Genomic DNA, 144,179 nt, shown 5'->3' with positions numbered 1-144,179 from the left:
ACAACGGCCTGTTGTTTACATCTCTAGTGCAGCACTCATTGCATGTTCTTTCAAGAAGAATACATATTTTATCTTTTTATTTTATACAGCAATTAGCACAGTGCCTAGCACAAGGAAAATGATCATTAAAAGCTGGGTGAAAAACCTAATAAAGCTACTGAGGATAGGAACTGCAGACCTCATGGAAAGAAAACTGTGAGCCAGATATTGACATCATCCTGAAAGGCAGAAGATTTAGTATAGGCAAGAAGTGTGCTTTTGGAATATAGAAAATGTAGATTATGGGAAAGAAAAGAATCGTATTTGTCTTATCTTACCTACTCACTTCTCAGTTCCACATGTTTCTGAGGCTCTTTGTCCTTATTTTCTTTTCTGTTTTATCCAACCTTTCCGTTCTTTGAATTGGATCATTGCTGTTGAGCTGACATCAAGTTAACTAACCTTTCATTTTTGTCCAAACTGCTGTTAAGTGCATCCAGTGAATTTTTAACTTTATATACTATCTCTTTTAGTTCTAGAATTTCCACATGAATTTTTTAATAGTTTCCATTTCTCTGCTGAGATCTCCTGTTGGTTCATTCATTATGACCATATTTTTCTCTACATTATTGAGCATAATTATAACAGCTCTTCTAAAATTCTTGTCTGCACATTCTAACACCTGAATTATTCTGGGGTCAGTCTCTGTTACATTGCCTTATTACAAAAACAGTATGAGTCACATTGCCTTGTTTCTTAATATGCAAAATGATTTTCGATTGCATACTAGACATTTTGAATTAAACATTATAGAGATTCTGGATTCTTGAGAGAGTATTGACTTTTTTTTTCCATCAGGCAGGTAACTTGACTGGACTCAAACTCCAAATTCTAGGTCCTCTGTAATGGGAAGCTGTAGTAATCTTTGTTTAGTTCTTTAAGACTTACTGGCCAGGCACAGGGGCTCATGCCTGCAATCCCAGCACTGTGGGAGGCCAAGGTGGGCGGATCACCTGAGGTCAGGAGTTCAAGACCAGCCTGGCCAACATGGTGTAACCCCGTCTCTACTAAAAATACAAAAGTTAGCTGGGTGTGGTGGTGGGCACCTGTAGTCCCAGCTACTCAGAAGGCTGAGGCAGGAGAATCACTGGAACCTGGGAGGCAGAGGTTGCAGTGAGCTGAGATTGTGCCACTGTACTCCAGCCTGGGTGACAAGATTGAGACTCCCTCTCAAAAAAAAAAAAAGATTTATTGGCACTGCTTGGCATCTGCTATGAACAGATTTGGGCACATTATACACAGAATTTGGGTGTCCCTTTCTCTGGATTTCTCCTTTTCTGGATTTCTTTTTTTATTTTCCAGCAACTATGGTTGCCCTAAACTCGGTCCTCTGTTCCTTTAGGGCAGTAAGATCTGCGAACTTTCAGGTTTTACCTGCCTCTCAGACAAAATAAAAAATAATTATTTCATCTTACGCTACTCCTTTCTTCCACGTGTAGACACCTCTCTAATTTCCAGTTGCTTTTTATTGCTCTCCAGAGTCTAAAGATTATCATTGGTTTCTGTGGGAGAGTTGGTCTGATAAAGACTACTCCTCCAAAACTGGAAGCTGGAAGTCTGTAATTATAAATAGACTTTGAGTAGTATTCTTCTTTGGAAAGGGGTTTTAACTACTCCCTATGTATTTCTTTATTTCCTGTTTTTCTCATCCATAATCTTTTTATTTTCATATTTCCTAAGTCAGACAATTTTCCTACTTGAAGATTCAATGACTGTTATAAAATGTCCCCATATTATTAAATACAATATCCCCAACTGCATTTATAAAAAGAAAATTTATTGTTTATTAGTAAACAATATTGTAGAATAGTAAAATAGTGCTGGGCTTTGGAGCCAGAAAATCAAGATTAGAATCCCAGATTCTAAATTACTAGCTGGTGTATTAGTCCTTTCTCATGCTGCTAATAAAGACATACTCAAGATTGGGAGACTGGATAACTTACAAAGAAAAGAGGTTTAATTGACTCACAGTTCAGCATGCTGGGGAGGCCTTAGGAAACTTACAATCATGGTGGCAGCAAGGCGAAGTTCCAAGCAAAGAGGGAAAAGCCCCTTATAAAACCATCTGATCTTATGAGAACTCATTCACTATCACGAGAACAGCATGAGGGTAACTGCCCTCATGTTTAAGTTACCTTCTACCACGTCCCCCACATGACACATGGGGATTATGAAAACTATAATTCAAGATGAGATTTGGATGGAGACACAGCCAACCATATAATTCTACCCCTGGCCCCTCTCAAATCTCATGTCCTTACATTTCAAAACACAATCACGTCCTTCCAACTGTCCTCCAAGGTCTTAACTCATTCCAGCATTAAGTTAAAAATCCAAGTTCAAAGTCTCACCTGAGACAAGGCAAGTCCCTTCCGCCTATGAGCCTGTAAAATCAAAAGCAAGTTAGTTACTTCCTAGATACCATGGGCATACAGGTACTGGTTAAATACACCGATTCCAAATGGGAGAAACTGCCAAAACAAAGGAGCTACAGACACCATGCAAGTCCAAAACCCAATAGGGCAATCATTAATGTTAAAGTTCCAAAATGATCTCCTTTGACTGCATGTCTCCCTTCTGGGTCACACTGCTGCAAGAGGTGGGCTCCCACGGCTTTGGGCAGCTCTGCCCCTGTGGCTTTGCAGGGTATAGCTTGCCTCCTGGTTGCTTTTTCACAGGCTGGCATTGAGTGTCTGTGGCTTTTCCATGAGCATGGTGCAAGCTGTTGGTGGATTTACCATTCTGGGGTCTGGGCCGGGTGCGGTGGCTCATGCCTGTAATCCCAGCACTTTGGGAGGCCAAGGCGGGCAGATAAAAAGGTCAGGTGATTGAGACCATCCTGGCTAACACGGTGAAACCCCATATCTGCTTAAAAATACAAAAAGTTAGCCGGGCATGGTGGTGGGCGCGTGTAGTCCCAGATACTCGGGAGACTGAGGCAGGAGAATGGCGTGAACCCAGGAGGTGGAGGTTGCAGTGAGCTGAGATTGTGCCACTGCACTGCAGCCTGGGTGACAGAGCGAGACTCTGTCAAAAAAAAAAAAAAAAAAAAAAAAAAAAAAAACCCAAAAAACAAACAAACAAACAAAAAACCATTCTGGAGGTCTGGAGAACAGTAGCCCTCATTTTACAACACCACCATGCAGTACCCCAGTGGGGACTCTGTGTGGGGGCTGTGACCCCACATTTCCCTTCTGCACGGCCCTAGCAGAGATTCTCCATGAGAGTTCTGCCCCTGCAGCAAATTTCTGCCTGGGCATCCAGGCGTTTTCATACACCCTCTGAAATCTAAGCAGCAGAGGTTCCCAAACCCCAATTCTTGACTCCTGTACACCCACAGGCTCAATACCAAATGTAAGCCACCAAGGCTTGGTAGGGGCTTGAACCCTCTGAAGCAATGGCTTGAGCTGTACATTGACACCTTTTAGCCATGACTGGAGCTGCAGTATCTAGGACACAGGGCACCATGACCTGAGGCTACATAAAGCGGGAGGGCCTTGGGAGTAGCTGAGGAGACCATTTTTGCATCCTAGGCCTCCAGGCCTGTGATGGGAAGGGTGGCCATGAAGGTGTCTGACATGCCCTGGAAACATTTTCCCCATTATCTTAGTAATTAACATTCAACTCCTCCTGCAGTACCAACTTACTTATGAAAATTTCTGTCACTGGCTTGAATTTCTCCCCAGAAAACGGAATTTTTCTTTTCTATTGCATCATCATGCTGCAAATTTTCAAACTTTTATGCTATGCTTCCTATTGAAGACTTTGTGGCTTAGAAATTTCTTCCCCCAGATATCCAAAATCATCTCTCTCAAGTTCAAAGTTCCACAGATGATTAGGGGAGGGGCAAAATGTCGCCAGTCTCTTTGCATAGCAAGAGGGACCTTTACTCCAGTTTCCAACAAGTTCCTCATCTCCATATGAGACCATCTCAGCTTGGACTTAGTTGTCCATATTACTATCAACATTTTGGTCAAAGCCATTCAACAAGTCTCTACAAAGTTTCAAACTTCCCCACATTTTCCTGTCTTCTAATAGCCCTCCAAATGGTTCCAACCTCTGTCTGTTACCCAGCTCCAAAGTCACTTCCACATTTTTGGGTATCTTTACAGCAGTGGCACTCCCCATGGTACTAATTTACTATATTAGTCTGTTGTCACGCTGCTAATAAAGACATACTCGAGACTGGGTAATTTATAAAGAATGGAGGTTCAATTGACTCACAATTTAGCATGGCTGGGAGTCCTCAGGAAACTTACAAACATGGTGGCAACAAAGAGAAGTTCCAAGCAAAGAGGGAAAAGTCCCTTATAAAACCATCAGATCTTGTGATAAACGCACTAACTATCGTGAAAACACCATGAGGGTAACTGCCCCCTTGATTAAATTACCTCCCACAGGGTCTCTCCCATGACAGGTGGGATTATGGGAACTACAATTCAAGATGAGATTTGGGTGGGGGCACAGCCATACCATGCCAGCTAGGTAGCCTTAAGAAAGTCACATAATCTCCACAAATAAAAGGTTTCCCATTTGTACAACAAAAAATAATGATACCCCTTTTATGGGATTTCTGTGAGGACAAATGATAACTAACATAGCCTTGCTTAGTGTCTGGCACAAAATAGCTACTCAAAAAATAGTAGAAACAACATTTTAAAAATGTAGACTTTATTTTTTAGAGTTTTATGTACAAAGCAAAATTGAGCAGAATGTACAGAGAGTTTCCATATAGCACTCCCTACCCCCAAGCACAGATAGTCTCCCCCAGTATCAGCATCCTGCACCAGAGTGGTGCATTTATTATAACTGATGAATCTACATTGATGTGTCATTATCATCCAAAATCTATAGTTTATATTAGGGATGTATCTTGGTGTTGTACCTTCTATGGGTTTTGACAAACATATAATGACATGTATTCACCATTATAGTATCATAAAGAATAGTTTCACTGCCCTAAAAATCTTTGGTCTTCTTCCTATTGATCACTCCCTCCCCATTAATCCCGGACAACTGCTGCTAATTTTCCTGTCTCCATTGTTTTGCCTTTTCCTGAATGTCATATAGTTTCAATATACAGTATGTAGGATTTTCAAACTGGTTTCTTTCACTTAGTAATATGTATTTAATGTTCTTCCATGTCTTTTCAAGGCTTCATAGCTCGATATTTATAGCATTGAATAATATTCCATTGTCTGGATGTACTACAGTTTATTTATTCACCCACCTATCAAAGAACACCTTGGTTGCTTCCAAGTTTCAGCAATCATGAGTAAAGCTGCTACAAACATCTATATGCATGTTTTTGTGTGAATTGAACATTTTCAGCATTATTTGGCTCCTTTCCTAGAAGTGCAATTGCTGGAGTGTATGGTAAGGGTATGTTCAGTGTTGTAAGACACTGCCACGCTCTTCCTAAGTGGATGTACTGTTTTGTATTCTCACCAGCAATGAAAGAGTTCCTGTTGCTCCACATACTCACCAGCATTTGGTGTCGTCAATGTTTTGAGTAATAGCATTTTGATCTAACTTTTCCTAGGTATTCTTTTTGAAGGAAATAATATGACAGATAATAGAGAAAGGATACATATACAAGGACAGTTCTGTCCTTTATTTATAGTCCATCATTTAATGAAGGACTCTGTCCACACTTGATATTTTTAACTCTGATCCTCCTTTCCCATGAACTCTGACAATCTCCTAAATCCCTGTTGCTGGCACACATGGTTGTGTGCCTGTGGTCTGAAGCATGACATTTTTTTTGAGATGGAGTCTGTCACTCTGTCACCCAGGCTGGCGCAGTGATGCAATCTTGGCTCACTACAGTTTCCACCTTTCAGGTTCAAGTAATTCTCCCACCTCAGCCTCCCAAGTACCTGGGATTACAGGTGCCCACCACCACGCCCAGCTAATTTTTTGTATTTGTAATAGAGATGGGGTTTCACCATGTTGTCCAGTCTGGTCTCATTCCTGACTTCAAGTGATCCACCCGCTTCAGCCTCCCAAAGTGCTGGGATTACAGGCATGGGTCATCACATGTGGCCTGAAGCATGACTGTTGCTTTAATCATATGAAATATTGCTCTGTATTGTTATTTATTTGAAATGCCACACCTCCTGAGCTAAATTGCAAGTTTTTATGGAGCACAAACCATATTTATATATATTAGCATGATACCATGACACATATCAAAAGCTGTTATATATTGTTACATGAATGGATTCTTTCTCAGTTAAGAGAACCTCTAAAATAGCACTTTCATACCATTAATTTTTCATTTTGTGCCCAGCCCCTAATCTGTGAAAAATGAAATGAAACCTGTTATTATGTCCCTCCCAGGCCTTTTCTCCTTGTGGACAATGTGTGACTCAAGAGAAAATTCAATCAGTAAATTTGTTCAGTGCACAAACTCTTTATCACCTCTCACTGTTCTCAAGTGAGACACAACAGAATATCCATCCAGTGTCTTACAAATTGTCTGGTATATAGTAGGCACTCAATAAATGTTTGTTGAATAAATGCATACATGAATCCTATTCCTACATATAGTATGGTAGACAGATCATGGATACCCAAAGATGCCCAAATGCTGATCCCCAGAATTGTGAATATGTTACATTTCATGTCAAAAGGGACTTTGCTAATGTGATTAAGGATTCAGACCTTTAGATTGTAAGATTATCCTGGATTAACCACATGGGCCAATCTAATCACATGAGACCTTAAAAGCAGAAAACCTTTCCCAGCTGGGTTAGAGAGAGATGAGACAGAGAAAAAAGGAAAGAGATTCCAAGCATGAAAATGACTCTACCCACTGTTGCTGGCTTCTAAGGTAGAGGAACTAGGTCACCAAACAATAAGTATGGGTGGCCTTAAGAAATAGGAAAAAGTCCTCATCTGACAGCCAGCTAGAAAGCAGTCCTCCAACCACAAGAAATTGGATGCTGCCAACCACTCAAATGAGCAAGGAAATGGATTCTCCCCTAGAACCTCCAGAAAGGAACACAGCTCTGTAATGCCTTGATTTTAGCCAGGTGAGACCTGTTTGGGACTCTGACCTATGGAAATATAATAAATTTTTATTGTATGCTGCTAAATTTGTGATAATTTATTACAGAAGCAATGGAAAGACAATACAGACAGAATATACAGAGGGAAAGAGAATGAGTTATTTCCTGATAATTTTGTAAACATCTGGGTCTTCACTGGACAAGCTTCACAGAGGATTAGCTGGTTCTCTAGCAAACTGGCATGTCCAGTCCTGCAGCCTCCCTTTCTTAGGCCCAGCATATGTCAGCTGTGTGCATAGAAAAATCAAAGCAAGACCCTGAGTAGTTGTAAAGAAAAGATGGTTGGAAATGGGTTGCATTTCAAGTGAGGAAACAAGACTGGCATCTCTTTCTCGTATGTCCCAAGCTGACTCTTGTGAGTTTTTTTCCCTTGGAGGCTATTGATGACAGTCACAGTAACCTGATGGAACCTGGATCATAATGAAAGAAATAAGTGTCAATGGCTCTGACTTCCAAGGACTCTGATGTCCCACAGCACTAGCTAAACAAAGCCAGCTGGAAATGAGCTTAAATGGGGAATTTCCTGAATATATTCCCTATTGTTAGAAAGCCAGATTGGCTTCCTTGCCTACAATTATGCCAAGCAGTCACACTACAGAGTCCCCAGGGACATGATATTAGTGATTGTTTTAACACAAACAACTTAATAATCATTTATACTAATAGCAAAACGGCCAACGGCTGATATTCTACTTGAAGTAGAATTGGCTATCCAACTGGAAGAGAAGACGGGAAGAGGTGATCTCCAGGGAGCCACTAAAAGGATTGGCACCTGCCTCTGGATTGCCCATTTCCTTACATTACCTCTCAGCACTGGCAGGGCCTTTATTTCAGGATACAGTTTCACAAGTATTATGTCACATCTCTGAGAATTATTTTGGTAGATAATTTGTTCCGGCGGCCAGAAAGACCTAGTTTGGGGTCTGGAGTCATGAAGGTGACATACCTAGTTAAGTGTAGCTAGTAACAACAGTGAGTAATGGCCCTCAAATTCTACTGAATGGCCAAAGTGCTGACCAGGAACAAGCATGCTCTAGCTTATCTCACAAGGAACTTGAAAATTTTCTTCAAAAATCCTAGTAGCTAAGATTTCTTAGTAACAAAGCCACTAAGGCACAATTATTATTAACTTGACCCTTACATGACTTTTAAGGACTGTTCTATAAAATATTACAACTAATAGTGGATCCAAGCCAGCACACTCTGGTATATAAGATTAATTGACAGGGTCCACACTGGTAAAATAAGTTGTTTCATAAATACATTAGAATTCATTTGCACTTTCTACACAGACCCAAGGCCAGAACTTTCCCCAGAATAGGTCTGTGTTTTGCAATCTGCTACTCTGTACAGAGATTTGAGTTCACTTGGCAATTTAGGGCTGCTTATATGTGACCTACTAGTCTGTTTTACTTCTCTCTGCCTTAAACATTACTACACTTACTAACTCCAAAATGCCTGGTCTCAACTTGACAAAAATACCCCAAGTTGGGAAATCCTTATGTGAATATGTGGATAGTCACAATTGCTGGTTGATGATGATCTGTCTTTTCCTCTATTTGAGAAAAAGGAGATAAAATGGACCAATCCAAATGATGGATTAAACATGGGAATAGGTGAGAGAGACAGGGAATACATGGTGGATCACAGTGTCCGGCTCAGGTAGTAAACACTTCTGTTAATAAAGACAGAAATAAAAGAGAAATAATTGGTGTCTAGGGGAAAATAATGAGCTCAAGTTTTAACAACCTGAGTTCCTGGATGTGAGACATCCAGGCACATTTACCCAAGAGGCAGTGGGAAGCAAAGTTCCGGAGCTTATGACCAAAAGCTGGTGGGACTGTGAAAAGGTATGGCCATTCTGGAAAACTGTTGGGCAGTTTCTTAGAGAATTAAACATGTACTGACAACCCAGCAATTGTACTCTTGAGCATTTGCCCCAGATAAATGAAAAAAAGAAGTTTTTTTAAAGAAAACCTATACATGAACGTTCATAGAAGCGTTATTCATAAAAAACTGGAAACAACTGAGATGTCTTTATTGGGCGAATGCTTAGGCAAACTGTGGTGTATCCATGCAATGCAATGCTACTTAGCAATAAAGAGAAAAGAACTATTTGATACATGCAGAAACACAGATGGAACTCAAAGGAATTAATGCTGAGTGGGAAAAAAAAGTGCATCTCAAAATGGTATATACTGTGCTATTTTATTTACTTAACATTTTAAAAATAGCAAAATCATAGAGATGGAGAACAGATTAGTGGGTACTGTGTTTTGGGATGGGGAATAAGGTGTAAATTTAAAGGGGTAGCACAAAAGAGCTTTGTGGTTGAAGGATTCTCTATCTTGGTTGTGGTCATGATTACAGGAATCTACATGTGATAAAATTGTACGGGTCTACATACGCACACACACAAGAGTATATAAAAGTGGTGACATGTGAAGAAGCTCTGCACATTGTGCCAACATCAATTATCCTAGTTTCAAGATCAGACTACATTTACACAAAACATTGCCCTTGAGGGAAACTGGGTAAAGGGAACACAGGACATTTGGCATATATTTTTGCAATTTCCTGTGAATCCGTAATTATTTAAAACTAAAATGTTTGAAAAATAATGATATACTACATATCAAAAAGTTAATGTCATAAAGTTGATGATTTTACTTAGTGAATAGCTTTGTTAATATCTGCTATAAGACTACTGAAAACGATAGTTATACAAGTATAAGCTCAGAGAACTTCTCTCCCCCTTCCTAAATGAAATGAGCAAAAGAAATGAAACAGGAAGGGCAAGCAGCACTGAAAACAGGGAAGGGTTCTTCTGCATATAACTATATCAGCAACATCAACAGCTGTTCATCCAGAAACACAGCCTCTTGCACCAGCTAAGAGGAAACTTTGGATAACAATATGTTTTCACTCTCCAAGAGAGAAAATGGATAGATTAATTTTTGATAAAAAATAACCTCACCAATTTCATGCTGTGGCTTGCACCTTTAATCCCAGCTACCTACAAGGCTGAAGTGAGAGGCTTACTTGAGCCCAGGAGTTCAAGGCTGCAATGAACTATGATTGATTGTGCTATTGCACTCCAACCTAGAGTGCTAAGCTAAGAGCTAAGAACACAGCTGAGAGCAGAGAAGAAACAAACAAACCTGACCAATAACCCCCACTCCCCTCATTTTACTGGAGTGAGCTGAGACTGCTGGCACACATGGCCTTTGCCCTATCCTGAACTATAACAAAAGTCATCAGATATTTTTCCACCAATCAACAGACAGAAGTGCGGAGAAAACAATCCTAGTTCATAACTACAACAAGCAGATAAACAAAGGCCATAGTGAGGGATGGAAGACATTGTGATATACCGAAGCCAGGTTCATTTAAAACTCAACCCAAATTCCAAACAAAATACATTATTTAATATGTTGTTGCCAAAGGAGCTTGAGTGAGCTTTAGCACCAAGCCCTGGCCTCAGCACCCGCCCAAAAAATCACTCTCTGTTCTCTCCCCATTCTTTGATAGGCACACTTGCTGTTTTCTCAAAGTCAAGGTACAGAGGGGACTTAGAGGAACTGGAACTCTAATACGCTGCTAGCAGGAATGTAAAATGAAGCATCTACTTTAGAAAACCATTTTATCAGTTTCTAGAAAGTTAAACATAGACCCACCATGCAGCCCAGCCACTCTACTCCTAAGTATTTACACAAGAGAAATGAAAACATGTGAACACAGAGTTGTATTTAAAGGTGATGGTTAGCCTTGTATGTCAACTTGGCTAGGCTATAATACCCAGTTGTGGAATCAAACAGTAGTCTAGGTGCATCTGTGAAGGTATTTTGTAGATGTGGTTAACAGCTACAATCTGTTGACTTGAAATAAAGGAGATTGCTCTTAACAGTGTGGGTGGACTTCATCCAATCAGTTGAAGGCTTTAAGAGCAAAAAGTAAGGATTCCCAGAGAGAAAAAAATTCTGCCTCAAGACTGCAACCTCAACTCCTGCCTGAGTTTCCAGTCGGCCAGCCTGCCTAAAGATTTGCTAGGCCTTATAATCACCTGAGCTAATTTCTTAAAATAAACTTCTTTATATATATTGATACAATGAATGGTTATAGCAGCCTTATTTGTAAGAGCCACAAACTGGAAACAACCTAAATGTCCTTCAGTAAGTGGATACATAAACAAATTGTGGTGTATCCTCAAAATGAAATAGTACACAGCAGTAGAAAAAGGAGTAAATGGTTGAATAAGGAATAAACACATAACAAGGATGAACCTCAAAACAGTAAGGCTGAATGAAAAAAGTCAGACAAAAGTAATATGCACTGAATGATTCCATTTATATTGAAATTCTAGAAAATGAGGACTAACCTATAGTAACAAAAAGCAGAACAATTTTGCCTACTGGTGGTGGGGGGGCAGGTATAGTACAGTGTGTGAGAAAGGACAACTGGATTAAAAAGGGGGCACAAGAAAACTTTTGAGGGTGATTGATAGGTTCATTATCTTGTGGCATGGTTTCATAGGTGCACACATATGTCAAAACATCAAGTTATACACTTTTAAAATGTTCAGTTTATATCTATTACACTTCAGTAGAGAGGAAGAAAGGTAGTGGGAAGGGGAGAAGAAAGGAAACGAGAGAGGGAAGGCCCTAATAGGAGGGATTTTGGACTTTAGATTTTAAAATGATAAAGGATGTTTGACACTCTAGGCATATGACGAATATAAGATTAGGAGTCCACAAAAACCACCAGGAAGTCACGTATGTTTATACTTTTAAGTGAAGGATCAGTGGATTATCAACTCCCTAATGCTTTGCATCTCTATGACTGGCTGCTGTCTTTCTCATGCCAATACTCTTTCCAAAGCCCCTTGCTTAAATGTAAGCCTTCTTTCCTCCTTCCAACACATTCTGCATTCCATGACAAAATAAGTTTTCCTTAAATAGAATGTACAGCATATTATTTGTACAATTAAAAATTTTTGGTCAGGTGTGGTGGCTCATGCCTGTAATCCCAGCAATTTGGGAGGCTGAGGTGGGTGGATTACCCGAGGTCAGGAGTTTGAGACCAGCCTGGCCAACATGGTGAAACCCTGTCTCTACTAAAAATACAAAAATTAGCTGGATGTAGTGTGGCAGGTACCTGTAATCCCAGCTACTCAGGAGGCTGAAGCAGGAGAATCTCTTGAACCCGGGAGGTGGAAGGTGCCGTGAGCAGAGATCACACTACTGCACTCTAGGCTGGGAGACAGAGTGAGACTCGGTCTCAAAAAAAAAAAAAAAAAAAAAAATTATTTTTTAATGTTTCCTCCTTGCCGGCAGGAAAAAGGCTCTGACTCCTTAGCCTGGGCATCAGAGCTCTGCCTAAATGGACTTTAACCTGATTTTGTGGCACTAATTCCACTGCAGTACTTGTCCACTCACTGGTCTGTGCCTCTCTGCCACTATTTTTGGAATAATGTCCTCTCTCCATCTTGTTTGTCCAACTATATCCAACCTCTAAGGCTGTGCTCCTACAAAGCCTCCCCTGGCTACCTCAGCCCACAGAGATATTTAACTACTCTACAGTTCAGGACATTCTTCTGACTCTGTAAATCACATTTACTTACATATGATCTTGTGATATTTTTTGTTGACATGTTTACTTTAATTTTCTTCCATAACTTATTCAACAAACTCAACAAATATTTATTAAATGCCAAGTTAGAAAAGGATTATTGATTTTATATAGATTATAGATACGTTTGAAACTTTATTTGGTAATCTGCAAGTGGAAAGATAATTATCATGTGGTAAATTTGTGATGGAAGTGTTAGTGCAGAGACCATGGGGAACATAATCCAGCCTGGAAGTTCAGGAGAGATACATGGAAGAAAGGAAGTTGGAGCCTTTTTCCTACAGGCAAGGAGGAAACATTAAAAAAAAAATTTTTTTTTTTTTGAGACAGAGTCTCACTCTGTCTCCCAGCCTAGACTGCAGTGGTATGATCTCTGCTCACTGCAACCTCCACCTCCCGGGTTCAAGCGATTCTCTTGCCTCAGCTTCCCAAGTAGCTGGGATTACAGGTACCTGCCACACATGGATGATAAATATGATCGTATTTGCTTGTTCTTTTCATCCTCAGTTGTCTTCCCTGAAGAAAAGAATGCCTTTTATAGATGACAAACTCCCATTCTGAAGCGCAAGGATTTTTTACCAATTTAATTTAATCAGATGTCTGGCTTTGACCTAGAAACAGTCACGAAATGGTGATTAGAGACCAATTCCCAAACATGAGCATTTCTTAGGAAACACAGTAAAGATCTGAGAGGCCCAAGAGCAGAAGGGCGAGAAACCAAAAGCCATCAGTTTGCATAGGAAACACCTTGTTTAACCTAATCTTTTTATTTTTATTACTGTATTAGTCACTACAACTATTTTCTGATTGCTATGGTGATAGATGGCTTAAAACAAGCCTTCATTGAGAATTGTCACACCATTGTCTCCGTCAAAACCACCAACATTTTTATTGGTATTGATATTTATGGGAATACCCAATTCCAAGAAGACAAGGAGACCTCTGAACTTTCTAAATGAGGACTCCAATCTTCCTGGTCTGATGGGAAGCAGCTTGGCAAGATTACCAACCACCACCACCACCACCACAGAGAGTGGACACTAAGCTAAGACTTAAAAGGTAAGTGGAAATTAATTATCCAGGCAAAGATGGATACAGAGAAGGAAATGCATCCAGGGGAAAAGAACAATACGTGCGAAAGTCCAGAAATTGTAAAAAGTAATACTACATAGTCAAAGCCAAGCAGAGTTCAGAAGTGATCTGGTGGTAAAAACATAAGGCTAGAGAAAGCAGCAAGGATTGGCTTCTAAAACCTATGAAGTATTTTGAACCTTACCCTAAATGTAATGAGGAGCTGCTAAAGCATCTTTCATTTATTCATTCATTGAACAAATATTCTGAACCTTTCTGTGCAGAACATCATTCTACGTAGTAAAGAGACAGCTGTGAACAGGACACATAAAATCCCAGATCTCACAGAATTGACATTCCAGAGAGGGAGAGGTAGACAATAAATACATAAACAAATCATTTAACAAGATGATTTCAGACAATGGTACCTACTGTGAAGAAAATGAAACAAGGTAATGGACAGTGAAAAGGCACTGGAAGGAAGGCTGCTTACCTCTGCATGGTTAGAAAAGGTCTCTCTAAGAAGGAGACCACATGTGAGCTGTGACCTGAAGGTTACGGAGAAGCTAGGTATGTAAAGATGTGGGGACAGAACTTTTGGACTGAATAGCAAGTACAAATGCCCTTGGGTGCAAGCTTTGCCTGTTCAAGGACCAAAAAGAAGGCCGGTGTGCTGGTAGCATACTAAGCGAAGAGGAAAAAACTGTTATATGCTGAGATTGGAATTATAAGCAGAGCCAGAAAATATAGTCTCTTACAGGTCATAATAAGGCAACCAGATTTTATTCCAAGAGGATTTAAAAATCACTGGAGGTTTTGCACTAGGGTGAGAGGTGTGATTTGTATTTTTAAAAGATAATTCTGGAGAATTAATTATAATGAGGTAGGAGTAAACTAAGTTACGGGCTATTTCAGTGGCTCAGGCAAGAGATAATGGTAGCTTAGACTAGGATATAGGACAGCAGTTGTGGAAAAAAACAAAAGTGGCACTCTACTTTGGGGGTAGAGTCTATAATAGGATCATAATATAAGAGTAATAATGGATCATATATGAGAGTAATAATAATGGATCATATATAAGAGTAAAAAAAAAGAAAATAAATTAATAATGGTTCCTAGGTTTGTACCTGAGCAACTGAATAAATGGGTGGTGTGAATTGAGATAAAGGAGACTGAGAATCACATGCTTTGTTTTGCAAATTAATTTTGAAAGGCTTATTAGACATCCCAGTGGAGATTTCAGGTGAGTAGAGCTCATTGAAAGGTAAGGGACAGGGTTGGGTGTGGTAGGTCAGACCTGTGATCCCAGGACTTTGAAAGGCCAAGGCAGGCAGATCAGTTGAGTTCAGGAGTTCAAGATCAGCCTGGACAATATGGCAAAATCCTGTCTCTACACAATATGCAAAATATTACCTGGGCCTGGTGGCGCATGCCTGTGGTCCAAGATACTTGGAGGACTGAGATGGGAGGATCACTTGAGCATGGGAGGTAGAGGTTGCAGTGAGCTGAGATCTCACTACTGCAAACCAGCTTAGGTGACAGAGTGAGACCTTGTCTCAATGAATAAATCAGAAAGGCAAGGAAGAAGGAAATTAATCTGATCATTGGCATATGCATAGTATTTAAAGCCAGGGGAGTAGATGAGATACTCAAAGTAGGTGAAGAGAAGGAGGCAATGAAGACCTAGAACTCTGGTGTACATTTAGATGGTTATAAGAGGAATAGAAACCGGCAAAATAAGTAACACTGAGCACCCAATAAATTGGAGAGGAAAGCCAGGAGATGAAGCATCGTAGAAGACAAGAGAAGAAGGGTGTCAAAGAGGCAAGGCAGTCACCAACTTCTGGGCAGTCAAATAATATAAGGACAGAAAAGTGACCATCGGATTTGGAAATATGATGAGCACTTTGGTGGAGTGGTGAGACAGAAGACCAATTAGAGTAGATTGAGGAGATAATGAAAAATGAGAAAATGTAACCTGCAAGCACAGACAATTCTTGAGAGACTTTTCTGTGAAAGAAAACAGACACAGAGTCTTAGCATGTCTTGTCTTTCTATGGGAAATGTAAATAGTTCAAGATCAGGGATAGTATTCTATTCTGGTTTTTGTACCTCTACATTACCCAGCATAGAACTAGGTAATGTGCATTTAAGTATGCTCTTAAGTATGTTCTCAATTCTATCGCCTGAATGACTGGATGGGTGGGTGGGTGGATGGATGGATGGATGGATGGATGGATGGATGGATGGATGGATGGATGGAAGACTTCTGATTTGCCAAGAAGAGGACGCTGGTAGCAGTAATAAAACAATACTAGAGAAACAAGAGTTTAGATTTTTATTCTATAGTGTCAGTGAGACAGGAAAGTAAGACATTAGAAGAGTCCTTAGGTAATTGATGTAATTATTCACTTAGGATTTTTAAATGTGATCACTGATATTGGACATGTTCCTAGTGAAGCATTTTTGGTGTTTCACTAGTTGAAATTAATAACCTTGTAAAATTAATCTCCATTCAGGACAGAAAAACAGAAAACTTGAAGCTCCTGTTAGAAAGTTCAAGATTCTCTGGGGTTCTTAGGATTTACTGTTTCCAAAACTCTGTCGATAACAAGAAAATGACCAGTATACTTAACTGGTCTAGACAGCAGTGGAAAGACAATTCTCAGAGAAGATTTGTTTTAAGAAGACACTTACCATAGGACTCAAACAATAGCTTTCAGTGACTAACACGGTAAGACACAGGGTGTTAGCTCTTTCCTTCCAACCTCATGGCTGTTGTACCTTACCTCTCGACCCCTTGTTCCTGAAATTGTTAAATTCATAAACTTATCAAGGACTAACCAGCCTCTGGGGAATTGCTGTATACTTAGCAAACTTACAATGGACATATTTATAAGCCATAATGATAACCGACTAATAGGAAATACCCTGAACTGAAAATAAGAGCTCATCATTTGCAAATGAGTTCCCTTACCCAGGGCAACTACTGGGGAAAATGTCATATCAGCAAAATTAATCTTTGAAATCCTCCTTTTCCATATTTTGTGTCTTCCCTTCCTTTTTTTTTTTTTTTTTTTTTTTTTTTGAGACGGGGTCTCACTTTGTCGCCAGGCTGGAGTATAGTGGCACAATCTCAGCTCACTGCAACCTCCACCTCCCAGGTTCAAGTGATTCTCCTGCCTCAGCTTCCCATGTATCTGGGACTACCGGCGCACACCAGCACGCCCAGCTAATTTTTATGTTTTTAGTTGAGATGGGGTTTCACCATGTTGGCCAGGATGGTCTCGATCTCTTGACCTTGTGATACGCCCGCCTCAGCCTCCCAGAGAGCTAAGATTACAGGCATGAGCCACCACGCCTGGCCTGTCTCTTCTCTTTCCATAGGCACCAGAAATATCCCTGGATCTCATCTCTACAGAAAAAAAAAAAAAAAAAAAAGTGATTTCATAAACTGATTTATATCAGTGTCCAAAAACGATTGTATTTTCAAAGAGAACCCAAGGGGAGAATGCTGTCTGGCCCAACAGCAGGCTCTCGACTTCATTTCAGACACTGTGGCCAAGGGCTGGGAAACAGGTATGAACAGTCGGTTTCTGAGTCCCCTGGAATTATTCCATTTATGTAGCCACCTCCATCACAGGAAGTCTCCCTACTCTTATTTCCCAGTTTGTTCATGCATGGCACCAGGTTGAAGATTAAAAATTGCTCAGTGACCTTTTATCTAATAATGTGTTACCTTCTTCTCTTAAAAAGTACAAGGGGCAAATGCTCATGGTGTACTTTTAGGAGATTGTGGCTCTCTATTAACAGTATTTATCCAACAGACGTTTATTGAGCATTTATACGTGCATCATGCTAGGGACTGGAACCCAGTAAGAGTGTAGCACATATAATTTCATTTAATCCTCACAGCAAATCCATGAGGCTGGTTTTATGATCCCTATTTTTCAGAAGAAGAAACTGACATTCAGAACCAGTTAACTAACTGGTTCAAGGTCATGCAATTACTAAGTACAGAACCAAGAGTCAAAGACATGATTTTAAACCAAAGTTTTTTCTGTTACTCCGCACTACTTCCCTAGGTGACATCTGCGGCATTCCAGGAAAGAGAAGAGTCATAAAGCCAAGGGAAGACAAGCTTAGGAAAAAAAGGGAAATGTCCTAAATCAACAGCTTTCCTTTTACCAGAAACCACTAGTTTAAAAATATAATGGGAAATATCCTATTCACTTTAACAATGTAAAAAAATAAAATAAAATAGAAGAAACACAAGGATAAACTTAACACATTTGTAGGATATGTGAAGAAACTAAAAGATGTTAACAATGGCCTTAAGAAAAACAATTTACATGTATGGAGAGATAGACCATATTACTGGATTCTAATATTTAATATTCTAGGTGTTCCATTTTTCACCAAATCAATGTATACATTTAATACAATGTCAAATGAACTATCTTAGGAATTGTTTACAAATTATCAGACAATTATAAAGTTTACCTGGGAAAAATCAGCATGTATGAATAGTGAATGGCACCCCACCACTCCTCCCCCATAAAAAGGTCTAAAAAGGACACAGATCAAGGAGAGTCTTGCCTGCCAGATGCAAAATTCTGTTATAAAGGTGTATTGATGAAAACCATTTAATACTAGTGTAGCAATAGGCAGCAAAGCAATGAAACAGCATAAAAAGACCAGAACTATACTTAATTATGATGAAGATTTAAGGGATGATAAACATGACACAATTCAAATCAGCAGAAATTGGCATAGGTAGGGTTAAGACAAATAGCAAATCATTGGCGGGGAGGAAGGAAAGGAGGGAAGATAAAATTACATTCCTGCCTTCATCTTACTTTAAAATAAATTCCGGGTGTATTACATTTAAATTTTTTTTTTTTAAAAAGAAACCACAAAATACTTAAGAAAATATAAATTGTTATATAGTCTTTTGATGGGCCTTTTTTTTTTTTTTTTTTTTCAGATACAGGGTCTTGCTCTGTCACCTAGCCTAGAGTGCATGGCGCAATCATGGCTCACTGCAGCCTTGAACTCCTGGGCTCAACTAATCCTCCCAGCTCAGTCCCCCAGGTAGCAGGAACTACAGGCATGCGCCACCACATCCAACTTATTTTTTATTTTTTGTAGAGACCAGGTCTTGCTTTGTTGCCCAGGCTTATCTCAAACTCCTGCCTTCAAGCACCTCAGCCTGCCAAAGAGCTGGGCTGATGGGACATTTTTTAACATAGTGCTACGTTACCATAAATGAAAAGCTTGTAAAATCCTAATTTTTTAAATTAATATATCAGAAATTTTTATAAACAAAGTTAAAAAGCAAACACAAAAAATTTGTAGCACTTTTTACAAATATATGTAAATATATGAATACAAAAAAAGTCTTTACAAAACAGAAAGAAAACAATGAATATTCCCAATGGAAAACTAAATTGCTAAAAGCAATTCAAAACAAAAAAACATTAACTATTCATATATGTGTGAAAAAGTTTAACCTTATCAAAGAAGTAAACTCTCAAAGAAATAAACATCAAATAAGGAAATAGCTTTTTCCCACAAATAACCAAAATCTGTAAGAATACTGAGCTGTGAATGTTTCAGAAAAAAAAATTGCATACACCAATGTTAGGCATGTAATTAATATAGATAAGAACACTTTAAAAATATGTATAGGCCAGGCACGGTGGCTCATGCCTGTAATCCCAGCACTTTGGGAGGCTGAGGCAGGTGGATCACCTGAGGTCAGGAGTTCGAGACCAGCCTGACTAACATGGTGAAACCCATCTCTACTAAAAACACAAAAATTAGCCAGGTGTGGTGGTGCATGCCAGTAATCCCGGCTACTCAGGAGGCTGAGGCAGGAGAATTGCTTGAACCCGGGAGGTGGAGGTTGCAGTGAGCTGATGTTGTGCCACTGTACTCCAGCCTGGGCAACAAGAGCAAAACTCCATCTCAAAATAAATAAATAAAAATAAAATATTTATATACTGTGACCTATTAATTTGTCCAGCATAATTAGGCATGTGTACAAAGGTTTAAACACAAGAATGCCTATTGCAATATTGCTTTTAATGCTAACAAATTGTGGAAAATGCTTTAAAAATATGGATTGAGACTGTAAATTGTGGTACAGTCATATATGAATATTATATAGCTATTATTTATTTTCAGCCACTGTCCAAAATATAGCCTACCCTAACAACATTGTTAGGATACCCAAGCACCGTGAGGAGATCAGCTATAGTGTCAGTGTTTCACACCACTGCTCCTTTGCTAATAACCTTCAATGGCTTTTAATGATGTCAAAAATAAAGGCAAAATTCCTTAGTCAGCCCTTAAGACTCTCTGTTTCTTAGCTCAAACTTCCCTTTTCAACAACACTGCCCTAAGCAGGCTGAGTCTTTTCCTCCCCTCTAGTACATTCAGCCTTTCCTTATCAAACCTTCCTTTATATAAATATCTTGTCCAGGACCACTTCACTTTCTTCCCCAATTTAGCATTTTCTATACCTCAAGGCCTACCTCTATAAAGCCTGTCCTAACCACTCAAACCCTAGCTTTTTCTCTGAACTGCTAGAAAAATTTTTCTCTCATTTGCCATTTAGGTAAAAAGATTTTTACTGTTTATTACCTACTCAATACAAATTTTCTTTTTTTGAGATAAGGTCTTACTCTGTCGACTAGAATGGAGTGAAGTGGTATGATCACAACTCACTGCAACTTCGACCTCCCAACTAAACAGTCTTCCCACCTCAGCCTAGTGAGCAGCTGTGACTATAGGCATGTGCCACCATACCCCACTACTTTTTATTTTTTGTGAGATGGAATTTCACTATGTTACCCAGGCTGGTCTCCTGAGCTCAATTGATCCTCCCACCGTGGCCTCCCAAAACGCTGGGATTACAGGCATGACCACAATGTCTGGCCCCAGTGAGCTTTTAAAGCCATTAATGTGAGGAACAGTGTGCCTTACACTATTTTATCAGCTAGGGCTTTGCATAGAGTAGTTTAGTAAATGTGGTTGATGGGTTTATCAATATGTGAAAATATTCAGAGCCACCAAAAACAGATATTATGTCTATTCTCATCAATAATCAAAATTGAGTAAACAGCCATTTTCTAATCCAGGAAACCACAAAACACTGAATGGTGACATTAAAAAATTCCCCCAGCAGGAGCCAACACATTTTTTCATCCTGATCCAAGTTAGCAAACTGCGAAAGATAGGAAACACTAATGAGTGGAAATTTGAGTAGAAGCATTTCTTATGAAGGCTATCTTGACTGCATCACATTTTTAATGCTGTTGGAGGTGCCATATGTGTGTGTTTATGCTAATCCTCCATCTCGGACAACACACAGTCAAGGATCCTACCAAGTGTTACCATCAAGTGTCTGTTGGCAGCTGAAGGCCCCAGCATTGTTCCCTTGCACTAGGAAGAAGACATTCCAGGTACAATTACTCCCATTTTGATGCTACAGAGGAGTTGCTGAACTTTGTGTCATTAATCTCTCTTCGTTAGATCCCAACCCTGTTTAAATCCACTCTCTGCCTACTCTCGGTCTTCACCACTTTACTAGATCATAGTTGGAGAAAATCTACAAAATCTTGCTCCCTTTAAATTTAAACAGGTCTCCCTTTAAATTTAGAATTGCTAACTTCAAGCGGGCCCTTATGTGACAGTATGCCTGTCAATCATACTACATTTCCCCAATTCCATTCATGTGACTGCCCCATACCATTCCCTCTCTCTTCATACCCCTATTATCTCTTCCCCTACCCTCATTTTTAACTGATGACCTTGTTTCCTTTTTCTCTGAGAAAATAGAAGCCATCAGAAGAGAGCTTCCACAATCTCCTACTGCCTTATCTAGCCCTGTACCACACACTGCATTTCCTCTCATTACCATGGAGGTACTGCCTATCTGTGCTTCTATCTAAGGCTAATCCTTCTACTTCAGTTTTGAATATTATCAGCTCTTACCAACTGAAGGCCATTGCTCTAGCAATCCTCTCACTCTCTCATTTTCTTCCATCAAGTTTTCCTTGTCTTCAATTCACAGAGTAGCTCCTAAAGGGAAAGAAAAAACATCTTCTTTTTCTGCAGGATCAGTCCATCACCACACACACATCTGTTTTATGTTGTTGCCCAGCTGAAGAGATCGTTCTCCAGATCCCACTTCTCCTTCCACTTGTCACCTCAGTTCTCTACTTCTTTTTGCTGATAAACTACTCTAACTAGTTACATATTTTTTCTGTCCCCCAGTCCCCTCCCTCAGTTGTTTTGAACATAATCATTTATATCATTTATCATTTTCACTCCAATTGCTCAACCAAAATCTTTTTTTTTTTTTTTTTTTTTTTTTTTTTGAGACAGAGTCTCACTCTGTCACCTAGGCTGGAGTGCAGTGGCGTGATCTTGGCTCACTCCAACCTCTGCCTCACGGGTTCAAGTGATCCCCCTGTCTCAGCCTCCTGAATAGCTGGGATTATATGCATGTACCACCATACCTGGCTAATTGTTTTGTGTGTGTGTGTGTTTGTGTGTGTGTGTGTTTTTAAGACAGAGTCTCGCTGTGTCACCCAGGCTAGACTACAGTGGCACAATCTCAGCTCACTGCAACCTCCGCCTCCCGGGTTCAAGCGATTCTCCTGCTTCAGCCTCCCAAGTAGCTGGGACTACAGGCATGCACAACCATGCCAGGCTCATTTTTTTGTATTTTTGGTACAAACCAGTTTTCACCATGTTGGTCAGGCTGGGTCTCGAACTCCTGACCTCAAATGATCTGTCCACCTGGGCCTCCCAAAGTGCTGGGATTACAAGCTTGAGCCACTGTGCCGGGCTATTTTGTGTTTTTCTTAAAGACAGAGTTTTACCATGTTGTCCAGGCTAGTCTCAAACTCCTGACCCCAAGTGATCCGCCCACCTCAGTCCCTCAAAGTGCTGGGATTACAGGAGTGAGCCACCATGCCTGGCCATAGAACTGCCCTTTATTAATACGACCGTTGGCCTGCACATTGTCAAGTCCAGTGGCATTCATCTTACTCAGCCAACCTACAGCGTTTGACACTGTCCGTCTCTCCTTCTGTTCCTCTGTCTGTTTCCAGGACACTGGCCTGGCTTTCTTTTTACCTCTTTTATATGCTCTTCCAGTCTCAGGCTCCTTTGGGGATTTGGAGGTATATTGCATTTTGCTATTCAATGAATAATGACAGGTAATGACCATTTAAGACACCAAGTGGTCAGTTCCTTTACTAGGATAAAAATGATTTTCTTCCCAACATGGGGCATATTCCATTTCCAGTCTGACTGTTTTGTGTAATTCTTTGTATTCCTTGGCAACTCCCTTTATATCAGTTGATCTACTGTGCAGGAAATTGGACAAACATTTGCACTGGTATAACCAAATATAGTTGAACTTTTGACTCTTAGCTGAACCCACCAAAAGTAATTTCTGTAGGAGACTGAGAAGTCTAGAAGTAGGTTTTTCAGAATTAGTAAATATAAATCAAGGATACACAGGTAGATTTGAATTTCAGATAAACAACAAATCCTTTTTTAGTATGTCTACTGGAATATTTGTATCTTATCTGGCAATTCTACCTGGTACAGGACTAATCCATCCTCTTGAAAGATCTTGATTCTGTAATAAGTCCTTGGGTGATGGAAGGGAGGTATTTCTGTAATTAGAGTCAATGTCTTCCTCCCAGTTTTTTATCCTGGCCCAGATCTGCAATGAACACATGACAGAATCCAGGGGGGATGAAGGTGGGTGCTTTGTAGGAAAAAAAAAAAAAAAATTAAAAACATCTGAAAGAGCTTTTGTACTAATAGAATGTGATCTAAAAAAGGAAGCAGGAGAAGTTTCTGTCTGCACTTTACATCAGAACAACCTTGGCGTCTTGGAGCTGTGTCCTGTGGGAAATGGTGGTGCTTGGTAAGAGATGCCAGGACCAGTGGTACCCACTAGGAGCACTGCCAATACCCAGCAAGGAACGTGGGTGCACAGTAAGGTACTGCACTGTGATTCAGCATAAAATAACAATAAGGGAACATCACGGAGAAAAGGCCAGACTTCCTTTGCTTAGAATGTGGGAAATGTCTCCTGAAAACTGGTAGTAAAAACACGCTTGGATGGTCCACTCCAGGCAAAACTGACTAATTGGGGGTTGAGGATAGAACCCCTGCATCATATGTTTGTTTCTGTTGACTGACATGAGGTTCACTGTGACCACTGTGGTTTAACCCCATAGTCTCCTGGAAATACAGCCAGGTCAAGAGAGCTCCACATAAAACATAATCAAAAAAATAAACTCAAGTTTCTGCTGATCAGCTTTTTACAACTCTTATCCTTTCACTAACTTTGGAGCAAGATTTGAGAATCAGATGGCTATTTGAGGGCTATTTTTGTGCTTTAGTTCAATGTTTTGTTCTTTCTTTATTAGAGAACTATGGTTTTTTTCAACCTTGATTTCTTGCATGTGAATAAATGTTAATGATGATATAAATATTACCTAATCTGGTGGTTCTGAATATTTTCATACACCAATTAAACCATCCATTAATATTTACCAAGCTTCTATTATAGATAAAGCACCAGCTACTCAAAGACATTAAGATACATATTTCTGACTTTAGAATTTCCCTGGGAGGGTAATAAGGATTGTAATCAGGGAACACCTAACCTGTTCACCCAGAGCAGTCCAGTTTACACCTGTTGTCCAGGCAAAATTATTAAAACTGCTTCATTTTACTCTCAGAAATTTCCCAGGTTGGATGATAAATTGTAGTCATACTGACTGTAAAACTTATTAGCTAGTAAAATACAGATACATTCCAGAAACATTCAAAGGAAAGGGCATCCAGATTAGATGAAAAGGTTAGAATAGACTTCACAGACGTAGGGCTTAAGGTAGGCCTAAAATAAAGAGTAGAAATAGTAAAAACCAAGAGGAAATGGAAGGAAGCCCAGGCAGGCAAAATGGGGTTCCTTCGGGGGGACTTTTGATGATGAAGACAGGGATTGTTTTAGGAGGAATGGTTGTTGCAGTGTTCTGGAAATGGGATGGGAATGGTAATTTTGGCTAGTTTAAGGGACATCTTGAATGCTAAGTAATTTGAATTTTATCCTTGAGATAATGGAGAGCCAGTGAAAATTTTGTGGGTAAAGCAGAAATGTTTTAAAATACTGACATTTTTCTCAGGTACTTGGGCCTTTTTCCAGATGTTGGGGGCAGGCTGCCCTTGGAGTAATCAGTGTTATTGCAAGCCCGTCTCAATATTTCTCTTGGAAAGTCTTCCATGATGACCCTACTTTTCCCACTTTTAAATAAAGACGTCAGGAGCCCTCTTCCCTATGGACATGGTCCTTACGGTCCTGAGGCAATGTAAATCAAGAGAGAGGCAGTTATGTTGGCAGAGTATTAGGAGATTGTAGATTGTACAGCCCCATGGTGTCTTATATCATGGAAAATAAATCAATATTTTCTTGCTTTTTAATTTAAAAATGAATACAAATATATGATCTAATATTTTCTTTCTGCCTTACGATGAGATGTCTTGTATGCCTACTTTGAGGGCCACCGCCTTTGAAAGTGGGAAACTGTTAGAGATTTTAATCAGGAAGACATGGGCAGAAATTGATGTGCTGTGAGTAACTTTATCTGGTGGTAGAGGTTGAATGGATTAGCATTAGGCAGGATGAATTGGGGCAATCCTCGATTAGACACAGATAAAAAAAGGAAGCAGTTAACTAAATATTAGCAGTGTTAGCATTAGAATAGTTCATTTTAGTCAAACATGGAAACTAAAAGGAAATAGGAATCAAGAATGGTGGTTTGCGGTGAGTCAAGATAGCACCATTGCACTCCAGCCTGGGCAACAAGAGTGAAACTCTGTCTCAAAAAAAAAAAAAATGGTGGTTTTGGCCTGTGATCCCAGCACTTTGGGAGGCCGAGGCAGGTGGATCACCTGAGGTCAGGTGTTCGAGACCAGCCTGGTATGGTCAACATGGCAAAACTCCATCTCCACCAAAAATACAAAAATTAGCCAGGCATCTTGGCACGTGCCTGTAGTCCTAGCTACTCGTGAGGCTGAGGCAGGAGAATCACTTGAACCTAGGAGGTGGAGGCTGCATTGAGCCGAGATTGCACCACTGCACTCCAGCCTGGGTGACAGAGCAAGACTCTGTCTCAAAAAAAAAAAAAAAAACAATGGTGGTTTTAAATAAGACTAATGTCCTAGATTTATATGAAACTTTAATGTACAATATTACATTTGAAACTCATAACTGAATGCTGTAAACAGAATCAATATTATCCACTATTTTATTGAAGAGATATTTGTCACTTTGTTACAGGACAGAGAAATATGCTACAGGAAAGGGGTTCCAATCCAGACCCCAAGAGAAGGTTCTTGGATCTTGCACAAGAAAGAATTCAGGGTGAATCCCAGTGCAAAGTGAAAGCAAGTTTATTAAGAAAGTAAAGGAATAAAAGAATGGCTACTGCATAGACAGAGCAGCCTGAGGGCTACTGGTTGCCCATTTTTATGGTTATTTCTTGATGATATGCTAAACAAAGGGTGGATTATTCATGCCTCCTCTTTTTAGACCACATAGGGTAACCTCCTGACGTTGCCATGGCATTTGTAAAACCACATGGTGCTGATAGGAGTGTAGTAGTGTGGAAGATCAGAGGTCACTCTTGTGGCCATCTTGGTTTTGGTAGGATTTAGCCGGCTTCTTTACTACAAACTGTTTTATCAGCAATGTCTTTATGACCTGTATCTTGTGCCAGCCTCCTATCTCATCTTGTGACTTAGAATGCCTTAACTGTCCGGAAATGCAGCCCAGTAGGTTTCAGCCTCATTTTGCCCAGCTCCTATTCAAGATGGAGCTGTTCTGGTTCACGTGCCTCTGACAACTTGATGAAGGCATGTGCACAGTTATGAAGGGCAAGAGTCAGGTGTAGGACTTGGGTCCATTTGACTTCTTTTTTATTAGTATTATACTTTAAGTTATAAGGTACATGTGCACAATGTGCAGGTTTGCTATATAGGTATAAATGTGCCATGTTGGTTTGCTGCGCCCATCAACTCATGATTTACATTAGGTATTTCTCCTAATGCTATCCCTCCCCCAGTCCCCACCCCCCGACAGGCCCTGATGTGTGATATTCCCTGCCCTGTGTCCCTGTGTTCTCGTTGTTCAATTCCCCCTATAAGTGAGAACATGCAGTGTTTGGTTTTCTGTCCTTGTGATATTTTACTGAGAATGATGGTTTCCAGCTTCATCCATGTCCCTGCTAAGGACATTAACTCATCTTTTTTTATGGCTGCATAGTATTCCATGGTGCATATGTGCCACATTTTTTTAATCCAGTCTATTATTGATGGACATTTGGGTTGGTTCCAAGTCTTCGCTATTGTGAATAGTGCCGCAGTAAACATATGTGTGCATGTGTCTTTATACTAGCATGACTTAAAATCCTTTTGGTATCTACCGAGTAATGGGATTGCTGGGTCAAATGGCTTTTCTAGTTCTAGATCCTTGAGGAATTGCCACACTGTCTTCCACAATGGTTGAACTAATTTACACTCCCACCAACAGTGTAAAAGTGTTCCTATTTCTCCACATCCTCTCTAGCATCTGTTGTTTCTTGACATTTTAATGATCGCCAATCTAACTGGCGTGAGATTGTATCTCATTGTGGTTTTGATTTGCATTTCTCTAATGACCAGTGATGATGAGCATTTTTTCATCTGTCCATTGTCTGCATAAATGTCTTCTTTTGAGAAGTGTCTCTTCATATCCTTTGCCCACTTTCTGATGGGGTTGTTTTTTTCTTGTAAACTTGTTTAAGTTCTTTGTAGATTCTAGATATTAGCCCTTTGTCAGATAGATAGATTGCAAAAGTTTCTTCCCATTTTGTAGGTTTCCTGTTCACTCTGATGATAGTTTCTTTTGCTGTGTGGAAGCTCTTTAGTTTAATTAGATCCCATTTGTCAATTTTGGCTTTTGTTGCCATTGCTTTTGGTGTTTTAGTCATGAAGTCTTTGCCCTGCCTATGCCCATGCCTATGCCTAGGTTTTCTTCTAGGGTTTTTATGGCTTTAGGTCTTGCATTTAAGTCTTTAACCCATCTTGAGTTAATTCTTGTATAAGGTGTAAGGAAGGGATCCAGTTTCAGCCTTCTACATATAGCTAGTCAGTTTTCCCAACACCATTTATTAAATAGGGAATCCTTTCCCCATTGCTTTTGTCAGGTTTGTCAAAGATCGCAAGGTTGTAGATGTGTGGTGTTATTCTGAGGCCTCTGGTACCATCTGTTTTGGTACCAGTACCACGCTGTTTTGTAGCCTTGTTGTACAGTTTGAAGTCAGGTAGCATCATGCCTCCAGCTTTGTTCTTTTTGCTTAGGATTGTCTTCGATATGCAAGCTCTTTTCTGGTTCCATATGAAATTTAAAGTAGTTTTTTCTAATTCTGCAAAGAAAGTCAATGGTAGCTTGATGAGGATAGCATTGAATCTATAAGTTACCTTGGGCAGTATGGCCATTTTCACAATATTGATTCTTCCTATCCATGAGCATGGAATATTCTTCCATTTGTTTTTGTCCTCTTCTGTTTCATTGAGCAGTGGTTTATAGTTCTCCTTGAAGAATTCCTTCTCATATCTTGTAAGTTGGATTCCTAGGTATTTTATTCTCTTTGTAGCAATTGTGAATGGGAGTTCACTCATGATTTGGCTTTCTGTCTGTTATTGGTGTATAGGAATGCTTGTGATTTTTGCACATTGATTTTGTATCCTGAGATTTTGCTCAAGTTGCTTATCAGTTTAAGGAGATTTTGGGCTGAGACGATGGGATTTTCTAAATAGACAATCATGTCATCTGCGAACAGAGAGAATTTGACTTCCTCTTTTCCTAACTGAATACCCTTTATTTCTTTCTCTTGCCTGATTTCCCTGGCCAGAACTTCCAACACTATGTTGGATAGGAGTGGTGAGAGAGGGCATCCCTGTCTTGTGCCGATTTTCAGAGGAAATGCTTCCAGTTTTTGCCCATTCAGTATGCTATTGGCTGTGGATTTGTCATAAATAGCTCTTATTATTTTGAGATATGTTCCATCAATACCTAGTTAATTGAGAGTTTTTTAGCATGAAAGGCTGTTGAATTTTGTCAAAGGACTTTTCTGCCTCTATTGAGAAAATCATGTGGTTTTTGTCATTGGTTCTGTTTATGTGATAGATTATGTTTATTGATTTGTGTGTGTTAAACCCGCTTTGCATCACAGTCACTTGCTTACAAGAAACAAACACTTCACAGATTGATCATTATGTGTGATAAGTGAAATCCAAGGTGGGCTTAACAGGTAGGAAGAGCAGTATTTTCCTTCAACCATGAGTGTATGCAGGTTTTTCTTTTCTTTTCTGAGACGGAGTTTTACTCTATCACCCAGGCTGGTGTGCAGTAGTGCGATCTTGGCTCACTGTAACCTCTGCCACCTGGTTTCAAGCAATTCTCCTGCCTCAGCCTCCCAAGTAGTTGGGATTACAGGCGCCTACCACTGCCTCCGGCTCATTTTTGTATTTTTAGTAGAGATGGGGTTTCACCATCTTGACCAGCCTTGTCTTGAACTCCTGACCTCATGAATCATCCTCCTCAGCCTCCTAAAGTGCTGAGATTACAGGCGTGAGCCACTGCACCCAGCCCGCAGATTTTTCAGACTAAACTTTAAAAAAAAAAAATTTCTCAATGAAATATAAAACTAAAGTGCTAAACTGTGATAGACTGTTTTAAAAAAAATGTCAATTTTTACAAGTGTCTATAGAACATGTAATTTAGATTGGTAAGATGAAATTTTGATAATATTTGATGGCAAATTTCAACAGGTATAAAACAAAAATAAAATTCTAAGTCCTCCAACCAACTGAATGGACTCCTTCTCTCAGCCAAAGGAATACTAAAGTAAAGCTGAAAAACTAGTTTTGGCCAGGATTGGGGGTGGGGGGAAGCCCAACATGACTCCTTCTTCTCTCCTCCCTTTGGAATTCAGGCACAACTGAATGTCAGCACTGACATTAAAACACAGATCTTAAGACTGAAAAGCCAGACTCTTTGTAGCAGAGAGCCAGGCCCTGGAAGAAATCAAGGTATTTTATCCCAAAATATATTTCTTTGATATATTTTGAAATGGCCCTGCAAAGCTGTCTCTTGTGGGGAAAACTGACATTCTGTACAGAATCTCCTTCCCTTTCCAAGTCTTTTACTGATCCAGAACAGATTCAACTAAGAGGCTAGCATCTTTTTTTTTTTTTTTTTTTGAGGTGGAGTTTTGCTCTGTTGCCCAGGCTGGAGTGCACTGGCACGATCTCAGTTCACTGCAACCTTCGCCTCCCAGGTTCAAGCAATTCTCCTGCCTCAGCTTCCCGAGTAGCTGGGATTACAGTTCCAAGCCACTATGCCCCGCTAATTTTTGTATTTTTAGTAGAGACAGGGTTTCACCACGTTGGCCAGGCTGGTATTGAACTCCTGACCTCATGATCCACCCACCTCGGCCTCCCAAAGTGCTGGGGCATTACAGGTGTGAGCCACTGTGCCCACCACGAGACATTTATCATCTATTCTCTCTGAAGCTGCTATCTAGAGGCTTCATCAACGTAATAAGACCCTTGGTCTCCACAACCCTTATCTTAACCCAGACATTAGTTTCTACTAATTCCAGGTCTTTAGATAATAACTTAACTCTTTCAACCAATTGCCAATCAGAGAGTCTTTGAATCCACCTATGACTTAAAAGTTCCACTCCTTCGAGTTATCCCACCTTTCTGGACTAAACCACTGTATACCTTATATGGGTTGACTGATATCTGCCTGTAACTTCTGTTCCCCTAAAATGTATAATATCAAGCTGTAACCCAACCACCTTGGGCATGTGTTTTCAGGAACTCATGAGACTGTGCCTCAGACCTTGGTCACTCATATTTGGCTCATAGTAAACTTCTTTGAATATTTTATAGAGTTTGGCTTTTTTCATTGACACAGGAAAAATAAAGAATTGGAAGGTCTTTTATCAGTCACTGAGCCAGCTTCATCTCTGACTGGGGTCATACAGTTCAGTGATTTGTAGCTTTGCTACTTACATTGCTATTCATTATCTACAAGCATCAGGATCACATGGGACCTATTGGAAATGCAGACTCTCCTCCTGGAACCCAGCACTTTGGAATTTTCTTGGCACATAGTAGGTGCTCAATACATATTGAACTCCTGGGTACAATTCATTAATTCGTGAATTAATGAATTAACACGCTCTCAAAGTTCAGTGCTTTTTCACAGACTAGTCTTTCTGCCTCTTTAGCACTCAGCTTACCACCCTTCCAATCCCATTCCCCTATTAGTCTGATTAAAATCTGCTTACATGTTAGTCTGAGATCAAGTGTTCTCTCTTCTGAGAAGTCTTTCCCCACTGACTCCTCTATCTTAGCACTGTCCCAGTTGACTTGTCATTATTCTAGTCTTCTTCATATTAGTTGTTTTTCATATATATGTTATTAAGGAAACTAGTCATTTCCCCTAACAAAACAAAATTGCTGGCCTTTGGGGTTGGCAACGCAGGGGAGGCTCTTCTTGAAAAGGGGAAGAGTGTTCTACTAATATTTTTCTTATGAGATTTATGTTGCTCATCTTTAGCTTTTGATCCCCCATTGCCTGCCTACAGTTAGCAGAGACCATCTGTTCTCTCACTCTCAGGAACTGTCTCAATTTTTGAAGTTCAGAGTCAAAAAACAAGCAAGATTTCCTAGCTCTTTGATCAACTTTCTAAGTTTTACTTCCATTTGAAAATCTACTAAGTCACCAGGAGATGGTTTATACTGAGAAATATCCACTCATCCTCTTCCTCTTCAACTTTCTTTCATATACATCCTATTACAGGGATATAGTCTTACTCTATAGCTCAAAAGGATGACTCTATCAGAAACCTGCACAGTATGTAAAGCATTCTCACAAGAGGTTCACTTGTGTATTTCCACCCTAGATTGGAAGCTCCCCAAAAGCACAGAATGTATCATTTTAACTTTAGATTCTACTTGCAAACCCAATGCTTGACACATGATTTGAAGTTAATATTTATTTATCGAGTGATTGTTTTAAAATCGTGACTCACTCAACAAAATTATAAGATTAAGAATGGTGTTACAGAATTGGTATACACATGCTGACCATAATCAACACACTTATTATCATTTTTTGAGACAGGGTCTCGCTCTGTCACCCTGGCTGGAATGGAGTGGCATGACCACGGTTCACTGCAGGTTTGAACTCCCAGGCTCAAGCTATCCTCCCACATCAGCTTCCCACATAGCTGAGACCACAGGTGTGTGTCACCATGCCCGGCTAACTTTTTAATTCTTTGTAGAGACAGGGCCACCCTATGTTGCCCAGGCTGGTCTTGAACTCCTGGGCTAGAGAGATCCTCCCACCAATGTCCCCCAAAATGCTGGGATCTCAGGCATGAGCCACCATGCCTGGTCATACACTTTTAAGAATGCTAGAATGTTAAATCAGATGCATACTTCAGCACTGTCTCAAGCAAACTGGGGTGTGGATTATTCTACATATAAAGTTCAGCAGTGTTGTTCCACAATCCCAACTCCAACTGAGGTCAAATGGAGGGTGCAGCAAGGTCACTGGGGCTGTCATCAAGGGCCTCTCCTTGCACTCTTGCCAACCCTGTTTCTTGATTGTCTCCACCACCATGAGTCACCAGCAATCTCCCACAGTCACTTGTTTAAAAGTTCGCAAAATATTGTGTGAATTGCGGGCAACCCCTTGACTCCCTGATTGCCTGGTCTTCTTCCTTGGGCTCTACCATTTTTTTTCCCCAGCACTTTTTCTGCTACTCTAAATTTTAATTCATGCAATTCCATATGTGTGTCTCTATCATTCTTTATCTCTTTCCTCTTCCTTCCATCCAATTTTGTTGGTCTGTTTGCTTGCTTGCTTGCTTTAATACATTTCTCTTTTTCTGAGAAGGCTTGAATCCAAAGCTGTCAGTTACTTATTGTTCTGTTTCCCGTTAGTTAATCTCCGAACCTTCATAAATTAAATTTGACAAAGTCCCTTGACTAACAAAGGAAATGTACAAGTCACAGTAGAAGAGGCACACACAGAACACAAATAGACCCAGGGTCTTTTCTGTTAATCACACAGCTTTTTATAGGAGATCCAGGAGAAATGAAGTGGAAAGGGAAGTGCATTGAGTTACTATACAACATAAGAGTAAACTTTCTTATAAGTGGTAATTTTTTTTTTACAGGAATAATTGAAAATGGAAATTATCTTCTCTACTCATGGTAAGTACTCAGTGCATTCTTGATGGGATGAGAATGTGTTTGAGCTTTAGCGTAAGGCAGAATTCTGTTTAATCTGCCAGTATTGGAGAAAAATAAACACAAAGGGACTGACATGTAGGAAGTGGCACCTGGGAGGGGCTCAATTCTTCCTACTACAAAAATGCCCCAGAGAAATAAAAACTTTGTGTACATGTTGAGATGGCAGAGTTACCTGGGCCCCCTCGCAGGATGTGTGACAGGGGTGTGGCTCTCTGCTGGGCCACCATGAGCTCAAACCCCTTATAGGAGGGGGAGCACACAGGCGGGAAGGTGCAGGAGCTGGGAGAGCTCTTTGGGTTCTGGCCCCATGGTACTGTCTAGAGGTGGGTGTCTGCAACTCCTGAAGCCCAAGTAGGCATGTGTTACAGTGTGCTCTTTCAGCTTTGCTGTCTGCAGCTTAAGCATTAACCAGCTCAGTTTCTTCTTGGTACCCAGGTCCTTGTCTGGCATCCAGGAAGAATCAGGTCACACATGGCCTTGAAGGATGAATGTGAGAGTTTTATGGAGTGGTGGAGGTGGCTCTCAGTGGCATGGATGGGGAGCTGGAAGGGGGATGGAGTGAGAAGATGATATTCTCCTGGAGTTTGGCTGTCCAGCAGTCGATCTCCTCACCAATCGTCCCTAGCCTCTCGACGTTCAGATGTTCCTCTTCTCTCCTTTTCTGCCATGCTGTTCTGCCATTCATCTGCCTGTCTCCCTCTGGAGCCTGGGGTTTGGGGTTTATATGGTACACAATAAGGGGCATGGCAGGTCATAAGGGAACTTTTTAGATGCAAAAAATGGGAATGCCTCTTCTCTCTTAGGGCTATGGATTTTCAGACTTGAAGGTGGGGCCTTTACCAGGGAACCTGTATTTCCCTGTCTCCTGTGCATATCAATGTAATCAAATACTGGGCTGATCCAGGATTTTTTTAGACCAATTATGGGTAAAATAATTTACATTCAGGTTTTTATATTTGGTTTTGTCATTTCTTTTTAAGCAATTGCGTAAAATATCTATTTGACAGTAATAGATGATAGCGAACCTAATTAAAATTACCAAAAACTTAAGAATCTCTAATGATTTCAACTGTAATTAAAGTTATTTCTCTTTATGTTGAACTATGTTAGGAGGTAAGACACAAGAGTTTCTGAAGTATTTTGAGGGAGGGTATATAAATAATATTTTTTTCCTACTTTGGGAAAATGAAAGCTAGTCACAAAGTTAAACGAGTGGTTATTTTAATATTTAAAATACAGGCTTGAATGTGTTTTGTGTTAAAGGAAATAAAATGCAGAATATTCAAAACATCTGACCACCCTTCCAAGAAAATGCATCTCTGAGGTATTTTCCATAGAAGAAAGAATCTTTTTGGTTCTTATTGTAAAAATCCTGGAGAAGCTTGAACACAGCAAAGCAAACAGGATGCAGAGTTTTATTGGTGGAAAGCTTAGGGAAGAAAAGCAAATCATTAAAAATGTGCCTTCCTCTGAAGATTTTTAAAACACAAAGGTAGAATAGCAATGATAATAAAAAAGCTGGCATAGAGATTGGTTAATGACAATTTGCTGTGCCACTGAGCTGACTGGCTGTGTTCTGAATTTCTAGGCATTAGTCTACCTTTCCACACACATTCTCCCTTTAAAAAAATGCCCGCACACTGAATACTTTTTTCATGCAATTTAAAATAAGTACAGCATCTAATTTACAGAAATTCACAAGAAGTTATTTATCCTAAAATAGCAGAGATCTAGAAAAATTTTGAGCTCTAGGACATTTTAGACACACAGAAAGAAGAATCTGGACAAGTCTTGACCAGACATGATAGAATAGAAATTTTTTTTTTCCTATTTATCTCTTTGAATAAAATTTTGAGGATCTTGCAGTGGACAAGTTTGTTGTCTACACATTGTGAAGCATATTGATTTCTCCTCTGTAGCCTTAGGAGGATCTGAGAGGTGACTGAGCTGATTGAATGATCCGTGACCACTCTACTGAGACCAGTAGTAGAACTTTACTGGTGGAGACCTGCTGGAGGTTTGAGAGTAGACTTTGAAAATTACTACAGCTACACAGATACTGTGTGGCTAACTGGATTATGTTTGGAGGCTTTCAGAACTATGCTGCTACTGCTGCAGTGTAGCCAGGACAGGCAAAGAACATCTAAGACTCTTGAATGGGGCGATAGGGACAGATTTCAGCAGCCATCTGACTTCACGCTCATTTTGATGCTTTCACTGCAGGGTGCAGTACGCAATGTGCAGTGGTGGGAGGCTCACACAGGAGTACTTTCTTTTGTAGCCCTAATTTCCAGTTCAAAGTCTGCATTCACCTTGACAGATTCTTTTCTTGGCCAAAATTTAGTTAGGCTTCTGGGCTTTCTCTTATGCCTATCTGTGGACTTTTTTGTAAAATCCAGTTTTAGTAAAGAACTCTGCTAAGTCAGTTTAGCAAGAATCCCCACCTCAAAAGTCACTATCTGCCTCCTAGTAATGTCTGGCTTATCTTCAGCAAGAATTCTGTTAGGTTCTGTTAGGTTAGAATCCTCCTTACCCTTGATGCTTCCTCTTAGTATTTTTTCATTCACTGACCCCTTGACCCACCTTGCTCCTTGGCTATAAATTCCCACTTGCCCATACTCTGCAGTTAAGCCTATTTTCTCTCCCCTACTGCAAAATCCCATTGCCATGGTCCCTATACCTATCTCAGTGGTAATGAATAAAGTCTGCCTTTCCATTCTTTAACAAATATCATTGAACCATTTTTTCTTTAACAATCTACTGCACAATGGGATTACTAAAACTTTATTCCATTTTGTCATGCTGGATGTCCTCAATGGAATGGCTCTTGTGAGCACCAAATCATTGTGAGAAGAAAAACCTATGTCTTACAGCCCCCTTCCTACATGTGATGTATGTTACATCGTTTTTTTTTTTTCATGTTGATCACTTTTTGTCCATTTTCCTATATCTTATCAGTTGGAAGATTGTGGAAGTTTGTAGTACTAAGCCACAAGATGACTAAGAAGAGTTGAAAGGGCAAGTGGGGCTAAAAACAGATTTTGTTTGCCTTACCCCACCACTTCCCCTATCATGGGGCCAAATCTACTTGGAGGAAGGAGCATCTTTATCTTTGTACTGTGACCTACACAGTCTAGCAGCAGCACAGCCAAGGCATTTGGGGTTTCATGAGACTAAGTACATGCAATTCTATTGTAAAGGCTTAATATATATACAATTGACCCTTGAACAACACAGATTTGAATTGCATGGTCAGTTATATGCAGATTTTCTTCCACCTCTGCCACCCCTGAGACAGTAAGATCAACCAATCCTCTTCCTTCTCCTCCTCAGTCTACTCAAAGATACTTGAAGTCTACTTGAAGATGACAAGCACGAAGACATAGTAAATATATTTTTTCTTCCTCCTAATTTTTTAACACTTTCTTCTCTCTAGCTTAATTTATTGTAAGAATACAATCTATAATACCTATGACATACAAAAGAATTTATTGTAAGAATACAATCTATAATACATATGATATACAAAATATTCTTAGATGACTGTTTATGTTATCTGTAAGGCTTCAGGTCAACAGTATGCTATTAGTGGTTAAGTTTTCGAGGAGTCAAAAATTGTATGTCGATTTTCAACTGCATGGGGGTGGGCACCCCTGTCCCCATGTTGTTCAAGGGTCAACATTACTGCCAAAGGCAAGCCTTTACATCCACTTTTTCCATCCCATCAGTAAATGGAAAAGGATAGCTACAGTATCCCTGCATCATATCTTTTTTTATGCAGATCACAAATTGACCACTACCTTGCTCTGTGAGGGGTAAAATGCCCCACTTTCTTTGGTAATATTTAAGTTATAAAGTTTTTCTTTGTCATTGTAATTTTTACATAGTTTCTTTCAAATAGAAAAAGCACTTTTGTTAGATAACCTCCCGTATAGATGATGACACTCCTTTTAATTCCTTGAAAAGGCAGAAATTGGATTTCTAGTAGTTATAAATGTACTATGGCTTCCCCCAACCATCCGGGCTATATAGAAGCTGCATCCGTCGACTGCAATAAAGGATTCTTACAAAGCACAGAGCAACTTCTCTCCTGGGCTGCACTAGTTATGATGGCAATTTTAAATGTGTACTTTCATCCAAAGAAAACCTCATTATCAGCAATCACAATGCCATCATAAACATGGTATGAAAAATTCAAAATGTCCCAGCTAAAGTGGAGGCAAATAATCAAGTTTATGGAGTCTGAGTTTCCTTGCTATTCCTCTTTTTCAAATGATCATTTAGTAAGCCCCTGAAGAAAATACTATGGAGGGCATTGAAAAGTGAAGATAGGTTTAATCTTCTCGAAAATCTCATTCTCTAGAGGAAACGCTGATACTTATCCACCCGACAGACCCTACAGCAGATGTGTCACTGGCCATCACATTTGACACAGTGAAGTCACAACGCTTAGCACAGACATGGTTCCATGAGTTTCTGAAACATGGACAGAACGTCATCTGTGGGACATGAAAACTGGAACTTAGAGGACAGGCACATCTGAGAAATGGGCAGTTTAAAGGCAGAACACAGCACATACGTGACTAGGTTTTAGAAGCAAATTTACAAGATGCACTCTTCTTCATCCTAAATAATCTGCAACCAAAGCTTACAAAAAAAGACAATTTAGGAATGCGGAGGTGAGGAGTGGGGAGGGGAATGGGATGAGAGAGAGTGGAGATTAATGGTGGGCAGAGCAAGACTTAGAACTTAGTGGTTTCTTCAAGTTCTGAACAGAGATTTGTATACTGTAAAGGTACGAACACCATTTTTAACAAATGTGAGCAGGACTTCCTATCTGATTCAGAAAATAGGTGACTAAATAGTAAGAATTATCAAAAATAATAATTTCTACTTATACATAGGAAACTTGATAGGAACCAAGATAAATGCTTAACTCTTAATCTTCAAAGAACTCTGCTAGGGATATAGTATTATAAACTTTGTTTTACAGATGGAGAAATTGAATTTTAAACCAAGGTATCATAACCCTTAAATGATTAAATTACACTGTTACATGAGAAAGCTATGTATCTGTTTTCTGGATTTGTAGCCATAATTTGTGTCCCAAGTCCCTTTTGCTGCCAGCTATCTTGGGTAGGTGTGTTCCCTTTGGGCTGTTTGATACCCCCAAATTTATCTTTTTTTTTTTCCTTTTTCTTTTTTTTTTTTGAGACAGAGTCTTTCCCTGTTGTCTAGGCTGGAGTGCAGTGGTGCAACCTTGGCTCACTGCAACCTCTGCCTCCTGGGTTTAAGCGATTCTCACGATTCTCCTGCCCCAGCCTCCTGAATAGCTGGGGTTACAGGCATGTACCACCAAGCCCACCTAATTTCATATTTTTAGTAGACACAGGGTTTCTCCATGTTGGTCAAAGTGGTCTCGAACTCCTGACCTCAGGTGATCTGCCCACCTCGGCCTCCCAAAGTGCTGGGATTACAGGTGTGAGCCACCATGCCCAGCCCCAAATTTATCTTTAATGCCCCAAATTATCTAGTTCCCATGACTGGGCTTCTGCTTTGATCCTTTCTGCACTTGTTGAACCCTCTCCGCGGGAACTGAAATTGTCCTGAGCCCCTAGTTAGAGGCTGTGTCTCTGCTGTTCCTGAATGGGCCTCCTGGATGAGACCCCATTAAAAGTCTAATTCTCTCGGAGAATTGAGAGATACCTATTTGTCTCAAAATCATTGAAACTGATTATTGTATTATGAGCCTCTATCCAGTGATTTGTACCTCAATTCCCCAATCCAGCTGTCAAGGCCAATTTGTTCTAACTTACCTAGTAGGTAAGTCTGGAATTGTAGCTGTGGCATTTTCAGTAATGGTACTCTAGGTTAGTGGTCCCTAACCTTTTTGGCACCAGGGACCAGTTTTGTGGAAGATAATTTTTCCATGAAGGGCTGGGCAGGGGAGTGGTTTCAGGATGAAACTGTTCCAGCTCAGATCATCAGGCATTAGATTCTCACAAGGAGTGTGCAACCTAGATCCCTCACATGTGCAGTTCACAATAGGGTGTGCACTCCTACGAGAATCTAACGCTGCTGCTGATCTGACAGGAGACAGAGCTCAGGCAGTAATACTCACTTGCTTACCACTCACCGCCTGCTGTGCAGCCCAGTTCCTAACAGGCCACGGACCGCTACTGGTCCATGGCCTGGGCATCAGGGACCCCTGTTCCTAGGTATAAGCATCTGGCTGCTGCGTGTCTTCTGTGTAGCTATACCTGTGTGTGTATCTGATGAGATATAAATTATTTGATTATAAATTACTTTCTTCATATTAGAGTTGTGAATATCACATATAATTATATATAAACGAGGAATCTACTTTTTAATAATGTATGTAAGGTTCCTTAACTATGACTTTCATTCTAGAGTAGTAAGAGGGTGCTAAGAAATATTTGTGATGAAAATAGGCATTGGTAGAGTTGAGACCACTGGATGATGAAAGCGCGTAAAGACTTTTAAGACTTCAGATTCTGGCTCAAGGTGAGAAATGTGATTGGGAGCAAATCAATTAACTTCTTCGAGTCTTATAGGGCAGTTATGAATATTTAATGTTAAGATATATAAAGGTCTTCTGTCCTGTTTACACTAAATGCTAAATACTGTTAGCTATTATAATCACTACTAAAATGGAGATAACATATACCTGATAAGGTTTTAAGTATTATGCAAGATGCTATACAAAGTACTTAGTTAACCGTAAATGTCCAGCAAATATCACATTTAATTGAATCCATGACATCCGATTATTTTAGCTGCTTCCAAGAAAGAAAAAAATGCTGTCAATTTTACTGTTGTTATAGAGAGCAAGGCAGATCCCAATTCCCAATGAAGTAAAATGTGAAATTTTTTGCATTTGAATCAACAAAACACTTTCTCCTTTCTTTCCTACTATTTAGCAACTGGTGAGAAGTCTATACTCCCCCAAATCTGGAATTCTCCTTTCTTTTTCTTTTTCCTCCTACCAAGACTGCAGGATCTCTTACTTGGCTATAAGGAGTAAACCTATAGTACAAGTTCTCTGTATCACTTTTATACTCTATCACAGATTCCCTTTATTTCCTCATCTCCATGTGAATTTAGTTAAATTCTCACCAATCTGATCCTTACTATACAAGGTAAATGAATATAAAAACAAAATGAAACAAAAACCTCTTCCTATTTACCTAAGGCCTTCAAACCTAATATTTAGTGATGTATATTAATGGCATAGTGATCTGATCAGACACTTCACGTGAACCAGGAACTAACAAAGAGCAGGAAGAAATTCACAGGCTTGAGAGAAGAAATGGCAGGATTTCCTGGGTACAATTTCATGTAATGTCAAAGATGGTAAAAAGGTCAAATAGAATGAAGATGGAGAATACCAGAATTTGCTACAAAATGATTTCCCAGGAGATCTCATCAAATGCACAAGGATATTTTCTCAGTTTCACCTAGTGAGTACAAGATTGCTAACACAGCTCACTTATGATTTGGATAAACTAAACAAACATCAAAAATTCAGAAAAATTAATAGCAAGACAGAAATCAAACACTCAAATTTTTGGTCCTTCTGTTTATTTCATTTTGGTTACTCAGTGAATATTAACCGGGAGACTTAAAAGTTATTTCAATTATGAACCGCTTCAATCCTTCATCAATTATTTTGAGTATTCTGGTCTTAAAAACATCCCTTTCTTCTATAAACTTCTGAAAGAGGTGAACACCTCCACCTACACCAAAATAATGTGCTTTGCTAGCCAAAAGTACACGTCCATTTTTACTTAACAGTCTAAGGAAAGTCTGGTGCAAATTACTATAATAATCTGGGTTGTAAATGGTTTCTGAGGTGAGAATGAGATCATATTTTACAAAAAGTTTTTCACTGCTTAGTATAAGCTTACAAAACTCAGACCACTCACCAGAAAAAAATCGGCATTTATATAGTTCTTGTGTTACTTTTGGTTTCCTGCATCTTTTCAGATCTGGCTCATTTACATCATTTTCTTCATCTTCCAAAGTGGAGTTAGCTACTACATTAGCTAAGGTTACTTCATCAATCACCATACTGTTATAATCTTGAAAGTGAATTTCTTTGGCCCCTCCCTTGAATGCAGTTATACCCAGTAAACCTGATCCACAACCAAGATCCAAGACTTTTTTCCCGGCAAATTTCACTTTGGCCTTTGTGAAATAAGCCAGGAGGTCAAAGGTACATTCCCAGATTTTTAAGCCTCCTTCATAAACACCTGTAATCAGATCAGAGTGAGAAGAAAAGCTTTTTGAAACTATGTTTTCTCCAGGGAAGTTCTCTTTCAACGAGATGGTTTTCACTACTGAGAAGTTAACATGCTGGAAACCTGGTAATGTTTCTATGACTTTATTTTCTAACATCTTTAAATCTTTAGGCATAGCATGCTCTTTAGCAGCTCTCAAGGAGGGCTGTTTTCCATATGGCTCCAAGTTACTTGAATTGTTGGCTGCACTGAGTGGACTGTCTGTGTCTTGAGAGGGAGCTGCATTTTCCATTGACTTATGTTCCCACAAGTGACCCTGAGGCAAGTCAAATTGTTCTGCAGAACATTTTCTGTCCCTGTCTTCTCCTTTTTGACTTTCTGAGACTGACAGCTCTTTTGAGGAATCCAGGGTCAAAGCTCCATCTCCAGTGGGTGTTAATTCATTTTCCAGATGGTCTTCTATAGTGAAATTAAACTGAAAGGTCATCCTCTTATTAAATGCACACGATTGTTAAATTCAGATTCTTCGACTTCTGGATAGAATTTGATGACACACACAAACCTGCGTCAATTATTCAATTAATTTTGTTGGGCCCAATTTCTCTTTAGCAGCTTATACATGGTAACAAACATTTAGAGGTATTTCCAAATTACTTTTTAGACGTCTTCGGTCCTCTTTCCATGTAACTCTGGAAAGAAAAAAAACAGAAAGAAAATGATGATTAAAGCAAAATGGCACATTTCACTAAAGTGTAATATTAAACAGCCACCCCCAATCCCTCCCCGCCCCACCATACAGTTGCCTTTTCTAAAAAACTTGTGGGGAAGAGAGAGAGATAAAGAGATTTGGACGCTCATATACACCTTAAGGGTTCAAAAGTGGGAGAAGAAAATCAGCTATAAAAACAAACAGAAGAACAGCAGCAGCAACCACCACCACCACCTGGACAAACATAAAGTCCAAGATATTTAGACAGGACGGCCTAGTTACTTGCCATCTTTCAGCTGGCTTGACTGTGTCCAACCATATTCACCCCCTAAGCTTCCAGAATAACTTCACTTCTGTCTTTTACAAAAGACGTACAATATTTTATTTTGATAAGTGGGCGTCCCTTTAAAAACATGCATAGGTATGGTCTGGTGTGTGTAAATTCATCCAAGACTTCACTCCAAACATTTAGTCGAGAACAGCAGCCCTAAGTGTATGGAAGTGGGGGTACTTTGGAAATAATTAGTAAAGACTAATTTGATGGCAGAGCGAACGCAAACTAGGGCAATGCAGTAGTTTGGAGAGGCCTGTAGAAATCAGAAGCAACTTTATTGAGAATCTTCTATCCACTGAGCTAGACACTATACCATCTGCCTCTGTTTTTACAGTTCTGGCAAGTGAGATCTTTATTCCCTTTACACAAGATTTACAATTCGGGGGAGAGGAGGGTCACCCAGTCCAGCGGCTAGGAACGTGCCTCTTTTCTCTCCCATCACGCTGCAAGGCTCGGAGTCACTTCCGGCTGCAGGTCCCAGGACAAATCCGACCCTAGAAGTGCAATCTCAAAACCCCATGGGTAGCAAATCTGGGACTTCTGGCCCTCACCTCCCCATTTGAATGTAATGTTTACAGTGATCCAGACCTGAGAATGCTAGCTTCCCGACACGTCCTGGGATCGCGCGTCTGAAAAAGCTCACCTCACGACACCTCCTCCGGACTGAAATCGCGCACCAGCGAGTCGAGTCCTCCGGAGGCTAGAGAAGCCCGACTTTCCGGCCTTGAGGGACCCGGGCTCACCAAGAAACCAGCCGTCCTCCTCTCTATGGTTCTGGAGCCGGCGGAGAGAGCGCAAGGGTTGGTTAGACTGTGAGTTTCCGGTCTGGGCTGTGGCGGGACTGTGAGTTTCCGGTCTGGGCTGTGGCGGGATTGGTTTGAAGGTGTGCTGTTTGACGAAAATATGTCTCAGGAACGCGCCGTCCCGGCTAGCGCGGTTCCCCTGGAAGAATTAAGTAGCTGGCCAGAGGAACTATGCCGCCGGGAACTGCCATCCGTCCTGCCCCGACTCCTCATATCCTTCCTTGGTTGTCATTTCCACCTAGAGAGGGGTGTGGGCGGGTCGCGAACCTTTCTCTTCTGTGCCGTCAGACTCACCGTCAGGCTGGGTTATATTACCGCGGCGTGAACCCCCTCTTTTCTTTGTCAGTGAGTGGGATGAAAAGCAAGGGACTGGAGGGGGAAGCGACAACCATGGTAGATCTAAGGCTTTGGCCCTGGAAAGGCTCGCGGACGTATTCTGACCTAAGGGTTTAGCAGTGGATGTGGCGTTTTCTTCCATTCCTTCTTTGAGTTTTTCTGTACTTGTTGCTTGCAATTAAGTGTAAATACTTTTGGTAGTGGGTAATGGGGGAGGCAAGGACTCAGACCTGGAGTATGAGGATAGCTCTGGCTCTTAATAGGTTGAGATAAAGCGAGATACTGTGAGCTTTTGTCTCCCGTAAAAAGGGTGGTGAATATGAATAATGCCTTTCTTAGCGTTGTAAGAATTAAAGGACACAGTTCTGTGGTGTGAAATCTTTAAAAGATGTTCAGTAAATAAAAGTAATTTTCCTCCTTCCTCTCTCAGACCTCTTTTTCTTCTTCTTCTTTTTTTTTTTTTTTTTTTTTTTGAGGCAAGTTCTCCCTCCTCTTGCCTGGGCTGGAGTCTTTTTCTGAAAGAGTTGCTTCTACTTGTTGGCTTTTGACTGTTGCATTTGAGGCGCTTAGCGCCTTTGTTATCCAGGTGCAGCACATTCTTGATTGGTCTCATGCCTTTGTGGTTGTAAATGTGCCTGGAATCCTAGCCTTTTCATGGTAAACCATATGTATATGTATCTTTTTCACAACTTTTGAGCCCACCTTTATACAATTACACTCAAAAGAAAAAAAGTAACCTTCACTTGAGACAGTCTCAACACTGCACAAATATTGTGCAGCTAAAGCCCCATATAATCACATAGAAGTCATTCACCTAGACATTAGCAAAATCTCAAAGTGCCAAGGCCCCCTTTTTAAGTTTTTGTGTAGGTACAGAATTCCGTCTTCAAGAAGTTTCAACTTGAAAACAAATAGCCACCCTAAAAACATTCAAAAACACTTAAACTGCATGCATAATGTGTATGAGACATGATGTTAGCCTTTGGGAGAATAGAGATACGGAACATGTTTCCTCTCCTTCCCCACAAGCTTATAGAGAGACTTCATTAAGTTGAAAGTCAACATTCCCACCTAGCTTTGCACTTCAAACGACATATTCAAAAAAGCCGGAACTTCTTCCTCTGGTTTTCCTCATCTGAGTAAATGGTTTCACAAAGTGAAACCTTGAATCCTGTCTCTCTCACACACCCGATCAATAAGTTCTATTGTTTCTGATTCCAAACTGTCTTGAATCAATCCATTTATTTCCATCCTCATTGCTACCACTCTGATTCCAAACCCCTATCACCCTCTCACTTGGAGTATTAATAGTTTCCTTGTTTCTACTCATAATTATTACAAGAAAGCTCAGAGGGGAAAAACACAGATCACGTAATTTCCCTTTTTAAACCACTTTACCTTCAAGGCTCCGGGTGATCTAAGCCTTGCCCTTCTCTCATACCTAGTTAACTACACTCTATTCATGAATACATTAGGCTCACCTACCTCAGGATCTTTGTGCTCAGCCTGGTTCTCCCAGCCTTTTGCATATTTCATGTTTATATCTTGGCCCAAATGTCACCTCCTTAGAGGGGCTTTTTCAGAGCCTTCAATCTTAGGTAGTTCCCCCAAACCCAGTCTTACACTTGTATCAATTGACCTGTTCGGTTTTCTAAAAAGCACATTATCATTAAAAGAAATGCTCTTGTTTGCTTTGTATATTTTCCAGTTTTACATATTACGTTGCAAAGTTCATAAAAGCAGCAAGTTGATTTTCTTCACAGCGTTATCCTCAGCGCCTAGAACGGTGCCTGACACATAGTAAGCATTCTTTATTAAAGGGCTAAAAATATTTCATGTTTTAAAAATTCTTGAGAGTCTAATTAGACAATACTTTTTTTTCAGCTTATGGTAGTATTTTAGCTTCACTATTTTAATAAATAAAAAATTTGCAACAAATCTACAATGCCACTACCCCCCAAAATCATTTTCATGTTTTGCATTTTACATATTATTTTCTAGGCCTTAGCTGCATGTCTGCATAATCATAACTGACTAATTTTGGAACAGCTAGCAATTATTTGAACTTTACTGAAATTTTTTCATGAGGCCAATTCTATCCTACTGAACTCAAATTTGAGTTAATGATGACCTCATTTTGATTGCTGCTGTAAAAATATATGTGGAAAATAAGATTTCAGAAGAGGAATGAATTCTTGTATTAGTGTTGTGGGATTATAGGTTCCTTTTTTTTTTTTTTTTTGAGATGGAGTCTCACCCTGCCACCCAGGCTGGAGTGCAATGGCGCCGTCTCAGCTCACAGCAGCCAGGTTCAAGTGATTCTCCTGCCTCAGCCTCCTGAATAGCTGGGATTACAGGCACGCACCACCATGCCTGGCTCATTTTTTGAATCTTTAGTAGAGACAGAGTTTCACCATGTTGGCCAGGCTGGTCTCGAACTCCTGACCTTGTGATCTGCCTGCCTTGGCCTCCCAAAGTGCTAGGACTACAGGCGTGAGCCACCGCGCCCGGGCGGGTTATTCATTTTTCTTTTTTTTTTTTTTTTTGAGACGGAGTCTCGCTCTGTCGCCCAAGCTGGAGTGCATTGGCGCGATCCTGGCTCACTGAAAGCTCCGCCTCCCGGGTTCACGCCATTCTCCTGCCTCAGCCTCCCGAGTAGCTGGGACTACAGGCGCCCGCCACCGCGCCCGGCTCATTTTTTGTATTTTTTAGTAGAGACAGGGTTTCACCGTGGTCTTGATCTCCTGACCTTGTGATCCGCCCACCTCGGCCTCCCAAAGTGCTAGGATTACAGGCGTGAGCCACCGCGCCCGGCCTCATTTTTCTTATTGACATTCTTTGATGATTCTTATAGTGTTGTTACAGTAAAACATTTCTAACACTTATTTTTGATGGTATATACGGAGAATTTGTTGTCATGTATTTGTAAGCTGCTATGTGCAGAAGAATTTCAGTCTAATAAGGTTGGTAAGATAGATATGTAAGTAATATGAAAATAAGATAAAAGGTGATGAGTGACTCGACAGGTATAAATTAAGTACTATAGAAATGTTGAGGAAAGAGAAATTTCTTGTAATAGAAATTGGAAGTACAAACTGGGCATGGTGGTGTGCGTCTGTAATCCCAGCTCCTTGAGAGGCTGTTATGGGAGGATCACTTTAGCCCAGGAGCTTGAGGCTGCAGTGAGGTATGATCATGTCACCGCACTCCATCCTGGGTGACAGCAAGACCCTCTCTCTTTTTTTTTTTTTTTCTTGACATGGAGTCTTCCTCTGTCGTGTATGCTGCAGTATAATGGCGCGATCTTGGCTACCTGCAACCTCCGCCTCCCAGGTTCAAGTGATTCTCCTGTGTCAGTCTCCTGAGCAGCTGAGATTACAGGCGCGCGCCACCATGCCCACCTAATTTTTTTGTATTTTTAGTAGAGACAGAGTTTCACCATGTTGGTCAGGCTGGTCTCGTACTCCTGACCTCTTGTTCCACCTGCCTTGGTCTCCCAAATTGCTGGGATTACAGGTGTGAGCCACCCGCCTGGCCCCGAGTGAGACCCTCTCTCAAAAAATAAATAAATCATAAACCTGTGGATTATTGTAGTACTGGTTCTCATCTGTCAAAAATATTTCATGACTATGAATAGTTTGAAAAGGCAAGTTTGTCCTTGGGCAATTTTCAAAATATTTCTTTAATGTATTTTCACAATACTGTTTACCTAATCTTAAGTTTTTAAAAGCAAAATTAAGCCAGTAATTTGAGTCCAATTCCAGTCTCTTATGGGTCATTGCTTAAATTTCAAAAGGGTTTTTTTTTTAAAGTTTATTCTGATAACGAATACTCTATTATTATGATACTAGTATCTTCCTTAATTATCCTACTCATTGTCTCAACATTCTGACAGTTGGATTGAGCATGTTCGTAAGTTAAATTGTTTTAACTGTATTATTTGATGTTAAGATCCGAGTCCCCACATACCTCAATGGATGTGTCCTTACAGTTTTGTATTCCCTTGAAATGTAACTGTTTTCTATGTTACAGCCTTTATAACCTTCAGTTACTTGAAATGAACAAATTCCTTCAAATTCCAGCACTTAAAAGTTTTAAATTACGTTTTGGATAAATACCAAAAGTGTTTTGTTGATGATGTATGTATAAACAAATTATAAATATTAAACATTATAATTAGACCTATGTAAAACATGATTTACAGTCCACTGAATAACTATCCGTCTCTAACATGTTTAGTGTCATTTAGAAAATACTTTCTAAATTGTCAAAAGCTGATTGTCTAGGTGATAACAAATTTATCATTTGGAAGAAGTTGGCTTTCTCATTTTCATGTCTTCTTCAGTCTTACTTGACAAGATTTATTCTTTTAGTCAGAAGAGAGTTTAGACTGCTCAGTTTACTCATATTTTGAGTTAGCTTTTCTATTTAGAGTTCACTTGGTTGTGGAATATTCATTTATAATTTGAATCTACATTGTGTAATGGGACCCAATTTTTTTTTTCCTTTGTTTTTGATGAAGTCTCATTCTATCACCCAGGTTGGAGTGCAGTGGCATGATCTTTGCTCACTGCAACCTCCACCTTCCAGGTTCAGGTGATTCTCCTGCTTCAGTCTCCCAAGTAGTTGGGATTACAGGCATGCGTCACCACATCTGGCTAATTTTTGTATTTTTAGTAGAGATGGGGTTTCACCATGTTGGCCCGGCTGGTCTCAAAACTCCTGAGCTCAAGTGATCTTCCTGCCTTGTCCTCTGTAACTACTGGGATTACAGACATGAGCCACCAAGCCTAGCCCCGAAGTTTGTTTTGTTTTGTTTTCGAGACAAGATCTTGCTCTGTTACCCAGGCTGGAGAGCAGTGGTGTGATCATAGCTCACTGCAGCCTGAACTCCTGGGTTCAAGCTATTCTCCTGCCTCCATCTTCTAAAGTGCTGGGATTACAGATCTGAGCCATCATGCTTGGCCTACTTTTTTGTTTGTTTGTTTTAGGGAACAGGGTCTTGCTTTGTCACCAAAACTGGAGTGTAGTGGTGCGAACACAGCTCACTGCAGCCTCCATCTCCCAGGCTCAAGCAGTCCTCTCACCTCAGCCTTCCAAGTAGCTGAGACCGTAGGTACGTGCTACCATGCCTGGCTAATTTTCTATTTATATATTTATTTTTTGGTAGACATGAGGTCTTGTCATGTTTCCCAGGTTGGTCTTTAAGTCCTGGGCTCAGACAGTCCTCCTGCCTCAGCTAACCAAAGTGTTGGGATTACAGGCATGAGCCACCATGCGTGGCATAATTTTTTTTGAGTAAATTATTTTTTTATCTTGAGTATAGAAGTGATTCATGTTCATTGTGGAAAATATGAAACACAGAAAACCAGAAAAGATTACAAAACATCTAATCTGAAATGGTTCAGATTTTGATGAGAACAGTCTCATCTCATTTCCATATGTTCCTGCCAGACTATCCATCATTCTTTGTACATGTTTATATTAAAATTGGTGTTATATTTTGGAAACTTTTTGTTTAACTACATTTTGAACATTTTTCATGTTTTAAAATGTCATTTTAATGATGGCAGATCCTATTCAATAGATGTACAGACACCTATTCAGCTGGTCCACAGTTGTTGGATATGTAGGTTGTTTCCTTTCTCTGTCGCTGTCTCTCTTTTTTTTGGCTATTACTTAATAGTTTCCCTGCATAGAATGTGGTGTTTTGAAAGTATATCAAGCTTTAGATTGGTAGTATTCTTGCATTTAATAAAGGGTAGTGGCCTTTGTTGACTGACATGACAATATTTTTATAAAATATGTTATTTGCTTTACAGAAATTTTGAAAATTATTGTAGAAATGTTTTTACCTCATATGAACCACCTGACATTGGAACAGACTTTCTTTTCACAAGTGTTACCAAAGGTATAATACTATTATCTGAAAATACATGTTATAAGGAATCTAACCTCTCAGTCTTAGATAATTTATCATTAATTATGGGTCTGTTTTTCTAATATATCAAATATATTCAAAATAAAAATGAGTAAATAGATCTCATGTGAGACTATAATCGTGTTAGTGTGATCATTAGGCAATTAAAAACTGTTATAGGCTGGGCGTGGTGGCTCATGCCTGTAATCCACGCATTTTGGGAGACTGAGGTGGGTGGATCATCTGAGGTCAGGAGTTCGAGACCAGCCATGGTCAACATGATGAAACCCTGTCTCTACTAAAAATACAAAAAATTAGCTGGACATGGTGACTGGTGCCTATAATCCCAGCTGCTTAGGAGGCTAAGACAGGAGAATTGCTTGAGCCTGGGAGGCAGAGGTTGCATTGAGTCAAGATCGCGCCATTGCACTCCAGCCTGGGCAATAAGAGCGATGCTCCGTCTCAAAAAAAAAAAGAAAAAATTTTTATTTTCAGATTGTATGAGTCTTTTGCTAATTGATTTTAAATTATTTGTAGTCAATTTTAAATGTTCGTGTATTTTAAAGCCACTGTATTCCAGCCTGGGTGAAACCCTGAATTCCAAAAAAAAAAAAAAAAAACAAAAACCTGGAATATTGGCAAAATCAAGTAACTAAGATAAAACATTAAATTCACAGACTACGTTATTACTTTTTAGATATATATGGTATACGTTTTCTCTGAAAAGCACAAGCATACTTTTTTTGTTTTAAATGGAGGCAACCAAAGATACTTTGGTGCCAAAATGAAACATTATTTGTAATTAATCTCTTATTGAAATGGGTTTCTAACTTTAGCTTTTAAACATAATCTTTCAGGTTTCTTGTACTCATAGTCACTTGATGATTCTCTATCTGAAATATTTGTTAGAATTTGTTCTTGACCACCAAAAAAAGATTCAGCTATTACATAGATAAAAATAGATGTTGAATGTTAACAGGCCTACGGGAAACAGTATCTTCTTTAACTACATTGTATTGTTGACTATGTTGCTATTCTTGTAATGTTTAGGTCATTTAAATTGTTAGAAAGATCCAAGTATTAAGATCTTAGGGTGGCTAACTTTTCACAGACGAAAAGCTTAGTTGTAAGTCATATACTATACTCTTAATTCAGGAAGGTTATCTTGAATTGGGTCAAAAAGGAAACTGGTTAGAAAATAAGCAAGTAGTGATTAGGAGATTCAGTGCAAATTCCTTCCAGAAAATACCCTTGTAAATGGCCATACGAATGTGGATTCTTCAAGACAGTCAAATTTATTGTGCAAAAGTAATACTTTTATTTCTTGCATCTCTAAAACGTGAACTTTGAGTGATTTTTTTAAAAAAATTGATGCTATTAAATAGATCCAAACCATAGAAATGGAAAATAAATTTCTGTTTGAGGCTTTTGGGGGGAATTATATTGTAAAAGTACCTTTTCTCTATATTTTGTGCTTAATTAGGTACATTTGTTAAGCTAGATGATAGCCCGTGGATGTTACTAAGTGCAAAATCAAATTATCGTATTGTGTTTTCTCTGTAAAGTTTAGTCTTGTCTTTTCTAGTGATTTATCTTATTACTGTTTATTACTTGATTTGTTTTTACAGACTGTGAAATTGTTTGATGACATGGTATATGAATTAACCAGTCAAGCCAGAGGACTGTCAAGCCAAAATTTGGAAATCCAGACTACTCTAAGGAATATTTTACAGGTAAGTCAAATGTATTAGAAAGCAGGAGAGAGAGGGAGCTTAAAGAATATCAAAATTTTTATACTGATACTGATTAGCCATGTATGCTTATGTAATGGTGTAATGTTGGAATTAAATGTATAGAATTAAAGACGTGAATATAGAAACATGAATTCTGAATAATAAACTCTTATAAGAAGACAAGTCATCAAGCTAGCTTACCCTACCTGTATTTTTTTTTTTGAGACGGAGTCTCGCTCTGTCACCCAGGCTGGAGTGTAGTGGTGTGATCTCCGGTCACTGCAAACTCCTCCTCCCGGGTTCACACCATTCTCCTGCCTCAGCCTCCCAAGTAGCTGGGACTACAGGCACTCGCCACCACGCCCGGCTAATTTTTTGTATTTTTAGTAGAGACGGGGTTTCACTGTGTTAGGATGGTCTTGATCTCCTGACCTCGTGATCCGCCCGCCTTGGCCTCCCAAAGTGCTGGGATTACATGCGTGAACCACCGTGCTCAGCCTACCCAACCTGTATTTTCAAGGGATATGTGTAGAACACCTGCCATGTGTTTTGAAGTTTGGGTTAGGATTCTAAATGGCTAGACAGTTGTTCCAGTATTTGTAGTTCTGATAGACTAAAGTTCTGTGAAAAGAGGAACAGACTGTGTTTTGTTCACTGCTGTATTTGTAGCACCCAGCATACTGACTAATACCTTTTCAGTGCACAAAAAATATATTCTGAATGAAATTTCCTTCCTTACTCACAGACAATGGTGCAGCTCTTAGGAGCTCTTACAGGATGTGTTCAGCATGTCTGTGCCACACAGGAATCCATCATTTTGGAAAATATTCAGAGTCTCCCCTCCTCAGTCCTTCATGTAATTAAAAGCACATTTGTGCATTGTAAGGTGAGTAAAGGTCTAATTATACTTTGAATGGTATATAATCAATGTGCATAGGGGCTGAGTAAAATAATGTTTGTATAAGATTTTACATTTTAGTCTGTATTATTGAAATAAACTTTTCTATACAATAAAGAACATGTAAGTAAATAATTGTTTCAAAAAAAGTGGTTATAAAGAAGTCATTAAAAGTGGCTTTTGGGGGGTTTTTAGTTTTATTTTATTTCCCCTCTATAAAGAAAGAAATTTTAAGAATTTGTGTTGAGACAGACACAGGGATCCTGAAATAGTTTTGTCATGTTGCATTAATCAATATTCAGTTACCATTATGATTAGATGTCAGAACTTCCTTTTATAAAGGGAAATTAATCCTTATTTAGTCCATCTCTACATTCCAAAGGTAGCTTTGAGGCACAAAAGCTTGCCTAGAATTTATGGGGTTCAGACAGTTTTAATATTGCTATTTGCTGAGCAAATGAAAATAGCTAGTTAATTAATACCTCTCTTTGCTGATAGGATGCTAAAAATGTCATGCATCTGGCCTAATGTTACCTTTCTTTTAGTTCTGTATTTGTAAGATCATGGAAGTCAAATAATATTTTATACATGCTTGCATCTCTTGAAGTACACTATATTTAATGGATGTTCACTAAACAATCAATGTGTGATTCAGTAAATTTATGATTTCTAATAGTATGAATTAAAGTAAATATGGTTCTTGAGCTTTTTATGATTTGTTTTTTCTCTCATTTTTATTTATCCGTAATCAGAATAGTGAATCTCTGTATTCTGGGCGTTTACACCTAGTTTCAGACCTTCTTCAGGCTCTTTTCAAGGAGGCCTATTCTCTTCAAAAGCAGCTAATGGAACTGCTGGACATGGTTTGCATAGACCCTTCAGTAGATGAGAATGATGATATTTTGAATATGGTAATAGGTGAGTGAAGAAAACTTTCTGCTTAGTATATGGTGACTGTAAATCATATATCAGTTAAAATTGTCTCTAATGATTCCTGTTATTTTCTTACTAATTATGCGTTAACATTGATTTAAATCTTACCAAATACATTTTAATCTTTAAATTTGGAATTTGTAAAATTTATTCTGGGTGCCTTAACCTAGATTTGCGTATTCAGTTACTGTAATTTCTCCACAATGATTAACTTATATAACTTAATGTTCTCTGAGGTTGACCATATTCAGAGACAATAACTTTCACATTTTTTAAACTATAACTCATATTGAGATGCAGTTTATATTTCCTTCCAGAATACATATAAATATGTGCATGTGTATGTAAATATGTCTATTCTCATATTATAATGAAGTATACTCATTTTACATGTGATGCACTTTATACTAGTTTATTTTTATTTATTTATTTATTTTTGACACAGTCTCCCTCTGTCCCCCAGGCTAGAGTGCAGTGACGCAATCTTGGCTCACTGCAACCTCGCCTCCCGGACTCAGGCGATTCTCCTGCCTCAGCCTCCCGAGTAGCTGGGATTATAGGCGTCCGCCACCACACCTGGCTAATTTTTGTATTTCACCATGTTGGCCAGGCTGGTTTTGAACTCCTGACCTCAGGTAATCCACCTGCCTCAGCCTCCCAGAGTGCTGGGATTACAGGCCTGAGCCACCTTGCCTGGCCAATACTAGTTTATTTTTAAAGAATTGCTGGTTGTAGCACACTTCATTGATTTTATCACTCATTAATGGATTATGAACAAGAGTTTGAAAAACAATATAAGGGCAAAGTTTGCATTCAAAACTTTGGTATAAAGAGAGAAATTTGGTTTTGTGCAATGTATCAGGGCCCTGTCGCTCTGCAACACACCCTCTCAAAGTCTATTTATTCACTATTTTATTTATTCATGGTTCTGTGAGTCTGCAGTTTAGGGTGAGATCCCCTGAGATAACTTTCTCTGATCCACCTGGGGCACTAGCTCACCCATGTGACTTCAGCGACTTCATTCACATCTGGCTGTTGGCAGAGGCAGAAGTACTTGAGAAAGCCATGTGCATCATTCAGCAGGCTCACCACATCTCAGATACCTGATGCCAGTGGTTTCAGGGTTTCTAAGAGTAGCAAGAGTGAGCAGGTCCCTGTATGCTAGCATTTTCCAAGTTTCTGCTTGCCTTAATTTTATTATTGTCCCCCGGGCCAAAGCAGGTCATAGGGTTTAGCCCAGAGTCATTGTGGAAAAGTGTGGATTCACAAAGAGCAGTCATTGTGGCCATTTTTATAAGTAGTCTACCACAGGCTGAGTAAAAGCCTTGCATAAATATCATGGAAATTAATTTGAATTCTTCCTTTTTAGGTTTTCTTTCCTTAGCAATTTGTTTTGTCATTTTGGATTAGAATTATATCTGTAGAATATTTCAGTTATAATAGGGTACAACTTTTATTCCACTGAACATTTTTAGTTTTATTTAGGTCATCAGGTAGGTATAAACTTCAAAAGTTAATTTTCAATAGGTATAAAAACCGTAACAAGTGTGACACTTAAATAGTTTAAATAATTCTTTTGACACAACTATTTCCAAACTGTGTTACCTATTTTAATTCAATCAAATGTTGAAATTGTTCAGTAGATAGTGTTAATTATGGGAGAAACTCACCCCCATGATATTTGGATGTCTTAAAAGTTCTGTTATCTTTCTTTGCAGTTATTCATTCTTTGTTGGATATCTGCTCTGTTATTTCCAGTATGGACCATGCATTTCATGCCAATACTTGGAAGTTTATAATTAAGTAAGTTTTTTGTTATTTTTTACTTTTTAGAAAATGTTTTCCATATTCCCCAATCTTAATTATTCATGATTCTTTAGATTGCATTTGAAACATTTTGTGTGAATTTAATGTTCACTGACACTGCTGTCTGATAATCCAGATATTATACATGTAACTCTCAAGCCAAATTGGACTTCTTTACCCTGTGGCCTCTAAAAATAAAAAAAGTGTTTTTCCTAGTTAGCTAGTACTTCAGAAATAATGGGCCATGGGCCAGACTAGAACTTAACCACTTTCCTGCTGCTACTGTTGTTTAACCAGCTCTCAAGTATCCTATTTCTAGGATTAGATAAATTGGTAACTATAATTAGAACCGAATATAATCTTTTCATTAGGTACTTTTAAGTTGTTCACACTTAATTCCATTTATACAGTAATTTTAACTTTCTGAAACTGAAGCATTATAACGGGTCACCAGGGATAGTGCCCATAGCATTCATCAGATTCTTAGGGGTGAGAGGAGATGTGGTTGAGATGTAAAAATGGTTAAGAATATCTACTTTATACACATACATAAAACATTAAAGGTCAGTGTATTTTCAGGTGTTAGGTGCTTTTCTTCTATTACCAGGACATTAAGTTGCCACTCAGTGGTTAAGAGTGTTGCCTGGAAGCTGTGTCACATGTGCTTATATCCATTCTGAAATCATTTACTCCTTCTGAGCCCTTGGGCTATTTGCTTAATTTCTCTGAACATTAGTTTGCTCATCTGAAAATGGAAATAATAATAGCACCTTCTTGACAGGGTTATAGTGAGAATTGAGTTTATCACTGAAATGCTTAGAACTGTGCATGACACATAGTTAATGCTCAAGGAATTAGCCACATCGCTATCATCACCACTGAATATCTTCCACTCTTACCCTCTTCCAGTTCATTTTCTACCCAGCAGAATGATCTTTTAAAAAGCAAATCAGTTCATGTCACTCTGTTGCTTAACGTCTATCCCATTTTACTAAGAATAACAACCTAATCCTCTCTGGATGCTGCCTCCTTCACCAGCCTGTCTCATGCTGTTCTCTCCCTGCTCTTAGTTCCTCAAACATACCAAACTCTCCTGTCCCAGAGCCTTTTCATGGTTTTTCCATCTGCCTAGGATGCTTCTCTCTCCTATTGTATACCTTGCTAACTCCTGCTTATTGTCTTTTAGTTCTCAGCTTAAGAGTTATATCTTCATGATAACATTCTTTGATATCCTTACACTAAGAATAAATTAGATTAGGTCTCTCTATTGTAGCACCTTAGACTTTGTCATTTGACAAATCACAGCCCTAATTAATTATTCTTACAATTATTTAACGTTCTCTCTCATGCTGGACCACAAGTTTCATACAGGTAAGGCAGAGATTGTGTCCGTTTGTTTGACCCCTTTGTCCCCAGGGCCTGGTAGAGTGCCTGGTACATAGTAAGAATTCAATTAATATTTTACACAGAGAAAAAATTAGCAGCTTATTTAAACAAAAATACCTGCTTCAAAGGTAAATAGGGATATCTTATTTATATTATGTCATATATGATGCTTTGTGATTGTTTTTTAAATGTTCTATAAGGTAGATATTGTTGGTGGTCCTAAGTTACTTGATGTGTTACTTGTGGTGATTGTATTCTTTTCTTTTTATTCATTTAGGCAGAGCCTTAAGCACCAGTCCATAATAAAAAGCCAGTTGAAACACAAAGATATAATTACTAGCTTGTGTGAAGACATTCTTTTCTCCTTCCATTCTTGTTTACAGTTAGCTGAGCAGATGACACAGTCAGATGCACAGGTAAAATTTGGGCTAATAGCATTTTAAACAGCAACTCTTATTTTCTTTGGCAATTAGTAAATCTCATTTGAATGTCTGGGTCAGTCTGTTTAAGAGGATTTTAATTTATTTCATTTGGGTGTTTTTTTTGATCTGTGGGATTATTTATAGCCCATAATTACTTTTCACCTAGAGCATTGCATTAGATTCCTAACTGCTCTCATTGCCTCTAGGGTCTACCTGACTCCCTCTTTGCATTATAACTGGTTGATTACAGCATTCTTCTCTGAATCCTTTCATTCTTTTCTGCATGAAAACATAAATTATTTTGTTCATATTTATATGACATTTAATATAGCTGCAATCAATCTTGCATTTTTTCTTCACCAATGCATTGCAACCTTTAGGGATACAAGTATGTTTGTGCATGTATATATATGTATCAGTCTTTTAAAGTTGATGTATTCATACATTCATTTTTATTTCGAAAAGTTAGAGCGTTGAATTGGTATTCCATTTATGAAACAGATTAAATTTATAGTACGATTATTGGGAATTATAACTCATCAGTACCTTTTGCTTTCAGACTAGCCCTCTAATTTTATTTAACTATAATAGCCCTAAATTATAAGATTAATAGTACTCAGGACCTAACAGTTATATGTAATTTTTTTTTTTTTTTTTGAGACTGAGTCTCACTCTGTCACCAAAGCTGGAGTGCAGTGGTGCAGTGGTATGATCTTGGCTCACTGCAACCTCTGCTTCCCGGGTTCAAGGGGTCGTCCTGCCTCAGCCTCCTGAGTAGCTGGGATTATAGGTGCCTGCCACCACACCTGGCTAATTTTTGTATTTTTAGTAGAGACGGGGTTTTGCCATGTTGGCCAGGCTGATCTCAAACTCCTGACCTAAGGTAATCCACCTGCCTCGGCCTCCCAAAGTACTGGGATTACAGGTGTAAGCCACCGCGCCCAGCCTGTATGTAATAATTTTAATGGGACCATGAATTTAGTATTTCTTCTTTGAATAGCAGTGACATAGCCCGTTCTATTGTACATGTGCAAGCTGATATAGGGAGTTCTTTTGTACCTGTGCTCTTCCCTGCCAGTCAGCTATGGGGGTGAAAGTGTAGGGATTCATCCAAGTCCTACAACTGGTAATAACTCCTAGGGCAGGGATGATCTGGAAGGACAGACCCTAGGGGAGGATGGAACTTTAAAAAGAAATTCTGAAGGTAGTAAGAAGGAAATGAGGAGTAGTGTTAGGAAGGGGCTAACTTTTTTCTTCTTGTTTCTCTTCTTTATCTAACCTGCCCCTCCCCTTATAACTCTTCTTCCTTTTTCCCTTTTCTTTTTTGTTCTCACTTCATTCATGCATCCTTTCTGATTCCTCTTACCTTGCTAAAAGGAGAAGTTTGTTTGGGTATCCTGTATCAATGGCAGGAAGGTTGTTTTCTTCTTCACGTTTGTCCTGTAGATTCATATTCTCAACGCCAACCTCCTCTTTCAGTTTTCTTCTTGCTTCTCTTGACACCACCGACTTTCCAGCTAGTACTTGGAGAGGAAAATTAAACAGAGATACTTGGACAGGAGTAAGATGAAGAAAGCCTAAGCAACAGTATAGTCCATAGTGGCAAGAGAGAGTATGGGGGCTGCTTAGCCAGGGTGGCTGTTTATATATAAAGGATATTTTCAGTTTATATAAACTGCTTATAGATGGACATCAGAAAATTTAAATTCTCTTAACTGTCCAAGAAAATTCTCATATTTTTACTCATTTGTTCAAATTTGGGACTGATAAGTGTGACCAGTTCTGCTTACTATCCATTGCCTGAAATGGAGCTTTGAGGTGGACTGTATAATTTCTTCAATCTTAACTCCAAATTCTGATCAGCGATGCCCTCTGCTGCTCACTGTTAATATTTATTTACCAATCAAAGTGAAGTATTGAAGTTTTCCAAGCAGTTTTCACTTTGTGTCTTAGTCCGTTTAGGCTGCTATAACAAAATCCCTTAAACTGGATAAGGGATTATAAATATTAGAAATTTATCTCTCACAGTTCTGGAAACTGGGAAGCCCAATATCAAGGCACCAGCAGATTTGGTGTCTAGTGAGGGTGTACTCTCTGCTTCAAAGATGGCCCCTTGCTGCTGCATCCTCACTTAGTGCAAGGGGCAAGACACCTCCCCTCAACCTCTTTTATAAGGGCACTTATTCATAAGGGCAGAGCCTTCGTGACTTAATCACTTCCCCAGAGGCCCCACCTCTTAATAGTATCACTTTGGGTGTTAGGTGTCTGGGAGGACACCAATCTTCAAGCCATATCATCTCACTTTGAAAAAAGTCACAATAAAACCAGTAGATTTAATTAATATTACACTATTTATGGAAGCACGTGATGTGTCATTCCTTGTATTAATTTCCTGGGGTTGCCATAACAAATTACCACAAACTAGGTGGCTTGAAACAATAGAATTTTATTCTGTCACATTTCTAGAGGCAAAAGTTCACAGTGTGTCAATAGGGCCATGTTCTCTGGAAGGCTTTAGGGGAGAATATATGTCATATCTTTTTCTTAGCTTCTGGGTGTCACTGGCAATCTTCAGCTTACTTTGGCTTGCAGCTGTGTAACTCCACATGCTGTTCTCTTTCTGTGTCTTCACATCATCTTTTTATAAGAACACCAGTGATAGTGACTAAGGGCATACCTTACTTTAGTATGACGTCATCTTAACTAATTATGTCTTCAATAACCGTATTTCCAAATAAGGCCACATTCTGAAGTATTGAGAGTTAGAACTTAAAGCTTTCTGAGAGGGACACAGTTCAATCCATAACAGCCCCTAAAATCGATATTTATTCTCGAGTCTTGAAATTGGTTTTAAAAAGAGAATATTCTATTAGAGTTTTTAATGTATAGTTTTAACATATAGTTCTTTAGCCCCCAATTATTTAGTTTTTCTATAAACCTAGGGAAATTTATTTGTGTGGCCCTTAGAAATAATTTAATTTCCACTCTAATTCCTACTTATATTTATATAATGCTTTTAGAAATTTGTATTATTCAGAAAATAAACATATACTATTGTATCTGTTGCCTACACTTAGATTTTATTGCCTGCTACATTTAAATTTTATTAGTATTTTAGTTGTTTTAGTTGTTTTAGAAAGAATGTGCCTGTAATCTCAGCACTTTTAAGAGGCCAAGGCAGAAGGATTGCTTGAGCCTAGGAGTTCGAGACCAGCCTGGGCAATACAGGGAGACCCCCATCTCTACAAAAAATAAAAAAATTATCCAGGCCTCGTGGCACATACCTGTAGTTCTAGTTACTTGGGAGACTGGGGCAGGAGGATACATTGAGCCCAGGAGATTGAGGCTGCAGTGAGCCGTGATCGGGCCACTGTACTACAGCCTGGACAACAGAGCGAGACCCTGTTTAGATAGATAGATAGATAGATAGATAGATAGATAGATAGATAGATAGAACGAACAGAGCGAGACCCTGTTTAGATAGATAGATGGATAGATAGATAGATAGATAGACAGACAGATAGATAGATAGATAGATACCTGGACAACAGAGCGAGACCCTGTTTAGATAGATAGATAGATAGATAGATAGATAGATAGATAGATAGATAGATAGACAGACAGACAGATAGATAGATAGATAGATAGATAGATAGACAGACAGATAGATAGATAGATAGATACCTGGACAACAGAGCGAGACCCTGTTTAGATAGATAGATAGATAGATAGATAGATAGATAGATAGACAGACAGACAGACAGACAGACAGATAGACAGATGCCTGGACAATAGAGCGAGACCCTGTCTAGATAGATAGATAGACTCTGTCTAGATAGATAGATAGATAGATAGATAGATAGATAGATAAGGAAAGAAATAAAGGTGCTCATTTTAAAGCATTGAAAAATGGTCTTCCTTGCTTATATTACCCACACCTTTGTTGGCATTGAGATGCAAACTTTGTTTTAAACAGTTGAGTAAATCAAAGATGGGACTGTTAATTTATTTGTGTTATTTACTTGCTTTTTGAAAATGTAAAAATAAAACTCTAGATTTAATTAGTAGTATACTATTTAGTGATGAAGTAAAGCTACAGGCTTCGAACAAATCTTGCGTAATTTCCTCTTGAATGAGAGAGAAAATTTAAAGTAAGCAAACAAATAAGTTGTGTGTCACCACTCATTCAGTCATTTAACAAGAGTGCTTATTCTGTGCCAGGAAATGTTGTAGGTGCCCTCAACAACTTAAAGAGTCTAGCTTGAAACACAAATAAGTAGGTAATTATTATAGAATGGTATGATCTTTGGAGGACTAGGTATTGGCTGGCTCATGGGAGTACAAGATAGGTATCCAGTGATGAAGTCAGGAACGGTTTCTTATGGTGATATGATGTCTATGCTGAATAAAATGTATTATAAGGTCAGTGTAAATTAATCTTTAAACTTTGTGCTTTTAAATTTGCATAGCATTCTATTAGAGAGTTCATGTTCAAAACAATCGAAAAGGCTGGGTGTGGTGGCTCATGGCTGTAATCCCAGCACTTTGGGAGGCCGAGGTGAGCAGATCGCTTGAGCTAGGAGTTCGAGACCAGGCTGGCCAACATGGTGACACCCCGTCTCTACTAAAAATACAAAAATTAGCCCGGAGTGATGGTGCACACCTGTAATCCCAGCTACTCGGGAGACTGAGGCAGGAGGATCACTCGAACCCAGGAGATGGAGGTTGAAGTAAGTCGAGATCGTGCCACTGCACTCCAGCCTGGGCAACAGAGTGAGACTCCATCTCAAAAAAAAAAAATTCAAAGAAGGATGAATTTTCATCTACCCTATTTCTGCTGAGGAAAATTGACTATTTTCAAATATTTTTAATAAACATGAGGGATCTGTTCCATTAGCGAACCATCCAACTCTGTTTTGACTGGGTTTAATGAAGATTTTACTCTATTGGAAAAGAAATCAAACATAGCCAATTAACATATAAGTTAAGATATGTTATTTTCATATGAAATAATTCACAAATTAAGGACAGTAATTTGTTTGACTTAATTTTATGGCACTATTTAAAGCTGTTTGGATTATAGTGTGTATTATAAACTTGGGTGATGGAGCAACCAATATTTATTGAGCTAAGGTGCTTAAATGTCAGACACTGTTTAAATCTCACAATAATCCTGTATTAGCCTCATTGTAGATGAGAAAACTGGGCCACAAAAAGGTTTAGTAACTTTCCCCTGATCATGTAGTAGTTGTAGTAGGACCAGGACTTAAATCCAGGCAGATGAATCTATAGCCCTCCCTGCATACTGTTGGCACTACCCACTGTTTTATCAATTTACAAATGTAATACATAATCAGAGAACACACATATTACACAAGTATCTAACATGGAAAGTGAAATCCTATTTTCACCTACTAGAAAGAATCACAGGAAAGTTTTTTATTTATTTTGAGGGTGGGAGAAAACATTAACATTGAACACATTTAAAAATAATGATAGGATTATGTTATCATTAGAGTCAATAGACAAATCTCTGAAAACAAAATGTTTTATTTGGGAGGAAGTAATTGCAATTTGTAGCATTCATGCAGACCAATTGTTTGGTATGTCCACAGAAACAAGAGAAGGTTAGCGGTCTTATAAAAAAGGAGAAATATTACATACGGCTCTTGAAGAAAGTTCATTGGCACTAGATTTGGGGAGCTGTCAAGCTCTGATTGGTGAGTGAGGGCAATGGGTAACACTGGTCTTAGAGTTGCACCAGGTTCTGTTCCAGTTACAGCAGTTCTAGAGTTCCAGTTACAGCAGGCAGTTTCAGCAGCCAGGCTTACAGAGAATTACATTTTGGGAGAAATGTTTTGTGCCCTAAGTGCTTTTCCCCCAGGCCTGTTGACTCTGTTTTAGTTGGGTATGACAAGAATGACTCAACTTGTGTTACTAATTTTTACATTATACAAATTGTTTACAACTTGAGTTTTTGCTTAACAGTTTATCCCAAGGGCTTTCTGTGTCCATGAAGGTATATGTACCTGATTCTTTTTAATAGCTATATGGTATTGCAGTTTATGATTATACTATACATTTGTAGTTGACCCTTGAACAATTTGGGTCCGAACTGCACAGGTCAACTTATGCAGATTTTAAAAAATTGTCAGTTATTACAATAAAATAACACAAATCTATTATCAAAGGTTAAAATTTATCAAAACTTAGCACACAGAGACCATACATGGTACCATGCAGTTGAGAGAAATGTAAACAAATGTAAAGATGCAGTATTAAATCATAATTACATAACATTAACTGTGGTACATATTGTAGTACTATTAGGTTGTGCAAAAGTAATTGCAGTTTTTGCCATTATTTTCTATATATATATTCAATATAATACAATAATTTCATAGCCACTTCCTGTTGCTGTTACTGTGAACTCAAGTTTTGCAAGGCCATGTGATACTAACCATCCCCACATGAGCAGTTTGTCTCTCCAGTAAGTAAATTGCATTTCTTAGTAAAAAGTTAGCTCTTGAGGTGCCTCCATATTTTTTCATCGTCTTTAATGCAATATGGTAAACCCATAAGAAGAGCCACTAGTGATGCTGGAAGTGCTCCCAAGAATTCCTTAATACGTATTGTAAATTGAGGTCTGCAACTGCAATTACCTGCCATTTCAGACAGATGATTCATTTTGTAAATAGACAGTGTTAATACATATAACATACAAAATATGTTAATCAGCTGTTTTTATTGGTAAGGCTTATGGTCAGTGGTAGGCTATTAGTGTTTTTGGAGACTCAAAAAAGTTATACTCGGATTTTAGACCATATGGGGGTTGGCACCCCTAGACCCCATGTTGTTCAAAGGTCAGCTTTTTTAGGTGTTCCCCACATGTTGCATACTTGGTTCATTTCAGTTTTCACTATATAAAAAAAGTTGTTTTTTTTTTTTGTAAAATGAAAGCAAGTTTATTAAAAGTAAAGGAATAAGGCCAGGCACGGTGGCTCACGCCTGTATTCCCAGCACTTTGGGAGGCTGAGGTGGGTGGATCACGAGGTCAGGAGTTCAAGACCAGCCTGGCCAACATGGTGAAACCCCGTCTCTACTAAAAATACAAAAATTAGCTGGGCACGGTGGCGGGCGCCTGTAATCCCAGCTACTCAGGAGGCTGAGACAGGAGAATCACTTGAACCCAGGAGGTGGAGGTTGCAGTGAGCCGAGATCACGCCACTGCACTCCAGCCTGGGTGACAGAGTAAGACTCCAAAAAAAAAAGAAAAGAAAGTTAAAAGAATAAAGAATGGTTACTCCATAGTTGGAGCAACCCCAAAGTCTCCTGGTTGGCCACTTTTATGGCCATTTCCTGATTTATATGCTAAACAAGGAGTAGATTATTCCCTTTCTGGGAAAGGGGTGAGCACTTCCCAGAACTAAGGGTTTCTATCCTTTGTAGATCATATAGGGTTACTTTCGGTTGTTGCCAGGGTATTTGTAAACTGGTGGAACTGTTTGGAGTATCTTTTATCATGCTAATGCATTATAATTAGTGTATAATGAGTAGTGAGGACAACCAGAAGTCACTTTTGTCACCATGTTGGATTTGGTGGGTTTTGACCGGCTTCTCTACTGCATGCCGTTTTATCAGCAAGTTCTTTGTGACCTGTGTCTTGTGCTGACCTCCCATCTCATCCTGTGACTTAGGATGCCTAACCTCCTAGAAATGCAGTCCAGCAGGTCTTGGCCTCATTTTACCCAGCGCCTTTTTAAGATGGAGTCCTCTGGTTAAAACACCTCTGACATATTTGCCCCCTCCCTTTTATAAGGGAACCCTTAATCCTAAGGGTTGTAGAGGGACAGATAGATATCTTCTATAACTTCTTTGGGCTGAATAGGGATGATGATATTCCTGCCTAACTATTGGGGTCTCTACATTCCGGGTAGAGAGGAGATCAGTCAGAAAGTGTCAGTATCATGAGGGCCATTCATAACTCTCAGTTCCAAAAAAAGGTGATATCTGGAAGATTAGTAAGTGTTTGATTTAATAAAACATTCAGTAAGCTTACCTCATATTCCTACACAGTGTGCAACAGCAGTATATTCCACAACAGTAAAGCAAAATAAGTAAAATTATCCCAAGTACTAAATAAGAAGACTTCCCGTGAACTGGGCAACTGTTGGAAACCAAGCTGATTCCAGTCGGCCCAGAATTAGAATACTGATCCAGATTTTCACATTACCATCCCTCTTGTTTCTTCTGAGCAGCAGCCAGAAATCACTGGTTGGTTCACAGGAATAAGCAGGGTTAGTCTAAATTGCAGGAAAAAAACTCAAAAACAACTAATGAGAAAAACACTCAAAAACACCTAATAACAAATGTACCATAGTTTTTGAAACATATTTTTTTCTCTCTCTCCAGTCTCCCATTTTTACTAAAGACAAATCATGATAGGACTGATTTGCTTTTTTATACTTGGCCTGATTATCTGTACAAAATACAGCAAGAATAATTATTTTTCACATGGGCTTCTAAAAACTGGCTTTGATGGAACTCTGTTTTATAAGGAAACTCAGATAAGACTTTAAAATATGAATTGGATAAATTTGTCTCCTCTTGAGGTCCCAAGATAATTTGGGGCTCCTGGGCCTGTCAGAAAGTGACATTCTTTACTTACCACAGGTCAGGAACCCTGGCATAAACAAGGTATGAGGCAAGTTTTCCCAAGGGCCTTTATTGGCTTTATAAGTCAAGTTTGATTCCTTAAAGGAAAGCACACTATTCCAGCCAAAGCCTTGGTAAAATAATCAGTTTATCCAGTTGTGTCCTGTTGCAAAAGAAAACATTCGTATTGCACTTATGCAAATAACTATATTGCCATAAGTTGAGAACATTCACAAATAGGTTCCAAATTCTGGAGAAATCGGAAACAAATAGGCTCCAAATTTTATTCACAGTGATATACTTTACTCAATTGTTAAACAGCTCAAAGAAAAGCTCAAAGCAGCTCAAAAGAAAAGTTTTCTTGACTGAAAAATAAAACAAAGGATAAACAACATTTTAAACAAAAAATAAAAAAAATTACTTCAGTCTTCTGTTAGTTCAGTCCGTGTAGTTAACGCTTGCCCTATTTGATATCCACGAACACTCCAGCTCTTCATGAGAGTCCTGAAAATTTCTTTCCTCTATTTTAATGTCACAATTGCCAAAGTTAGCGGAAACCTACATTGAAAAGCACCTGTCAAAGTCCTATAGCTGATTAAAAATTACCTTTTGATTAAAACCAGACAGTTGTCTCTGGATGACAAAAATGCCTTATAGCAGCCTCTGTTAAAGCCATAATTGACTGGGGATTTTGATTACTTCTGTGGCACATAACAATTTTATATAACAATTATAATGTACACTAAGTTATATCAGAATTATAGTTGTTTCCCATAATTTTGGAACACATGCCAGTAACATTTATACAAATATAGCCCAAAGAAAGCCAAGCATCATTTTATATTTGACAGTGCTTCCTATATGATTTTTTTACCAAAAAAGCCAAGTTTCACCTTTGCAGTAGTGTCCTATTGTTAACCCCGATTCTTAATAAAACTGTATAGACAAATCTAATTTTAATCAGTATAAAATTTAATCAGTATAAAACTGTGTAAACAAATCTAATTTTAATCAGTATAAAATTTAATCAGTATAAAATCTAATTGTAATCAGTATAACTATAAGGTATGATTCTCATAAACTGTTTACAACTCTTTACAATTTTTGTTAAAGAGTAGATTATTGCTCTCAGGAAACCCTGTTGTGATTTTTTGCAGTGTTCAATTTATGGAAAAACTGAATAATATCCCTTTAACTTTAGCCAATATGTTCACACAGATTTTTTTTACAAGATTAATTTTTTACAAATGTACAACTTGCTCAGACCTTCAGCGTTATCGTACTTAACTTAAAACAATCCTATCCCCCTTTAATCTAGGTCAAAAATACACATTCTCATGCTTTCTTACAATCTTTTACCAAAAAAACATTTCACTTTCCTTACATACCTGTAACGTAAAACTCTTTCTTCAGTAGTCTTCAATTACATATTACAATGTTAACTCTTAGCAACTTTTACTTATGGTGGAAAACTTTGGTAAGTAAGGAATTCTAATTATGTACTAGGTATGGAGCCTAGGACACAGAACAGAAGTGCAGATAAGGTCTGACTCTTTCTAGCATAGCTAGGGGGCATGGCTAACACCACATGTCCCCAAGCCTTACCTAAAATCTGCTCCAAAGTAAGTAAGTTAAACAGTTTTCAAAAGTCAAAGAAGCAGTTTATGACCTTAAAGCATTTAGCAAACCTAATATCTAACCTGCCTAATTTAAACCACATGTCTTTATTTTGAAGATATTTTGATTTTACCAATAATCTTTAAAACGATTTCCCAGAAATTACTTAAGTCACATGAATTAAAAGGCATTCCACTTTTTACTTTTCTGACAAAATATTTAAGTGTTCATTATTTTTAAACCAGTTATCAAAGCTCTTTTATATTTCACACACAATACATATAAATACACAGAAGAAGAGATGCAGTAGTTATAAGATTTTTCATTTGCCAGTTTTATTTATTTATTTAGAGACAGTCTTGCTCTGTTGCCCATGCTGGAGTACAATGGCATGATCTTAGCTCACTGAAACCTCCACTTCCTGGGTTCAAGTGATTCTCTTGCCTCAGCCTCCCAAGTAGCTGGGATTACAAGCATAAGCCAACACACCTGGCTAATTTTTTGTGTTTTTAGTAGAGACAGGGTTTCGCCATGTTGGCCAGGCTTGTCTTAAACACCTGACCCCAAGTGATCTGCCTGCCTCAGCCTCCCAAAATGCTGGGATTATAGGTGTGAGCCACCACACCTGGCTCATGTGCCAGTTTCTTAATTGGATTACTGGGTTTAGGGTAGAGCCCTTGGAGGAACAGGGCCAGGAAAGCATGCAGTGTCTACAGCCTAATAAGCAGGCACAGTTGGAATGCAAAACAGATCCCCAAAAATTAAGTATCCCATTTGTATACTGGATCCTGGATTCCCAAAAGAGAAACGCTATAGAACAAGACAGTCCAATGATTTTACTATGCATTTCATTGCGCAGTAACCCAAAGCCAGTCAGTCCATTCTGTGATCAGCCCATCACTCATGGGAGTTGTATCTCAGTGGGGTTTGAGGGGACGGTGGGGATATCCCCATACCTTCTAGGTGGCCAAGAGCATGCTTCTGATCCAAATGTGCAAAGATCTGAGTATCCCCCTTGTGCCATTAGTTATACCCAAAAGTATATTTCCTACCTAGTTATATACGAAAGCTCTGTGAAGTAATTTCTGATACCCTCAAAGTGAAAATCATCAGATAGTGCAATGCAAAACAGAACACAGCCTTAGATTTTGAGAGGGATCTATCCATTTTAAATTTTGGGGTTCCATGAGGAAAATAGAGGTTTTCACTTAAAAGGGATCTCTGGTGCCCCCTCTGTTTTCCGATGGAGTCCCAGGCTGTTAAAGCTTGATTATCTGCTTTCAATTAAGCTGACTTAACCATGGCACTTTTTAAAACGTCCTTTTAAATCCCCTGTTACCCGTCTTTAGCCATGCCAAAGTGCCAGTATTTCTGGCTTTTGAAGTGGGTAACCTTCCAGGTGCTCAGAGAAAGAAAAATTTAAGACAGTTCATGGAGGGGAAGAGAATCAACAAATGGTAAAGGTCACACAGATATCAACCAGAAAGTACTCATTGCCTTTGCCAGATTGAACCTGGGCCACCAGCCATTGTAAAATGGCAAAGCCTTAGCTGCTGAGCTCCAGCACTAAGCAATTTCCATTGCTCTTTCCAGAAGGAGCCCAGAGCAGCCAATTTTGAGCTTGCAGAGGCTCAAGATAATTTTTAGAGCTAATTATAACAACCCCCAAATTCCTGTTCTCGGGATGGTAGAGACAGAGCAAGTACTGCCATGTGGTTACAAGGTCAAGCTCCTCAGGATATTTTTCAACATGTTGTCTCTGGGCAAGATGAAAGAATGGACAGTTGATCTGAGTAACAGAAAAGATAAGAAAGGGAAAGGAGAGAGTGGGAGAAAAGCATTGCCTGTGGCAGAGTTGGGACGGTGAGGAGCTCAGGGAGGCCTGAGAAAGACCCCTCCATTGCAGTGACACTGAGTCAAGTTCAGGCAGCACTTGTCTGTAGTGAAGGGACCTTTTTCAGCAGTCCCATCAGCTCAAGTTTCCCCTTTTGGGAAGGATAAAAGCTCCCCATGTCCCATGATTCTGTACATGCCTAATCCTGTCACCCATAGCCGTCAACAAGAGTGTAAGGCTGAGTAATCCAGAGAGAATAGCAGTTAACATCCCGTAGTGCCAAACCCGTTCTTAGCCCAGAGGGACTTTACTGAGGGGGATCTCTAACGCCCTAAATCTTAGGAAGAAGTCTAATTTTCCTAAGTTGGGCCGCAAACCAAAGTTCAGTCAAGCATCCTTTCCTTTTATTAAGAGGGGTGTTTAAACCCACCCTGTCTTAGGAGAGACTCTCAACTCCTGTAAGTTAGGGCTCTAACCCAATCCCCTTCGTCACCTGGGTACCCCACCACTTAACGAAAGTTGGCCAATTGGTGCTGTAGTCTACTTTTTGGCACTGGAGGTCTCAGTATTGTCCCTATGGGGTTTGCCAGGAAGTTATTACTGGAAAGGGGTCCTGATCCAGACGCCAAAAGAGGTCTGGATCTTGTGCAAGAAAGAATTCAAGGTGAATCCATAGAGTAAGATGAAAGCAAGTTTATGAAGAAAGTAAAGGAATAAAGAATGGCTACTCCATAGGCCAAGCAACCAAAAATGTCATGTCATATTGCATACCTATGCTAGTATTTCTATAGACTGTGTTTCCAGAAATTGAATTGCTACTCAATTAAGATGTTTTAACACTTCAGCTTTTTATAATAATGTATTATTTTATGTTCCCATCAGTGGTAAAAGAAAGTGCTTGTTACCTTACTTCCTTACCAGTGCAGGGATATTATCAGTCTTTTTAATCTTTGCTAATCAAATAACCCTCAAACTTCCCCCTTCCCCAAATATATATAATTAGGTTGTAATTTGGATATTTTTCAGTATTTATTGGCAGTTTGTCTTTTTTGTGAAATATGTTTTTATGTCTTTACCTGTTTTCTTTTATGTATCATTCTTTCTTTGATTTGTAAGACCTTTTTCTTTTGACCATCGGTTAAACTTACCCCCATGTAACAAAGAATAGGGTATTTAAATTTCTTTCACTTTCAGATCAACCAAGAAGGATCACCTCTTTTGCTATCATAGGTTAAGATTTCTTTTCAGTAATGTAGAATTTAATACCTCTATTGTCATTTGTTATTTGCATTGCACCTAATAATTCAAAGAAGAGTTATATTTTCTTGGAAAATTTTTATACCATGTTTAAGAGGTTTTGTTTTTGTTTTTTAGAAAATATTGTCTCATTTGTAAGTTTAGCTAATTTTATATTCTTATTTATTATGCTTATTTCCCTTTTTGGTTCAGGATAATGCTGACTACAGATTATTTCAGAAAACACTCAAATTGTGTCGTTTTTTTGCCAACTCCCTTTTGCACTATACTAAGGTAAGTCTTTATTATACGTTACTTTATTTAATTGTAGTCCTCTCAAAAAACGAATTATTATCCCCATTCCACAGAATAGAAAGCTCAAGCTCAGATAGCATATAACTTGATCAAGTCACATATCTAGAAATCAGTAAGGCTGGGATTTAAGTACAGATGTGATTTCTTTTTTATAGTTAGACTATGCCTTAGAAAGTAAAAGAAATAGTTTTTATTGTATTATAAGATACAGGAAAAAGCTGATGATCATTTGAAAATTTTTAAAGATTCCCCTGATGGAATTGATTTTTTCAAAAAGACAAGCAGCATAGTTAGGGAAAACTTTGCCTCCCTACACACCAAGCAAATATCAGATAGGTTACTACCCATCAAATGCCATTGGTGCATTTCCCACAATGTGTCTTTGCCACTGGAATACAAACCCTGCAAGCTGCAGGGAACCCAGTATAAGAAGCAACCAACTACTCTTAAATGGCAGCTGCCCAGAAAGACCAATTTGGATGGCAGTGTATCAGTAGCCAGGTACCAGCCATGGAATTCTGACTATAATAAATCGTCATTGGAAACCCTTATCTTTCCTCAAAAACAGAAGAAAAGGTCAAAAACAAATTGAACATGGACAGTAGTTTTTTTAAAAACCACTAACATCTTTTACTAATAATGTTTTGTTCACTGACTGCTGTAAGCATTCTCGGCTCATCTTTGCAAATAATCTGCCTTGACAACTTTTTTGTTTGTTTATTTTTTTGAGACAGAGTCTCGCTCTGTTGCCCAGGCCTGGAGTGTGATGGCATGATCTCAGCTCACTGCAACCTCCGCCTCCCAGGTTCAAGCGATTCTCCTGCCTCAGCCTCCCGAGGAGCTGAGACTACAGGCGCCTGCCACCACACCTGGCTAGTTTTTGTATTTTTGGTAGAGATGGGATTTCACCATATTGGTCAGGCTGGTCTCGAACTCCTGACCTCAGGTGATCTGCCCACCTTGGCCTCCCAAAATGCCGGCATTACAGGTGTGAGCCACTGTGCCCGGTTGACAATTTTTCTGTTTTACAGTTACCACTACTATTCTGATGACTCTCAAATATGCAGGCCTCTTTAAAATTATGACACAGTTTTTAAAGTGTGGTGGCTCATGCCTGTAATCCCAGCACTTTGGGAGGCCAAGGCGGGTGGATGACCTGAGGTCAGGAGTTCAAGACCAACCTGGACAACATGGTGAAACCCTTCCTCTACTAAAAATACAAAATTAGCCAGGTGTCGTGATGCACGCCTGTAATCCCAGCTACCTGGGAGGCTGAGGCATGAGAATCGCTTGAATCCGGGAGACGGTTGCAGTGAGCTGAGATCACACCATTGTACTGCAGCCTGGGCAACAAGAGTGAAACTACGTCTCAAAAAAAAAAAAAAAGAAAAAGAAAAGAAAGAAAAATAATTTTTTTTAAAAGGGGGCATATTCAGGATTTTATTTTATTTTGCATTCCTTTGTGAGATTATATGTACTAAAAAGACACATTTTATGCGAAGAATGAATAGAGTTGTTTTATTTTAGGAATTTCTTCCTTTCCTCTCTGATTCTTGCTGTAATTTGCACCAGCTGTATCTTCAGATACACAGGTAAGAAGAATGCCATATGATTATTAAGATATAACAATGCCATCTGTGCCATGCAGTGCTTGAGTACCTACCATTTTACAATAAAACAAAAATTTTTCTTAATGTTTTAGTAATTTTTATCTGCTAGCTTGAAATAATTGGAGATAGAGGCTTTTGAAAGATACATTCCACATGAGTTATGCTTATCTTTGTATTTTACTAGTACCTTATACAGGAGTGATAATTAGTAGGGCAATAAAATCCAATGGCAAATATAAATATATATACACAAATATACGTATACCTTATATATGCCTTTATATTTTAATATTGGCATTTTTTAATCTTTATTTTTATTTCATTTCTATGAAGTTTAAGTCAGTTCCCATTTAAATTTAAATTTTGATACCTTTCTGTAATTCACTTTACAGGACGGTATTTTTTCTGAAACCATCTCAGAAAAGAAAGTGAATTACAGAAAGGTATCAAAATTTAGATGGAGGCTAAGCAACTTCTAAAATTGATGGTTACCTCCAAAGAGCCCTAAATTTGACACAAAGTGAGTTCATTTATCCATCAGTCCTGTTGCAGCTTCATAATTCATTTAGCATCCCAGAATCCTTTTTCACACCTTTCCTTCCTCGAACTTCCTGTGTCTCCAACATCTTCCCAATTCCTCATTGTCAATGACCTCACTTCCGGTATCACTGAGGAAAAATGGAAGCAATTAAAAGAGAGCTGCTGTATGTTTCCTGTAACACATCTACTATTCTATGTGTATCTAGACCCATATATTCATTCCCTCACTACCATGCGTGAACTGTGCCCCTAAGACTAGCCTCTCCATTGTGCATTGGATTTCATCCTCTCTCACAGGCTCAGTGACCTTGCACCAGCAATTATTCCCTTTCCCTCTTGCATCATCAGCCTTTCCTCCATACTGGGTCACTCTCATGAGTATACAAATATGCTGTTATTTTTCCCATCTTAACAATACAAAACAAAATCTCTTGACTCTACATCCTCCTACAAATACCCTCTCGTTTCTCTGCCTTTCTTTACAGCAAAATTTCTAGAAAGAGTTGTCTATACCCCTGTCTCAACTCTTTCTTGAATCTAGCCCAGTCAGGCTTTCTGCACCAACACTTCATCAAAATAGTTCTTGTTAAGGTCATGAGTGACCACCACATTACTGTATCCACTAGTCAATTATAGTCCTTCTGTAACCTGTCAGTAGCACTTGATCCTCTTTTATGAACACTTTGTTCTTTTGGTTTCTAGGATATGTCTCACTCTTAGTTCTCTTGGTTCCAGTCTTACTATCTGCTCCTTCTCAGCTTCCCTAGGAGGTTTCTCTTCTAAGTGAAGTGTGTCCCAGCACTTACTCCTCAGGCCTGTTATCTGTCTATTATCATTTAGTCTCAAGACTTTAAATTTATATCTCCTTTAATGTCTAACTACCAATCAGGACATCTATACTAAATTGTCCCAAACTGAACTCTTGATTTCCACCCATGTCATCCTCATACCCAATAAAATCTGCTCCTTTTGTAACTTCTTTATTTCAGTTTAAGTGGCAACTTTGTTCTTCAAATTGATCAGGCCAAAAAACCTTGCCCCTTTAGCATATTCTGTCAATGTTACCTTCAGTGTACACACGCATGCACGCACGTGCATGTACATGCACTTCTCATCACCTGAACTGCTACCATCTGATCTGACTCACTATTATTTTCTTGCCTGGATTTTGCAAAAAATTTATGTCTTTGCCTCACGCTACTTTGTTCTCCACACAGTAGCCAAAATGAGTGATAAAAAACACAAATCAAATGATGTGACTTCTTTACTCAACCCTCAGATGACTTTCATCAATAGAACTTCTTGTCTTTCTTTCCTTGTTTTTTTTTTCTCTGCAGCACTGAATTAACCTCTGCTATATTATGTTTTTACTTGTACACTTGTCTGTTAACTGTCCCCTTTCATTAGAATTGTAAACTCTATAAAGACAGTGACTTTGTATATTCTCTTTATTACTGTATCACCCACTTGTGGAACAGTGCATGGCATGTATACATAGGCACTTAGTAAACATTTATCAAATTAATTTAAAAATATTTGATTGAAAAAATAAATTCTTGCAATGATGCTCAGTAGATGTAATTCAAGTCTGGAATTTCATTACTATGTTTTATTTATATATGTCTTTTATTTGCTTATAATTAATCCTCACAATAACTCAGAATCAATGTCACAAATGACAAAACTGAGTCTCAGGAAGGGCAAATGAATGAACCAAAGTCATGTAACTAATGACTTTGTTACATTTTTGACAGATTGGTGCTTTTTCCATCACTCTACAAAAACCTCAAGTGTTTATCTTAAGTGCATACTTTAAAATGCTGTTATCCTCTGCTAGACAGATCTTTTCTCATGTATTGTCAAGTATACAATTAATGTGGCAAAAAATATAGAATACATATCTTAGTTCACATAAGTTTTGATTGAACTTTAGTTTAAAACCCAGTTACTGAGACATTTTCATGAAATAGTATTTCCATTCTTCTTCAGTGTTAGTATATGGTTTATTTCTTGTAAAGCTCTTGCTTCTGAGAAACTGAGTATTAATTCATAGTAAATTCAGCGTTCTGCCTATTTAAAAACAACTTTTTTTTTTTTTTTCTTTTTTGAGACGGAGTTTCGCTCTTGTTGCCTAGGCTGGAGTGCAGTGGTGCGGTCTTGGCCTCCCAAAGTGCTGGAATTACAGGTGTGAGTCACCATGCCCGGCATTTTGTTTGTTTGTTTGTTTAGTTGGTTGGTTGGTTTTTTTTTTTGAGACAGAGTTCACTCTCCCGCCCAGGCTGGAGTGCAGTGGCGCGGTCTTGGCTCACGGCAATCTCCGCCTTCCAGTTTCAAGCGATTCTCATGCCTCAGTCTCCCGAGTAGCTGGGATTACAGGCATGCACCACCACACCCAGCTAATTTTTTTATTTTTTAGTAGAGACGGAGTTTCACCATGTTGGCGAGACTGGTCTTGAACTCCTGACCTCAGGCAATCCACACGCCTCAGCCTCCCAAAGTGCTGGGATTTGACAGGCGTGAGCCACCACATGCTCCACCTAAAAACAACTTTTAATAGAAATAAGCTAGAATTTATCAGAAATAATCTTTTCAATATGTATTTTCACTTCTGATTTACGATAGATTTTTATAGTATTTTTAAGGATATCATTGTCAAAATGGTATCAGTGCCTCAAAGCAACAAAGATTTCTCTAAGATTATCAGCTTCTCATTTTATAGAATTATAGCTATGTTTAGTTTAGAGATCTTGATCCAATTCTGGTATCAGTTCAGTACTTGGAATTTTGTTTTATAAATGCACACTTATTTTTAAAAATTTAGTTTTTAATATATTTTTACTACTAGAACATCAGTTTATAGTACTTACTCTACCTAAAATTATAAGATAGCTATTAATGAGTTTTTTTCTCTCCCTTTCCAGCAAGTTTCCTCCAAGCCTTTATGCTACCAGGATTTCTAAAGCACACCAAGAGGAAATAGCAGGTGCTTTCCTAGTGACACTGGATCCACTTATCAGTCAGCTGCTCACATTTCAACCTTTTGTGCAGGTGGTTTTAGATAGTAGATTAGGTAAGCTTCAGAACAGATTTAATGGTAAATCATCTATTATGACATGTTAGAGACAGTGATTTCCCCTAACCATTCTTTTTTACAATTAATAAATTTTTATTAAGTTTCTTTTAGTTTCTTTTCTTGAAACATATTTCTTATTTAAAAATTATACCTGGCTGGGCACAGTGAATCATGCCTGTAATCCCAGCACTTTGGGTGACCGAGGCGGGGAGATCACCTGAGGTCAGGAGTTCAAGACCAGCCTGACCAATATGGTGAAACCCCATCTCTACTAAAAGTACAAAAATTAGCTGGGTGTGGTGGCATGTACCTATAGTCCCAGCTACTTGGGAGGCCGAGGCAGGAGAATCGCTTGAACCCAGAAGGTGGAGGTTGCAGTGAGCTGAGATCGCACCACTACACTCCAGGCTGGGTGACAGAATAAGACTCTGGGAAAAAAAAAAAAAAATTCCTTTATGTATTAATCAGGTTTCTGCTGAATTAATGTGTTTTTATTACATGTAAGACCTGCCATGTGAACTACAGTTTCCACAATGTCTTCTTCTGGTTGTTGTCATGGATAAGCTGCCATCTCAGCCTAAGGAAGTGCAAACCCTGTGGTGCACAGACAGCCAGGCCTCAGAAACTACAACCAGGTAGCAAACATGTTTTTATCCAGTCACATTACCAATGGTTGAGAATGCTCTGTTGTTTGGAATGGTCTTGAAATTAAGTTTTGGTTTTTTTTTTAATCAGATATTTATGTGAATAGTTATTGTGTAGACCTCATATGTGTGTGCTACACACACATATATATTGCTACTATATAACAGTAGATAAATATAAAATATATAAACCTATATTAGATGCTAAAAATATTTTAATGTTTTAATTTTGTTTAGTATTGCTTAATGGTCAGCATTATAAACATTGATTGTAATAGAGTAGCTGTAAGTAGAAGCATTTAAAAATGAGCTCTGATAAATAGAACACTAGACTATAGGTATATATATATAAAAAAGGTATATCCTGGCAAATTTTACCTTTAATCATCTTCCTTGCCAACACCATAGTCCATGCTCTCGTTTCTTTCTTCCCGGATTACTCTGTGCTCTAATTTTTCACCTCTTCCTTTATCCCATTCTGTGTACATAACATTTATGTACTGTCAAAGAAATTCACTGTCAAAGAAATTCCTTAAAGGAGAATTTTTGTGGACATTTTTTGCATCATTTACCAACTGTTTATCTTAGTACTGAGTTATACAAAGTCAGAGTTCCTCAAGGAACTTGAAACTTAAATAGCTAAATTAGATATTATATGGAAAACAGAAAATAAGTAGCAGAAAAGGAGGAGTCATTTTAAGATTAAAATGGTTGAAGAAACTTAGAGGATTTAAACAACAAATTAAAAATAGTCAAGTTATGGGCACGGTGTAGTGGCTCACGCCTGTAATTCCAGCATTTTGGGAGGCCAAGGCAGGAAGATCAGGAAGAGCCCAGGAGTTGGAAGACCAGCCTGGGCAACATAGTGAGACTTCATCCCTAGAAAAAATTTAAAAATTAGCCAGGACAGCTGGCACATACCATTGGTCCCAGTTACTTAAGAGGCTAAGGCAGGAGAATCACTTGAGCCCAGGAGGTTGAAGCTGCAGTGAGCCATGGTTGTGCCAGTGCACTCCAGCCTGGGTGACAGAGCAAGACCCTGCTCCAAACAAAACAACAAAACTGTCAAATTGTAAGTACGTAAAGAAGACAAAAGCACGAGTAAAAGGAAGACATAAATAAGGAGTGTGACAGAAACAAGGAATATTTGTTGAAAATGAATACAAGAATGAGGAGCAAAAATAGAAGATGGCAACAGTATGGGACAGGCTTTTATTCCAAAGCTGAGAAGTTCTAACATTATGCTTCAGTTTTTGAGCAGAATAGAAGCTCAGAGCCAGGTTTAGGGAGACTAACCTCATCATGGTACACAGAATGGGATAAAGGAAGAGGTGAAAAATTAGAGCACAGAGTAATCCGGGAAGAAAGAAACTAGAGCGTGAACTATGGTGTTGGCAAGGAAGATGATTAAAGGTAAAATTTGCCAGGATATACCTTATATATATACCTATAGTCTAGTGTTCTATTTATCAGAGCTCATTTTTACATGCTTTACTTACAGCTACTCTATTACAATCAATGTTTATAATGCTGACCATTAAGCAATACTGAACAAAATTAAAATATTAAAATATTTTTAGCATCTTAATATAGGCTTATATATTTTATATCTATCTACTGTTATAAAGTAGCAATATATATTGTCTACACAATAACTATTAGCATTAATATCTGATTAAAAAATGTTTTTTGACACACATGAGGTCTACACAATAACTATTAACATAAATATCTGATTAAAAATTTTCTTTGACACTGTATTTTCCTTTTATGTGTGCATATTCACACATGTTGGAAACTTGCTGAGTATACCTCTTGAAATTTTTCTTTGCTTAAACAATCTTCCATGTTACGTATTATTATTATACTTGCTAATTAGTAAATGTTATTAACGTTGGGTTCAATGTTCTCAATTTCTTTGCAGGATATCTCTACTCAAAGCCATTTTCTACAGTTTTGAGCAGTGTTCTGGTGAACTCTCTCTACCTGTTCATTTACAGGGATTAAAGAGTAAGGGGAAAGCTGAGGTGGCTGTCACATTGTATCAGCATGTTTGTGTTCATCTGTGTACATTTATTACTTCCTTTCATCCCTCACTGTTTGCTGAACTGGTAAGCATATTACTGTGCTAAGCTAAGGTTACATTTTTGCTTTCTCTTCACTGAAATTGTGATTCATATACAGAAGAAAGTGTGGGAATACTTAACGTGTATTCATTTTGAATGAAACTTAGTTGTATCCTAGAAAATGGTAATCCTAGATTCCTATATTGTATAGATTTAATATTTGGCTAAAATATTTGAGAAAATATTTTGGGTGGGGAGGTATGCAAAGACAGTGTGAGAAGAGGAAAAAATATGTGGTACTTAAGTAAGTTTCAAAAGAAAAATTAATAGCTTGTAGTACCAGGGCTCTTTTAGATCTCAGATATAATGTAGATTTTCAAAAAATAGAATTTGATTCGAAAAGAGGTTAAGAAATTCTAGGAATTTGATACTTGTAATATCTGAAATTTAAGGATCAGTAGCATTTCAGATATTACATAATATCTAGAACCTATTAAATATTGTATGTGAATAAAAGCAGAAAGAAGAGTATAAGCATATATGTTATATATGTTGTTTTGAATATTTCAGGCTACTTAGAGAATCTTTGTGGATCCTCATGATTGAGTTACCACATTTAAAACCATGTTGAACTCTCCATAGCACAGCACGGTACTTAATGTATAGTAGGTGCTCAATAAATATTGAGGGAATGGCAGTGTCCTTTTAGATACTAGAAAGTAGAACTTTCCCATTGAGGATCTGTTCTTTGGATTCTGATAGTGCTTTCTTGTTTTATTTTGAGAAATATAATACTATTATTGTGAATTTTAGTATTTAAATAAATTTTTCTGTTTTTGATTAGGATGCTGCTCTGCTGAATGCTGTACTTAGTGCTAATATGATCACCTCTTTGTTAGCTATGGATGCATGGTGCTTCCTTGCTCGGTACAACATATTTGCTTTTTCTTTGGATTGGTTATTAGTAGTGACTGACAGTAAATAATTTTATAATTGTAAGTTTATAGAAAAACTATGTTTCAATAATCCTTTAATAATAATTCCCAAAATGCTTTGATTTCATATTACAGCATTAAATTAGGAAACAAGTTCTCTTCTTTCTTTGGTTCAAGCCAATAGATGAGTACTATTTAGGGAATTTTGTATATTGTGATACTATTTGGTCATGGAAGTAATGGCAGTTTTTAATGTCCTCATCAGAATATTTAGTGCTTTATGCAAGTTCATCTCCTTGTGTTTCTGAGTAATTGTATAAACCCAGTTGCCTTCTCTTTATATTGCAGATATGGGACTGCTGAACTCTGTGCACACCATGTCACCATAGTGGCTCATCTGGTGCGTAGAATTACAAGGCCTAGAATACCCACTCTCTATGCAGTTCCTTTGGGGATATGATAATCTTTAAGAATGTGAATATCAGCGGGAGAAATATCATAGTAACAAGATTGTTTTGACAGTCTTTGTCCTGTATTAATGCTGATGCTTTTAAGAAGGATGTACTGAAAAACTGTTAGTGTGAAACTGGGGATGTTTTCTCATATTCTCAGGATTTTATGTAATTTCAGTAATTATTCTGGGAAGGAAAGACTAGGTTGAGATTACATTTAAAATTGAATACAAAGTAGAAAATAAGAGTGATTTATGATTGATGGCCAAGAGGTCTCTCTCCTCTGTCTCTCTAATATGCCTTAGACAAGCTGACCCTTGATTTTGTTGTATTTTATTTTTTTAAGTCAAGATGATTTGAGAGGAACTTGAATTTGACAGTGATAGATGCTTTTGGCAAAAGAAGTCATGTTTTATGAATGGGTACACAGAGAAAATGATTTAATAATGATTTCATCTTTTTAACATTAACATTTTTTGCTTTTAAATTCTGAAGTGTTTTATGTATTCCATATAAGATGATTATGACCTATTTGTTATGTATTTTTGTCCCTGGCCTTTAAGATCTTATGTAGGCCATACATCTTTTGCTTTCTAATAGTCTTATTGTATCTTACATTTCTTGGTTTACCTTTAAAGGATTTTGTAGATCAGACAGTGAGGTGTGTAATATCATGAACAGCTGACATCTATGTCTCCATGGCTCATGGTCTAGATTATCACTTACCCACTTTACTAAATCCTTAACATATCTTTCACAAAGCAGATAAAGGGTGATTTTTATGTTATGTGTTTTATGTCTCAGGTTTCCTTTAAATAAAAGCTTCTCAGTGCATTATGGTGTAGGAATGGATTTCTTCTAGTTCATTATGATAGAAATTGATTCCAGAATGGAATGATAGTATATTGTGATAGGAATTGATAAAATTGAGTTTATAACATTTTTTTGTTAGTGGTGGTTTTTTTCTTAGAGACAGGGTCTCATTCTGTCACCCAGGCTAGAATGCAGTGGTGTGCAATCATAGTTCACTACAGCCTCAAACTTCTGGGTGCAAATGGTCCTCCTCCCTCACCCTCCTGAGTAGCTGGGACTACAGGCATGCACCACTATACCCAGCTCAATTTTAAAACTTTCTGTGGATATGGGGTTCTTGCTGTGTTGTCCAGGCTAGTCTCAAACTCCTGGGCTCAAGCAGTCCTCCCACCTTGGCCTCCCAAAGTGCTGGGATTACAGTTGCGAACCACCACACTCAGCCCCTATAATGTCTTTTAATGAGCTTCTGTCTTGTAGAGTTTTATCTACCTCTCTATTATTGTAGTTAGATCTTAAAAAGTTCCATGAATTGTCTTTGGACTGACATACCAAGTTATCAAAATGATAATTAGAAATAGAAATTACAGTGTTATTTTTAAATATAATGTCAAAATTTCAATCTCATTCTAAATTTAGATTCACTGAAGATAAAAAAGAAAATCCCCAAATTAAAAGTCAATATTACTACAATCTTTTCCCCTAGAAAGAGCTGCTATTAATATTTTGGCATGTTCTCTTCTTATAAAAATTCTGATTCTAAATTAGTCAATCTCTCCTCTCTTTCTCATGTCTTTTTCCAGATAAAATCATGCCCTGGAGAATGTTATCAACTCATCAACCTATCAATACTGTTGAAGCGTCTCTTTTTCTTCATGGCCCCACCCCATCAGGCAAGGAAGGATATCATTTTTGTCACTGTCTATGAACCTGCTCAGAGTTGGATTCAGACTCCTTTGATAGTCTTTTTTTTTCCTTTTTAAAAATTTTATTTTATTATTTTTTTGAGACAGGGTCTCGCTCTGTCACCCAGGCTGGTTGTACGGTGGCTCAACCATAGCTCACTGCAGCTTCAATGTCCTGGGCTCAAGCAATCCTCCCACCTCAGCCTCCTGAGTAGCTGGGACTACAGGCACACACCACTACGCCTGGCTAATTTTTAAAAAAATTATTTGTAGAGACTGGGTCTCACTATGTTACCTAGGCTGGTCTCAAACTCCTGGGCTCAAGTGATCCATCTCTGCCTTCCAAAGTTCTGAGATTGTAGGTGTGAGCCACTCTGCCTAGCCTTGCCTCCATTTATTTTAAATTTAAATATTGGTGTGATCTAAGTGTAAATTTTTGACATGCTGATTGCTTTGTTTATTGCTTTCAGCTGGGTATAGATTTTGATGTCCTTGCTTCAAGTTATAATAATTATTCTAATTCCATCTTCCTGAAATAGATCTTTCCCCTTATTTTTCATATATATTTGAGATACATGAAATGAAATGGTTCTATATCCCCTGCCCTTTTTATTTTGAAAAGCTAGAATATTATTTTTGTTCTTAATGGTCTTTACTTACATAAACCTGTATGGCCTAGTGCAGTCCCTCAGACTGGTCACATCGGAACTCTTGTATGAGCTCTTTTAAAAATATAAGTTCCTGGACTCTAATCTGTGGATGGGTGGGTATGGAGGCATGGGTATGAAGTAAGGCTCAATAATCGGTTTTTGTTGGTACTATCATTAAGTTCTTATGTGAGTCAGACTTGGATCCAAGCTTGGGAACCACTAGATTAGTGAAGGGGATTAGAATTTAAGGTCCTGTGGTCCTTGCTGTGAATCCTGGCATACCGTGACCTTGGGCAAGTCATCCTTTCTGAACTTCATTTTCCTTGTCTGCAAAACAGAAGATATGTTTAACTGTTTTGAAAAAGTTTGTAAAGACTTGGAACTAATACATGGAAAACAGCATAGTGCTAGGTTTAAGAGGTTGCTCAGTAAATGCTAGGAGTTATTTCTGACTAGGGTTTTTGCCCCAAGTCCAAGTCTGTTCCTGCCCTAGAGTGGTTGGTCAGGAACCAGAGGTACTACAACTACCTCTTGGCCTTCTTTTTCTTAAAGGTAGCCCCACCTATTAGCCCTCTAAGAGCATGGGAAGCTTGCTTGCTTCCAAAAGAATTTTCTACTCCAGATCTCTTAGAAGAAGTGGGACTGGGAGGGAAAGGGTCACATGTCATAAGACTTTAAGAAAATCACTTTCCTTTTTTTTTAGACACAGGGTTATGTTGCCCAGGCTGGTCTCAAACTTGAACTCAAATGATCCTCCTGCCTTGGCGTCCCAAAGTGCTGGGATTAGAGGTGTGAGCCATTGAGCTCAGCCGTCACTTTCCTTTTAACCTCAATTTTCTTATTTATACAACAGGAATAAAATTATTTTCCCAAAGTGGTTGTGAAAATTTTAGCTTTTAAAATAATATAACTCAGAATGAATTAGCTATGAGGTCTAGAAGCAGTTTTCTAAATTAGATAAATTATAGTCTATGCCTGGAGATCTCTTACTCTCAATTTTCTAAATTTTTCCAAATGAGGCTATCAGATATATAAATTATAGGTAAATGAACGGTTACTTTTAATTTGTATCTTCAGTTATCAAATGCAGATTTTCTTTATGTACAAGTTATTGTGATAAAACTTAAGAAACCTGAATCTGAATACCTATTCTGAGAGTCTTTAGGAGAGTTAATTATAAAATTGAGATAGATACTAATACTCATATGGCAGTTAAGAAACTTGATAAGATAGAGAATATACATATGGCATGAAAAGACCATTTAACAAATGTTAGGTCTCCTCTCCTGTTTGGCTCTTTTTTTTTTTTTTTTTTTTTTAACCCCTTAAGACATTATCCTTTCTCTTAAAGGAAGGAGGACAGGAAATAATATTTTTGAGACTGTACCAGGCCAGGCACTTAATTCATTTAATCCTTACAGTAGCCTTGTGGGATAGATAATATTGTGTCCATTTGACAGATGAAGAAACAGTAGCTCAAGGAAATTAAATAACTTCCACAAATTCACAGCTAACAGCTGATCTGGGATGTTGAGGCAGGAGGATCGGAGGATCGTTTTATTTAGCCCAAAGTTCAAGTCCAGCCTGGACAACATAGCAGGACTCTCTTTACAGCTTGGAAACCACTGCACTATCTCATGATATCTCAAGGAACATAAAATCTAGTATAAACTATAAATTTATAAAGATACTCATATTAAAGAGTGGTTTGTGATGAATGCCAAAACTGAGGCACAAATCAAATGTTGTTGGGTGTTCGTAGCTGAGACAGTCATTTCTGAAGAGGTGCAGCATGGGAACAGGTAGACATAGGAGTTGGAGTTGATGGCATTTGAGGTACGTGTTACAGGATGAATGTGGAAGGTGGTGGGACTAGAGAAGCAAAGGCAATAAAGCATATTAGAGAAAAAAGGAGAAGCGAGCAATGAAACTTGAAATAATTATTCAGCTATTTGCATACAAGATGTTGTCTTTTTAAATAGTAAAATAAGAACCCAAATTTTTTTTACTAGTGATGTAGCCTTAACATAAATGAAAATAGTTAATCCCAGTATGGTGATAATATACTTTAAAAAACAAAAGTGTCTATGATGCTAATTTGGAAGAAAATGCCGATAGAAATAGATGTTAGAATGCATTTACTGTTTTAATATGAGGGGTAATTATTGAATATCACATTATTTCTTTTAGTATGTAACTATTAATAGTATTCCATTTTATCAAGAAAAGCAAAAATACAAGGAGGTTACCTGCTTGAGGGAAAAGTATTTAATATGCCTTATCTAAGCACACTGATAGTTTGTACTGTCTTTTTAATGTAAAGTAAAAATTACTGCATTTACATTTTAAACCCAAAAGTGTATTTTTTCTCTTTCCAATTTTAAGAAGGGAAATCATAATTCTCTGTGTATTATTCCCTTATACTTTAGTCTTCTATGAACTATTTTGTCATAGCAGTTTTAAGTCTTTAGAATTGTGTTGAAACCAGGGTTTTCAACCTCAGAATAGAATCTTGAACTCTTTCTGTAACAAATTTTGGCAGTACCTACCCTTTTATGTCATCCAGGACATTATATTTTTAGTTTCTATTTTGGAAAGGGAAGTAGTTCACTCACTTACTGGACTTTATTTTAAAGAAAGGTGATACTTGAACTGATGTTTACCAGTTGGCACAGTTCTCTTGGCTTTCCTGATGTAGTTTGCTTTTATGAATAAAGCTGCTTTTTATAATAGACACTCGCTCATCAAGGGATCTGTTTTTCTGGCTGTAGCCTCTGTCACAGCATATAGCCACATAATTTCTAGCTTGTATTGACAGGTAAATATTTTCCACAAAAGAAGTAAAATTGAAATACAAATATAGTATATGACTATATACTATATATGACAGAGAAAAGTTTCTCTGTCAGATTTAATTTTTTTTGGTGGGTTTTTAGTTATTGGTGTAGGAAAAGTTTTCATCAAGTAGATTTTGAATATTTTAAATTGAATTATTCTACTTCTTAGAAAATACACTAATATACTTCCTAGTTGGATTATACTTATTTTAATCATTAAATGCACCATTGGTTTTACCATTTTTCCACCAAAAACTGATTCAGCATTTAAACTGTTTCTTAGAACTCTTGTTTTCCATTTGTATCTAGTCTGTAACATCTGCATTTTAACAAAACAGTACTTTTCTGTTAACCTAGTAAGCACTTTGAATTGTTATTTCAGTGGTGGAATGGATTTGCCAACCACATTCTTTTTGATTTGTGGCTTACCTTTGTGAAACTGATTTAGTGTGTTGTCTAAAGTAGGGCAGAACCAGCTAACTCAGTTTAAAGCTGAATCTTTGCTTCTTTAAGTTCTCTGCTATGAATCAAGTGAGATAATAGTAAGCTATGAAGGTTGACTAAATCCAGTTTGTATATTTGGAATGTTACTTTTGACTTAACTACAAGGTGAGGAGTATACAGAAAAATAAGACTTATTGGTAAGTAGGAGCATGATAAGATACCTGACATAACTAATAATGAAATACATTATTTAATGGCTTAGTGCATTTATATCGTGCTCCACTTAAGCCGTGTTTTTGTTTTGGAAACCAGTGCAGTGTCGACAACAATAATAATAAGGTATGTTCATTTATGTTACCTTGGTCTGGAACATAGATATTACGGTACTATTAAAAAGCTTTCTTGAAATATTAAATGTGGAAAAAAATACTTAGCTTTTGTGTATCCATTCCTCTGACTTGTCTCATAATACTCTTCTTTCTTTAACAATTTATTTCAGCTGGAGTTTATCCATAAATTTTCCCCAAAAGAAGCAGAAAATCTGCCTCTCTGGCAGCATATTTCCTTCCAGGCGTTACCTGCTGAGCTTAGGAAACAAACTGTCCATGAGGTCTCCACGGTAGGCACAGCAGAATGCAGGAAATGGCTGAGCAGCAGTCGTACTTTGGGAGAACTAGAATCTCTGGTAAGATAATAATTTTGATTAATTTTATTCATTCAGCAGCTATTTATTGAGCATTGTTTTAGGTAACTGGGATAGGTTGTTAATAACAAGCACACAGGCTCTGTACTCTGTTTCTGTTAGAACCTAGTAAGATTTTCAGATTTCTACATCGTAAAAGAATCTGAGAAACATACTGTTATTTTAATTGATGTATTATATTGGGGGGTTGTTTCCTATGTTGCTTAAGACATGTTGAGACATGATCAAACACACTATGGAACACTTCACTTGTGTATTTTTGCTGATGCATCTCTGGATTAGGCAGATGTAATTCTTCCATTCGACAAAATACAACCCCCATTTTATGCGAACTTACTCTGAACCTTTATGTACCTTTTACATAGAATGTTCCCTCATAAAATAATGGAATAATAAAAAGAGACTCATCCACTAGAAGAAGTAGGAAATGCGAGCTTTTAAATAGTTGACTGGATATAGTACATGAAATTGAATTTTCTAGTTTAGTGTTCATACGCTCATTCATTCATTCAACAAATATATTTGGAGTACTTTTATGTGCCACTTTGTTCTAGGCATTGGGGGTACATCGGGAACCAAAAATTTCTACTCTCATAGACTCACATTTGAGCTTAGCAGTGGACAGTAAAATAAGAAATGCCAATTTACATTAAGTAGAGAAAAGCAAGGATAAGGATAGGGCATTCAAAGGGACAGAGGTCTATTTGCAATTCCAACTTAGGAGTTCAGGGTTTTCTGAGGGCATATGTCTCCATGCTGAGTACAAGTGTTCTGATACTGTTATATGTAATGACACTTGATCATAATTATTATAATTTTTTGTGGGGGGACGAGGTTTTGTTCTCATGGCCCACGCTGAAGTGCAATGGCGTAATCTTGGCTCACTGCAATCTCCGCCTCCCAGATTTAAGCAATTCTCCTGCCTCAGCCTCCTGAGTAGCAGGGATTGGCTCCCACCACCAGGCCCAGCTACATTTTTGTATTTTTAGTAGAGACAGAGTTTCGCCATGTTGGCCAGGTTGGTTACGAACTCCTGATGTCAGGTGATCCACCCGCCTTGGCCTCCTAAAGTGCCGGGATTACAGGTGTGAGCCACAGTGCCCAGGCTTATCCAAAGGAAATGTTTTTATGTGACTTTATTTTAGAAAAACTGTTAAATACCTTGTTAACAGGTTAAATGTGTCTGAGTTTTGCATTTAATGTGTACCAATTTCTATAATAAGGACAAAAGATGTTTTGTTTTATATTAGGTAAAGTAAAAGCACTATAAGTAAACTTTTGAAGTATGACCACAGCATTTTAGTCCAGCAGGTTGTTCAACATATGTCTTTTAAAAATTTTTTTCAACTTTTATTTTTTATTTTATTTTTTGAGATGGAGTCTTGCTCTGTTGCCCAGGCTGGAGTGCAGTGGCATGATCTCGGCTCACCACAACCTCTGCCTCCTGGGCTTAAGCGATTATCCTGCCTTAGCCTCCCAAGTAGCTGGGATTACAGGCACCCACCACCATGCCTGGCTAATTTTTGTATTTTTAGTGGAGACAGGGTTTAGCCATGTTGACGAGGCTGGTCTCGAACTCCTAACCTCAGGTGATCTGTCCACCTCAGTCTCCCAAAGTGCTGGGATTACAGGAGTGAGCCACCATACCCAGCCTCAACTTTTATTTTAGATTTAGGGGATACTTGTGCAGGTTTGTTACCTGGTTTTATTGTGTGATGCTGAGGTTTGGGGTATCAATGATTTCATCACCCAGGTATTCAGCATAGTACCCAACAGTTTATCAGTACTTATCCTCTCTCCTCCCTCCCCCTACTAGTAGTCCCAGTGTTTATTGTTGCCATCTTTATGTCCATGAGTGCCCAGTGTTTAGCTCTTACTTATAAGTGAGAACATGTGGTATTTGGTTTTCCATTCCTGTATTAATTTGCTTAGGATAATGGTGTCTAGCTGCTCTATGTTGCTGCAGAGGACATGATTTCATTCTTTTTTATGATTGTATACTATTCCATGGTATATATGTACTACATTTTCTTTAATCTGTTGATGGACATCTAGGTTGATTCAGTGTCTGCTGTTGTGAGTAGTGCTACAATGAACACGTGAGTACATGTGTCTTTTTGGTAGAACAATTTGTTTTCTTTTGGATATGTACCCAGTAATGAGATTGCGGGGTAGAATGGTACTTCTGAGTGCTTTGAGAAATTGCCAAACTGCTTTTCACAGTGGCTGAAATAATATACATTCCTACCAACAGTATATAAGCATTTACTTTCTCTGTAGCCTCACCAATGTCTGTTGTTTGACTTTTTAAATGGCCATTGTGACTGGTGTGAGATAGTATCTCATTGTGATTTTGATTTGCATTTCCCTGATAGTTTTTTTATATGTTCGTTGGCCTCTTGTATGTCTTGTTTTGAGAAACGTCTGTTCATGTCTTTTGCCCATTTTCTAATGGGGTCGTTTTTTACTTGTTCAGTTGTTTTAAGTTCCTTATAGATTCTGGATAGTAGACCTTTGTCACATGCATAGTTTGCAAGTATTTTCTCCCATTTTATTGGTTGTCTGTTTACTTTGTTGATAGTTTCTTTTGCTCTGCAGAAGCTCTTTAATTAGGTCCTGCTTGTCAATTTTTGCTTTTATTATAATTGCTACTGGTGTCTTTCTCAAGGCTGAGGTCTAGAATGGTGTTTCCTAGGTTTTTTTCTAGGATTCTTATAGTTTGAGGTCTTACATTTAAATCTTTAATCCATCTTCAGTTAATTTTTTTATATGCTGAAAGGTAGCTATCCAGTTTCATTCTTCTGCATATAGGCTAGCTAGCTGGCCCAGCACCATTTATTGAATAGGAGTCCTTTCCCCATTACTTGTTTTTGTTGACTTTTTCAGTGATCACGTGGTTGTAGGTATGTGGCTTTATTTGCAGGTTCTCTATTGTGTTCATTGGTCTATTTCTGTTTCTATACCAGTATCATGCTGTTTTGGTTACTGTAGTCTTATAGTTTCAGATGCCTCTGGCCTTCTTCATTTTGCTTATCATTACTTTGGCTATTCAGGCTCTTTTTTGATTCCATATGAATTTTAGAATAGTTTCTTCTAATACTGTGAAAAATGGTGTCAGTAGTTTGGTAGGAAAAGCATTGAATCTGTAGATTGCTTTGGGTAGTATGGCCATTTTAATGATATTGACTCTTCCAATCCATGAGCACGGACTGTTCTTCCATTTGTTTGTGTCATCTATGATTTCTTTTAGCAATTTTATAGTTTCCTTGAAGAGATCTTTCACCTCCTTGGTTAAATGTATTCCTAGGGGTGTGCATGTGTCTACTGTAAACAGGATTGTGTTTTTTTGTTGTTGTTGTTGTTATTCAGACGGAGTCTCTGTCACCCAGGCTGGAGTGCAGTGGCGCTATCTCAGCTCACTGCAAGCTCCGCCTCCCGGGTTCACGCCAGTCTCCTGCCTCAGCCTCCCAAGTAGCTGGGACTACAGGCACCCACCAACACACCCGGCTAATTTTTTGTATTTTTAGTAGAGACGGGGTCTCACCATGTTAGCCAGGATGGTCTTGATCTCCTGACCTCGTGATCCGCCCGCCTCGGCCTCCCAAAGTGCTGGGATTACAGGCGTGAGCCACCACACCCAGCTTTGTCTTCTTGATTTGCCACTCAGCTTGAATGTTATTGGTGTATAGAAATGGTATTGATTTTTGTACATTGATTTTGTATCCTGAAACAGTTTGACTTCTTTTCCTATTTGTATGCTGCTTTTATTTTTTTCTCTTGCCTTATTGCTCTGGCTTGAACTTTCAATACTATGTTGAATAGGAGTGGTTAAGAGTGGGCATCCTTATCTTGTTCCATTTCTGAAGAGGAATGCCTCCAGTTTTTGCCTGTTCAGTATAATGTTGGCTGTGAGTTTGTCATAGATGGCTCTTATTATTTTGATGTATGTTCTTTTGATGCCTAGTGTCTTGACGGCCTTTATTATGAAGGGATGTTGGATTTTACCAACAGCTTTTCCATGTCTGTTGAGATAATCAATATGGTTTTTGTCTTTAATTCTGCTTATGTGGTGAATCACACTTATTGATTTACATATGTTGAACCAATCTTGCATCCCAGGAATGGAGTGTACTTGATCATGGTGAATTAAGTTTTTGATGTGCTGTTGAATTTGGTTTGCTAGTATTGTTTTGAGGATTTCTGCATCTAGAACATGTTCATTTGTAAAAGGAAATAGGTAAATCTTAAGAAGTTGTATGGTAATTTCATAAAATTAAGTGTGGTTGTCTAAGTATAATAAAGGCATTCATTGTTACTGATTATTACATTCTCATAAGACCTTCCCTGTACCCCCACCACACCTCAAAAAACCTCATTCCTGGCTAGTCAGAGAGAGAATGGAGTATTTTCATACATAGGTAAGAGTTAATCCAGAAAAGATTGCCTTTAGTTTCAAATACTAGTACTTCTTAAGTACTGTCTTTGCTTATTAAATGCAGTGTTGCTGAGGCATTTAAAATTTTCAGACAACAGGAAAAATAAAAATCTAGTAAACCATAAAGATTGCTGGGTGCGTAATGTGGAAAAATAACTTTTTGTTGATGTGTATTATAAAGTAGCTTGATTATACTGACCACTTGTATCAAAGCTATTTATTAAAGTACATTTCTGCTTTCATTTGGTAACCTTGGGTTACCAACATTTCACCCTAAAAGGAAGTTTATGGCTGGGTGCGGTGGCTCACGCCTGTAATCCTAGCACTTTGGGAGGCCAAGGTAGGCGGATCACAAGGTCAGGAGATCGAGACCATCCTGGCCAACATGATGAAAAGCAAGTCTCTACTAAAAATACAAAAATTAGCTGGGTGTGGTGGTGTGTGCTTGTAGTCCCAGCTTCTCGGGAGATTGAGGCAGGAGAATTGCTTGAACGTGGGAGTTGGAGGTTGCAGTGAGCCGAGATTGCACCACCGCACTCCAGCCTGGTGACAGAGCAAGATGCCGTCTCAAAAAAAAAAGTTTATTTAGAAAAACAAAGCAAATGTAATATATACTTATGTTAAGTAAATAGGTGAAAAGATGGCTTTGGCTCTTAGAAATATTATTCTACATGGACTTTTATGAAGAGTTAAAAGTAACTTTTATAACCTCTAGGTAAGTGGGCTCTTGGTGGTGCTTTAGACTGGTATTTAAACTCAAGTCCTTTCTTGTTTCTGCCCTTTAGAACACAGTACTGTCTGCTCTGCTTACAATATGTAATTCTGCTGGTGAAGCTTTGGATACAGGAAAACAAACTGCAATTATGGAAGTTGTGAGTCAGCTTTGGGCTTTTTTAAACATTAAACAGGTAAGGAAAACAACTGATCCTTTCTTTATCAAAAAACAGAAAATATCAAAAAAAGAGGATAGTACTGAAATTTTCCAGTGTAGAGTAAAAACTAATTCTTTTGGGTGTTTGGTAGACCTTTATAAGAACTTAAAGTATCTGTACTGTCTCAGGCCGCTTTCATTTTCAGAGTGTGATAGCATTATATTAGTAAAATTAGAATATGTGATGTGATGGCAGTCCACCTACTTACTTTTCTAACTGGTTATACCCTCTTCCCCCCCCCGCCCCTTATCTCTTCCCCTATTGTTTCTGTTCTGTTTTGGGTTAATGTATCCCATTTCTGTGATTCTAGGACCTTTAATAAATCTTTTGGGCAATGGAGAGTGAGCTGACTTAAAGGTGGAAAGGGCTAGTGAATAGATGTGGCTAATTTCTATTTCTCTTTCCCAGCAAAGCCAAGAAGCCAAGTGATGATCTAAAACTAATGATATGCCTCCCACACCATGGTTGTACACCTGTTTCTTAGTTTAAAAATATAAATAGGCTGTTTGTTTTCTTTGACTAAGTATAACACTGGCCTCTGGCAGCTAGTGGAAGCTAAAGGCAACAGCCATACTTTTGGGAAATGATAGAAATGATTTTACAGATAATGTTTTTTTATTATTATTTTTTATGGTCAGATTACCCTACTGCATTGTTTTGACTTCAACAAGTACTTTCCCGGATGTTCACAAATCATTCAGTATTCATTCAGGATATCTGTGATGGGGATATAGCTTACAATATTATAATGTAAACCAAAATTATGAAGAAGAGAAATGAAATTTTAAGATGACTAAGGAACATATAAGCCTTTCAGTCACAGACAAGTAATTAGATCCCTTTTAGACTTAAATTTGGATTTCAATCACAGCTCTGCTTTTTATCATAGCCACGTGATCTTGAACAAATTGTTTAACCTCTTTGACCCTGTTTTCTTATCAGTAAAGGTAATAATATCTACCTCATAGAGCTGTTGTAAGGCATAAATGAGGTAATATAAAATGCTTAACATATTACCTGATATATAATAAGTGCTCAATAAAAGTTTGCTATTATTATAGTAATTCTTACGTGATTGAAACTTTTTCTTCAAAATTATTTTGTGTTTCTTAGGTAGCAGATCAACCTTACATTCAGCAGACATTCAGCCTTTTACTTCCACTGTTGGGATTTTTCATTCAAACTCTAGATCCTAAACTGATAGTTCAGGTAAGAATAATGACCAAATTGATACTTTGTTTGCTAAGGAGGTTGCTAAATTGCTATCATGTAAAATAGCTTTCTAGAAATATTTTAAACCTCCTGTTGTGTCATATATTGACTTGTCTTCATCAAGGATATCTCATTTCTCTTCTTTCTTCCTTACAGTATTATTAATATACGGCGCTGTTAATTCAGCCTTTATCTGTTCTTCTTTGTCACCCTATACTGAGCAGTCAGTACTTTTTGTTATTACCGTTAACTACCCCCCACAAACCCCTGAGGTTAGGAGTCGTAGTTCATGTGTTGAACCCTGCATTCATAGCAGTTTCAAAGGCATTTCAGCAGCTGTGGGAACGTTGAATCGGTTAACCAATATGGATTAAAAGATAGCACCCATTGTTTCTTTGAAGAAATACAATTATTTTGAAAGAAGAGCACTACTGAATTTCCTCTTTGGCCTCCTGAATTTCCTCTTTGGCCTCCAGCTTACATGGCTAGGACAGGCAGAGCCTGGGTCACTGTCTAGGCAACCCTTGTCGTGGTGCCTCAGCTGTGCCTTTCTTTTGGAGGTTCTAAGATGACAGAGAAAATGGGAAAGCCCTTCAGCTAAACTGAAGTGATTTAGAGGCTTTGGAGAGAGTCCATACTAGAGAGAATTGATGCCCCAAATTAAGAGTTAGCTTAAGCTCAGGGTCAGGTAAGAAAGAGAAACAATAACTGTTAAGAGGAGAAACTACCCTTCTTATTTATGAAGATGATGGAAGAGATGATTCCTGTCACAGTATGTGGTAGAACAGAAAGGAATGAAACTTACAGCTTTGCTTTTAGTAGCTGTTTTTAATGATGTGCATATGAAGAAGTTAGCAATAACATGTACTATACCATATGTATAACATGGATTTTACTAATTTATAAAGAATCAATACAATAATTAACTCAGTGAATGCAACAATTTGATTGATTCTGAAACCTCTAATATTCTTTTAGAAAAAATAATTTTGATATAATGTGCCTACCTTTAAAAAACCCAAACAAAATTCTAAAATTTTTAATTAAGTAGATTGCAAAAGGTATTGCTTCCTTTATAAAAGATTTCACCTTAAGATTCCCTTAAATTAGAGGTTTGCAAATTATGGCCTCCTGTCTAAATTTTGCCCTCCTGTTTTCAGCCCAAGAGGTAGGCATGATTTTTAAAGGTTTGCAAAATAAAAAATAATATGTAACAGAGAACATGTTGCCTACAAAGCCTAAAATATTTACTATTTGGCCTGTTAGAGAAAAAGCTTGCCAGTCCTTACTAAATAATGAACTTCTCTCAATAGAATTTTAAATACAGGCATACCACAGAGAGATTACAGGTTGTGTTCCAGACCACCACAATAGAGTGAGTCACATGAATTTTTTGGCTTCCCAGTGCATACAGAAGTTATGTTTACACTATACTGTAGGTTAAGTGTACAACAGCATTATGTGTAAAAAATGTATATAATTAAAAAACACTTTCTTGCTAAAAATGCTAATGATCATATGAGCCTTCAGCAAAGCATAATCTTTTTGGTGGTGGAGGGTCTTGCTTCAGTGTTGATGGCTGCTAACCCATCAGGATGGTGGTTGCTGAAGGTTGGGTGGCCATGGCAATTTCTTAAAATATGACAGTGAAGTCTGCCACATCAATTGACTCTTCCCTTCATGAAAGATTTCTCTGTAGCATGTGATGCTATTTGATGGTATTCTACCCACAGGAAAACTTCTTTCACAAATAGAGTCAGTCTTCTCAAATCCTGCTACTGCTTTAACAACTCAGTTTATGTAATACTCTAAATTCTTTGTTTTCATTTCAACAATGTTCACAGCATCTTCTATACCAGGAGTAGTTCTGTGTCAAGAAACCACTTTCTTTGCTCATTCATGAAAAGCAACTCCTCATCCACTCAAGTTTGATCATGAGATTGCAGCAATTCAGTCACATCTTCAGGATCCACTTCTAGTTTGCTAGCTATTTCTACCACATCTGCAGTTACTTCCTCCACTGTAGGCCTGAACCCCTCAAAGTCATCCTTGAGGGTTGGAATCAACTTCTAACTCCTGTTAATGTTGATATTTTGAGCTCCTACAAATGAATCATGAATATTATTCACGGCATCTGGAATGATGACTCCTTCCCAGAAGGTTTCAATTTACTTTGTCCTGGTTTATCGAGGAATCACTATCCATGGCAGCTACAGCCTTATAAAATGTATTTCTTAAATAGTAAGACTTGAAAGTCACAATTCCTTGATTCATGGGCTGCAGAATGACTGTTGTATTAACAAACATGAAAACAATCATCTCCTTGTATATCTCCTTCAGAGCTCCTGGGTGAGCAGGTGCATTGTCAATGAGCAGTAATATTTTGAAAGAAATCTTTTCTGAGCAGTAGGCCTCTCAATAGTGGGCCAAAAAATATTCCGTAAACAGTGATATAAACAGGTATGCTATCATCCTGGCTTTGTTGTTCCACTGATAGAGTACATGCAGAGTAGATTTAGCAGAATTCTTAAGGGCCTTAGGATTTTTTTTAATAGGAAGTGAACATTGGCTTCAACTTTGCCAGCTGCATTACCCCTCAAGAAGAATCTTGAAGCCAGGCATTGACTTCATCTCTCTAGCTATGAAAGTCCTAGACAACATCTTCTTCCAATAGAATGGTGTTTCCTCTACATTAAAAATATATTGTTTAAGGCAACCACTTCCATCAGTGATCTTAGCCAGATCTTCTGGAGAATTTACTGCAGCTTCTTCATCAGCACTTGTTGCTTCGCCTTGTACTTTTATGTTAGAGATTGCTTCTTAAACTTCGTGAGTCAACCTCTGTTAGCATCAAACATTTCTTCTGCAGCTTTTTCACCTCTCAGCTTTCACAGAATTGGAGAGAGTTAGGGCCTGGCTTTGGATCTGGCTTTGGCTTAAGGGAATATTGTGGCCGGTTTGATCTATCCAGACCACTAAAACTTTCCGTATCAACAATAAGACTTTCTGTGTTCACTGGAATAGCATTCTTCATTTCCTTCAAGAACTTTTCTTTTGTATTCACAACTTGGCTAACTTGCAAAAGAGGCCTAGCTTTTCACCTCTCTTGACTTTTGACAGCCTTCCTCACCAGGCTAAATTATCTTTAGCTTTCAAGTGAGAAATGAGATTATTCTTTTCACTTGAACACTTAAGAGGCCATTTTAGGTTTAATTTTCATATTGTGTCTCAGAGAATAGGGAAGCCCAAGGAGAATAGGAGAGACTGGTGACCTACCTGTTGGTAGAACAATCACAACACACAATTTATTATATTTGCCATCTTATATGGGCACAGTTTGTGGCACCCCAAAACAATTGCAATAGTAACATCAAAGATCACAGATCAACATAATAAAATCCTGACGAATAAGTTGAAATATTGCAAGGATTACCAATCTGACAGCCATGAAGTGAGCACATGCTGTTGCAAAAATGGTACAGGTAGACTTGTTCAGTACAGAGTTGCCATATACCTTGTATTTGTAAAAAAAAAAAAAAAAAAAAAAACCGGAATCTTCAAAGTGCAATAAATCAAAGCACGATAAAATAGTGTCTGTACAAAATATTGTTTAAAGGTTTGATATATAAAGTTTTTCAGAAACATGTATACTTTTATTTTTACAGTGGTTTGAGGCAGGAGGGTGTGGTAAGAATAATGCTGTAATAGTTAACTTGTTCATATGATTGTCTTATTTAAATTCTACCAGTGAAGTTCAGGGGCTGTGGTGTGTTTGTTTTTTCTGGGTTTGGTTTTGTTTCCCCTCCCCACATTTCCATCCAAATCTTAGGCAGTTACTGTGTCTGTACAAAATACTGGTATTCTTTATAACTGTTCTTTGGTCTTCACCTCTGTAGGTAGTAACTTTGCAGACCTCACTACTTAAATTAGAGCCTCCTGACTATGTTCGTCTGGCAATGCTGGATTTTGTATCTTCTCTAGGAAAACTTTTTATACCTGAAGCTATCCAGGTAATATTTCTTAACTCTGTTCTTGTATTATTAAAACAAAATCTCTATAAGAGTTAGTGATTAAGGGATTTTTAGGCTTTTTCTGAAATTTTGCAATTACTGACAAAGTTGGGAGAAAAAAAAAAACTATGTTTCAGACCTTATAAAATCTATTTATAACTTATAATACAACTCATTTTAAGTTCTTTTCTTTTAGAAAAATATATGTTGATACACAAATAATTTTTAGTTGGCTGTAGTCTACCATGTTAGAGTCTCATTCCAGTTGGGTTCTAATGTACAGTTCCTGAGTATAGAAAACGTATTTGTCTTATGGGGAGCAGCACGTAACTAGGAAATTTGGTAATTTATTAAAGTTATTTTCTTCGTTCTTTTATCCATGAAAGAGAACCTGCTTGTTTTTAAAGACAATATTTTTGAAAATGTTGCAAAGTATGTATAGCTGACAAATGGATTATTTATAAAATTGTACTGTACTGGCCTGGCAATACACATCTACAGAATTTTAAAACCTCAGTAAATGTATATTACCAGGCCAGTACAGTAATTTTAAAGAAATTACAGCAAAGAGATCTTCATAAATTGAGAGTTTACGCCTTCCTTATTACTATAGTCAATAGTAATTCTAGATAATTGACACTGCAACCTCCAAGGGAGAGACTATAAAGAGTCCACTAATGAGAATTTTCTTACGTAATCAAAGCAAACACATGATAGTATCTCAGAACATGTGGATTAAACTCTTTGAAACCAAAAATTTAATTTCTAAGGGGCTCTTTTATTTGTTCATAAGTTAACAGTATCCCATCTGTCTCCATCATGTTAATGTTACATTTCATGAGATAAGCATAGAACGTTGACAGCTTCTTTTCAACTCTCTTGACAAAAATATCCAGACACTTGCCATCTGAGCTGTCTTTTTACCGTGAAATCTATTCCAAAATGCCACTTCATTTGTGAACCACTGTGGACTATGCACAGGCCTAGAAATTATGAAACAAATGTTTTATAAGCAGAAATTGCAGTGCCTTCTATATTCCCAGGAGTGAGGTCAAGACCTGAAGAAATTTTTGAGATTCATAAGAACATAGGAGGCATTCAAAGCTATGAAATGAGATTGACTGATTTATCCATTTGGGAAAGATTATAAGTTTTTGCCATATCCAGTGGTTTTAATCACTGGCAATGCAGTAATGAACAAAACTAATAAATCCCCACTGTTAGCCTGTTTAGAGGCAATAAACAATAACAACATGGTGATATGTGCAGTATATTAAATGGTGGTGAGTGCCATGGAGAAAAATAAAGCAGGGAAGGAAGATAGGGAATAGGAATGTGGGAGTCCAATTTGAAATGGGATATATAGTCAGTCACCAAGATGACATGCAAGTAAAAACCTGAAGTGCAAAGCATTGCAGATGGGAGCATGCCTCTTATATTCAGGGAAGCAAGTATAGCTAACACAGAGGTAGCAGGACTTGGCAGGCCATTTGAGGACTTTAGCTTTCACTCGGAGGGAAATAGGGAGCTACTGAAAGGATTTGAGTAAAAGAGTGACATTACCTAATATGTTTTAATGTGTGTCCCCTGGGACAGGATTATGGAAACTTGACAACACTGGGTTTACTGAATGTATGGCTATTTTATGATTATCTATAATCATAAAAACCATTATTGTGGTTTCTGTTTCTCTATTATAATAAGGCTTGGTTCTTTTAGGACAGAATTCTACCCAACCTGTCCTGTATTTTTGCCTTACTGCTAGCTGACAGGAGTTGGCTGCTAGAACAACATACCTTGGAGGCGTTTACTCAGTTTGCTGAGGTAATTATAAAACTGATTTATCACAATGACTTTCAAACCATTTTAATATTTCAGATATTCCAGAACAATCCCAAAACATTTATTGAACTGCTTCTGTATTGCAATCGGAAAATTGTCTGAAGGGTACATTACTCGTTATTTCTTTTACAGCTTCTCAAAATGAGGCTTAGAGAAATGAAGTGAATTTCCTAAGGTCCTCTGAATAAACAAGGACTAGAACAGGCATACACAGCAGGCCTACTGACACAGACACAGTCTTCCAGCAGATAGTATTTTTGGTTCAAATGATAATACATTTCATTTTGTACTATCAGTCATAAAGGTTAGGCTGATGAACCTAAACCTGTAAGATGGGTTGCTCCTTTACTCTTACTGCATTTGCTGTATAGTCATGCCTATGATCATAAGGGAGTCCAGAAGCATTAGTATAACCCAGCAGAAGTAATGAAAGCCTACAACACTTGTACAGAAGTTAACTTTATATTCTCCTAAGGGACCCTGAAGGAATCATGAGTTTATCACCTTTGAGGATCCTCTGGGACTCTTTTACTTAAAATGAATTTTTGGTTAAGGTAGCTCATAAAACTCATCTATTTGTCTTTGTAAGTTGTTGAAATATGTTAAAATTGGTCTTGTTCATCAATTTCTTAATAGGGAACAAATCATGAAGAGATAGTTCCACAGTGTCTCAGTTCTGAAGAAACTAAGAACAAAGTTGTATCCTTTCTGGAGAAGGTACTTTCTTTACATGGCTCATGTTTTATTCTTTGTCCTATTTTTTTTTTTTGAAATTATGTAACTGTAACCAACCTGAGTATCTTCTTAAACTTTTCACAGTGCTCAGCACAGTGCTGACAGACTTTTACTAAGCAATTGAGGCCACAGAAATAAAACACTTGGGGCCGGGCATGGTGGCTCATGCCTGTAATCTCAGCACTTTGGGAGGCCAAGGTGGGTGGATCACAAGGTCAGGAGTTCAAGACCAGCCTGGTCAACATGGTGAAACCCCGTCTCTACTAAAAATACAAAAATTAGCCAGGCATGGTGGTGTGCGCCTGCAGTCCCAGCTACTCGGGAGGCTGAGGCGGGAGAATTGCTTGAACCAGGGAGGCAGAGGTTGCAGTGAGCCAAGATCGTGCAGCTGCACTCCAGCCTGAGTGACAGAGCGAGATTGTCTCAAAAAAGAACACTTGTAGTTCCTCTGCCTGTGGTTTGGGGTTTAATAGCACTGATTATCCAGGCAGTGAGATGACTAATGAGGATCCCTAAGCCATTAATAATCATAATTAAATACACTTGATCACATAATTAGGTAGGCCTGAGAGGATGTAAACATCCATATTTTGGGTATAACTTAGGCATGGCTTTTCTCTTTTTTTTTTGGCAGTCTCCCAAGCCAGGGTAAGCTCTGAGTCTTTTTTTTTTTTTTTTAAGGGATGGCTTTTTTATTCTCTTTGCAGCCAAGGCCTGTTTTTACAATTAAAACCAAAATTTTGAATAACGGGGTTCCTATATCTATGCATACTTTGGAACTTAGTGTGAGGAAATAATAGTTAATTTAAATACTAGTGGAACTGTTAAACCACAAATTTAGACTACCCGGAGAAAGTGAATTATTTTATATATTACATGTAATGATGCACATGTTATATATTTTACATATATTACGTACATTTTTTTTAGGTGGGATGGGCCCACTTGACTCACTGAACTTTATTTTTTAGACAGAGTCTCGCTCTATGTCGCCCAGGCTGGAGTGTGGTGGTGTAATCATAGCTTGCTGTAACCTCAAACTCCTGGGCTCAAGCATTCCTCCCACCAAAATCCTGGGATTACAGGTGTGAGCCACCACACTTGGCCTACTTATATTACATCTAAGCTGGATTTTAAGTACATGTGTGTACACTGCTGTTGCCAGTTTCTTAGCTAATACAGTAAAGGTTAGCAGACTATCATTTTTTCCTGCAAAGACGACTCTATAACTTTTCTGTAAGGAAGAACACAGTAGAGTGATTTAATCCAGATTATACTAAGAGGATTTATAAGATCAGTCCATGTGACTTCCAGAATTTGCCTAGTATGGCTGAACATTGAGCACTTACATAGATTATGTGGCCATTTCATATCTAGTAGAGTGCTAACATGTTGCTATTTGCTTGGTTTTTCATGGTCCCTGGCAGACTGGGTTTGTAGATGAAACTGAAGCTGCCAAAGTGGAACGTGTGAAACAGGAAAAAGGTATTTTCTGGGAACCCTTTGCTAATGTGACTGTAGAAGAAGCAAAGAGGTCACCTTTACAGGTATGGGCTGATTTCAATAGGGGCCAAACTTTAACAAGGCAAATTCTGCCCTTATTACTTACTGATGAAACAAACCAATGTGGTTTCCAGCCTCATGTTGAATTTCAAATCAAACAGATCTAGACATGTAAAATTCTGTTTTATGGTAGTTGCTTTTAAAAATCAGAAGTGGTACTATACCATACCAAATATATTCTTTCAGTATGTTTGAATTATTGCTAGTAACCTTTAAGGGAAGTTACATATTGTACCAATGATGCTATAAATGCAGTCTTTACTGAACCACAGAAGAAAATGAAAGAAACTTACTCTCCTAAATGTTTAGTTTGATTCCTTTCCTTATTAATCAAATCAGACTCCTAATAATTTTTGGCAGTATCTAAAGATCACATCTGCCTATTAAAAGGCAGAAATTTGACACCAATAAGGATATTCAAAATACTGTTTTGAGCATTTTAGTATAGTAGTAATTCATGAAGAACAACATTCTGATAAGTTTTAGTCAAACTTTCATAAAAAGAAAATACATTTATGAACTTGTTTATACGACATGTAAGCTTGGACTATGCAGCACTTCTCATTGGGAGCCTTTTGGGACAGAATACTTGTTGTATACCACATACAAACTAAGACACTAGTAGCAGCACTCTGAATTGCTATGATAAAACCAAAATGGCTTTATATATTTTTCTAGATGACTACGTAGGGGTTTCCGGGTGCACCCTTCTCCTACCTTTGTGATCCAATGACTAGAATAAAATTTGCACGTAACTTTTTTCCAGTCCAATGGGAAGGTTCTTTATATTTATGGTATTATGTTTTTTTTCACAGCCTTATGCAAAAAGAGCTCGTCAAGAGTTCCCCTGGGAAGAAGAGTACAGGTCAGCGCTGCACACAATAGCAGGGGCCTTGGAAGCAACTGAGTCACTACTCCAAAAGGGTCCTGCTCCGGCCTGGCTTTTAATGGAAATGGAGGCGCTCCATGAAAGGATGGATAAGCTAAAACGTTATATACATACTCTAGGGTGAAACTTATGTCTGTACATTTTCTAACAAACAGATATAAAACAAATTTTGTAAAGTTGAATCTAGTGAAAATAATCTTTATTTGACATTTAGAGAACAGGATTGTGGGGAATATTCTCATTAAGAACTTTGGTACAATGTACTACATGTGGAACAGTCAGGAACTGCCCAGGTCCACAAAGAACCATTTACTCAGATAGTATAACTGTAAACAAATAAATAAGCTGCCTAAGGAAACCTCAGCAATTTAAAATCATTTATATAATTTATAGCTAAAATTTTTTTAAGTTGTATTTCATAATAGAGCTTACTCTTATGTTAAAGAAATGGCACAAAATTAAGCTAACCAGCTTGAATTCTTACATTTTCTTTACTTCCAGAATTGTCCTGGAAAAAGCAGTAAATTTGACCTCTCTTCAGCTACTTGCTCTTCAAAGAAACTGGCCTCAGTCAAATGCACAAAGGCTCTTCCTCCTGGAAACCAGTACTGTGAGCCTCACCCCCAGGGCTTTTAGCCAGCACTCGCAGTCAGTCTCATATTTCTGTTGGTGCAGACTGGATAATGAGCTCCTGGGATGGGAAAAGCAGGCCACTTTGGGGTTTTCTTGTCCCAAAGCCTGCTTTTGAGGTATTCATTTTTTTTTTTTTTTTTTTTTTAAAAAGGGAATCCTTTTTCCTAAAGTTTAACTCACATCTGTTGTCACCAGTTATTATCTTCCCAGTTCAGCTCCCCTTCTTCTTCCCAGCCTTCAGCCTCTCCCTGCAACAAAATAAAGCACACCAAGAACCCACTGAAACAAATCCATATGCAAATTTGAAAAAGCAGGAATTTAAAATTTATCTTTTGATGCCAGAAACACTACTTCATACTAAGTAAAATAACTTAGAGCTCTAACAGAAAGTTGAAAAGTAGGATTACAAAACCACAGCACTGGAAAATAGCTTTGCAAAAACCATAAAATCAAGTAAAAATCAGTGTGGATGACACCATATCCTTATTTTAATCTTTTTTCAAATAAAAAGGTTAAAATAGCTCATTAAACAAACACTTAGCCTAAGCATTGCTACATTTTTCTGGGGAAGGAAAGATACCAATGACAGAAACTGATTTTGTTAATTTTGTGCTTGACTTGATGACTGGAAAAATAGCACGTTGCTTGTTATAAATGGGATAGTGCAACTAGGACCTATGAGGGAAATCCTAAAGCTAGTAGCACAGTTTACTCCATAAAAAGTACTCACCTCAGTAATTTCTGCTGCAGCAAATTTTGAGGAAAACTGCATCACTGGGGAGACTTCATCCTTTTTAGGGACCATTTCTGTCCTCAGTTCAGGTAATATAAGAAAAGCAGCAGAAGGCTTAATTTCTGGGATCATATCAGCAAACCAATCCATCTCAGGATCTTTTACTGGCTTCTTTTTTACTTGAATGGTAAATTCCTCTCCTAAACCAAGTTCTGATGGAACCTTAAGGGGCCTTTCTTGTGATGACACTTTTGGCGGCTTGATTTGGTCTGGGTCATCCCCGCTTTGTACAAGACTAGTCTTTTGGGGTAGGCTTGATTTCCAAGGCATAGACTCTTCAGTGAGTGGAAGCAAAGCAGGAATGGGCTTCTGCTCCCCTGAGGTAACAGATTTTGTAGCAGTGATTCCACCTCCTGGGTTTACTTTAGTATCTAAATTGCTGGGCTCGCAGTCATCCCAAGATGACTCCTCCATATCCAAGGTAGTGCACTGGGACTTGACAGCATCACATGGTTCTCTAGGCCAAATCTGTATGTTGACAGTTTGATTTTCAGGCTCCTCAGGCTCACTCCAGTCAGGCCACTCCTCAGACTTTTTAGAACTTGATGGGAAGTTTTTACTGTCCTCCAAAGTATTTTTTACATCCGAAAGTCCATTTATGGGAAATTTAATAGGCTGAGAAAATGGATCGCCTGTAGGGAAAAGAATTATTCTCATAAAATACTGGTTAAGGGTAAGAACTACATTTAGGGGAAGGATAGCATTAAGGAAGTGTAAGTATAGATCTAATTACTTGGAAATATCCATGCATACTAAACAAAAGAGATCCCAGCAGAACATTACTCAAGATCAGTGATGTAACATGTTATCCAAATAATTATATAATACTTATATTATTAACTCAGTGGAAGCATGTAAGTAATACCTAGCACATTCAATCCTTATTAAATATCTAAACATATAGTATACTGACATAATTATCTATACATAAATATAGAAATGCTCTAAGCCAGGCAGTGTTATCCTTGGGATGTTAATTACATATGCCTGAAAAAGTCTTGCATGCTCAAAAGTTTGCCTAACTCAACTTATTATCCTCACTTTAAGCAGATTTCCCTAAGTGTAGTAGTTAAGGCACTGAGAGATCCTGTGCAATGTGTTAATGACTTTGCTCTCATTTCCCCAAACTCATTTAACCACAGAACTCTTTTTCACAACACGCCCATTAACATCTTTCAAAACTATCATTCTTGGTACAATTTGGAAGATGCTGCACTAAGGCATCAGAAGTCTTAAAGTATCAGTGCAAAAAAGAATTCAAGTAATGTCAACCTGCTTTTCTCACCAATTACAAAGAAGAGGTAAGTATATATCCAATAGTCTGGAGAAACAAGATGAGACCAAAGCTGACTATATAATTACAAATAAATCAGTCTCAAAACTCCCAACACACCCTTAAGCTTATTAGTCTCAGGAAAACATTCATCCAAGCAATGGAAAAGCTATATAAATTTAATATTTCTACCTGTCTGTAAAAGAGTATTGTAGTAATCTCGCTGTATGTGCTTCTTGCTGTTGATGGGCATGCTGCCAGAAAAGAAACATTTAGGGAATATGCTAGAGAAGGGGTTCTCCAAGACTGGCGAGATCTGACTGTGCTTGCTGCAGACGACACGCATAGAAGAATCTGAAGGTAAATAAAAACTCCAAAACATGAAAGGGACAGTAAATTGCTTCTTGATCTATCACATGGTTGGTGGGCATAAGTTAAGTAAAATGGGTATATTTTAACATAGATAAAGGATAAAATGCAGGAGAGAACATCTTCAAACATTTGAAGACATACACCCATTATGGAATGGACTGCCTGTCCCTAGAGGTGTTTAAGAACAGGCTGTGTCCACTCCATGTGGTGGTGATGAACAGAAAGGATCCAAGCATTATATAGATATAACCTTTGGGACACCTAGTTAAAAAATTACAGCCCTTCAAAACATGTTGGTGGCGATTTAAAACCAACTAATTCTACTTACTTTCCTTTTAAGAATAAAAGTTGAAGAGTATAAGCACAAGAATACGAATGTACTGAATACCACAAAACTATGCACTTAGTAGTAGTTAATACATTTAAGCTATGGACATTTAACACCAACTGGGGAAAAAGTTTCAAGAAATGTCCTTAACAGTTTACCAGAAAGTTCATAATAAAAAAATGGGGATTGGTCAAAATGATTCAATAAAATTTTGGCTAAAAAAAAAAAAAAGGATGTGGGGAATGGCCTGGGGTAAATTCTTACAATTAGGTCCCCAGCTCTCTTCAGCAGCACATCTCCCCTCACCCCAGCCCTTCAAGACTAGGCCTCTACAAGCCCTTCACTCTTATTTGTGCCACTGTCCTCCTTGAAGTCCTATCTAATGTCTTATCCGATGTTGTCTTCTCTGAACCATGTTCTCCACTTCTCTTTTAGGCAGACTTAATTTCCTATTTCCCTCTCATAGCTGAAAATGAGACCACAGACTCTACATCACCCTTTACAAGCTCTTTGCAGCCACAACACTGGTTTCATTAGCACCAAGGAAGAGGTGAATGCTGTTCAAAACTTCAGGAAGCCAATGTTGCTTTAAAAATTCTTTTAGCATCAAAATTAGAGAAAAGCCTATCTGATAACTCTTTTCTATTGTCTCCATGTTACCAACTATCAATGAGAACTGGGTTAGAGATCCAGAATTACATAACAAGGTCATTGTCTTATTGAAGGCTATACAAACGAGCAATGACATTGTTGATAAAAAATTCTTGTAAGACCAGAAATTACTGCTACCTCCCAGGTAACATCCACTGGGAACATACCAGAAATAAGGACTTCCTGAAGTATCTAAAAGTCAACAGCTTTTTACCCCATAGGCCAAGAAAAGTCACAAGAAACTTAAACATCTAAGGATGTTAATAAGAATTGATGCAACCTTTTTGTAAGCTGACAGTATGTACTAAATTTAAAATATATCCTTTGGCCCAGCAAGTTTACTTCTGACATTCAGTGTCTGCAGATGCTCAAGTCTCTTAAAGAAAATGATGTAGTATTTAAATATAACCTATGCATATCATCCCATAATACTTTAAATCATTTCTGGGTTATTTATAATACCTTTTTTTGTTTGTTTCTTTTCTGAGTATTTTTGATCCACAGTTGGTTGAATCTGCAGATGCAAACCTGCAAATATGGGGGACCAACTGGAAAGATACATGTATAAAGATATTCATTGCAGCACTGTTTATAGTGATTACAAATCCAGAAATGGATGCAGTATCCATGAATAAAGAAATCACTGAATGAATTATGTTCAATGAAATATTAGGTAGCTTTCAAAGAGTAAGTTAGACTTCTATGTATTGGGAGACAGGTCCCTGATATGTTGTTACATGAAAACAAGTTAAACAAGTTATAGATTTGTGCATGGCATTTTCTTACCATTTAAACAAAAATCTACACAGTCTTGTGTCACTTAACAATGGGGACATATACTGAGAAATGCGTCTTAGGCGATTTTGTCCTTGTACAAACATCATAGATGGTATAGCCTACTAACACCTAGGCTATAAACTGATACAGCATGTTACTGTACTGAGTACTGTAGGTAATTGTAACACAGTGGTAATTATTTGTGTATCCAAACATAGAAAAGGTACAGTAAAAATATAATGATACATGGTATACCTGTATAGGGTATTTACTATGAATGGCATTTGTAGGACAAGAAGTTGCTGAGTTACCAGTGAATGAATACGAAGGCCTAGGACACTACTGTACACCATCATACGCTTTATAAACACTACACTTAGGCTGCACTAAGTTTATTTTTATTTATTTATTTTTTTGAGACAGAGTCTCACTCTGTTGCCCAGGCTGGAGTGCAGTGGTGCGATCTTGGCTCACTGCAAGCTCTGCCCCCCAGGTTCATGCCATTCTCCTGTCTCAGCCTCCCGGGACTACAGGCACCTGCCGCCATGCCTGGCTAATGTTTTTGTATTTTTAGTAGAGACGGGGTTTCACCATGTTAGCCAGGATGGTCTTGATCTCCTGACCTCGTGATCTGCCCGCCTCAGCCTCCCAAAGTGCTGGGATTACAGGTGTGAGCCACCACGCCCAGCCAGGCTACACTAAGTTTATTTAAAAAATTTCTTCAATAGTCTTAGCTTACTATAACTTTATACACTTTTTAATGTTTTTAACTGACTCTTTTGTAATAACACTATGCTTAAAACATATTGTACAACTGTACCAAAATATTTTCTTTATATCCTTATTCTGTAAGCTTTTTCTGTTTTTAAAATTATTTACTTATTTTTACTTTGAAACTTTTTTGTTAAAAGCTAAGACACAATCACACACATTAGCCTAGGCCTACACAGGGTCAAGATCATCAATTTCACTGTCTTTGACCTCCCCAGCTGTCATGTCCTCTGATAAAAATCCCTTCTTCTGGATTATCTCCTGAAGGACCCCCTGGAGGTTGTTTCACAGTTAAACTTTTTTTTTTAAAATCAGAAGGAATACACTAATGATTAAAAGTATAGTAAATATATAAATCAGTTACATAGTCATTTGTTATCATTACCAAGTATTATACACTGCACATAACTGTATGCAGTATACTTTTATGACTGGCAGCACACTAGTTTTGTTTACACCAGCATCACCACAAACACATGAGTAATGCATTCCACTACAGCTACAACATCAACTGCCAATGGCAATTTTTTACCTCCATTATAATGTCATGAGACCACCGTGGTATAGACAGTCGGTCATTTACGAGGTCCTTCATTGACCAAAACGTCCTTATGTGGTACACAACTCTATGCATGTGTAAACATATATTTGTGTCTTTTTGCGAGCTTAAAAAAAAAAGAAAGGATTTCCACTGAAAAGCCCCCCCAAAAGTTCAGAAAGGGAAATTAACTTTTTATTTATACTTCTTTATATCATTTGACTGAATATAACCCTCCTACATTACTTATATAATATTAAAAATCTAAAAAAATAACATACACAAAAAGCTAGACCTTTTAATAATTCTTACCTTCCAGAGAAAGGTCAATATTTTTAGTAAAACTTGGGGCAGTGCGTTTGAAGATCTTGGTTCGTTCTCCTCCCACAACCACCTCTGGTCCAAGTAGGGAGACCAGCACTGCTAGGCTATGCAGAGTAATTGCCACAATGGAATCGCTAGTATCACGCAGGCCCAGCAAAACCTAGGAGCAAATGAGGTAATAAGGGTTGACAACCACAATACCTATCTCTTTCTTCCTCTGTAAATGAGCATTTGGGCTGCAAACAGATTGTGCTTATTCAGATAAACTACATTATCTTAGATGTGTGTTCCAGGTCAGTGGCTCTCAAACTACCTGTGGTGAAAGACCAGTATCTTCTCCTCCCAATCCATCATAGACTTATCATTTTTAAAAAATACAATCAAAACAAAATTAAAAAGATATATGTTGGGGACATAAAAATACTGTCAAATTGCTACAAAAGGTTTTAAATGTTAAGTCTTCATATCTGTACTCACATCACAGAACTGTAATAAACAGTTCACATACTGGCAGTGTTTTGCAGAGCACACTCAGAACTCGTCTAGGGCGCTAACAGTTACGTTCCTGTCCATGCTCCTCTTTTCAGCTCTTTTCAAGGGTAGGACCTTAAAACTTCCTTTGTAAATGATGCATGTAACACCTGTCCCAAACTGAGCCCATCACGATCTCTTGTCCAGTAATATAAACTAGAATTTATATTTTCAGTTTATGTAGGTTTACTTAAAATGAGGACACTATGCCAGGCAGTGACACGTGCCTGTAGCCCCAGCTACTCAGAAGGCTGAGGCAGGTGGATCACTTGAGCCCAGGAGTTCTGGGCTGTAGTGTGCTATGCCGCTTGGGTGTCCTACACTAAATTCAGCATCAATATGGTGATCTCCCAGGAGCTGGGGACCACCAGGTTGCCTAAAGGGTGAACCAGCCCAGGTTGGAAATGGAGCAGGTCAAAGCTCCTGGGCTGATCGGTAGTGGGATCATGCCTGTGAATAGCCGCTACACTCTAGCTTGGGCAACACACACCCCATCTCTAGAAGAATTTTTTTTTTTTTTTTTTTTAATGAGGACAGAAAACTTGGAAGTTATGGGACAACCGTGTTTGGCCATGTGCACACCAAAACAAGGAAAGCTGGTTAGAGAGTCAAAAGTCAAATGTAGAGAGAAGAAAGGAATTAAAAACATATGGCTGTAAGCCCCAGATGCACTTGATTTCCATCTAAGGTAGTCTAACATTTATTATTTTTTGTTTTTTGCTTAGCTGGTTTAAAATGAGTTACTTGCAACCAAAAACACCTTAGAAGACAGTAACATACAGATACCAGGCAAGTACTGCTCTGCAGAGAAGGAAGGAAATGACCTTCAAAGCATCTGCACCAGCCAGACACAAGGCCAGGGTAACTGGCCTGCCTAGTGGAAGCAGCAGGGTGTGATAGGTATCAGGAATCTTTGGTTTTGGTCTTAGCTCTGCTAGTAATTCTCGATGTGACTTGACCAATTGGTCTTTTTATTTTTCTGGCCTAGTTTCCTCAGTTATATAGTAAGATCAAAGGTTTCAAACAGGACTCAAAAGATAATTATTAGGACCAATGCTAACAGATCAGGCACTTTCTGTACATGTAAACTAAAGCATGTTTCTTTTACATATTAGAGTTCTACCCACTGAATATGATAATCATAAAACAATCCCCCAAGCCAAAAATCAGTCATCCTCAACACTTCTTCCATCTAATGAGAAACTGCGTACTACCCCTTCTGTGTCCCTCTACTATATCCACTGTCACACTTTCCCTAGCCTTTGTCATCTTAGCTAAACTATTCTAACAGCTTCCTAGCTTATTTCCCTTTCTGTGTTCTCTCTTCCACACTGCTACCAAAGTGAACTTTCTAGCACATACAAATTGGCCCACTCTTCTTTAGGGGAAGCAGTTTCCTAAGTATTGAGAGCTTTCATTGCCTTCCACATGCTCAACATTTACTCTCTGACCTCAGTCCAATTCTGAGACCTATGATGACACCTCCATGTCAGAGTTAAGACTGCTTCATTCCTCTTCTAAATTTCCAGACACAACTACATACTGGGTAAGAATTACTGCTACAGATGTAAATACAAAGTGCTTGTAGTTACTACAACATAGTGACTTTAAAGTCAGCCCCCTGTGAATCACACCTCCAGTATCCATGCCCTTGAGTAAACCCATCCCACAATGAGCCTGGGCTGACTTTTGCAACTCTAACTGAGAGAATGAGGCAAAAATGGCTGTCAGTTCACCACCTACACTTTAAGAAGGCTTCTATTGCCCCCTTTTTTTCTTTAGCCCTGGCCATCCATTTAAGACCTCCACCTACCTTGCTAGAGAAATCATGTGTGTGGGGAAAAGAAAGAAAGATCAGACTTACTGTGTGTCTATGTTGAAAGAAGTAGACATAAGAGACTCCATTTTGTTCTGTATTTGAGATGCTGTTAATCTGTGACCCTACCCCCAACCTTGTCCTTGCAAGAGACATGTGCTGTGGTGACTCAAGGTTTAAAGGATTTTGGGCCGTGCAGGGTGTGCTTTGTTAAACAAGTGCCTGAAGGCAGTATGCTTGTGAAAAGTCATCACCATTCTCTTAATCTCAAGTACCCAGGGACACATACACTGCCAAAGGTCACAGGGACCTATTCCTAGGAAAGCTAGGTATTGTCCAAGGCTTCTCCCCATGTGATAGTCTGAAATATGGCCTCGTGGGAAGGGAAAGACCTGATCGTCCCCCAGCCTGACACCCGTGAAGGGTCTGTGCTGAGGAAGACTAGTGTAAGAGGGAAGGCGGCCTCTTGGCGGTTGAGATAGAGAAAAGCATCTGTCTCCTGCCCGTCCCTGGGCAATGGAACATAACCCGACTGTATGTTCCATTTACTGAGAAAGGAGAAAACCGCCTTAGGGCAAAAGGTGGGACTTGCTAGTGCAAAGCTGCTCTTAATGCACTAAAAGGGTTTATGGAGATGTTTATGTATGCATATCAAGGCACAGCACTTTTCCTTAAACATGTCACAGAGATCTTTATTCATATGTCTTACTGCTGACCTTCTCCCTACCATGATCCTATTATCCTGTCACTTCCCTTTTTCTAAGATGGTAAAGATAATGATCAATAAATACTGAGGGAACTCAAGAGACCGGTGCCGGCGTGGGTCCTCTGTATGCTGCGCGCTGGTCCCCTGGGCCCACTTTTTCTTTCTCTATACTTTGTCTCTGTGTCTCATTTCTTTGCTCAAGTCTCTCATTCCACCTAACAAGAAACGCCCGCAGGCCACCCCTTCACATGTGGAAATGTCACTTTGGGGGACAGAAGCCCCAGGGCTCCCCAAAAATTCATGGAGAGAAAGGCCCAGCCTCGCAGCCACCCCTTCCAAGATACCAAGGAGCCATTTTGGATGTATCAACCCTTGTCGGGCCCCAGATGACTGAAGCCTCAGCTGGTATGTGGAACAGAACCTTCAGCTGAGTCCAATCAATCCAAAGAATCATAAGAATAAAATGATTGTTGTTTTAAGGCACTAAGTTTTGGGGTAGTTACACAGCAACAGATGACTGAAACATATCCCACTTACGAGCTCCTTGAAAGCAGAGAGAATGTTAATCTATCTCACAGGAAAATTATTTGAAAGACACCATGTGATTGTAGTCTTTTAAAACAATTTTTTAAAAACTTCATACTAGATTGAATAGTGTCCCTCCAAAATTCATGTCCATGCAGAATGTGACCTTTATACTGGGTTAGGGTAGGCCATAAATTCAATGACTGGTGTCTTTCTAAGGCCATGTAAAGACAGACAAGGAGGTAAGAAGGCCACGTGACAACAGAGGCAGAGGTTGGAATGATATAGACAGAAGCCAAGAAATATCAAGGATTGCTGGGAGCTATGAGAAGCTTGTAAGGAGGAGTCCCTTTCACATCCTACAGCCTTCAGAGGAAGCAGGGTCCTGGTGACACCCTGGTTCTAGACTTCTGGCCTCCAGAACTAATAAATTTCTATCGCTTTAAGCCATGCAGTTTGTGGTAATTTGTTATGGCAGCCTAAGAAACTAATACAAACCTTTCATTAGTTTCACTAACGAAACACTTCAGTGGGCAAATCATAATAAAGTTCCCTAGTGGCTGATAACAACAGGCTGAAAGCCACTGATACAAATCATCTCATGTTCCTCTCTGTTCTAATTTAATTACTTTATAATAATTATGGATAATTACATTTTATGTTCACAAAGCGCTCCATATATTATTGTTATTCATTTACCCTTCTGAAATTAGCAAACAATTATAGTTTTTCCCAGGTTAAGACCAAATATGTTGGTTTAATCGATTTGCCTGTGTGAATGGAATGGAAATGCAATTTTAATTTCAGTACTTTGTATTCCACAGACTGCTGCCTCAAGGCTTTGTAAGCTATTATCTGAATACCTCCAAACCTCCTCCTTTCAGCACTCTCTCCTCAGGTTCTGTGACTACCCCACTGCAAACCTGGCCTCTGACCTGTGGCAAGATGACTTTCTTCAGCTGCTCCTGAGTGAAGTGCTCCACGTAGGCCTCGATGTGAGACAGCAGCACCATCCGCACATGCTCTTCGTGAACTTCGAACAACTGGAGAAGCACGGGGATCACCCGTGACCGGAACAGGGCTGGTGAGAGCAAGCAAGGAGTTTCTCCCTGCGCATGATCTACCCGAAAAATCAAAGGTTATAGATGAAAAAACAAATTTTCATTTCAGTGAAGAGTATTAAGCATAATTCATGCACTGGGCCCAAAAGTATACATATTCTAAGTACTCTTCTAAATTCTTTTTTTTTTTGAGATGGAGTGAGACAGAGTGAGACCACTCTGTCACCCAGGCTGGAATGCACGGCGCGATCTCGGCTCACTGCAACCTCCCCCTCCCAGGTTCAAGCAATTCTCCTGCCTCAGCCTCCCAAGTAGTTGGGATTACAGGCACCCGCCACCACAGGCTAATTTTTGTATTTTTAGTAGACGGGATTTCACCATATTGGCCAGGCTGGTCTCAAACTCCTGACCTAGTGATCCGCCTGCCTCGGCATCCCAAAGTGCTGGGATTACAGGTATGAGCCACCATGCCCGGTCAGCCAGTACTCTTCTAAATTCTAATGCTCTAAACCAAAGGAAAGTTCTTTTCTTGACCCAAAATTACTTAACGCTTAATTATGTTAAGTACACTTATCCGTAGAGTTTTTGAAATACTAGAGATCATACTTAGTGTAAAACAAAGCTGGTATTTTAATAGAATTCTAAGTAACTTTTTATAAATTTAAGTTTAATCAGTGAGGAATTTCATGCACTAGATTTGTGACATACTGATATTGTTGTAGTTGTATGTGCAAAACCAGGTGTTAAATGCTACAGTGGGACTTTGATGCTGGATAGTCCTCTTTTTCCAGTATTTATGGTAGTGGTTATCAGGCAGGTATGCATTGAGAATTATTTGGGAACTTTTAAAAAATATGTATACCTATGTCCTGGCTCTGTTCTAGAACCAATGGATCAAGCAAAGAGGCAAATTTTTAAAAAGCAACATAGGCGATTCAGAGGCACACCCCTATGTAAGACCTATTAAGGAATAGGATGTAAGAGCTATAAAGAAAAATTCGTGGCTAAAGAGAATGATATCAAAGTAGAGATATAAGGAAATTCTAAACTGTAACAAAGCTTTGTTGGACTGAGATCCGTTTAAGAAAATAAATTCTGAAAGGAAGATTCTACGTAACTTAAAATTCTAATGTTATATTAATACTATATTCTCTAATCTGTTGTGTTACCATCTATAGTGCTATAAAATTGTAAAATTCCAAAGCAGTAACCTCATTTCACATTCGGAAAAAAAACCCTGAAGTCCCAAGAAGTAAAATGATCTCAGTGCTTTTCACTGAAAATAGAAAATAAATGGGTTGGTCTTGGTAAGGTAGGAGGTACAGGCCTAAATGATTCATGATAAATGTAAAAGTTCTTTGAAGATGCATGCCTTACCTTAAAACTTCAGATGTATATTTCAGATTCTAGTCAGATGTAACACTTATTATAGTAAATTGGACTCTCTAGGAAGATGCTTCATTTATCCTGTGGACTTTGGTACCCAGGTTTGAAAATTAAAGTTATCACATCAGGGGCCAAAAACTGTTCTCTGTTTTTAGAACCAAACATTAACTACGCCACACAGTAATTTCATCCTGCTCAAATATGGACTAATAATCACCAAACTCCTTAACTAGCAATAACACTTTGAAAAAGCATTCACCTTTTTTGGGGCCAAGCAGATGAGGAAGAAAACTCTTAACAGCCACTGGCTCTGCAAACACCAACTGATTAAGCAGAAGAGGCACCAACCTTGAAGCTATCAATTCCTCTGACAAGCAGCTGACTCTGTCCAGCAGAAATCTGAGGACAAAAAGGGAAAGCCCAGGAAACTGGTCATGACACTGTATCAGCTTACTTGTACAGTTTAGCCTACACACAGCTTCTCTCTCACTTCTATCAAAGTGATGCATTTTGAAATGGAGATAGAGAAGGTGAACAGATTGGTCCCCAAGTACTTAAGAAAAATGCATGGCTGGGTGCAGTGGCTCACACCTGTAATCCCAGCACTTTAGGCGGCCAAGGCGGGCAGATCACTTGAGGTCAGGAGTTTGAGACCAGCTTGGCCAACATGGCGAAACCCCATCTCTACTAATAAAGTACAAAAATTAGCCAGGCGTGGTGGCGGATGCCTGTAATCCCAACTACTCAGGGCTGAGGCATGGGAGGCTAAGGTTCAATCACCTGAAGCTGGGAGGCAGAGGTTGCAGTGAGCTGAGATCACACCACTGCACTCCAGCCTGGGTGACAGTGAGAGTCTGTCTCAAAAAACAAACAAACAAAAAAAAACAGGAAGTGTGAGGCAAAGCCAGCTAGTCAGCATACCTCCAATTCACACCAGGAAATGTTTCCACCAAATTATCCCCTTACTAATAGCCAAAGTGCCCTCCTTTTTACCCTAATAAGACAGGCTTTCTAGATTATTATCTAAAAGTGTCTAAAAGACACTTTCTCAAATTTAAACAATGTAGAAAGTTTCCATAACTAACAAATTATAGGCTTTTGTCACTATCCTCATAAATTAAAACAACATATATAAAAGCACTTTGTTAAAAATACAGATATTAGGTATTAATGGTAATATTACTCCATTATACAATCACCCTTAGCAGATATCCTTGCCTCCTACTTTATTAGGAAACAGGTCACATGCATTATCATGTTCAAACCCCTACACCGCTATCAGCAAACAGGTTTGTATTGATACTCATTCCCACCTCCATTTCAGTTATCAAGGTTCCGAGGGCCTCCTCTTAAGGCCACCCCCATCCAGTCACTGCGCCAGCATTCCCCTCTCTTCCAGGACAATGCACTAACAGTTCCCCAACTTGACTGCAGCTTCAACTACTCCCTCCATTCTTCTGCTAGCCCCTTTCCCTCGTCTATTAATATGCTCAGGTCTCTTCTACCCTTACAAAATGCTTCCTTGACTCCATTTGCTTCTTCAGTGATAATATTTTCTCTCCAAGTTTTTCTCCAGTGTCTTTCTCACCTTCTGTTCACTTACCAGCCCAATGCATTCTCACTGCTGGAACAGCTCTTGCTAAGATAAAGTTACCAGTGTCTTCCTAACTGCTAAATGAACAGGTACCTGTTGATTCCTCCTACCTTTGTGAAATTCCCTACTCCTTTGGGAATATCATAGCCTTCCTAGCTCTCTGAGTCTCCTCTAACCCCTGCTTCTCATTCATCAGCCACCCCTTCCCACCAGCCACCACTTCCCACCAGCCCCCTTATAAGGTTGGGTGCCCTAGGATTACAATTTGGGCCCACTGTCCTTCATGCTACCCACTTTCTCTGTGAAAATATTACCAACTACAGGCTAACAAACTAATATTTCCCTCTAGCTCATCAGCTTAAGACTTCTCTCAAGCTTCAGACCTATCTGGTCAACTGTCCATTTACATCTCTGTCTAAAGTCCAACAGATACTTCAAACCAACATATCCAACACTGAAGTCATAATTTTCCCTGCATATTAGGTCCTCTCCTCCAATATTCTCTATTTCATTTGGTGATAATCACTAAGGCTTCTCAGCTTTATCATTTTAAACCTTTATTTTAGTGTCTTCTTCATTGTAGACATTAATGCCCTTATGTGTGGCTTCATATTTACTGCCTGGACTACCATAGTCTACTAACCAATCAAAATCTTAAATGAGTTAAGCCTTCCCACAGTAGAGAACAAAGTGATCCACCTAAAGGGACATTAATCTGTTTCGCAGCCTGCTTCCACCTCTTTGATGGCTTCACTGCCTGAAGTCCCCTATTTACAAATAATGTCAGCACTCCTCACTGCCACATGGGAGGGGTACCTCCTACCTGTCCTTGTCTTGGAATTTCTCCCCCAGCAGGACTCAACTGCTTGCGGTTCTTGCACAAGTCACACTAGGTCTTGTCTTTGTGCATTTGTTTATGTTGCCCTTCTGCCTAGAATACCTTTTCTCTAACGACCTCCTCCTGCCCTGTGTGTTCTCAGGACTCCTTCCAAAAGCTCTACTGTACCCACCTCTCTGTTTAAGGATTATCAGTCTGGGTACCTGTTTCCTTCACCAGAAATATCTATCCCAGGGCCTAGCAGAAAGCCTGACACATACGAAATGTTCAATAAATGTGAAATAAACCAAATATCTGAGTCATCTTCTCTAGAATACCTCAAGTTATTACATGGAGTTAATCCAAGTTATTCAATTTAAATTCTTAATTTTCTGAACTTACTTAAAGAATTCCGTTTTTTCCTCTTCACTCTTCAATGTTAAACTTTTCAAGAAATTCACAACTTCCAGAAAATCATTTCTAAATGCCAAAAAGAGAAGGAATTCAGCAGAACAGATTACAGAAGGCATGTTAAATATTGAGGCCATAACCACAGACTACATCAACATAATTTTAAACAAAGAAACATTCTCCTTTGCCATTTAAAGATTCTATTACAACTAAGTAGCTTGTGAGACAAATACTACGGAACAAGCCTCTATGAAATCTAACATTTTAATATAAAAGAGATCTGTGAAGAGGATACAAGTTTAAACACACATATGCTAACATGCTTTATGGTTTCGTCAGAAAAATCCTCCAAATTGTTGGTTGTAATAGGATGTTAAATGAAATATCCTGGGAGAAATGACATTACCATTACAAAATATTGCTGACTCTCCAGTCTCCTTTGATGAAATAAAAACTATTAAAGAGGTTGTGGAAAGTGGAATTTCCGTACAGCAATCTTCTCATTTCTCCTGCTGTAATTTGCTTGGTCATTCTTTCAGCCAAGCAGGGATTAGTGCGAGAGGAGCGGTCAGTTTCCTACAGGGCTGCCAGAGAATTCCAAAGGCTGTGCACTGCTCAGCTCACATCCTACTGTGTATGAGACTGTTGACCCCAGATGCTACGGCATACAAGCTGGACATTCTATTCAGAGGCCCAGTAAGCAAAGCTACCACCTGGGTCTCCACATCTTATGTTTACCTATCTTAGGCTTCCCCTGGTTCAGCGCAAAGATGTCTTAACTTAAATCTAATCAGTCAAATTGCTTCAGCTGCCTCTGTAAGGGATGCTGACCCTGGCTCCTACTGTTGTCTCTTGACTGGGGTTTGTCCCCACATTAACAGTGGGATTTTGGCAGGTGGGGTTTGTGTGTTTTCAGCTTTCTTCTCCCCTCTCAATTTACAACTCTTAATAACTCATTTTACACATAGTGATGAGAGATCTATTTACCGTAAGGGATTGTTCTTTGTAGAGACTTTCTATCAAGGGAAATAAAATATTTCTAAGAATCATCCAAAAGGGCATAGAAATACCTTGGAAAGATTCTCATAGTGATAAATATATAAAATTTATGTCAATTAAAAATACAAATGTTTAAAAACATCCTCAAAATGATCATAATGGGAAAAATTCTGAATAGTTTCTTTGAAATATAAATGACAATATAATCCCAGTGACCACAAATGCTACTTATTTAATAAGATTAGCCTCCCCACCTGCCCCAAGTTCTATCCTAAAGGTAATTTTCCCTACTTGGGAATAATATTGGCCTTCCCTTTGCTCTGGTTTTTCCCAAACTCTAAATGCAAACACATAGGGTTTTTAGTTTTAAAACTGACATAAGGTTGGCTTTGCTAATAAAAGTCATGAATATGGAACTAACCTGTGCAGAAGTTCTGCAGTCATGGAAATAAAAAAATGAAGGACACATAATTAAAACCAACCTTGAAGAGGGGGTCAAAAACATCTCTGAATCTAATAAAGTATTAAATTATATTGTGCCCTTCCCTCTAAACCGACTTCTTTGCTCTTCCATCACATACTACTAGACAAAGAAAATGAACTCATTCACCATCCCCATGAGAAAAAAATAATAATAAACTCATAATATAATGGCAGCAGAAAAGAAAGGCTAGGTTTAATAACTTTTTCAATTAACTTACAACTGTAAACCAGTGGACACACCTAGCTTCTTCACTATTAGAAGCCCTAATAAAGCTGGCTACAATTTCTAAATCCAAGCCTTCAAGACAATAAAGGATTTCTAAAACTTCCTATCTATAATAGGAAACTGACGGACAACCCAATTTCTTCCCTATTTTCTCCTGTGGACATGATTCAATCTCTCCTAATAATTAACAACAGAAACTGCATCATTTAGTCCTCCAAAATCCCCCCACTGGCACTTATCCAAGGTATGACAGCAGGCAGCAGTGTTCCGGAAGCAGCCAGCGTCACCACACCAGATGCCCTCACCTGAAGAACTCATGAGATAGTAAGGTGCAGAGCGCTGGCCGACAGTTTGGAATGGGATTCAGCAAAGTTGAGTGCAAGGTCTGTTGAAAGCTGGAGAGAACATCCGCTGAAACTGAAATCCAGAGCTACAATTAGTTTCCAATGCCTTCTCCCTCTTTTCAGGACCTCTATAGCTGGAGACTGCCGAAAGCAAAAACCAACCTGTAAAAGCCCAAACAAACAAAGCCCTGGCTGTTGCTAAACAGCTTCCTACTTGCCTTAGGCATAACTCCTTGGCAGGTGTAGAAAGTTGTCCTGCCACCACCATCAAACCCCACCCCAGGTGCCATTTCCTTCTATACCCTCTCATTTCCTGATTATCCATTTAACCCAGGCTCAGGCCCAAAGAAGAAGGGATAACAGTGTGATAGGTTTCAGGGCCTTTCTCAACAGGGGTTCCTCATCCATAGAACAGTTATATGAACGATTATATTTACAGTTCTTCCAAGGATAGTAAATAATTGCTACCATTCTAAATACACAGAATAGTTAGTTCATTATACACAATGGATGCCTTTGGGCTTTAGGGTTTAATTCTCAAGTATTTGGGATGGGACAATTTAGAGCTGAGAGCTGAATCAGAACACTGCATAAGCCTGGCGGAACAAACTGCATTAGAACTGGCACAAAGCTTGAGCTATGTGAGATGTAGGCTAGTAAGGGGCCTACTGTGACACTTCCCTCAGTAAACTCAATGAGTGGAAAATTAAAGTCCTAAAGTGGGCACAGGAGAGTGAAGCAGGCTGCCAAGCATGCAATTAGAGAACACAGAGGAGAGGAGAAAACAATGTCCTTAGTAGCCTGAGCTTTAAGAGGCAATGAAAGAAAAAAGTGAAGAGTAAATTAAAGTAATAGGAAAATAAATCAAATGAGCTTTGAAAGAATAGAGAAATGTTAAGCCCAATTTAACAAAAAATTATGAATTTTACCCTATTATTCAGATTATTACATATAAATCATTAATGATAGTTATGTACTTATTGGCTGGTTCAATAAGGAATACAGTCTACATTTAGACCACTTAAGTACTATTACCAATTAATAAGATAATCACACATGATACTGACAGCCATAGTTCAAAGTGCTTCCTACTTAAAATTCTTTTCACCATGCAAACGAATGAAACCCAAAGCTTCTTTCCCTACTGTTCTTAATATCTGCCCTAAAAAAGTTACCTGGTAAGCAAAAGATTCCTTACTATGCTCAAAGACTATAGTCCTTTGAATTCCACAGAGAACAGACCCTGGATGATTTTCCTACTTTTCTATAGATGCAGTAGTGTAACTCTAACTCACCCTGTTCATTTAAGATTGTGAGCAAACTTTCCACCAATGTTCCAAATGAAAAGGCATCGCGGGCATGTCCATGACACTCTGGGAGAGTTGTGAATTCTGGAGACTAAAAGCAGTAAAGACAATTAAAACTACAGGATCTGCCTTATAAGCCATTTCTAATTTTCTCTGAAGCACTTTCTCCCATGTTTGTATTTATTATACTAAAATCTGTCTTTAGAATACCACACATAAATGAATGTATAGGTTCTTAACACTATTAGTGAATAGAATTTGTGGAAGATTTTAAAACATTAAAATGGGCAAAAATTTTTAAAAAGGTCAGAGCATGGCACACGTTGGTGGCTTTTAAAAATATTTTCACTGCAACCCATGGTAAAGAATATGTCTTATATCATGACCTACTATACATACACGTGCATAAATACACACATAATGGAAACAAAAGTTTCATAAAACAATGCTTACACTTACTATCTAAGATGCCCAAAGACATCTTCTTTTATTCTATTTTTTTGTAAAATGCTAGTCAGGACCCCCTAAATTGACTTAAAACCCACAAATCACCAATTTTAAAAACACTAGTGTGTGTGTGTATATATATATAAAATACTGATTTGGATAAATCTGATTTATTTCAAGTCTTAGGTCTATACTTAAGTTTATAGTTGAGTTCATATTTCCTGTAAAGCACACTAAATATATCTTTGGGAACTGTTTATTTACAGTGGCTATAAAAACAAATTTATAGAGGGAGCATCTGCTTTTGAATTTATTGGTAAACAGAATATTCTTTGCTAGCACTCTAATGTTAATAATCATTGTTCTGTGCATCTTGAAATCCTAAGTAATGGGCAGCTAGAGACAGATGAATGGTTTGGGTGACATACAATAAAGGACCTAGGGCTTTTGCTTCCACCATTATTATGGATTCCAGGAAAGTACAACTACTGATAATGGTTTCACTGTTTCCCCACCCAAATCTCATCTTGAATTATAACTCCCACAATTCCCACGTGTTCTGGGAAGAACCAGTGGGAGGTGACTGAATTATGGGGGCAGGTCTTTCCTGCCCTGTTCTCATGATAGTGAATGAGCCTCACAAGATCTAATGGTTTTAAAAAGGGGAGTTTCCCTGCACAAGCTCTCTTGTCTGCCACCAGGTGAGAAGTGCCTTTCACCTTCTGCCATGATTGTGAGGCCTCCCCAGCCACGTGGAAGTGTAAGTCCAATGAACCTCTTTCTTTTGTAAATTGCCCAGTCTTGGGTATGTCTTCATCAGCAGCATGAAAACGGACTAATATAGTAAACTGTTACCAGTAGAGTGGGGTGTTGCTGAAAAGATACCTGAAAATGTGGAAGAGACTTTGGAACTGGGTAACTGGCACAGGCTGGAACAGTTTGGAGGGTTCAGAAGAAGACAGGAAAATGTGGAAAAGTTTGGAACTTCCTAGAGACTTGTTGAATGGCTTTGACAAAAATGCTGCTAGTGATATGAACAATAAGGTCCGGGCTGAGGTGGTCTCAGATGGAGATGAGGAACTTGTTGGGAACTGGAGCAAACGTGACTCTTGTTATGTTTTAGCAGAGACTGGTGGCACTTTGCCCCTGCCCTAAAGAACTGTGGAACTTGGAACTTAAAAGGGATGATTTAGGATATCAGGTGGAAGAAATTTCTAAGCAGCAAAACATTCAAGAGGTGACTTGGGTGCTGTTAAAGGCATTCAGTTTTAAAAGGAAAACAGCATAAAAGTTTGGGAAGTTTGCAGCCTGACAATGCAATAGAAAAGATGATCTCAGGTGAAATTCAAGCTGGCTGCAGAAGTTTGCATAAGTAATGAGGGGCCAAATGTTAATCCCCAAGACAATGGGGAAAATGTCTCCAGGGCATGTCAGAGATCTTCATGGCAGCCCCTCCCATCACAGGCCTGCAGGCCTAGGAGGAAAAAGTGGTTTCACGGGCCAGGCCCAGGGTGCCCGTGCTGTGTGAAGCCTAGGGACTTGGTGCCCTGCATCTCAGTCGCTCTAGCCATGCAGAAAGGGGCCAACGTAGAGCTCGGGATGTGGCTTCAGAGGGTGCAAGCTCCAAGCCTTGGCAGCTTCCATGTGGTGTTGAGCCTACAAGTGCACACAAGTCAAGAATTGGGGTTTGGGAACCTCCACCTAGATTTCAGAAGATGTATGGAAATGCCTGGATGCCCAGGCAGAAGTTTGCTGCAGGGGCAGGGCCTTTATGGAGAACCTCTACTAGGGCAGTGTGAAAAGGAAATGTGGGGATGGAGCCCCCACACAGAGTTCCTACTGGGGCACCACCTAATGGAGCTGTGAGAAAGGGGCCAGCATCCTCCAGATCCCAGAATGGCAGATCCACTGACAGCTTGCACCGTGTGCCTGAAAAAGCTGCAGACATTCAAGACCAGCCTGTGAAAGCAGCCAGGAGGGAAACTGTACCCTGCAGAGCCACAGGGGTAGAAGCTGCCCAAGACCATGGGAACCCACCTCTTGCATCAGCGTGACCCGGATGCCAGACATAGAGTCAAAGGAGATCATTTTGGAGCTTTAAGATTTGACTGCCCCTTTGGATTTCAGACTTGCATGGGGCCTGTAGCCCCTTTGGCCAATTTCTCCCATTAGGAATGGCTGTATTTACCCAATGCCTGTACCCCCATTGTATCTAGGAAGTAACTAACTTGCTTGTGATTTTACAGGCTCATAGGTGGAAGGGACTTGCCTTGTCTCAGATGAGATGTTGGACTACTGACTTTTGAGTTAATGCTGAAATGACTGAAGACTTTGGGAGACTGTTGGGAAGACATGATTGGTTTTGAAATGTGAGGACATGAGATTGGGGAGGGGCCAGGGGAAGAATGATGTGGTTTGCCTGTGACTCTCATCTTGAATTGTAACTCCCACAATTCCCATGTGTTGTGGAGAGGAACCCAGTGGAAGGTGATTGAATTACGGAGGTAGATCTTCCCTGCATTCTTCTGGTAATAGTCAGTAAGTCTCATAAGACCTGATGGTTTTAAAAAAGGGAATTTCCCTGCACAAGCTCTCTTCTCTTGTCTGCTGCCATGTGAGAAGTGCCTTTCACCTTCTGCCATGATTGTGAGGCCTCCCCAGCCACATGGAACTGTAAGTCCAATAAACCTCTTTCTTTTATAAATTGCCCAGTCTCAGGTATGTCTTTATCAGCAGCATGAAAACAGACTAATACAACTACTTATCGTGAAATGGGTATAACAGTCTGTTCACACTGAGGTATCTCTACCTCATATCATAGGTGTTTATGTGACAAAAAAATTTAAGCTGGTTCCCTGGCTGTGGCGATAAGATTAATCTTAGAAAGCTTTAAGGCCAGAGGAATTATGAGGCACCTATAACTCAGTAAAGAAAGGAATAAGCAGAGGAAAGTTTTTTAAAATTTCATACTTAGTTACACAAAGGTGCCTTCATTACATGTGAAGTATATCATCTTACCATCTCTTCAGGAGGGATAGACGCTGGGTCTCTTAATGACTGAATGCTCCTGAGAAACTAGACAGAGAAATACATTAAAGAAAATGATTCATACACATGTTTGGTGAACTAATCTCTTACATCAGGTAACATAAGCAATGAGCAATGCAAACAGCAGCAATTAAACCTTCAAATCAATGCCACACATTAGATGCACAAATTTAAAATGCTCCTAATTTAAAAAATGCAAATAAAGTACCTGGCACAGCACAAGGCATAGTAATAAATGGTAGTTCCTTTTCCTCTCCCCTTCATCTGGTTTAACAGACACGCTCTGCTATTCAGAGGCATCTGTGCATCTGATTTCCTTATATGGAAATTGGAACACTTCTTTCTCTTCCTGCTTAGATATTAACAATAAGGAGGCTTTTCTAGCACAGAACAAATCTGTCATTAATCTCACTAAATCAAATGAATCTTAAGTCTTGCTACCACACAAGATTAGAAAGTTAAGAACCTTAGCTATGGGGACAAAACCAACATCCACAGAATAAGCATGTTAATTTGCTAGTTTTGAAGATTATTTTCGAAGAGCTTATATGTCCCGAACATCATTGAGAGCACTAAGAATACAAGATGAATGCAATAAAGTTTCTGCCCCCAACCAGGTGCTCACAACCTAGAATGTAAATAAGAATCTCCATAAACGTGCTGAGTGCCCTGGAAGCACCAGGGTGACTAATTTTGTTGGGTAGGGGAGTGCCTAGGGGAAGGAGTCACAGAAAGGAGATGGAAGCCAGATCTTAGATGAGTTTACATTTTCCAGAAGCCAAGGGGAAGAAATGCATTCCAGCAACAGAATGGCCTACAAAGAAGAAGAGTATGAAGGAAGAAGGCATATGTGGGGACATAGCTGAACTACATGGAACAAGATGTAACCAGACTACAGCTCAAGAACTCTTGAGTGAGGCCAGGCTCTGTGGCTCACATCTGTAATCCCAGCACTTTGGGAGGCTAAGGCGGGCAGAAAACCTGAGGTCAGGAATTTGAGACCACCCTTGGCAACATGGCAAAACCTCATCTCTATCAAAAATATAAAAAATTAACCAGGTGTGGTGGTGTGCACCTGTGGTCCCAGCTATTTAGGAGGCTGAGGTGGGAGGATCACTTGAGCCAGGGAGGCAGAGGTTGCAGTGAGCCGAGATCACACCACTGCACTCCAGCCTGGGTGACAGAGGGAAATTCTGTTCCCCAGCACTCACCTAAAAAACCTAAATGGTAAATGAGGCTGAAGGTAGGCTGGAGAAAGACTGTGAAGGGCCTTATATCCCATGGCAAAGAATTTGGAATAAATAGCATAGAAAGGATTACATGCTATTATACGAAGTACACAAAAGGTAAATTCAGGGAAAAAAGGGATCAGTATGGGCAGAATAACCAGAGAGATGTCTTTGTGGTAGAGCTTTTGAACTGAGCAAGAACCCATGAAAGTGCACATTAGACATGGCCCCAAGTTAAGTGTGGAAGCAGCACAAAAGAGAACAGGGGAAATTAGACTGAAACAGTGAGTCAACAGTGAGCCACCATTTCCGTAGGGATATTAAGAGGGAAATGATTTTTATTTTTTCTGTAAGAAAGAGTGAATGCAATGGCAACATGCGAAATGTGAAGAGAACACAGAAAACAGAAAACAGAAAGGTTCATCAACCTGGGAGGGAAAACACGCAGACAAAAGTATAAGGAATACTACGTCAGCAACAACACAGTCCACTAGGAGTTAAGATGCAAAGGTCCTAAGTCCAGCTACTAAGATACCATGTATGAATTTGGGCAACTTGGACAATTGTTCAAAGAACATTTTCTGAATAACTATTATGTGCCAGGCACTATTCTAGGTAGAGGTATAACGATAAGAGACCCACACCCTTAAGAGCCCAACCACTGGAATACAAGACAGATACATAAAGGTAATCTCACTATCAAGTGGTATGATCAAAGTAAGTACAAGGTACTATGGGGCAGAGAGGAGGGGCATTTAACTAAAATATCTGAACAAAACATTTTACCTCTCTCAGTCTCAGGTTCCCCATTTTATAAAATAAGGAGAAAGGATACATGACTCCTACTGCCTCTGAGGAACAAAATGCTACAATTCTATAAATGAGGGCACTGACAAAAAATTCAAGTCTCTTAAGACCAAGCTAACACTGAAGGAAAGTGCCTAGGCAAGAACCACATACTAAGACGCTATTAAAAACCAAGTAAGGAAGGGGGGCTGTCCCCTGGCTTACCTCTGGTGTGGCCTGAGAAATTTTGCAAACAGTTTCCATTGCTCCTAGTTTCCAGTGCCCATCTTCACTCACAAACACAGATGATAAACAGACATTATTGTGCGTTAGTTGTCCCTGGAAAAAAAAAAAAAAGAACAGAAGGAAGAGTGCCACTCCAGGATCTGAAATAGAAATTTATTTAAAAAAATGTTTTTCTCCATCTCTCACAATCTTTATTTTAAAAAACTAAATACTAATCACCAAAAAAATTATGACAAGCCTTCCCACTTGTGGCACGATAAATGGAACTATGACTTTAAGAAACAACAAATTGTATGAAGTTAGATAAAAGGAAAAATGGAATGGAAGGGCTTCTGTTATCTCCCCCTGCCTCATGTGGCAGGTTAATAAACACATTAAAGCCAGTGCACACAGTCATCTCCCCATTTCTATGGGAGTCAGGAGACATACATGTTCTTAAACATAAATTTACAAGTCTGTATAGCCTATATTATTTACTTCCAATGCCTTTAAAGATGAAATATATCTTTGCTCACATAAGTTATTTTATTAATTTTCTTCTCTAGATTCTTTCTCACCTACATTCTATCACGAACCCAGATCCACTTCACCTGAAATCTTGTCAGTAGGCATTAAAAAAATTCTGCCTGAAGAAGAGGAAAATGGAATGATAAGGACCACCAGAAATATCCCACAGACCACAAAAGAGCCCATTTTAAAACTGTAAAAACAGTACAGTCAAATAAGAGAAGGAGAAAACAAGAACAGGATTCAGGTATTATTTTTCCCCAAAGCAAAAATCATTTCAGTACACAAAAAAGTGTGTTTAAAGTTATTATGTATGTATGTAATGTATGTATGTATTTATTATAGGGTCTCTGTTGCTCAGGTTGGAGTGCAGTGGCATGATCACAGCTCACTGCAGCCTTGACCTCCTGGGCTCAAGCAATCCTCCCATCTCAGCCTCCCGAGTAGGGGGAACTACAGGCATGTGCCACCATGCCTGGCTCATTTTTTAAAATGTTTTTGTAGAGATAGGGTCTTGCCATGTTACCCAGGCTGGTCTCAAACTCCTGGGCTCAAGCAATCTGCCTACCTCGGCCTCCCAAAGTGCTGGGATTACAGGTGTAAGCCATTGTACCTGGCCAAAAGAGCACTTTAAATATTCTACCCAATACATCAAATATGTAAATATTTTTATAGAGAATACTCCAAAGAATATTTTTTAAAGGAAGGTTTAGAATAGTGTGTACAGTATATTTCCATTTGAGAAAAAAATGAAAGTGAAGAAGTTTACACACTAGATATTTGTTTCATATGCACAAAGAACATCTCTGGAATAATACACGAGTCACCATCATTGCCTCTGAAGAGAGGAATTAGGGCACTGGATTCAAGGATGGGAGAGGGACACCTCACCCACAGAGTGTGCAAACTTTTTAACCATATGCATGCACTTTTGTCAACAAAGAAGATATTTTTCCCCGTTGAATCATTAATAATTCTCATTATCATGTGACCTTGTAAACATACTTTTAAGAGACTATAAATCCAATATTATATTTGGAGAATCTGTCTCAAATTAATAGAAAAAATTTAAAAACATACATAAAGATGAGTCAAGTCCAAGTGTTTCTAACCTGTGATTGGTATTTGTTAATCTTGGTGGACTGCCAAAGACCTTAATGCTTCAGAATGCAAATACCATTAAGAAAACAGTAATACTGTCAAGAAACAGACCAGAAGTAAACCTAGGAACCACCATCTTCTAGTAATAGCAAACATCGTCAGAGAGTCAAGCACACTGGTTACACCACAGAATGTTAAGAGGCTGTCTCTCAATTGGCCCCAACTACTCAAATGGGAAAGGATATGTATATATTCTGCCTTTTCCTAAGAAATGGTCATTTCTTTCTTCAAAATCTAAAATGGGACACAACTCCTGAAAACAAATAGGAAATTTAGTCTACGGCAGCACTGATACTACACCTTTTCTTTGTTTTAATAACTCATGCCAGCTGTAGCTATTTTTAGGCAAAGAATTATCCAAAACTAGAGGCAGACTATAGTAAAGTAAAATTCTAAAAATAACTGTCCAGGGACACAGAACTAGTTGTCCATTCAATAAAACCTCTATCTATAGCACCTCTTGTGCCTTCCAACGTGCTATTTTTTCTCTGGAAGTTTTCTAATAATAACACTAACTTACAATTTCTATACACACCATAATTTATAAGTATTACCACACACATCATCCCCCTACCCCGAGCTACATCGAAGTTTGTGAGGCAGACTATACAGGTTACTTACTCTGTCATGAAGAAAGATAAGAGCCAGCAATATGTCATAGATCCCAGCACAGACCTCTGCAGAAGACAATGTTTCCAAAGCCACTTCCAGGGGCTGTACTCGCTCAGTGACAAGATGAATGCCATCCGCTTCCACAGTACAAGATAAAAATCTTAGCAAGCAAGGGTGACGAAGTGTCTTCAAATGCTTTAAAAATACAAACAGAAGAGCTGAAGTTAATGACCCCAAACCAGATTATAGTTTCATATACATTATGGGAGAAACCAGAAAATGTATACTTGCAGTTAAGGCTCTTTTGAGCGCCCTACCTCCCTCCCTACCCGCTAAATTTCACATAAGGCAAAGATCTATGACTTGTTCTGACATCATTCAATTTACTAACATTTAAATGACTCTACAGAAATTTCCAGTTCCATTATGGTAGTGTAAGCCTCATAAGAGCCCAGATCTCTCAACGATTACTGCTGTCAACTAAACAAAGTGCCAGAAATAACTGAAATCCCGAAAAGCAAGCAAATGCAAGCAGATTATGGAGGGGAGTCAAACCTGAAGAAGCGACACCAATGGGGGTAAGTTTCTTGGTTTGGGGAAATTTTCCCCTTCTCACAGCTAGGCATGGAGACAGGCCCCAGTTGCAAAGCAGTGTAACAAAGGTGCTAAAAGTCCAATAAAAACTTTACCATCTTTCTGGCTGAAAGAATGATAGAAAAGAACGAGGAAGGTGAGTATGAGGAGGATATCCCAGAGAGGAGACAGCTGGAGAGATGTCCTGATTTTTCACATACCCACAAATTCTCAGAAGCAAGCATCCGCAGGATAGACCCAACCCAGCAAACTTTTGAGAAAGACAGATTGCAAATATTATTCACAGGAAGAGTAAGAGGAAGTAGTTCAAAAACTTGAGGCCTGAACCTAAATTAGCTGCCTGCTAAATAAAAAAAATCAACATTTTCCAAAGGATTATAACAGAACAAAGAGTTATGTGACGTCGCATTCAAAATGTCCAGGATGCAACGCCAAACTACTCAACATACAAAGAACCATAAAAATGTAACACATTCTCAATGGAAAAGACAACCAACAAACACCACCTCAAGAGGCCTCAGATATTAGAATGACCAGAAATAATTTAAAGCAGCTATTATAATCATCCTCCTAGAGATAAAGGAAAAGTTATAAAATAAATAGAAAGATACAAATTTCCAAAAGAAAAAAAGACTGAAAATAAAAAATTAATGTATAGACTCATTAACAGAATGAATAGGACAGAATAAAGAATCAGTAAACTTGAAAATATTAACCAATCTGAAGAATAAAAAATACTTTAAAAAAATGATCAGAGGGGCCAGGTGTGGTGGCTCAAACCTGTAATCCCAGCACTTTGGGAGGCCAGTGCAGGAGGATTACTTCAGCCCAGGAGTTTGAGACCAGCCTGGGCAACACAGTGAAACCCCCGTCTCATAAAGAAAAATTAAGAAAGAAAAAAAAAAAGACCAGAGTCTAAGAAACCTGTGACAATAACAAAAGGTCAAATAAATATAACTGAAGTCTCAAAAAGAGAAAAGAAAAAAATTGGGGCATAAAAAATACAATGGATGAAAATTTAAATTTGGCTAAATACTTAGGTTTACAGACTTAAGAATTTCAGTGAATATAAAACAAGACAAAATTTTTTAAAAGCACACTTAAACATATTACCATCAAACTGCTAAATATCAAAGATAAAAAAATATTGGAAGCAGCTAAAGGAAACACATTACATGGAGGAGAATGATGATTTAAACAACTGCAGATTTCTCATCAGGAAACATGGAGGGCAAGAAACAATGAAACGTTTAAAATGATGAAAGAAAAAACTATCAGCTTGGAATACTGTATCTAAGCAAAAGTAACCTTCAGAGACAAAGGCAAAATAAAAGCACTTTTGGTGACAAAAAGAAAATTTCTCGCCAGAAGACCTGCTATTTAAAAAATGCTCATGGAAGTTCTACAAATGGAAGAAAAAATGATACCAAAGGGAAATTTGAATTTTCAGGAATGAAGGAACAGCACAAGAAATGGTAAATATTACAATAAATATGAAGGCCACTTTTTTTTTTTCCTTTTTCTTTTTTGAGACAGGGTCTCACTCTGTCGCCTAGGTTGGAGTGCAGTGGCGCAATCTCAGCTCACTGCAACCTCCACCTCCCGGTTCAAGCGATTCTCCTGCCTCAGCCTCCCGAGTAGCTGGTACTACAGGTTTGCACCACCATGCCCAGGTAATTTTTGTATTTTTAGTAGAGACAGGGTTTCACCATGTTGGCCAGGCTGGTCTTGAACTCCTGACCTTCGGCAGTCCTCCTGCCTCAGCCTCCCAAAGTGTTGAGATTACAGGCGTGAGCCATCGTGCCCAGGTGAAGGCCACATTTTTACCTCTTCAGTTATTTAATCACTACTTAAAGCAGATATTTTAATAATTCCTGGTGAGGTTTTCAATGTGTGTGAATGAACGTACAGTTAATATGTGTGTAACAAAGAACAGTAGGGATGGGAGGTTGAAGATACCTACATTACAAGGCTTCCACATTTTATGAGACATGTGGACATGGTACAATATTAACCACAGTAGACTATTTTTGGCCCTATTTATTTTTAATTCTCTTAAATTAAAAAAATTGATAATAGATATGCATATTTAGGGGGAGTACCTGTGATTTTAATACCTTCATAATATTTGTAAAGATTTAATCAATATAATTGGGATATCCATCACCTTAAACATTTGTCTTGTCTTTATGCTAGAAACATGAGAATTACTCTCTTCTAGTTATGTAAAAATATACAATTGATTATTGTAAACTAGTCATTCTACTGACTTATCAAACACTAGATCTTATATCTTCTATCTTCTAACTGTGTATCTGTACCCATTAATCAACCTCTCTTCATCCCCTACAATCCCCTTCCTGGCCTCTGGTAACCACCAATCTACTCTCAACTTGTATGAGATCAACTGTTTTAGATTCCACATGAGTGACATCTTTCAGTGTGTGTCTTTCTGTGCCTGATTTACATCACTTAATGCAGCGGTCCCCAACCTTTCTGACACCAGGGACCAGTTTCACGGAACACAATTTTTTCACGGACCAGGGGTGGGGGGATTATTTCGGGATGAGACTGTTCTACCTCAAACCATCAGGCATTAGTTAGATTGTCATAAGGAGTGCACAACCTAGATCCCTTGCATACACAGTTCACAACAGGGTTCCTGCTCCTATGAGAATCTAATCCTGCTGCTGATCTGACAAGAGGCAGAACTCAGATGGTAATGCTCGTGTGCCCACTGCTCACCTCCTGCTGTGCAATCCAGTTCCTAGAACTGGTACCAATTTGCAGCCTAGGAGTTGGGGTAAGGAGTGACTTAACATAAGGTCCTCTAGGTCCTAACATGTTACTGCAAATGATGGGATTTCATTCTTTTTATGGCTAAACAGTATTCCATCATATATATACACCACATTTTCCTTACCCATTCATCCACCAATGGACACTTAGGTTGATTTTACATTTTGGCTATTGTGAATAATACTGCAATAAATATAAGAGTGCAAATATCTCTTTTTCATATTGATTCCCTTTATTTTGGATACACACCCAGTAGTGGAATTGCTGAATCATTGGGTAGTTCTGCTTTTAGTTTTTTGAGGAACCTCCAGACAGTTTTCTGTAGTGGCTATACTAATTTACATTCCCGCCAACAGTATATGAGGATTCCCCTTTCTCCATATCATCACCAGCATCCAGGAGGATGGCGTGAACCCGGGAGGATGGCGTGAACCTGGGAGAATGGTGTGAACCCGGGAGGCGGAGCTTGCAGTGAGCTGAGATAGCGCCACTGCACTCTAGCCTGGGTGACAGAGCGAGACTCTGTCTCCAAAAAAAAAAAAGTAGAAACCGTTCTTAGCTAATCTGGGCGTAAGTTTGCTCACCTGTGCCACAGATCATCAATGAATATAAAACATATTTACAAAGTATTTTAATTTTGTTTATTCTATTTTCTTACATTTTACCTTTTTACTTATTATTTACTCCCCTTGAAAATGTTTATGCTGGGTGCCGTGGCTTTCCCCTGAAATCCCAGCACTTTGGGAAGCTGAGGCGGGTGGATCACTTGAGCCCAGGGATTCAAGACCAGCTTGGGCAACATGGCGAAACCTCATCTCTACAAAAAAATACAAAAATTAGCTGGGCATGGTGGCGCCCACCTGTGGTCCCAGCTACTCAGGAGACTGAGGTTGGAGGATCGCTTGAGCTGGGGAGGTCCAGGCTGTAATGAGCCATGATCAAGTCACTGCACTCCAGCATTGGCAACAGAGCTAGACCCTATCTAAATAAGTAAAATAAAAATAAAACGTTTAAACATCTTTTAAACTTTTATCACAACTCGCTGGGTATGGATACCCCAACTTTTAGAAATCCCTACAATGGAATATTCCTGCTTCCTGACCTGGTTTCTTTGTCCTACTTTCTAAGCAGACACTAGACACAGATGAAATGACAAGCATGAAACAATTTTGTGTCCGAACAAGGGAGGTTAAATCTGTGGAATATCTTCTCTAGATGGTCCTGGAACAGCTCTATCAGATCCTGACTTTCCAATCCCCACCCATGCGGCATATTTTGAAAATTTTAATATGAGTAACAGGAGATCCACAGTCCAAAACTCCTCCAACATTGAATAATTTTATCATTTAATTACAGCAAAAGGAAACTGCTGGAAAGGTGGTTTTCCTTACAAACCACGAATTTCTGAAAGAAATTTCATGATATTAAAGCTCTAAGGTCTACCCTATACAATCACTGAGGAAGCCCTGTAAAGCAGTCATATTGGGAGGAGAGTGATAAAATACTTTATTTGGAAGATAACCCTCAAGATATTACCAGGTGGTGCCATTTTCACAAATAAACAGTGAGTACTGAACATTCCAAACACCTTCTTGGAAGACTATGGGCTAGTATAAGAATCCATACCCTGCATTGGTACAGTTTTTCTATCAGATGCCTCAAAGCTCTATTAAACTATTTCCAGGCAGGGTCATAGGAAAATCTTCTCAGTGGGTTGGTTTCTCCAATTACCTTTTTTTTTTTTTTTTTTTTTGAGACAGAGTCTCGCTATGTCACCCAGTCTGGAGTGCAGTGGCACAATCTTGGCTCACTGCAACCTCCACCTCCCGGGTTCAACTGATTCTCCTGCCTCAGCCTCCCAAGCAGCTCGGACTACAGGCACCCGCCACCACGCCCAGCTAATTGTTTTGTATTTTTAGTAGAGATGGGATTTCACTATGTTGGCCAAGCTGGTCTTGAACTCCTGAGCTTGTGATCTGCCCGCCTCGGCTTCCCACAATGCTGGGATTACAGGTGTGAGCCACCGTGCCCAGCCTCCAATGTCTTTTATTTTCTTATAATAATCTCAAATGTTGCCAACTCTGGGAATAGCTCCAAAAAGGTTTATTTATTTATTCTTAGCAAGAAAGTTGTTACCTTCCCTTGAGTTAATTTAATAAAAACTAATTAAGAAAATATTGAAGAAAAAATTTCTCTAAGTAGCAATTACAAACTAACAAATACAGCAAAGATCCTGATAAACCAAAAATTGTGTTAGCAGGTTGGTTAAATCAGTTAACTGGGAATAATTTTTTACAAGTATTTTTTTGTTTTGTTTTTGAGACGGAGTATAGCTCTTGTTACCCAGGCTGGAGTGCAATGGCGTGATCTCAGCTCACTGCACCCTTCGTGTCCCGGGTTCAAATGATTCTTCTGCCTCAGCCTCTCAAATAGCTGGGATTACAGGCACCCACCACCATGCCCGGCTAATTTTCGTGTTTTTAGTAGAGATGGGGTCTCACCATGTTGGCAAGGCTGGTCTCAAACTCCTGACCTCAGGTGATCCACCTACCTCGGCCTCCCAAAGTGCTGGGCTTACAGGCGTGAACCACCATGCCTGGCCTACAAGTGTGTTTTGAGCTACGGCTTCTGTATAAAATTACGTAGCCTCCCTCATATTTTCATTTTAAGAATCATTTCAAGTAATTTTCAAATAAATTTCAAAAATTTTCCAACCAAATCTTTCATGTTCTCTTCTGCTTATTGTTTTACTCTACAATGCCTAGAAAATTTCTTGATCCAAAGCGAGTTCTTGTTTGTTTAATAAAGAAGGAGAGAAAGAAATAACTCATTGCATGTTTCTGAACAAGGCACTTAGCAAGAACCTTATTTGTCAGTCTCCTTTGGTACATTCAATATTAAGCATAAATTATGCATACAGATTCACAGGAAAGGCTAGCAGTTCAGAATCAAATAGAACATTTTTTGATTCAAGCCTCTGCTGCTCTAAAGAATAGCAACAAGACATACTTGCTAAGGGTAACTAGGATATTTTTCAATCAACATCAGTTGAGCAAATAAATGGCTCTTGCCCTAGTAGAGAAAGATGACTATTTTTGAATGACAGTGTCTTGAAAGCACTTTCCCCAAAGTTATTGAATACCTGTTACATCCCATTCACTGTCCTAGGTCATGGTCTCTGAAAGAGGATTCTGAGTAAGGACCTTTACTGTTAAATATGAATAGTAGTATATAATTTATCAATGTTGATATTTATCTACACCCAAACAGGGATCTTAAGTATGAGATTCTATCCCTAAATATAAATGATTCCCATTTGTCAGGAATCAGCTATGATTCAGTTATCCAGAGAATTCATTCAAGCCTCAGAGGCTTAACTTGTTATTGCTGATCTGCCTCTGATTTGCTATTTCACTTTAGGAACTATGCAAAGTTAACTGACTCAGCATTACAGCCCAAATCCACCTGCAGGCTTTTAGATGGGACAAAGTCATAATTTATGCTGTTAAATATGTTAAGTAAACATAATAAAATGACCAAGATGCCTAAACTAGAGAACAAGGACCTTCAGGGAAAAATATTATTCCTTTTTCTCTGAAGATGTAAATCTAAGACAAAATGCAGATACTTTTTTTTTTTTTTTGGTAAATGTCCACTATCTGAAGGTTAGATCATAAACTAACAATAAAACGTAAAAAGGGAAAGGAATAAAGAATTCCATTGTGTAGAGCTTGCATTTGAGGTACTGATAAAACTTTTAGGTGGAAATGTTCAATAGTTAAGTGAAAATATAGATCTGGAGCTCAGACTAGAGATTTTGGCAGATAATTAGTTTAGAATAACAGATTGGATGGTTATCATTATTAAAGGAAAAAGGAGAGAGTGAAGTCTGAAAGGTGTGGTGGGGGCAAGCAGCTGGCCATTCCATCTGGTGGGTCCATCATATCTGAGGCATGGAGGATACTTCAGAAGTTCTTCTGAGTGGATAGTGCCCAGGAGCCACATAAGAGCACTGCATTCTGATTATGAAGGGCAAAAAATAATTTCTTAAAAAGTCAACCATGGGCCAGGTGCGGTGGCTCACGCCTGTAATCCCAGTACTTTGGGAGGCTGAGGCAAGCAGATCACGAGGTCAAGAGATGGAGACCATCCTGGCCAATATGGTGAAACCCCATCTCTACTAAAAATACAAAAATTAGCTGAGTGTGGTGGCACGTGCCTGTAATCTCAGCTACTTGGGATGCTGAGGCAGGAGAATCGCTTGAATCCAGGAGGCAGAGGTTGCAGTGAGCCAAGATTGAACCACTGCATTTTAGCCTGGGAGAAGAGTGAGACTCCATTTCAAAAAAAAAAAAAAAAAATCAGTATGAGAAAGAGGAGAACAGCTTTCCCCAACTAGAATGCAAGCTCTTTTGAGCACAGCCATCATCTCTCCCATTTCTTGTTATGCCCACACAATGTGCATTCTTAAATACGTTGAGCAACCCTTCCACAACAGCCCGAATCCATTATGGAGAAGAGCATAATGACTCCAACAATACTAAACAGAGCACTTATATAGCATCTATATACCACTCCTAGATAGTCCAATGTGATTCCTGGCATAAAGACGCTCAAGAATCATTTTTATAAGCTTTTATAAACTTACCACAAAGCCCTAATTAAACACTTGGATTACAGCAAACTACAGCCATCAAATTCGGGCTTAGAATTTATCATTGTTTATAGGCTTACATATATGAGTCATCATCATCAGTCAGCAAATTATACTGTTAATTATAGCTGATGAATTCAAGATAAAATGAGATGGTCAGACAGAACTAAGTATTTCTCATATTATTTTGTGGCCAGAGCTTATACCTGCATTTCATCTTGGTGTACTATGATTGTTGTTTTTCACTTGTAACAGTGGAGAAAGTATATATTGTTATCCAGTAACATCTGCCACAGAAAACACTATATATCTGCTTGAAATAATCGTTAAAACTACCAAAGGTGTGGCCAACAACCCAAACTCTAGAGACAGTGAGGCAAGCTAAATATATTGTTTTAGTATTTCAGATACCTAGGACATCAAATTCCTAAAATCTAACACATCGAATGCCATACATTTCTCAAGTACTATGACCTAGTTTTTTAAGATTATGAGAAACATTCTGAAAATCTAAAGTTATCACTTTGTTGCAATTTCAAATTTCCCAAATTCATATATGAGGTTTTCAAAGCCACAGAATGGCTTACCAAGAGACAAAGATGAACTATGTGCAAAGACTCAGACATGGCTTAAAAGGGTATCTATGGATATTAAGGGGGAATAAATCTTCCCTTTCAGGTTTCGCAATTCCTTCAGCACAGAAGTCCTCCAAAATGGAGAGTGGACTTTGTGTTTTTTTCCTTTAAAAACTCGATCTAGGTTATTCGGTTTTCTTGGCACATGCACCATAAAGGGTAACACCATTTTTTAAAAATCTTATAAAGAAAAAAAAACTAAGAAAGATAAATCTCTAGTACCTCGCTGATAACAGTCAGTTTAAGTTATTATAAAAAACAATATGCACAATCTTATTGGATAAAAATAACAAGAGGCATGTTAGACATGAACTGTAAGAACAAGAAAGCGAAGTAAGGCATTTTGTCTTTTGTAAAATCACAATAAAAAATTCTTCATACCTAGATGATGTAAAAAAGAGTCAAAAATGTGGTTCTACCAAAAAGCAAAATTACCTAGCAATAAAAGAGCCAGCTATACTTTTTACCACAATGCATTACTAGGAAATGCATCTCAAGAGAACTGTTACACATCTTTTTCTTTAGGAACCATTTTATAACAATTTCATGCTTGATCAAAAATACATCATCAAATAAATAACTGTTGTGACCAATGGAAGACCAAAATTCCATTACTAATATAATCCTTTATAATCATGTTAAAAAGTAGAAACAATTTAGAGTCCTACAAAATAGAAATCAATGTTCCATATCTGTTGATATTACTAAGGGACTCAAGGTAATAGAGATTTTAATTCTAACAAAATCAAGATATCAAGTTCAACCTGAAAATAGCATGCCTACCAGAATAAACACTGGAGAATTAATTTACTAATACAACTACATTTTCCTTTTTAGAAGATGATATATCTGAATGACTAAATTTCTGAGTGCTAGCTATCCAAAGAAGCATCAACTAATGCCTTCATTTTCCCTGATTCAAAAAGACAATTGGGGTTATTTTATTGACTTATATTCCACAGTAAAATCATTTTTCTCTAATAAGAGGCCAGGGTCACCTGAGTGTGACAAACAGCATGCTAATGCACTGGCACCCTCTGCCTGGAGCAGCAATTATAAGGCATGAACTACAAGGATCTTTTCCCTCAGGAGGAAGCTGAAGCCTACAGAATGTTGTCAATACTTAACAGAATTTTGCTAGACAAGATTAACTCCTTATATCGCTCCTTATATCTTATATTAGTTATATAAAAATGTCTCCCTAACTTTCTCACCAGAAAAATAAAATATGATAAAAGCCATCGTGGCGTGAACCCGGGAGGCGGAGCTTGCAGTGAGCCGAGACGGCGCCACTGCACTCCAGCCTGGGAGACAGCGCGAAATTCTGTCTCAAAAAAAGAAAAAAAAAAAGCCATCATACTGAGTTTTATGATGTTTTTTGGCTACAGTATGGTATCTGACCATGTCATGCAAATGCAAGATAGGCCCATGAAGTAAGAGCAATGTTTCGAAAGGACATAAATAATAAAATACTGTTCCTTATCATCTTACCTCTTTTGACCTTTACTAATTTCATATTTTTTTTTTAAAAGAAAACAAGATAGTAAAAAGTACTAACTATTAAGTCGTCACCTATTATGGTACCTTGGCAGCTTTATTAACCTTGTCTTCATTTTCTCTCTTATACACAAAAACTGAAGCAAATTTGCCATCTTGCAGTACAGCGGGATAAACAGCAAGTCCAGAGGGTAAGATAAATGGTGGTTCTTTCAGTGTATAGCTCTTTAAAGCACTGTTCTCTGATCCCATCCCTTATGCAGTGAGGCAGTACTGCCACTCTTCCTCAAAGCCAAGCAGATCTAAAAGAAAATAGAAAACAATTTCAAACATTAAATCCCTATCTGCAACATCAACAAGAGATATTCAGACATAGCCACCCCAAACTACTAGTTTCTTTGATCCTCGTAATTAGGACATTTGACAGTAAAAATGGTAAATGCTCAGCAAGTTACCAGCAATGGTTGTTAATTAACAACTAACAACTCTAGAGAAAATGCACATTACTAAGTAGTCACATGTAGTTACTGTCCCTCCCCAAACACCACCACATACAAACTTTCAGAGTGGAAAGGCAATCAAAAATAGAATAAAGTAATTCATACTTCCTAACTCACTTGTATATCCTAAGGAAAATGTTGTAAAACTTTATTATTCAAAAACAATAAAACTTCTATATGTCTAAAATAACTTAAAATTATAAAAAAAAATACAAAATTGGAGAATACTTATAACGATGATGAAAATCATTGTTTTAATGTTAATATGTTGAAAAACATTGTTAATATGAAAAACATATTAACAAATGAAGAGCTCATATAAACCAAGTAAAACACTAAAACACCAGTACAATAATGGGAAGGAAAACAGCTCATTGAAGAAACACAGATGACAATAAACATAAGAAAAAATACAATCACACTACTCTTCAAGGCTATCCCAAGTAAAAAGGGGAAACCACAAAACTGAATCATCTCAAATAATCTCAAACACTAAACAAACAAACAAACAAAAAAGGCCCACACATACACAGAATTCAAATGCAACTACAACAAAATATTTCAGTGCTTGCCTAGTGAAGGGGCACAGTTAGAGGGACCAAGGGGGAAGACAGGATTATCATGATGTATGAGGAAATTTTGGGAAGATGGATATATTCATTATTTTGATTATAATGATGGCAATGGGTGATTATAAACGTTAAAACATAAAACTGTACACTTTTTTCATTTATTCTATATCAATTACACCTCAAAGTTGTTTTAAAAAGAAATATATGCATACATACACACAGACTTGAAAAATATATGTTGAAGTATTAACAGAGGTTTGCGGTGGAAGGTCAGACTATAGGTAATTGTATACACACACACTTGCCTGCACCTTCCAAATCTTCTACAATATAAACATATCTTTCTTGACAACAGGGATACAAACTCACAGGGTGACAACAGGTAATGCGCAGCACCCCAGCAATACTGGCAGCTTGGCACAGGGACCTACTATGCGTGCCTGGGACCTAGTGTGAGAGGCTTTCATTCTGAAGAGAGTGGCTATCACAGAGTTCCAACCAGGACTGCAGTTTCAGAACTGTCAGATCATGCCACTTATCATGAGGAACCAACAGCCTGAATAGTTTTGTGGAAATCTTCATATTTTTCAATGTTGGATCAAATGTTTTCTAAACCTATATAGGCCAAACAACGTATGTCTGAAAAATCTGTGGCAGTCAGTTTTCAGTGGTGGCTTTACCATAATATAAAAATTAGAAAATAGAGTTCTTACTAACTCTGGCAATGTAGAAAGCAAACTGCTACAAATACGCCAATAATTCTATGTAGGCCTTTCAAAATTTGTTTAAAAATCTGTATTCTTTGGACAAATATAAACTCAATAATCATTACACATTGACCCTCTACTTGGAATTTTTCCCCACTTCGGTGAAGTTCCATACAACACCTTCTACACCGGGTATGTAATGCTGCTCAAAACACATGCCTAGAACAAAATTTAAAATGCCTACCGATCCACAGCCATCGTTATATAAGAAACACACGTATAAAGTCTAAAGCCATCTAAAATTGAAGCTTTTCAAAATCTAAAACTGTTTCTGAGAGTAAGAACTAAATCTGTTTTGTAACAAATTCACTGAATTCCTACCTACCTGGCAATATATCTTTCTTAAAAATGACAGAGAAGCAAAAAACAGGACTAAAAAAATGCCAAGTATGGCAACTATGGTAACATTCACCTTTCTACTGCGACTACAAATAAAAAGTTTATGTGGGACCATGAGTAAAAGCAATGATGTTAATCCCTCGATTCCGGAGATGGAGTGCTGGCCAGATGAGTAGAGAGGTTCATGCTTAGCACTTGATCTTGCCATCTTTTCTTGGGCACAGTTAATGTTGTCAGGTACCTAGCCTGGGCCAAAGGGCGGTCAACTCACAAATTAGTCATCAGTCTCACGGCCTGAGTGAAGAGATAAACTGGCCAGATCATTGTCTCCCCCAGGAATTTGAACTAAGAACAATTTTTGCCTATTAGAAGCATAGCTGAAGGCAGAAGGATCCTATGAGGTAGAGTTGGAGCTATGGCAAACCAAAGCCACATGAAGTCAGAAATTTGTCAAGCACGGAGGAAGTCCGTTGGTAGGAAAATTTAAAAAAGCAAACACTGGGACAGTAGCTTAGTCATACTTAGGGGGCACATTGCTACTATCCATCTCAAGATTACCAGAAGCCCAGCCTCAAACCCAGTTCCACCCAGATACCCTAACATCCCATTGACACGCTTATAACCAGCCCCCTTTCCCTCAGGTAGCTTGAATGAGTCTATGTTCTTTGAAACTAATTGCCATTTCATAGGCAGAAAACTCTACTTGGTCTCCAACTCCTGCCTGAAAAGCCAGCCAGACTGGAAGAGTGAGTTACAGAAGTGTTACTTTGAAAGTATCTGAAGCTAGTCTGACCTCCTTCTCTCTCTCAGCCACAAAACACAGCTTTCCAAAATCAACACACAATAAGAGAAAAGCAGAGAATAAGGGACTATATGTAAATGGATATCTTCTTGACAGGAGATCATGCTGTTTATTTAGTGTTAATATTAGTCCTCCCGGGAGATAAGACTACCACCAGGATTCAGGGAAAGCGCTCTGGCTAGATGAATGGCAGTCACCAGAGGCAGAAGAAAGGGACATTTAGTTTACTTAGCTATTTCTAAATAGCGAAATACTTCCTTGTGGGAATACTGACCTTGCAATAGCTATTAACCTTAGATTTTATATGAATTCCACTATAAAGTAATTAACAAAGTTATAAAAGCGTTAGGAAGTAGTTAAAATTCATTTTTCTTAGTGTATTTTAGGTCTAAGACTTTAAAAAATATCACTTAAAAATTTAAAAGAGACGACTGAATTTCTTGAGAGAACTGGAAAGGATGCCATTTTCTTGTTTTGAAAGCATGTTAACGTTGACAGAAATCCACTGATACCATCAGTGTAATACTGAGTGGTAGGATTATATTCTATGTCCCCAGTGCAAACTTTATTGGGGGAAAATTAAAAAGGTGTGCTGATTATTGCAATTTGAGAATGTTTTGAAGCAGTAATTTTTCACACTAATACATCTAAAGAGGCACAAATACTGTTATATGAACAGTTTTGTTTTTGTTTTTGTTTTTGTTTTTTTTTTTTTTAAGAGATAGGGTCTCGTTCTGTTGTTGCTGGCCTGGAGTGCATTGGCGCTATCCTACCTCACGGTAACCTGGAACTCCTGGTCTCAAGCGACCCGCCCTCCTCAGTCTCCCCAGTTGCTGAGATTACACCATGCCCGCCAGTGCTTTAAAAATGATATTTCAGCAAAAACTGATTTATTGAAAAGTAAGAAAAACACTTGGCCTTCCAAATGCTTTCCTGTTGTTTTGAGGAGGGGGAAAACACAAAATCTTGCTCATTAGCTTTGAAATTAAAAAGTCACAAGAAGGTAGAAAAGGCTATCCTAGTATCACAGAATAGATATTTTGTAGCAGTTAGCATCTCCACTCTTAAAAAAACACCGAGTTGACAGTCTTCCCTTTAATAATCTCCCTCCACTCTTTTGCCTACTTGGCCAGCACATGAAATTTCTGGACCGCTTGTAGATTAAGAAAACCCTTGTCTAGGTCAAAGGGCACTCATACACTCAACTAAGAAACCCTTGTGCTCTAGGGAAATGTTTCTACCAAATATTTTCTTTTCCCAGCAATTAATCGAGACTATCTTGGTCCTAGCTCCCTGAGCTTGAAAGTTCCGAAGATAATGGCTTGCACTGTATTAAGGACGCACTGTACTGGCTGATATTCTGGTACCCAGCGGTAACATTACTCCGGCCCTTCGCTTTCGTCTGTTTCAGGTATACATCCCCTCTGCGGAACTCAGTCCAGCATTGCTAGTTGACAAGCAATACACAATTATGTCTTCATGGACCAAAATAATCATGATTTCAGCTTAAGATATTACATTTTATAAGCACACGGGTCCTTAAAACAGCAGTAACAGTGACCCCCAAAATTCGAGATCCGACTCCGAGAATTTCACATGGATTCCTGAATATGCCCTTCCGAAAAATGTTTCATCTTTATTCTAAACAGAAAGCACTACGCCAAGACAGGAGCCTGCTGGGCCTTGGGGGACCGGGCACTGGTCTTGGATCAAGAATCAGGCCGCCTTCCCGAGGGCTGGCGCGCCCAAGAGTCCCCCGGGTTCGGGCACTGCCGCCCCGGGACAGTGACCCGCCCAGCCGAGCACCCTCGCCCTGCTCGCCGCGACCCTGTGGGGTCACTGAGGGGCCGGGGCTCCGCTCTCGTTTCGCTGGCCCCTCACCTTCCACACCTCCCCGCGAGGACCGACTCCGCGGCTGCCTAGGAGAACTCTGACCGCGGGCGCCTGACCCGGCGGGGGTCGCCCGCAAAGCGCAGATTACGGGGCAACCCACAATCAGCAAGGGGAGGCTGCTCCGAAGCGAGGAGCACAGCTCAACCGGCAGCCGGCGCCGCGCCGAGCTCGCTCCTGCGCGGGACCCAGAGCGCAGACCCGCGAGCTGGGCGCGCGCCCGCCGCCTCCTCCCCGCCCGGCCCCTTCCCCCACAGCGCAGTCCTGCAAGGACTGGGGGCGCAGCGCAGGGCTCCCTGTTACCTGCGGCAGGGCGGCGGGGGAGGAGGCCGAGGGTCTTGGCTCTGGTCCCCTGTTGGCCCCCGTGTTGACACCAATCACCCCTGCCTGCCTGTAAGGCTGTGGCCACTACACCCACAATCTTCTGGGGGCCGGGTTTCTCCCACACCATAGAGACGGGTCCGGAAACGGGACAGAAGGCCCGCCTTCCTCCCTCCGACGCCACCGCTGAGGCCAATGAACCAGGAACCGAGGTAGAGCGGCCGCACAGGTGAGTCTCAGGCCAGTGCCATCTTGAGTGTGGGCGCCGTGACGTCCCCGCTTGTCACTCACTGCCCTAATGGTCTAGTTAGTCCACCAAGATATCCCCTTTCTAGACGTTTTTGTCGAATGCTCAAGTTTGTCTTGACTTGAAGTTTTAAGCTTTTAACAGCACAGTT

General features: G+C 38.7%; 3 protein-coding genes across 13 annotated transcripts; 1 reads left to right on the top strand and 2 right to left on the bottom strand.

Moving 5' to 3' along the window:
- Window positions 1–40,766: 40,766 nt before the first annotated feature.
- METTL18 (methyltransferase 18, RPL3 N3(tau)-histidine) lies at window positions 40,767–43,318 on the bottom strand. Of its 2 annotated transcripts, none has more exons than XM_007989555.3 (2): window positions 43,172–43,318; window positions 40,767–42,174 (listed from the first exon to the last, which is right to left on the bottom strand). In XM_007989555.3, exon 2 carries the CDS (start codon window positions 41,970–41,972, stop codon window positions 40,854–40,856), a length of 1,119 nt encoding a protein of 372 aa, XP_007987746.3. In that variant the 5' UTR covers window positions 41,973–42,174; window positions 43,172–43,318; the 3' UTR covers window positions 40,767–40,853. The 2 variants fall into 2 exon arrangements, with proteins under 2 accessions (XP_007987746.3, XP_007987745.3); XM_007989554.3 differs by having other exon boundaries at window positions 43,117–43,217.
- Window positions 43,319–43,355: 37 nt separating this feature from the next.
- On the top strand, window positions 43,356–101,891 carry FIRRM (FIGNL1 interacting regulator of recombination and mitosis). 7 transcript variants are annotated; one of them, XR_005236159.2, is made up of 24 exons: window positions 43,359–43,542; window positions 47,540–47,579; window positions 49,490–49,578; window positions 51,216–51,320; window positions 52,066–52,206; window positions 52,971–53,136; window positions 54,870–54,954; window positions 56,621–56,759; window positions 70,321–70,401; window positions 71,950–72,014; window positions 75,494–75,642; window positions 76,151–76,280; window positions 78,214–78,400; window positions 79,200–79,282; window positions 79,639–79,690; window positions 81,356–81,445; window positions 85,888–86,073; window positions 91,312–91,434; window positions 92,572–92,667; window positions 96,567–96,680; window positions 98,405–98,504; window positions 99,159–99,239; window positions 100,685–100,804; window positions 101,636–101,891. XR_005236159.2 is itself a non-coding variant. In XM_007989557.3 (24 exons), the coding sequence occupies exons 1-24, from the start codon at window positions 43,432–43,434 to the stop codon at window positions 101,831–101,833; spliced, it is 2,736 nt and encodes a 911-aa protein (XP_007987748.2). In that variant the 5' UTR covers window positions 43,362–43,431; the 3' UTR covers window positions 101,834–101,891. The 7 variants fall into 7 exon arrangements, 6 of the variants coding, with proteins under 6 accessions (XP_072867905.1, XP_007987748.2, XP_007987749.2 ...); XM_007989557.3 differs by having other exon boundaries at window positions 43,362–43,542; window positions 98,400–98,504; XM_007989558.3 differs by having other exon boundaries at window positions 43,416–43,542; window positions 47,540–47,575; window positions 98,400–98,504.
- SCYL3 (SCY1 like pseudokinase 3) lies at window positions 72,682–143,934 on the bottom strand. Of its 4 annotated transcripts, none has more exons than XM_073011805.1 (15): window positions 143,764–143,872; window positions 138,678–138,892; window positions 128,421–128,606; window positions 126,111–126,224; window positions 123,841–123,897; window positions 120,364–120,466; window positions 119,030–119,141; window positions 117,008–117,085; window positions 114,454–114,593; window positions 112,683–112,867; window positions 108,158–108,329; window positions 104,601–104,762; window positions 103,073–103,767; window positions 102,523–102,590; window positions 72,682–72,700 (listed from the first exon to the last, which is right to left on the bottom strand). In XM_073011805.1, the coding sequence occupies exons 2-14, from the start codon at window positions 138,840–138,842 to the stop codon at window positions 102,531–102,533; spliced, it is 2,229 nt and encodes a 742-aa protein (XP_072867906.1). In that variant the 5' UTR covers window positions 138,843–138,892; window positions 143,764–143,872; the 3' UTR covers window positions 72,682–72,700; window positions 102,523–102,530. The 4 variants fall into 4 exon arrangements, with proteins under 4 accessions (XP_072867906.1, XP_007987755.3, XP_072867907.1 ...); XM_007989564.3 differs by lacking the exon at window positions 72,682–72,700 and adding an exon at window positions 85,824–86,070; XM_073011806.1 differs by lacking the exons at window positions 72,682–72,700; window positions 143,764–143,872 and adding an exon at window positions 143,452–143,629 and having other exon boundaries at window positions 102,418–102,590.
- Between the last annotated feature and the right edge of the window lie 245 nt (window positions 143,935–144,179).

Source organism: Chlorocebus sabaeus, chromosome 25, assembly GCF_047675955.1.
Source record: "Chlorocebus sabaeus isolate Y175 chromosome 25, mChlSab1.0.hap1, whole genome shotgun sequence".
NCBI classification, from domain to species: domain Eukaryota; kingdom Metazoa; phylum Chordata; class Mammalia; order Primates; family Cercopithecidae; genus Chlorocebus; species Chlorocebus sabaeus.
This window is presented reverse-complemented; position numbering and strand designations above follow the sequence as displayed.

Excerpts from the sequence above, each read along its gene's own strand:
- FIRRM (XM_007989557.3), top strand. The coding sequence starts at position 43,432 with ATGTCTCAGGAACGCGCCGTCCCGGCTAGCGCGGTTCCCCTGGAAGAA. Across the intron at positions 49,579-51,215 it reads TTTCACAAGTGTTACCAAAG|ACTGTGAAATTGTTTGATGA; the intron begins GTATAATACTAT and ends TTGTTTTTACAG. Across the intron at positions 100,805-101,635 it reads CAAAGAGGTCACCTTTACAG|CCTTATGCAAAAAGAGCTCG; the intron begins GTATGGGCTGAT and ends TTTTTTTCACAG.
- METTL18 (XM_007989555.3), bottom strand. The coding sequence starts at position 41,972 with ATGACCTTTCAGTTTAATTTCACTATAGAAGACCATCTGGAAAATGAA.
- SCYL3 (XM_073011805.1), bottom strand. The coding sequence starts at position 138,842 with ATGGGATCAGAGAACAGTGCTTTAAAGAGCTATACACTGAAAGAACCA. Across the intron at positions 123,898-126,110 it reads TTTCTCAGGCCACACCAGAG|TTTCTCAGGAGCATTCAGTC; the intron begins GTAAGCCAGGGG and ends TTCTCTGTCTAG. Across the intron at positions 104,763-108,157 it reads TATTGACCTTTCTCTGGAAG|ATTCTTCTATGCGTGTCGTC; the intron begins GTAAGAATTATT and ends ATTTACCTTCAG.